The sequence below is a fragment of the Pipra filicauda genome, unplaced genomic scaffold, assembly GCF_003945595.2.
Source record: "Pipra filicauda isolate LSUMZ 115617 unplaced genomic scaffold, ASM394559v2 scaffold171_size1565689_pilon, whole genome shotgun sequence".
NCBI lineage: Eukaryota > Metazoa > Chordata > Aves > Passeriformes > Pipridae > Pipra > Pipra filicauda.
The window spans coordinates 1353608-1472605 of record NW_024104229.1 but is presented as its reverse complement, the minus strand read 5'-3'; the positions used below and the strand labels follow the sequence as shown (position 1 = coordinate 1472605).

Below are 118998 nucleotides of genomic sequence, written 5' to 3'. Positions count from 1 at the left end.
GAGCCCATCCATGAGCCCCCATGCTGGTGGGAATGGCAAGAGTCCTTGGGAAGCAACAGAAGGCTTCCAAAGCTTCAACAGCGGCATGGAAGCAGCAGAGAAGGAGCCTCTTCAACCTGCTGGACAGAGCCTCTGGGACAGAGCATTTAACTCTGAACCCAGAAAGACGAATGTCGAGGTCCATGCAGGCTCCAAGGAATTACTGCCGTTCCCAGGAGACATGGATTTGATCAACCCAAAAACCAGAGGGAGAGAGGAGGAGGAAAATGCAGAGGATTTAAATGAAGAGCATCGTGACAAGGAAGGAAGTGGTTCTGATGAGAATTGTGTTAGGAGTGTATCAACCCAAGCTGGCTCAGAAAGAAACAGTGAGAGTTTTCCTGATGACGCCAGTGAAGACCCACTGGAAGGGTCAGAAAACTCCATCAAACCAAAAATCACTTTGTATCCTTTTTACTCTTTCCTTAAACACTCCTTGCATTCCCAGAGCGTCTTCCTGCTTACTTAGACTGTCCCTGGCCTCGGGAAAGAGAAATTTACTATGTGGAGCTCTTCCCTGGAAAATGAAGACCCTGTTACTTGTGTTTCACACAATGTAGTGATAACTCTCTTGAAGCTTTTAACCAGTATATTTTGTGATCTTCATTTTGGGTAATTCCAATGTGTCTTCTTGCATTTTTTCCCATGTTGTTTTTCTCCATGTAAAAGAGCTCTTGTGTTTCTTCTGTGTGAAAAGAAATGTGATTTATTTTGCTTTTAAGATACTTCCCAACGTTTCTTGCACAGATCCCAAATCTTGCACTCAGTTCCACTAAGCATTCTTGGAATTTTTGCAGGATGAAGTGCTCTACAGATTTGTGAGGTATTGCTGTAAATCAGGTCAGTGTTCCATGCTCTGTGAGAGAACCAGGCATTCAGAACAATAGAATATTGATTTAAATGAATGAGATTCACTGTCTGGGATCCATTAACAAGCTTGTTGCACATCTGGAGCTGTGTGCAACTACTCGCTGCCAAAGGTTGTTCCTTAACAGCTCTGCTCAGATCTGATCCTGTCATTGTTCCGAACTTCTTCCTCCCACCCCAGGAGATGGAAGCCTCAATGAGACTGCTCAGCACTTCTTCTCATCCTTCCACGGTTCTGAAAGTAAGTATGGGATGCCATTTCCTTCACTGTCAAACTTAAGTCCATTCCTTAAAGCAGGAACAGAAGTACTTCTCTCTTCTTTTGCCTGCCAGTGCTTGGCTTAGAGGTGGTGGCTTCCAAATCATGTCAAGGAGAATCTTTCTGATCCCTTTTCTCTCTGTCAGGATCATTTTTAATGTTCAGTGTTCATAGGTGTGTTGTCTGTGCTCATCAGGATGAAATGAGGGAATTTGCAGCAGGAGAGGCTTTCCTGGAGACGCATCAAGTAACTGTTCTGTGACACAGGGAATAGCAGAATAACTGGCATGATTGTTCCTCCTGCAGCAAAGCTGTGTTTTGCTGAGGTTCACTTTTTTATGTGCATAAATATTTATTTACTGCAAGAGGTTTGTGGCTCAGTCATTTTGAGGTCTACATATTAGTCTTATTTTCAGTACTTTTCATAAAAAAGAGGGAAAGCGACTTCTTACACAGGGAGATAGTGATGGGATAAGGGGGAACAGTTTTAGACTAGAAGAGGAGAGATTTAGGTTGCATATTAGGAGGAAATTCTTTGCTGTCAGGGTGGTGAGGCCCTGGCACAGGTTGCCCAGAGAAGCTGTGGCTGCCCCAGCCCTGGAAGCATTCAAGGCCGGGTTGGATGGGCCTTGGAGCAACCTGGTCTAGTGGGAGGTGTCTCTGCCTATGACAGGAGGGTTGGAACGACATGAGCTTTAAGGTCACTTCCAACCCAAAACATTCAGTGAGTCTATGATTTTATAGAAAAGTTTATTAACTCTCTCATTTTTAAAATCCATCCTCATGCCCCCTCTCAGAGCAGCGTGTGGAAGAGAAGGACCTCAAGAACCGGAAGCCCGAGTCTGATGGAGAAAAAGAGTAAAAAAAAAAAATCTGGGTTTCATGAGGCTCTGCAAAACTCGGACCCCTGGAAGGTGGTCACAGATCCAGGCTGAGGCCTGAGCTGCCGCAGCACCTCCTGAGGTCCCCACATCCTCACAGCAGGAGATGAGACAGCATTTTTGTCTCAAAATGCTGCCAGCCATCCCACCTTACCACTGCTGCATCAGTCTGTGAGGGAAGACTGGGAAAGCAGGGAGTCAGACAAGCCAGAGAGGGGTGGCAGGAGCACTGGAAAAGCCAGGAGAGATGTTTGCCAGCTGCCATGTGAGTGAGAGGAGTCTGGTGATCTTCAGAGAACAGCTCGGATTGCAGCCATGCTGTCACGCTCAGTGTTGGCTGAACTGTGCAGAAACCAAACAGCCCAGGTTTAGAAACTGATGTTCCCAAGGCGAGTTAGAATGAAAACTATGAGAAAGCAGTTTTGGTGAACTCTATTTTACCACTGGCAGCAGCAAATTTTCTTCACACAGGGTGTTTGATGGAGCACAAGGCACAACAGAGTCCTGTCTCAGCAGACCCTCCAAGTGCTGCAGCTAATCCTGGAATGAGGCTGGTTTGAGATTAGCTATATCCAAATAGTGCCTTGCTAATAGTCTATCTAATTATTAATCATTTTCAGGGCTGTATTTCCAGCCACTCAGCTCAGAACTGCCCAGAGAGGGAATTCAAATAAAACTGGTATTAGTGTTAAACCACAGGGTTCCATGAGTTCAGAGCTATTAGATCCTGCCTTATTCTGTTCTGATTCGTCAAGGACACTGTTTCCAGTGACATAAAGGTTCCTTAGAGTGTTCGTTTTGTAGGTCATACAGAGGGAAATCAATGCATCATCTTATCTGGGAGTGATCAACAAACAGCCTGAAAAAGAATCATGGAATCCCAGAGTGGTTTGGGTTGGAAGAGATCTTAAAGCTCATCCAATCTCACCCCCTGCCTTGAGCAGGGACACCTTCCACTAGAACAGGTTGCTCCAAGCCCTGTCCAGCCTTGAACACTTCTGGGAATGGGGCAGCCACAGCTTCTCTGAGCAACCTGTGCCAGTGCTTCACCACCCTTGGGAAGAATTTCTTTCCAATATCCCATCTAACCCTGCCTTCTGGCAGGAGGAAGCCATCCCCTCTTGTCCTGTCACTCCAAGCCCTTGTCAAAAGTCCCACTCCAAATATTTTTTTATTTCTTTCCCCCCTCACCTCTAGGAATATTCCAAAAGGATGAAAAAAACCAGTTTTACTTAGAAAAATTCTTATTTGTGTATAGATAGATTTACCTTCAGTGGGAATTAGACACAACCTTGATCAAATTCACAATAACAGGTTTTATATGTTCTAAAAATGTCGATGGCAGCAACAGCCGAAACATCCTTTTTTGGTTGTGTTATGTCTTCTTGATCTGCTGGGTCTACTTGATTTCCTGCATGGAAAGCAGGAATAGGTGCAACTCCCAGGGGAGGTTGTAGCCTGTTAACACACGTTTGCTCTCCTTCATCCCTGGGCACAAACAAAACCACCAGCAAACCTGCTGAGCCACAGTCCTGAAATATTCCCTGGCTCCAAACCCTACCTTCTCCATGACCTATAAAATGCTCATGGATCTGTTTGCTTTAATCCAGCCCCTGGATAATCCTCAGCTGGTGTCAGTGTCACTGCCATTCCTATAAAAAGAAAAGTGAAGTGTGATCCTCAGTGCACAATCCCTTTCCCAATGGAATGTGGGAGCTTCCTGCCTGAGCACCAGACACTTGAAGTCTGAGAGAGAGAGAGAGGGAGAATCCTGGGGTGGGCTCTGTGTGTGCTCAGGTCAGAGTCTGGATGAGCCTTTTCCTGGGGTGAGGAGTGGTGTAAACACAACATTTTGGATGTGTGCTCTGGAAAATATGCAGGAGGTGAAAACTGATGAGTAGAAACTGCCTGTTCGGTGGATCAAAAGGGAGGTTTGATGTCCAAAAAAAGAGCAATGGAGCTGGGGAAGAGTCTGGAGCACCGGGAACAGGGGAACTGGGGGGAATTCAGCCTGGAGAAAAGGACGCTGAGAGGGAACCTTCTTGCTCTTTCCAACTCCCTGACAGGAGGATGGAGCCAGGTGGGGGTTGGGCTCTGCTCCCAGGGAACAAGGGACAGGACAAGAGGAAATGGCCTCAAGTTGTGCCAGGGTAGTTTACGTTGGATATTGGGAAAATTCTTTCCCTAAAAGTGTTGTCCAGCACTGGCACAGGCTGGAGTCCCATGTGGATGTGGCACTTGGGGACATGGGTTAGTGGTGGCTTTGGCAGTGCTGGAGAACGGCTGGACTCGATGATCTTATGCATCTTTTCCAACCTCAGCAATTGCATGATCCATGACTCTGGTTATCTGTGCGAGCTGGGAGTGTTAACAGTGCTTTTAAACCTCTCTCACTTTGATTCATGCCTGTACGTGTAGAAAAGCAGCAAGGAGAGCTGCTAAACCTTTCCCACAGCTGGAAGTTCATTTTTAGGAACATCTTTGGGATAGATACACACATCCTAACACCTCTGCATCCTGCACATTGGAACAGAGGTGTGAAAATGGGAGGAGGTCTATTTTAGCTGCTTCTGTCTGAAACAACATGTTAGTGACATGTTTTTTGAGCACACCTTGTTTACTGACTTCGGGAGCAAACAAACTGCTCTCCTTCACCTTGGTGAGGTCAAATAGCATCAAACACCTGCTCCTGTGTCGTGGTTTCCATTCCTGGAAGTGTTCAAGGCCAGGTTGGAGCAACCTGGTCTAGTGGAAGGTGTCCCTGCCCATGGCAGGGGGTTGGAACAAGGTGATCTTTAAGGTCCCTTCCAATTCAAACAAGTCTGGGATTCTATTCCTCACTTTCAAAACGAGAGGTGCTGGCTCTCCATCCCTGGTTGAGCACGACAACATGTGTGGCACATGGAAAAGGGGAACTGTGAGAGGTGGGAAGTGCAGTTTCATGCACCTCTGAAACAGGGTTAATTAGCAGATTTGGGGAATTTTCTAGAGAGCTGCATAGTGATGAACTCCAGGATCAGCACTGAGTCTGGTTACTGCCCCTCTCCAGCTGCTCCTGATGTTTTGGCTGTTTGTGGACACATGGGCAGAAAACAGTGTGGGAAGAATGAGCTACTGACTTGGTCTTCTCTGGACAGTCCTGCGCTACCCAAGAGAGGTTCTTTCTGCAGAGAGCAGCTCTCTCTGCTGGTTTTTAAGCTTCCACTGTTGCCAGGTCTGCATTTAACCTCTCTTGGCTCCTGACATTTTGTTTTAGGAAAATCATCCTGGAGAATTGTTAAGAAGAAACAAGAACAAAGAAAAGATTCTCCTAATTATCCATGTATGTTATTTCAGTGTGATAAAATGGGAAGTGTTTTAAAGTATATTTATCTGCACACTGTCACTTGAGCCTGTAATGTACAGTTAACCAAACACAAGGACTCGCTTGTTCCTAAAAAAGCCATTTGCTTCTAAACATCAGAGAGGAGTTCACTGAAACAGAATCCTGGTCCCTCCCTCTTGGGAGGGAGCTGGTCACCTCAAAAGACCTTTCCTGGGACTCAGAGAAGCAGTGATGTAGGTGAAAGGCCAGACTGGTGGATCAGCTTTCCAGGAGCCTTTCCTGGCCCCGCAGCTTCATCCTCTAAAGGCTCCCAGACCAGATCATGGCTTTCTCAGTGCTTCATATGCATGAGCTGGCTCCCGCTGGGGAGAAACATGAGTTTCTTTGTAGCTGAAATTACCTGTCTTTAGTGCTACAGGAACATCTGGGACAAAGCCAGGCTTCTGGGAGGCTGCCAACAAACCACAGAGGAGGTGACACTGCTTAATCCAGGGGTTTTCCTCTTGGGGAATGCTCCTTTGGGGTCCCTTCAGCTGAGCCTGGCTGTTCTGATCCACTTAGATGCAGAGGGGAACCAGGTTCTAAAACATTCCTGTAAGCGAGATTAAGGCACGAACGAGGCCAGATGCTGGATCCCAAAACGATAATTCAACTTTATTTTGTAACACAAAAGAACAGAGAGAAAGAAGGAAAACAGAAAAGTAGGAAAAGCTAAGGGTAACTTAAAAGCACAGAGAACAGGAGTTACCACCACCATGAAGTGCCACTGGCTTGCAAGCTGGTAGATCTCTGCTGGGCTTCTTCCCTAGTTGCCTTGTAACCTCCTAGGAAGGAGCTGAACTGGCAGAGTAACAGTGGCAGCAGCTCCCGCAGCAGTCCTCAAACAGCCCCTGCAGGGGGCATGGCCCTAAATACCCTCACCATGGTAGCCCCTGGATGCCCGCTGGCCAGTTCACCAGTATCCCAGCAAAGGTCACCTGGTACCAAGATGGGCCCTGAGTGTCCATTGGCTGGTTCCCCAGTCTCCAAGCAAGATCTGCCTGGCATACCTTATTTTGGAGAGTAACTCCTGGCCGTGTTCTTGACTGTAACAAGTTTTTATCTTTTTTTGCTCGTCTACCTGCCTCTGCTGGCTTGCCTCCTGGAGCTTTGGCAAGTAGCTCGGCTCCTGCAGCCACCCGGCTGTGGCATCAAGGCTTTTTAGCTCCATGCTCGAGACGATGGAGAAGCGGACTCCATCGTTTAATCAGTCCATTACACTGGCCCATCCCATTTGTCCTGGAATCATATGTTTGGGTTGGAAAGGACCTCAAGGCTCATCTCATTCCACCCCTCTGCCATGGGCAGATACACCTTCCGTTAGAACAGGTTGCTCCAAGCCCTGTCCAACCTGGTCTTGGACACTTCCAGGGATCCAGGGGGAAGCCACAGCTTCTCTGGGCAACCTGTGCCAGGGCCTCACCACCCTCACAGGGAAGAATCACTCTCCAATATCTAAATCTCTCCTTTTTTAGTTTAAACCCATTCGCCGCCTTGTCCTGTCAGCCAGCTTGGATTTGTTGTGCCAGAGCATTGCCTCTCCACTGCAAGGGGGTTTGGTCTTTAGGGTTCTGCAAATTAAAGAAATTAAATAATTGAAAGCCAAAACACAGGAGTCAGATCCCAGTGACTACACCAGTGTCATTCCTTTGGCTTCACAGAGAGAGGCTTTGGCTGAGGATGGACTTTCACAAAGTCAGAGTAAAGGGTTGGGACCTTTCTCATTGTGGTGGTTTTTCCTGTGTATCCAACTGATTTCCCCGTGGTTTGCCACAACCCAAATCCAGATGCTGGCAGAGTTCTCACACCTGATCCCTTCTCTCCACAGGAGAGAAGGAGTGGAGCAGTGCCAGGGGGGATCCCGTACCGAAGGCCAAATCATCCCAAGCCCACACCCAACCTCTCAGAAGAGGAAGCCCAAAGAATTGCCAGGATCTTCTCAGCTCAGCTCTCCAAGAAGGAATAGCATTCATGAGAGACCATCCACAGCGGAGCTTCCCGATCCCAACCTCTGGGTCCTCCAGTAGAGGGGAGGTGAAAGCCACAGCTTTCAGGCTCTGCTTTTAGTTTGCCTAATTGGTTGGTTAATTGGCATCCCCTAATTAGAGGGGCTTAAAGCCTTTGATCACCCACAGGGAGCTGCAAGACCATGTGTCTTGCAGGGGCAGGTCCCCGAAGAGATGCACCCCTGTGGGTGACCCATGACCTCTCCACATTGTCTAATTTTGGGATGTATTCCTGTGAAATCACCCTTTCAAAAATAGCTGGTGGGCAGCACAATTTGCAGTTTCTAGAGATGCCCAAAGTCCTTGTGTGAACACAGGCCAAGGGCACTGTAAAACGCTGCTGGGTGTACAAAAGGGGGGGGACTAGAAAGATGAAATTTTTTTTAGCCTAAATTATTTTTGTATATTTTTATGTCCTGCACCTTTTGGAGAACAGACTTTGATGCCAACAGAGCTCAGTTATTTTTGTACTGCTCTCTTTCTAGTGTTTGTGTTTCAATAAAATTCCCCTGGTTTCTTGTCAGCTAGTGCAAAGTGTCCCCCTCAAAAGGGAATAGGACTCCTTCTTCCACAAGCTTCCAGGGTAGAGAAATGCTGCTGGAAGCTGGGCTGGCTGGGAACACATGGAAAGGTCACTGCTTTGCCAAGGAACTCAGTATCACTGTGCAGCACAGCTGCATGGGACAAGTTGCTCCCAATTCAAGCTGCTTTTCAAATCATACATGGAATTCAGGGTTTAAAGGAGCCAAAGGATCAGCAGCCCACTTCCTCCTCCCTCTGTTGTGTTGTTTTTCCCAGGGGACACCCTAAATGTGTAATTCACTGCTGGCACAACTTGCCTGTGATCCTGGCCCCTTTGCCTCCTGCTCTTACTTGGTCGGGATGAGAGGTAAACATGCTCAGTGTCCCCTGCAGGGACAGGAGTGATGTGCAGGCTGCTTTCTCCCAGTTGCATTCCCAAAAAAACCCAGGCAGGATGCCAGCTGGGCTGGGAACACTGTCACAGAGGAGGTGACAAGTGTTGACCCCTTGGGTATGAGATAAACAGCACCTTCCTCTTGGGTTTAGGTCAGCGGCACAGACGGGCAGGAAAATAAGGCAGGAGCCAACTGGAAAAGGGTGTCAGTGCCAGGCAGCTTTTTCCTGGAGCTCAAGGGATGGAGCAAAAGTGGTTTCAGGGCATCACGACCACTCAAAGTCCCTCTTATGCGAGGCAAGCTCAGGTGTGAGCATGGAGGTTCCTGGCACATCCAGAGGGATGTGGCCCATCCCTTCAGGCTTTGTGAGTGTGGTACTGAGGAACACTAAGGGTTAAACACATGAAGTTTTTAAAACTGGAGTTAAAGGGGCATTTTTGCACTCCACCTTGGCCTCCAGCCTCTTGTCTGGAGCCTTGTCCTCCCCAGAAGCCTCAGCCCCAGTGCCCAGCCACGCTCTGAAGGGCGTTGTGGGGATGGTGGTTTTTTTGGGCGTTTTCTACATCTCATTCTTCCTAGAGCACTTTTAGGTTAAAACCTGACATTCCTCCCCAATCCCTGCAGTCCCAGTGGCCACCTGGACATTGCTCGGTGCTTCCCCACAGCATTGCTCCAATGGGTGCTGGGGATTTGGGCAGGATCCCTGCTTCCCATGCCTGAGCCCTCGGTGTGGGCAGAGGGTTGAAACAACAACACTGTCATGGGTACCAGATGACCCCACTCCCATCAGCTCAAATGCCACAGGGGGAACTCAGTTTCCCTGTCACCCGATCCAATCCGTGGCTGCTGGAATGTCATCCTGAGTGCTATATAAGGGTGGGGCCAAGGAGTTGCTCTCAGGGTGCTGCCTGAGCAAGGCAGGAGCCAAGAAGCGGTGCCGAGGTCCCTACGGTGAGGCCATGGGGGGGACACGGGAGAAGCTCTCACTGAGCAACCCCCGTTATGGCTGGGGCGGGATAGGGGAGGGTGGGAATGGGTGAATCCCATGCTGAGCAAGGAATGGGTGAATCCCATGCCTCAACTTCCCCGGGGATGCAAGTGAGGAAACAGGGCCGGATATGGGTTTTGGGGTTGTCCCAAGCCAGCAGAAACCACCCCGGCACATCATCACCTCCATCACCAAACCTGCGTGAAGCCCCATCCGTCGCAGCATCCCGGATCCCCCACAAACCCCTCCCCTCCTTCCAGCCCCTCTGCCACCATGGTGGGTCTGAAGCCCCCCGAGGTGCCCCCAAGCACCGCCGTGAAGTTCGTCAGCGCGGGGATGGCCGGTTGCATCGCTGACCTCTGCACCTTCCCCCTGGACACCGCCAAAGTGCGCCTGCAGGTATGACCCGCCGGGCCCCCAGAATCCCACGGGCAGAGGGAACACCCTGCGACAGTGGGACTCCCCATGCCAGCTCCACCCCACAGCTGGCATTTGGAGGGGAATGGAAGGCACAGTGACATGGTTGGCACCCTGCAGATCCAGGGCGAGGTGAGGATCCCCCAGACCACCAGCTCTGTGGAGTACCGGGGTGTTTTGGGGACGCTGAGCACCATGGTGAGGACAGAAGGACCCCGCAGCCTGTACAGAGGGTTGGCAGCCGGGCTGCAGCGCCAGATGAGCTTCGCCTCGATTCGCATTGGGCTCTATGACTCCGTGAAGCAGCTCTACACCCCCAAGGGTGCTGAGAGTGAGTGTTCAGGTGGTCCAGACATCCCTGCACCCCCCATCCCAATGCACAACCCTACCCTGGAGGGGCACAGCCCACCCTGGGGTGAGCAATCCACTTGGAGGGGCGCAAACCCCCAAGATGACCCTTGGTGAAGTGCTGGGGTCCCCACTTGCCCCAGGGTCCCCCCATAGCCCAGGGTGCCCACAGGGCTGAGGATCCCTGCAGGTCCAGGGTTCCCACACAGCCCAGGGTCCCCCTTGCCCTGGGGTCCCCACGGGGTTGGGGTTCTCACAGGGCCAGGGATCCCAGCACCTGCCTTCTCCAGACACAGGCCTGGCTGCGCGGCTCCTGGCAGGCTGCACCACAGGGGCCGTGGCTGTGGCCTGTGCCCAGCCCACCGATGTGGTCAAGGTCCGATTCCAAGCCAACGGGGCACTGCTGGACGGGGCCCGCCGGTACAGTGGCACTGTGGATGCCTATCGCACCATCGCCAGGGAGGAAGGGGTCCGTGGGCTCTGGAGAGGTACGGGGGAAAGGGATGGGAAGGGATTGGATGGGAATGGAAATGGAAATGGGGAGAGGAAGGGGACAAGGATGGGGACAGCAGGGCTGGGGCACCCGCCCAGGGTGCTCCAGGAGGAGATGTGACCCCCATTTCCAATGCCCCCCCTCTCCTACCCAGGAACGCTGCCCAACATTGCCCGCAATGCCATCATCAACTGCGGGGAGCTCGTCACCTACGACCTCCTCAAGGATGTGCTGCTGCGGACGGGGCTCATGGCAGGTGAGAATGGAATGGAGGGACACTGCTGGGGCCTTCCCTGTCCCCACAACATCCAACCCCAGCTCTTCCCTGCCTTTAGACAACATCCTGTGAGGGATGATGTGGCCAGGGCCCTCTCTGTCCCAACAACATCCAACCCTTGGCTCTTCCCCCTGTTTAGACAACGTCCCGTGACAGGGGAATGCGGCCAGATGCTATCCTTGTCCTCACAACATCCTCAATGACATGAGGGGGGATGCAGCCAGGCACCATCCCTGTCCCAACAACATCCAACCCTGGCTCTTCCCTGCCTTTAGACAACATCCCATGAGGGGGGACATGGGCAGGGCCTTCCCTGTCCCCATAACATCCAACCCTGTCTCCTCCCTGCCTTTAGACAACGTTCCATGCCACTTCGTGGCTGCCTTCGGCGCTGGGTTCTGCGCCACGGTGGTGGCATCACCAGTAGATGTGGTGAAGACACGGTACATGAACGCCAGCCCTGGGCAGTACCAGAATGCCCTGAGCTGCCTCCTGGCTCTGCTCAAGCAGGATGGCCTCGCCGGCCTCTACAAGGGGTGAGTTGGGAACACCCCAATGAACACCCACAAACTCGCCGTGACAGCCGTGCGGCCATGCGGCACTGAACTCCAGATATCCCAACCCACGAGCGGGGCTTTGGGGAGGGGATTGTCCCTGGTACATCCTCTCCAGTGTTGCTTTTCCCGGCACAGATTCATCCCATCCTTTCTGCGGTTGGGCTCCTGGAACGTGGTCATGTTCGTGTCCTATGAGCAGCTGCAGCGCGCGGCAGTGCTGGTACGGCCAGCCCTGGCCTGACCCCACTCTGGACCCTCTCACCGTCCCAGAGAGGCTCAGCATCAATTATATTAATTGTGGAAACGCCGGGGAGCAGCAATGCCACTTCTGGAGAGACAGAAGGAGAAACGACGCTGTTTGAGGAGAATTATGGGAGAGTAGAAGTTTCCAGAGAGGAGTTTTAGGAAGTAAGAAAAGAAATGTTTCTAGGTTTTCCAGCTGGGAAGAGCAGCGCTTCCCAGGGGCAGCGGTGCGGGCAGGTGGGACCAAACTGAGAGATGGGGGCTGTGGCAATTCCTGTTATTCCTTATTGGCACTTCCAATAAACCACCCCTATGGGGTCTGATCAAGCTGATTTTCTCTCTCACTTCTGGTGCAGTGAATAATTCCCCATTAACCTCTAATTATTCAGGTCTGTCACAGTCACCAACACCAGCTGTCACAGTTTAAATTCTCTTGTATTTTTTCCATGCCACCATGAGGGGGCTCTCGCTGACAGAGGCGCAAGGCGGGGCTCAGTAGCCCCCCCACAAACCCAAGCAACCGCCTGAGGAGGAGGGTGCTCCTCGCCGTGCCCGGGGCGCCGGTCCCGAGTGGGCGGGGGGACCCCTGGAACAGATTCTGCGGGAACCGCGTGAGAACTGGAGGCATTAAAGCGCCTCTCTCAGCTGCGGGCTGGTTGCGGGAGCTTCCGCCGGCTCTGCTCGCCCGAGCACCTGCGGGCTTCCCGGCGCCCTGCCCGGGCCGGCTTTGCCGCGGCCCCGTTCCTTCCACGCCGGGTCTGCAGCCGCCGGTTCCTGCCGGTTCGCCGCGCCCGCCGGAGCTCCCCCGTTTCCCGCCGTCCCGCGCCTCCCGCTGGCCCCTGCCGTTTGGATCTACCTGGAGGCTGCCAGGGGTCGTCACAGGTTATTAATGAGTGTGGCAATAATCAGGGCAGGATTTTGAAGCTTGCCACGTCCATAGCCAAACCTTATCCAAAGCGAAAGAGACCTCGCAACTGGTCAGAGGAGGTGACCCCCATCCGCAAGCCGGTGTGAGCATTTCCTGGAATGAAAATACGGAATATGGGTTTCTGTCCCTGATAATATGATGATTCAGAATAAAACAAATCTTCACAGGTTTAAAGATAAGAATCCAGTTCTTACCACACCAGAGAAGTGTTGGGATCAGAAGGCTCATTGAAAACCTTCTCCATCAGCAAAATACCCTTTTATAGAAATATCCTTTAATTTTTAAAGCGAATATCCTTTTATTTTGGGATCAGTGGGTGAGCTTATCTTCGCTTGGGAGTGTTCTCCCTTCTTGTCTCCTTAAACATACCAGAAGCAGCGTGATTCCTGATCTTTGGAATCCTACCTGCATCCCAGCAGAAATATTTCAACATCTTTAATGAACACGGAGGATCAAACCTTTACCTGGGGTCAATCCCTGCAATCCCACCTGGATTCAGTTTATAATGGCTTCGGGAGAGGGTTTTTTTTTCAGGGGACTGCACTTTATTTTCCTCCTGGGTGTGGAGAGAAGGTCTTCGGATTTTTTTTTTTTTTTTCCGGCCGGGTCATTTTTGGGTTCTTCAAGCCCCGAGGGAGGTCCCGGTTTCGCCTCTGCCCACTGCCTGGACGCCTCCTGGGAGCTGCTGAGGACTAAAGGAGCTCCCATTCGTCCCCCGCTCTCCCCGCTTTTCGCTGGACGGACCGGCACCTCCGTCCCTTGCCGGCTGCCGCCTCCAGAGCCCGGGGCTGGCGCTGCCTGCGGAGGGGCTTCAGCCGCCCCCACTCTGCGATACAGCCAGATAGTCCCTGTGGGGGGCTCGCCCTGGGGTCTCGGCCCAGCTGCCGCGGCTGAGACCCGCCCTTTGCCGCGTGGGCTCGGCTGGAAGCGGGAACCGCTCCCTCGTTCCCCAAAAACCGGCACCTCCCGGGGCCCGGCAGCGCCCCCTGCTGGGCGTGGCTGTAACTGCGCCGAGGGGCGAAAAGCGGCTCCTTGTTTTCGGTGGGAGTTTGGTTACGGGGCTGCTGCTTGTTTTGTGGTGTTACCTATATATATATGCGTATTCTTTACTAAAGAGCTGTTATTTTCCGCACCTTCTCGACTGGAGCCTCTAATTTCGAAGTCATAGTTACTCAGAAGGAGGAACTTGTTTTTTCTTCTATCTCGCCCTTCTTAGCAAACATTTTTGTCTCGTTAAACTAAGACAATAGGTCTAGGTACTTTCCTTTTCCCATAGATGGACTCTCACCTGCTCTTCACTCTCACAGATCTCACTTGCTAACCATAAAGAGTCCAGCAGCTGAGCCCACGCCAAATGTCCGAGAAGGAAAACTCACAGCTGATTTTACTCTTTCCCAGAAACCAAAGACACTTCTCACCTATTCCTACCATCCAAACTCTCAATCTTACAGCCTAGATCGAAACTGAGCAGTTTCCAGATACAGCCCAAAAAAGAGAAGTGTGCCAAGAGAGAAAGCTTTCCCTGACCTACCCCTTCTAATTGCAAATTTCGAGGCACTCCTAATTAAGTGACAGTCACTTTCCCCTTGCAGCCTTTAAACTGTACACACCCCACATTGCACTGCACAGGGAAAGAACAGGCATGGGCTCAGCTGCTGGACTTCTTAGGGTTAGCAAGTCAGATGTGCAATAGTGCAAGAGAAGGTGAGAGTCCATCTTTGTGAAAAGGAAAGAGCAGAGCCCCAGGGTGTAGTGTGTAGTTGAAAGGCTGCAAAGAGAAGGGCTAATCCTGTAACTGGTTTTGCCTTGGCCTGTTTTACTCTACAGGAGCTGTAGTAGACACTCTGGACTCTACCAGACTGAAAGTGCTTCAGTGTACATCTACCTGAGAAGAACATGCAGTGCAGAGTGGGATGAGTACAGTGGGTTCCTCCACGAACTTCTCCCTCAGACCACCAGAGACCCCTTGAAAAGCCAAACTGTAGCAGGTAAGGAAGGAAAGACACCTCTGCCTGACCTGTTAGGGACAGCACAGATCCTGCTGGTCCCAAGGATTGGGAATGTGGTGGGAGCCAAAAGCACCTTCCCCAGGCCGGAGAGTCTTTCCTAAAGCACCATCTCTGGGAAGCAAAGGGTTACGGAAGAAAAGGAGGGGTTACTTACAACAATAATCATAATAATATTGGGGAAGAGCAACAAGTCCAAGGGAGCAGGAGGGATGCTGAGCTTCAAACAGTGTTTGAGTGAGGCAGAATCTCCTGGGATGTATAAAAGACAGCTCCAGGTCTGGGATTACAGGTTCAGTGCAAACTCCTCCTGTGCACGCTCTGTATTTGCCTCCTGCTGGCACTTGGCACCTTGGGCATGTTTAGGTGCAAGTGCACTGGTGCACTTGAGGGATCAGGAAAATTGGCACTAAACCACTTCGCACAGGGCTGACTCTGAGCTCTTGCTGGGGAAAGCATGTGGCACCTCGGACGTTTCAATAAAACCAGTTTCCATTAATCAAAAAGACGTTAATTTGGGCTTGAAGCCAGACTGGTTTCAACATCGCCTGGCCCCTCTCAGCCCCCCACTGATAGATTTGCAAATAGGGCATTGTCCTAATGAGTTGCTTGGTCACTTCCAGGGGAACGTCTTCCTACACCCTTAACCAAAGCAGTCGTGTAGGACAACATGGGCTGTTTGTGGAAGGCCTGATTCAATTGGGAAAAAAAAACCTAAACAAACAAAACTGCCCCAAATTTCAGGGTGAAAACACAGTGCTGCTTTAATAGGAGCAAACACAAAGTCTGGCACCACGTTTCCTCTTTATTCCTGGTGTCCTGGAAACCCACAGGGAAATACAATCCCTCAGACCCTGCATTCCTGAACACGAGGGTAACTGGAGTTTTAACCAGATCCCAGTGACCTGTACAACTGTGTGGACATGCGCATAAGCTCATCACTCCATCCAGCCCATCCCTCATGTCCAAGAAGTCCCAAAGAAGACTCCAAAAAATCCCAAATCCTCCCAGTCCTCCACTGCATCTATGCTGTGGCCAATGCCTGCAGTAAGCCCAGCTCAAGACTGTCACCCAACCCTGCATCAGATCCATCCCTGGGAGAGCTGGAAATACACCAAGAGCTCGGCTCCCTGGGGTCCTGAACCCTCAAACCAATCCTCAGACTCACAAATAATGACCGACCTGCACCTCTCAGCACAGCCAAACACCACAGCTCTGTTATCCCAAATTAACCTGGCCATTCACTCCTTCATCTCCTTCATCTCTACCATTTTCCAGCAGACACATGTAGGGCCAGACTGGAGTGTAAAAGAAAGCCATTTCCCAGGGAGTTAATCCCAGCAGACAGGAAAAGAGAAACGTGTCCCTCTGATTTACCAGCCACCACAAGCAGGGCCAGGTGCCCTCCAGTGCAGGGCTGGAGGCTGTTGGGTTTGGCTGCTTAAATACTAAAGCAGTTGGCATTGCTGGGCTGAATTGAGATCCCTGGCTGACCACACCCTGCCATCCCTGGAGTCTCTTCCACTATCCCTGAGGCAGGAGCAGCAATTCTACCTGTTGCTGCTCCCAGCTGTAGCCCAGCACTTTCCGTCCTCCCATTATTTGAAAGCCCCTGGAGCAGACTGTGCACCTGGAATTCCTCAGGAACAGGGAATTGTGCATTTTACATAAAATAGAGGTCCCCTTCAGTCCAGCCCAATTCCTGCTACAATTCCTGCCTTTTTTGATCTAACCCTTCTGTTTTCCTAACACCTCCTTCTTGAGCCTTTTCTAAGCTGTGTCCATTCCTCACAGGACTCTGCTAGGACATGAGAGCCTGAATGTGCCCCCAGTTGGGATGACAAGTTGCCATCCTGGTTTTAATCACACTCTGTGTTCCTTTGGGATTCCTGCAGCATGGCCCCATTTTTCTTTACATCCCAGTTAGCTTTTAAAGCAAAAAATCTCCCTCAGGGACTGCATCCCGTTTTTTCCTGCCTCCTACAAAATGACACTGACTGTAAAATTGTGTTGTATTCTACAGACCCATTTTCTGGTTGTTTTCCCCATTGTCAGTTCCTAACGAGGCTATCTGTGATTGCAGAATCTCCCAGGTCATGGGGTCACCAGGAGTCAGTCAAATTTACCCCAGTTTTTCAGGATCATCACCAACATGTGCCAACACAGTACTGGAGGGCAATGTCACCATGATGTCTCCATGATGCCATCCCAGACCTGGGATTGTGGTCCCAGAGGGTCCCAGTTCACAGTTTAGGAGGTACAGAAGGGTCTGGGGGGCACCTGGGGGGTCCCAGAGGGTATTTTAGGGTCCCCAACCCATATCTCCCTATTGTGACAGACAGGCAGGAGCCACGCCCCCATCACTGTGGATTTTTCTCTAATTATTTTATAACGAGGAGTCATTAACAAAGCATTGGGGAGGAGTGTGTGGGGCACCCTATAGGGATGTGGGCCCCCCAGAAGGACACCCTCCAATCCACCTAGGGGACCCAGGGTTGCCCCATAGGGATGAGATTATATAAATTATATATGACCCCCTACACAAAATATATATGCCTCATATGCCCTGGGGGGTGTGTCAGGCACCCCTATAAGGCCCAGGGCCCCCAACCCCATTAGACTTGGGGGGGGGGGGGGCAGGTACCTCCTAACCAAGGAGTTTGGGGTGTCCTGAGAAAGGCTTTGAGAGGCACTGAGGGATTTAGGGTGGTCATGAGAGGGCATTTGGGGAACATAGAGGGGTTTGGGGGGTCCTGAGAGGGGATCTGGGGGCACAGAGGCTTCGAAATGGGCCTGTTAGGGTACTTCAGGGGCATAGAGGGGTTTGGGTGTGTCCTGAGCAGGAGGGTTGGGGGAGGCTGGGGAAAGGGACAAGAGAGACTGGAGGTATATGGGAGAGATTGGGAGTTGGAGAGGGATTTTATGGGAGACGTGGGGAGGTTTGGAGCTCCCTGTGAGAAACAGAAACCCAATCGGGCAATTTCCAATCAGAATTTTATTATATGATAAAAGCAAATTCAGCGCTGGGTGATCAGGGAAGGGGTTCAACAACTCCCAACGCCTGTCACACCCAAAAAGTACAGTTGTTCTACATTTATTCCCACTACTTCATGCATATTCATTATACCTAAGCATAAACATTACACATTGTTAAGTCAGATATTCAACAGATGCTTTCTTAACAAGAATGTTATCTATAAGCATCCATAATATATTGTCAAATCAGACATTCAGCAGATGTTTGCTTGCTATCTATACAAAGTTATAAATTTCAAGAAAGGTCCTATTATCTATCTAACTAAACAAAATTGTCTCACTATAAATCCTACACAAGGTAAAAGGGAGGTAACTTGTTTTATCTCTTTATAGGGGCCCAATTAAGTTTTACGACTTGTTTTTCTTTTCTCTCCAGGTCATATTGAGTTTACACTGTTTCCTCTTAATCAGCTCGAATTATTTTCTCAGTTTATCACATCCCTGAGTGTGTTTTGGGGGTTGCAGGGTTTTGGAGGTCCCTGACCTGTTGTTGCCTCCAGTGCTGGCCCTGGTGATGGTGCAGGACAGCTCTATGGGGGGGATCTGGCTGCACCCATAGTGTTATTCTGTTTCAGGAGCCCACATTCAAAATTTGTATGGCACCTGCAAATAGAGTATGTCAGGGGGTTGCTCCCACACTGGAGATGCCAGGACAAAAAGCTGGTCTTTACATCCCCTGGGCAGCCTCTCATCTGCACCAACAACACGAGCGCCAAGTTCTTTCTTTGTGTAAATAAATGTACTGCCATAATTTTTTGCTGTCCTTTTATTCTAGAACCTTATTTTTGGGAGCAGTGGCTTGATGACTCAAATTGGGAAGGGGACTTGTGTAAGGAATTAATGGCATTTCTAGCTGGGAAGAAAAGTACAGATCCCCAGTGTTAGGCTGTGAGGAGTGGGGTAGTCCAGCAACTGCTCCTGTCCCGGCACATTTTTCTGTGCAAGATGTAGATGGAAACTTTTTGGTTTAGTTTTTTAGATTGAGAGAATGTGATGGTGTCTATAGCTGAGAGGGAAAATAGAGGGAACCAGGGTGTTTGCTGTAGTGTACAGGCTGCAAGAGGAAGGTCAAGGCCAGCTTTTTGTTCCAGGACCTTTTGTGTGGGAGCAGCTGCTGGATATTTTCAGTTTTGAAGCTAGGCTCTGTGATAGTGAAAGACTACAATGGTACAGAGAGCTGAGAAGCAAAGGGCAGAGCTCCAGGGGGTGTGTGGTGCAACACAAGGGATGCAAATTCATTGTGGAGCCAATAAGATCTGAGCACCTAAAGGTGCCAGGAAAGAAAGCTGTTCCTTCCCTTTACCTTCCCTGGGCAACCTCTCATCTGCACCACCAACACTGGTGTAGGTGCTTTCCTTCACAAGGAAAAGCACTGTCATCCACTTTCAGGAGGCCAACTTTGAAATTTGAATCTGTGCTCCAAAATTTAATACATCCAGAGATTGCTTGTGCTGGAAATTATTAATAATTATTATTGTATTTTAGTGTCTTAAGTCTTGCTAAATACTCAGTGAAGTCAAGTGGAAATAATCTTAAAAGGAATAGTTAAGATCACTTCCAAAGGGGTGAATTGTTGGAAATGATACAACTTTCCCAAAATTTTCATTAGTGGTAGCAGGTAGCTAAGTTCTTTTCCTCTTACAGACTCTTGTCGATTTGATCTTTAAATCACCAAAGCTTTGAGTTTCTCTGGATTGTAGCTATTGAAACTCTAATAATCTTCAATAAACAAAGCTTGATGGAGCTGAGGATTGAACACCTGGGATCTTAAATTTATGGTCCTTCAAAGACACGTTGGAGTAAACAGAAGATTCAGAGGGCAATAACAAAGACATTACAGCCTGCAAGTTGGAGACTCTCTAAGGAAAATGATAAGAGGACCAAAGAATGAGGACCAAAATTAGTCAGTGAAGAACAGAATACTAATTAAATGAAGAGAATCGGGTAACTTAGAACCAATGAACATTAATTTATTTGCTAAAATGTATAAATACATGAAAAGTCTTGAAAGGGTCATAGGTAGCTGGAATGATTCGCTACCTGTTTCTGGCCAGAATAAAGTAATGCCTGGCTCATCAACACTTAAAAGGTAGTGCTGGAGGGTTTCATTTCTTCCCGACTATTTTCAGTGACAGTGGGATTGCTGGGGTGTCCTGTGCAGGGCCAGCAGTCGGACTGCGATGATCCCCGTGGATCATCCTTCAAGCTCAGGGCATTCCGTCATTCCATTCCTGCTGCCGGGAAGAGGCCGGCTTTAGGCGGCTCTCCGCGCTCCCACCCGACCCGGGGCACCCGGAGCGCCCGCCCTCACAGCCCTGTGCCCGGCGCCCTTCACACAGCGCCGCGTCCCAGCCCCCAGGGCCACTCCCGCGCCTGCCCCTCGGGTTTTGCTCCTCGCACGGAGCACTCGGCAGGACGGGAGGCCCACCGCCTTCACCGCACGGCCGCGCTTCAGCGCAGCCCCGCGGCCGCCCCTCCGCGCCGTGCCCGCCCCCCGCCTTCCGGGGCGGGCGGCGCAGTGCGGAAGGGACGCGGGGCCGGGAGGAAGCGGCTCCCGCCGGCTCCGCGGCACCGGGCGGGGCGGGCGGGCGGCGGCCGACGGTGAGCGGGGCGGCACCGCTGCGGCCGCGGGCTGGGGCCGGGACTGGGCACCGGGGGGGCTTCGGGACCGCGGGGGGGCTCGGGCGGGGGCGCCGCCGGCGCCAGGCAAGATGGAGCAGGCGCTGCCCGCGCCGTGCCGGGGACGTACCCGGGGACGTACCCGGGGATGTACCCGGGGATGTGCCGGCCCGGCGCGGGGAGGCTGGTGGCCCCGAGCCGGGAAGTGCGTGTCCGCCCTGGAGGTCATGGAGCGGCCGGGAAGGGAGGGCACAAACCCCCGCTTCTGCCGTTCGGGAGCAGTCCTCCTTCGCTGTGTGCTTCCTGACCTTCAGCCCTTAAGAATCACGCTGCTCTCGCGTTTGTTTAGTTTCTTGCTGCGTGGGGTGTCTGCTTTTCAAATTATTATTATTTTTAAGGTCTCACCCCCGCGGCTGACGGGCAGCGTCACTGCTGTGGTACTGCGATGTTTCAGCCACTGCAGGGCAGGGTTTAAATCCAACCCAGCGAAAAAAAGGAAAAAAACCCAACCAAACAAACAACAAAACAAAAATAGGTTGACATTTCTGTAAAATCTTTTAAGATGTCTTGGTGGCTTCAGTGTTTAAAATATATCATCTTTCTGTACAAGGTCAGAATTAGTAAAATAGATACAAAAATTGAGGCCTGCCCAGACTTCTGCCCCTCTGCTTTAGGCATTAGTTTATCATTAGCATAGTTGCCACTCTTCCTTCCATATTGGTGGTAGCTGGAAAAGCTTATTTTTCTTTTTTTTTTCCCTAAGAAGAAATCCTATTTACTAAGTATTGTGAAAGAAATTGCTTTAAACTCAAAGAGAGTGAAAAAAAAATTGCTTTAAAGTGAGTGAGAGTAGATTTAGATTAGATGTTGGGAAGAGATTCTTCCCTGTGAGGGTGGTGAGGCCCTGGCACAGATTGCCCAGAGAAGCTGTGGCTGCTCCATCTCTGGAAGAGTTCAGGGCCAGATGGACAGGGCTTGGAGCAACCTGGGCTAGTGGAAGGTGTCCCTGCCATGGCAGGGGGTGGAACTGGATGGACTTTAATGTCCCTTCTAACCCAAACCAGTCTGGGATTCTATGAAATTCTCATTGTCTCCAAGAAGCTGTTAAAAATTTTTAAGGTGTTTCTTTGAGTACGTCTGGCTTTGAAACATTCTTATGTCGTCTTCAGATAATACTTACATTTGTTTTGGAACACGAGATAAAATAAGTCTCATGAGGTAGAAAGAGGGAGCAGGTCTTTTTGTTGTTGTTTGATAAACACATAAAATCCCCAGGAACGACGTGGGTCAGACCTGCTTTGCAGGAGGTGTCTGGAAGCACGGGGAGGTTTCACTAACAGACATCATCTTGTGTTGGACAGGGCTGCCTGTGATCGGGGCAAAATGGCTTTCAGTAAAGGATACCGTGTCTATCACAAGCTGGATCCGCTTCCCTTCAGTGTGATCGTGGAAACTAGGAACAGAGAGGAATGTCTCATGTTTGAATCCGGAGCTGTGGCTGTGCTCTGTAAGTCCATCTGTTTTGATAACTACAGTGTAGAAAGGTGGCAGACTTGACATGGTATAAGCTGTTTATTTGTGGAGTGTAAAGAGGCAACTGTTCTGTTTTCCTATTTGCTAATGGAGAGGGTTGTGATTTAAATGGGAAAAGAAGGAGAGACATTTTCTTACCTTCACCTGTTGAGAGTCTTACACAGTTAATTGCATTTCATCATGCATGTGTATTTTCATGTCCACTTAATTTTCTTCTAATTGCTTCCAACAACATCCGCTTATTTCTTTGCTTCTGAACAACTTTCTTTTGAATATGTGATAAGTCATTGACAAGCTAATTCTCTGTGATGTATTTCATAATAAAAAATTCTATATTCTTAAATGTTACATCATCGTAGTTTGTTTTTATCTCATTTTATTTTGTCCCTGTGTTTTTAACCCATCTTGAGACTCTGTATTGATTTGTCTTGTAATAAAATGAGTAATATTTGGAGCAAGGTGTCTTGCATTACAAAGTTATTTTTACATGTTTTAAGTAATAAATGTATGAAATATTTCCCTTAAATTCGTTAAATTCTGCCCCCTCTTTCCGAATAAATTCTTCCAAATAAATTTTTGTCTTCCCCCCCCCCCTTTTTTTTTTTGGAGGATACTGAGAAGTGCAGATGAGAACCATGAAGCCTCTACATAGGGTTTTAAAATATCGTTTGGTTAGAATTCTTCAGGAAGTCAGAGCACCTGGTTGCACAGGGTTTCTAAGCTTGGTTTTGACTCTTTTGTAGAAAGCTTTCATACCATGGAGGTAGTTTTCTCTTTAGCTGGTGCCTGTTAGAGGCCTGGCTGTGATTGGTGTGGTAGCTGTGACTGTGTGATGGTCTAGGTGAAGAACAAGGGGTGCTTTTCTCCTGTTTTTGTAATTATCTTCTTTTTTTTTCTGATACAGTTTCTTCTTACTATATATTTAAGAATATATTGGCAAGGCAAGGCACTGTGTGGTGTGGATTGGGAGTAAGTGTCCAGCCATAAAGCCACTGAACAGGGTTAGTGCAAGCACTAAAGTGCTTTGAAGATTTGTGGAAAATGTTATTTTAGCATGTATTTAGTAACTGGGGAGCATGCTTAAGCTGCTTAGGGGCCAGTGCCTGAAAAATTATTTATTCCTGAAAGTTATGCTCAAAAAGGGCAGTAAGTCAGTTGCTTTTTATGCTGGGATACACTGCAGGCATCTGGATAAACTTTCTTCCCTAAAAATTAAAAACGATTTCCAAGGTCCTGTACTCTTCTGTGCCTCAGTTTGTTACCAAAACGAGAAAGCAGGACCTGAAGGAAGCTTGAAATCCTCTCTTCTTCTTTGTTCTGTACTTAGTGATAGGATGTTAATAATCTGTAAAATGTTGTCCTTGAAATTCTAATTGGTAGGTTGCAGCATAGCAAACGTTCATACTCAGCTGGAAGTAGTTACTCTGAATATTGTTTTCAGTAACCTTAATCAGGAAGCTGCTTACTCTTTTTCTGTCTGGTACATGGGCACAGTCTCCCAATGAATACTTAGCAGTGGCATTTTGCTTTAATTCTCTTTATTTAATTTGTGTTTAATTCCCTGAATTCTTTAGGTACTGAAACTTTTGCTAGTGGTTGGAAGATGACAATCTTAAACTGACAGCAGAAAAAGCCCAGGAGTTCCTCAGCTCGGGATTTTTTTTTCCTCTTTTTCTGCTTGCTGTTCCTGTCTGGTATAATTTCTTTTTAATACTTATTTAAATGAGTACAATTATTAGTGCTCAGGAAAGATTTGTAAATTGCTACTTCTCCAGCTCTCTTGCCATGCCACAGAACCCAGCCAGAAGATTCCAGTCTGTAGCCAAACTTCCAGCTATTGGTACAAATAAAAGACAAAGTAATGAGAAACTGTTCCTTGGGGAAGATTTCCTGTATGTTTGTAAAATCTGTGTGAATAGACAGAAAAATAGTCCAATCAAGCATATATCAATTTAAATCCATAACAGCACCACTTTAAACTGCTAAAAACTTGTGGGTTTTGCTGATGGTGCCAACCCTTTTTAAACTACAAAAAATTGACAATACTGATCTCAAACTGTAAGGCACTTTTCCAAATATTTTAATAAATACTGGAAATTAAATAAGGTGGTCAGCCTGATCATAGTTATTACCAGTATGTAGAATGTATAATATGTGCACAACCTAGTGAAATGCACTTTACCATTAAAACTGATTCTGTGTCTCAGTTCTGAGGGCCTTAGTGAACTGTACCTCCTGGAATATCCACATATAGAAATTTGGCTTTGAAATGGGCTAAGAGAAAGGACTGAAAGCTTACTGATCCTTTAAATGTCATCTCAAAGGAATCACATCTGTCATTTTGCTGAGGGAAGGATAACTGCGTTAACCTTCATCCGCTGTGCACTCAGTGAGGCACTGCAAGACGATGATTCAGAGGATTTAGTTAGGCCTGGGTATGAGATGCTGCACAGCTCAGATGATGGGTGATTTTCAGTGAGTGCTCTATGTGCTGTTGTTCCAGTCAACAAAGTCAGAGGGAAGCCAGGAAGAGGATTGAGGTGGATAGTTCAGAGTTGGTTGTGTAATTATTGTCTGAATGTGGGAGCAGCCCAAGCCACGCTTCTGCTTGAAGTTCCCCGTGTGGATCAGCTGTGGCCAAAACAGCTGGGCAATACTTTGCATGCCTTTATACATTCAACCCCTCTTTTATCCACACACTCCTAGTACTGTATCCTTAGCCTGAGATACTGCAGTCTGAGGGGGATCGTGCCCAGTTTGTTTCTCAAGGCCTGATGAGAGCACTTGGGTTTAAATGTCAGCACCCTCACTGCTGATTTGTTTAGAATTTAGTGGGAGGATGTTGTAGATCTATTTTTCTAATTTGCCGTATGAAATAGACAGTATGTTTATTCCTTGAAGTAGGACTCTTAATAAGATATTACCTGTAAAGATTTCATTGACTGGGTAGGAGTGTGTTCTCTCTCCCTGTTCCTGCTGATGAGTCATCCCAAAAGGAGTGGGAAGCTGCCTTTACTCCTGTCGCCTGCCAGGCGTACAGGAGAATGTTCTGTCATCTGGGAAAACACTGAGTGGAGAGAGCAGGAGCATCGTGCACATCCTTGGACTCCAGTCCTGTGGTAGAGTTGAGAGCAGGACAGGTGTGAGCAGGAGGCACTGTGCCCACCCCGAGCTTTCTGTGGGGCTGGAGGAGAGCCGTAGTAACCTGTGTGCAGCAGGCGTCTGGTGTTCATGGCTAGCACTGCTACTCGTAACACTTCTTGAAACAAAAATTCTCCCACACATTTAAATCCAAGTGCTTTTACCAGGCCTTGAGAAGCAAGTTGGCAGGATCCCCTCAGACTGCGGTATCTTGAGCTGACCCAGTACCAGCAATGTGTCGATAAAAGAGGTGTAGCAAAAGTAATGAAATGGTTCTTCAGATGGTTAATTTATAAATGAAAGTGGTGACTCCACTCTGATTGTAATGTCACCTATGTGGTAATGTTCAAGTGTTAGTTTTAATTTAAATCCTGAAAGTTTAACCATCCTAATTTGAAAAAGCCTGAAAACTTCAGTCTTAAAAGCACAAAATTAAACTATGTAAGAATAGTCCGTAAGTTTTTTAGATTTTAAACTTTTTGAGGTGACAGTAGCATGAACTTTTTCTTGTCTGATGTAAATGAGGAGTCTTGTGCCTGAAGGAACTGCATATTGTGTCTTTGTTCCCAGCTCAGTCTTATATTCTAGATGGAGGCTGTAGCCACTAACTTGAAATGTGTGGTCATGGCAGTCTGTGAACTCACCGAGAACATAAATATAGAAAGCCTACATGGTGACTTTTAATATGATCTGGGCTTTATAATCGTTAAATTTGCAAAACTAATTTCTAATCTGGAATTAAGCAGAATACATGTTGAACCAAGTTATCCTAAAGACAGGATTGTTGATGAGGTTTCATTTGTGTAAGACTGGGAGGGCTGACATATTGCCTTTAAAATAATTGAATTAGTTACCTTAAATGAGTCCGTGATTTGTAAGGTGTGATTATTACAATGCACATTTAAAAATACTGTGACTTGTTAATTCTTAAGGAATATTGACTTGAAATTATTTTGCTCTTTTTCTGTGACACTGCAAATGGGGCTTGCTGGATTTCTACAAGAACGCATTGCAATTTGACTTGAAAACCACATCAAAAGTGTTGTGATTTTGTGGAGATCAATGTTGGTTTGTTTTGGTTTTTTGGTATTGCTAAATAACAATTGCGAAAGGATAAAAAGTTTTCAATTCTTGGACAAGTAAGGAGAGGGTCAGTAGAACTGCCTTGGGTTTCTGGAGACCAGACTTTGGCCTGTTGAGGCGGCTGTGCAAGGTCCCTTGGGAGGCTGTGCCGGTTCAAATGGAAGAGGATGGGGAGGAGTGTGGTGGAGCTGTGTCTTCTTCCTGATTTCATCTTGGTTTTCAGAAATCTCAAATGCTTTTTCTTGATGTTGTAACACTCCTGATGGTGGGAAGTTCCTTGTTGTGCATTGCCCCAAAAGCAGGAGCCTGGGGGTGGGCGAGCAGGGGCCAGGGCAAGATGGATGAAGGGGAACCCATTTGATGTTTTCCCATGTGAATTTTGACCTTAAAAAAAAAATGGGAAAAGTGCAGGCAATGCCAGATAGAAATACTTATATGGTTTCTGTGGAAAAGCTTTGCTGAATGCATACTGAATTAAGTCCAATGTCACTGAAAAACATCCTTGGAAATGCTTTTGGTTGGTCCTTGGGCACTTTGTTAAGAAAATAATAGTTGACAGGCCACAGTAAGTTTTTCTATTTCCATTTATTTGTTTTTGCAACTCTTTGGTGCTTTGTTAGGGGTGGCCTTTTTTAGTTGTTCTGAGTTTGCAAAGCGCGTGCTACTTAATTTACTTATTAAGGCTTAGCAAGGATAACCAGCATTCTCTGCAATGGAAAAAGAGAATAAATCCATCGTAGACAGGAAGGCCATTGTTCTGAAATGTCATTTAATACTGGCAGGCACCTTTAAGAAAAATACTGCAAGAAGTTTGAAACTAAACCTCATCTTTCATTAACAATTTGAAATGCGGAGGAAGAATGTGGCAGCTCTCTGGTTACCAAAGTTGAGTTTAGAAGAGTACGTTGATATCACTAAACCCTTGCTGAAAAACAGTTTGAAAGAACCAGGTTTTGAAGTTTAGAAGTTCTTTCCAGCCTGGTGGTCTTCTGGTTGAGAAAAACATGGTTTGATGATGCTGACAAAATGTGTTTAGATTGGCTGCAGGTTCTTAACACTTATTCTGGGAGAGGATTTTGGAAATAAATCCTCATGCTGCTGTAACTCTCTTATCTTTAGCATCTGTATTACAGGAATACAGGGTGTCAGTACAAATAGGTAAAGAAACTTCTTAAAAATCCACGTAATAAAACATTGAATAGGGTTAGATTTCAAACTGCAGTTAAATAATTGTTTCATCTATATTGGATTTTCTGATTCACTTTGATTAAGAGAGCTGGCGGATATTTGAACAGAAGGGATAGGCTTGTGCACAGGCAGGGCTATGCTGAGCTTAGGGAATGGTCATTAGGAAGAGCAATTCTAGATAAAATAGAGCTTTTTTTATTCTAAATAACACATAGCTAATGTGAGAGAGAGCGTAGCAGAATGCCAGGGCAGTAGGCACTTTGATTGGCTCTTTAGGTCAAATTCTGACTTTTTTAGTGTCAAAGTGAAAAGCAGATAATTTCTGAGAAAGGAGACAGTGCTGATCATTGGTGACCCAGAAATCTTGATCCCTGTAGATCCACTGCCAAAGCTGGATCCTGCTGCTTTGCAGCATCTCTTACCTGGCTCTGCTGCCAAGCTTGTGGGCCTGGCTTTTTGAGTGCTGATTAAAGGGCTAAAGTGTTACATTAACTCCAGGGTGAGTAATGGCAGATACACTTTAATTTCTTCTAAAATATTACAGGGTGTTTTTTCAAAACTAACTGTGAAAACTGTGTTTTCTTAATCTGAGATATTTCTTTTAATTACCATTTTTTGTGGACCTGCCAGAGTTTTGCTTTTCTTGGAATATATATAAAAATAGTTAAAATGCACTTTTGATAATCTTGTTTAGTTCTTTGGAGATAATGCTGCCACATCGGGGTTTCAATAGTTGGAGAAAAAAGATAATTTTTTCATGAAAAAAGCAGCATTTATAGAATGACAGAATCACAGAATATGAAGTGGAAGAATATGGAAGAGACCCAGAAGGCTTATTGACTCCAACCCTCAGCCCTGCACAGGACCATCGCCAAGAGTCACACCATGTGCCTGAGAGGAGGGCATTCCCATGGATCTTAATTGCCTGCGTTGTAGATTCTTTTTATATTAAGAGATGATGCTGTTAAAAATGCCAACATTCTCCTTTAATATCACTTGGAGTTTTTACAATTTGCTTAAAAACATAGCATGATTGTACTTTGTCATGAGATCTTCCTTTTCCATTATGAAGTGCCATATGGTCATACATTTTGATTTCTTTCCAGAAGTGTCACTTAAACTCTGCTTTTGTAATCCCTTGGATTTTCGGTTTGGAGTGGCTCCTTCTCCCTGCCACAGTGTAGGGGCTTTTACATCATCATATCTTATGTTTTCTCTCCACAGCTTCTGCAGAAAAAGACACAATCAAGAATACCTATTCCAAAGTCATGGATGCATATGGGCTCTTGGGTGTGCTAAGATTAAACCTTGGTGAGTCAAATATGTAAAACTTCAATTTTTCATTTGGGAAAGAAAGCTATGCTGCTCCTGTAAAACTGAATCTTTGTAACAGGAACTGGGCTCGTTTGTTTCTATTTGTTTGTTTTGCTTTTTTTTCTTCGTGGAGTAACTTAGGAGTTTGGAGCACTCCCAGAAATGAGGGAGGGGACAAAAATAACTTCCGTTTTCGCAATCCTTGTTCTTTGCAGTGTAGTTTTGCCTGTTTGTATTTCCTTTTCTTCTGTAGAATTTGGGAACGTGTTCTTGGTGTTGGTTCTTTTTGTACTTTTTTCAGGCAAACGGGTTGTCTGTGTGCCTTTGAGCATGTAAATGCAACCACACCCCACTCCACTGAGACCCATTCTCTTACCTGTGCCCTTTCTTATTTTACAGGAGACACACTGTTACATTACCTGGTTCTAGTAACAGGGTGCATGTCCGTGGGAAAGATTCAGGACTCTGAGGTGTTCCGAGTCACTTCCACGGAGTTTGTGTCACTGCGAGTTGACCCGACAGACGAGGATCGCATTTCAGAAGTGCGCAAAGTCTTGAACTCAGGAAACTTCTATTTTGCCTGGTCTGCAACTGGTGTCAGTCTAGACCTGAGCCTCAGTGCTCACCGCAGCATGCAGGAGCACACCACTGACAACAGGTTTTTCTGGTGAGTTCGTAGTTGTTTCAGCAGGCATTAGAGTAATGAATCCTTCTACAGAAGTTTTTATCCTTGTCTTTCCCAGCTGTCACAGGTGCACCCTTCTCCCACAAATCTTGGTGAGATAGAATAGCATTACTTTAACTCTAAGGACATAAGTATGTTACTAGTGACAGGATGTTTCCATGACCACTTGGAGTTTCTTAATGGGAAGACACAGATTTTCACTGCTGCTATTATACTTTGATCTTAACAGTTGTCGTGATGTTGTGTTTCAGCTTTAGTTCCTCATTCTTCATCAAGTGTGTCAGCTTTTTTAAACGAATGGGGTAATGAAGCCTTAAATGAAAAAAGATCCTATTTTTGAACATTCTGTATTCCAAAATGGCATGGTGTTTATATATAGTTTCTGAGTGGGTTTCCAACGTATGAAAGCACTTCAAAAGTTTTATTTCACAGCACACTGATATTGCTGATTTTGTTGACACAGCAGGTAGGCTCTGCTACAAAGTGCACTTTGCTTGGCTGCTGAACTTGCTATCCTTTTACTGGCTATTTTTGAATAAAGTATAGGTTTTCACACAGAGGATTTTTAGTAAAAGGAATACTACTTTTCCTGTTGATAAGCAGCTTGCTTAATGCTGGAAATACAAGCATGGTCATGGCAGAAGTTCTACTCCCTTCTCTTCAGCTTTTGTTAAAAATGGTCTGTGTGTCCATGAACCTTGGAAGGGCGCTGAAAACTTGGCAGTATCCTGTTAGAACACCTGAAAAGCTACATCCTCCCCCCTCTTTGGTCCAAAATACAAGACACCAAAGCAACTCTGGCATATGAACCAGTGCTTCTCTACTCTTTGCCACTGTTTTGGTAAGGTGGAGGAATCTGATCAGAGTGAAGTATAAGACAAAATACGTGTATTAAGACAGAAAATAACCTCAGGTCTTCAGAAACACTACTCCCTTGATGTAGGTTTATAGGACTTGTAGGAACCTTGCTGTTTGTCTCTGCAGTATATAACAACACTTAACCCTGACATTTATATTTACAGAAATTTGAGAATCAAGTGGCTGCGAATGTATTCCTGGAAGCTTGTCTGGGAGGTGATGTGATATGATGACATATAATGGAAATAATCAATGTATATTGACAAGAATTTTTCCTCTAGCTTTCTTTTGTGGTGACATGAAACTGAATGGTGCTTTATCCACCACGCAAAGTAACCCCGTCATTGGAATTCTGGCTTGCTTTTTCCAGAGTCTATAATGTTTGGCTTCTCAAAGCAAGGCTGAGCAGAGAAGTGTAAAAAAGCTTTGAGTGTTGGTTTTTACTGAGTGATGAGCAGGGGCTATAAGGGTTATTTTTTAAGGTCATTAAAATTCATAGCTTCACTCCATATTCTTATTATGCAAATGTTTAAGCTGTTCTCATGTAAACTTTGCTATTTCAGGTATATTTAAAAAAGAGCTATATCACAAAACTATAGCATGTTTACTTTCCTTTTCTTATTTGTGGTAGTAGGTGTAAAATGTAAGGAGTTAGTAGTGGGCTTAACAGTTTGACCTGGATTTTATTTCCTCCCAGTTATTTCATGATTATTTTGTCCCTGATAGGAACCAGTCGCTGCATTTACATCTGAAGCACTATGGTGTGAACTGTGATGACTGGCTGCTACGTCTCATGTGTGGAGGAGTGGAGATAAGGACAATTTATGCAGCTCACAAGCAGGCAAAGGCTTGTCTCATTTCACGACTAAGCTGTGAACGGGCTGGCACCAGATTTAACGTCCGGGGAACAAATGATGATGGTCACGTTGCTAATTTTGTTGAAACAGAGCAGGTATGTTAAGCTCCACTGCACATTGCTTGGCTGACAAAGCCAGTGTTAGCACGTGTGCGGTGTGATTTTTACTCTAAATCGACAGATCACAAGTCAAGCCTGTAACCAACAGATATTGGAATAGTTCCTTTGGTGCTAAATAAGGAGTCTAAGTAGGTTACATAATTCAATGATCTTGGTTTTTAGTGTAGCTTAGGGTAAGGGCACACGGGAGCCTGGGTTGCAGTAGCTTAAGAAGCTGTTATCCATGAGCTGAACTGCTGTGGGTGGCTGTGCTTCCCTTGAGCCTCCTGAGCTGAAAGTCTTACTGAGTTGTTTAAAACCTCTTACTCGTGGCACAGGAGTTACTCAGGCCCAAATAATAAAAGCCCACTGTATTTCCCAACACATTGTGTGAATCATGATCGTGCGAGGGAGCATGAGAGTGCCACGATTTCTCTTAGGAATTATTCAGAGGGGATAGAGAGGAAAGTCTAGGGAACACAATAAATGTTTTAGCTTTTTTTAGTGGAATATGTAACATGTAAATATATTTTATTTACTCCATGTTTAGTTAAAGCTAAGAAATCTAAAAGATTACACTGTGATCACTATTAACACTATGTGTTTTTTTTTCCTTAACAGGTGATATATTTAGATGACTCTGTGTCATCTTTCATACAGATTCGAGGATCTGTTCCCTTATTTTGGGAACAGCCAGGCCTGCAGGTAAACAGGAGATAGATTTAATTATAAAAGTATTTCCTAACATGTTTAAAAATACAGGAATACAGTAGCCTTTGGGTTCTTCTGCACAGTTCCCTTTCAGGATGAGGTGATTCTTTGGGAGCGAGTTGGTGCTGTGGTGTGACTCACTCAGCCTGCTTCTCTCAAGTCTCTGAATGCTGCTCTGCACACATTTTGAATGTCCATTACTCTTTAGGTGTTTTCTCTTTGAAGTTCTCAGTTTTTCCTGTTTTAATTAGGTTGTCTAAGGGCATCCAAAGAGACTGTTTTCTTCTGAATTGTTCTTGAGGAGAAGTCTTCTCAAGAAGTCAGTAAGGATCAAGAGTTACTGTAATATAATTTCATCCAAGTTTTCTAGAAAGAGGAACTGATTCAGCAGCTACTGCTGTGACACAATTTTTACAGGAAAAGTTAAAAAGAGCTCATGCCTCACGGGGACTCCAGGTTCTTCAGACATATCAGCATTTTGTAATAGAACTGATGAAACATTTACATGCCTTTTACTCAAACCAAGACAAATAATTTAATGTAATTTTCATGTCATAGGTGGGATCCCATCGTGTCAGAATGTCAAGGGGTTTTGAGGCGAATGCACCAGCTTTTGACAGGTGAAAGAACATCTTAGATTTTTGGTAATGCACTACAGATCTCTGGTAAATGCTGCATCACAGACATGGGATGCATTATTTCAAACAGGAGGCTTTGTCTATAAAAATGTGGGATTCAGCAAAGCGGGGAACTCTCTGGTGATCGTTTATGCCTTCGAGTGCTTTGTTGGAAAGTGTGAATTAAATTTATAGTGAAATATTTTGCAGCATCTCAGTCGGCGTTGCAGGTGTTCCTGTTCATTTTCTGCATGCCAGAAGATGACTCTGGAATTTTTCTTCTGTTAACAGGCATTTCCAAACTCTTAAAAATTTATATGGCAAGCAAATTATTGTAAATTTACTTGGGGCAAAAGAAGGGGAGCACATGCTCAGCAAAGCTTTTCAGGTGAGTGTGACAGTTCTCTCACTGTGCATATCCTTGGAGTTTGCTGGTTTGCAATGAAGCTTTTATACAGCCTTTGAAAACCAAACCAGGAATGCTGTGCCCTTGAGCAACTACCACTGGGAGTTCAAATTTGATTTATCATAACAGCACTGCTTAAGATATATAATGTGAAATAAATTGTTAAGAGCTCTCTGTACAATTTGTGCTTGATTCTGTTCAGATTGGTTACTGTGCTGAAAAATTATAACAGCAACATAATGTTGAGGGATTTTCAGTAATTTTCATATTTATTTAAAAATGTAAATGTTTTTTACACTATAAAATTATGCTTTATGATATTTAATACTGTGATGTTCCTTTCAAATATATTTCTCTTGGAATTAATGGATCTGTTCCTTAACATTTTTTAAAAATCACAAATTAATTATCGATTTAAACATGAAAGCTGCTTCATGATTAAAAGGAAATGTTTTTTTCAGAAGATGTTAACTATAAGTGGCCACTTCCATTAATTCCCATTGGTTAGGTTAAAAATAACTGTCATGGTACAGTCCGTAAATACTGACAGTTTGAGGAGTTCTGTCTGAAGCCAGAGAACATGTCAATAGCCATCTGTTATTTCCCTCTCCCTTTTTCCTATTCCCTTTTTATTGTAGTGGTAGAATATCTTAGGGCATTCAGTGGGATATTTGCTGCATCCAGCTCTCCTGGTAGGAGACAGCAGCGTTCCCAGGTGCCCAACCTTTGCCAACAAACGTTGTGTGAACACTTCAGGATTTTTCAGTGAATATTAGGGGAAGTTTTACCTAAGAGAAAGCATGTAATAGACAAGATGACTAATAAAACAGCCTTTAAAACATTTTTAGCCTCTTGTTTAGCTCATACTACTCTATGTTCAGATACTGGTATATTTATAAGTTTTTATTCTCTTTTTACAATACCAGAGCCATTTGAAAGCATCTGAACATTCAGCTGATATCAAAATGGTGAACTTCGACTATCATCAGATGGTTAAAGGTGGAAAGGCAGAAAAACTGCACAGTGTGCTTAAACCTCAAGTTCAGAAGTTCTTGGAGTGTGGATTTTTTTATTTTGATGGAAAGGAAGTGAAAAGGTTTGTGTGTATAACTTCTATATATTTCCTCAAATTGTGTTGCTGGGGTGCATTTCACCCCTTAGCAAGAAGATAAAAGAGACAAAAATTAAGGGGAAAAAAAGTAACTTCTGTTATGGTGTTTTTAATTGTATCCAAGATGATGCTTAACAGCTGAATTATGAGTCACCTATTTTACTCCCATTAAAATTTTTTCTCATTCTGAGTGTACTCTAAAAATCTTCATAGAAGATCTCTGTGAGACATTGAGGGGACAAGAATTAATTTCAGGCCTTTGACCTCATGATTTAGTCAAAATGGTCAATTGTCATTTTTCTTGCCAGATTAAAGAATGAATATTTTTCCGTTTTCCAATATAACGTTCTCTGTATTTCCCTCAGTGATGGAACGCACCATTTTCTGTGTGCTGTAAAAGTTCATGTTCAGTGCAGTCCTTTTCTGAATCTGTTTGCACCTGGGTTCCCCATTTGAGTGGTTCCTTTCTCTCAAACAGGGAGTGAGATGCCTGATTTCTGTCCTGCTCTATACTTCTGTCTTTATTCCTGGAGCAAAGGCCGTGCTTGTCTCAGCAGAAGGGGAATAGGGCTGGAAACAGGCAGCATTCCTGCTCTTCTCCCTTCCACACGAGGTTCTCCCTGAGAAAGAGAGTTGCTGAGTGATGAGGCAATTGTGCCTCATGCACTGGGAGAGGAGAAGAGAGTTCCAGTGCCACTCTGTGCTCTGGCCTGGCTGTGAGATTAAGTCCCCCAAGGACAGGGTTTAGTAGACCTTAATAGGATTAGGTTTAGTTGGAGGGTGCTCAGGTCCCCATCTGCTGCTCGAAATGTCACTGACTGTACTCCAAAAAGCTTTCAAAGCAGTGTGACACTTTGGATTGGGATGGAGATTCAAATAATCACACATCAAAAAGACTGGCAACAGGCTGAAAGCCAAATAGGCCGTGGCTTGTAATGACTTCAAAAATTGCATTAATGAAAGACACGATTCTAATGTTTGTGAGTTCATGGACCATCTCCTTTGGGGAACGTCAGGCTTTTTTTGTATTTCAGGTCAAATGTGGAGATATTAATGCAAAAAAAAAAAAAGTCCTGGAGAAAGTTCTTCAAAACTTTGTGTGGTTTATGGTTAGATCTCCAAGTCCATGTGCTGAAACCGTACTGACTTCATTGGGTGAAGCGTGTAGTGAGAATGACAGAAGTAGGGAATAAGTGGGTGTCATTGGGAGAGTCATAGGAATTTTGTACTTCTGGCCAAGCAAGCAGTGCATGGATGTTGCCTGACATAATCCTTTTAAGAGCTTTCCAGCAGGAATTACTGGTCTGGTCTTCTCCCAAAGAAAGCAGAGCAGTTCTGAGGGCCTGAGGGCCTCAAATCTCCCTTGTGGTTTGGGGGGAAAGGCTTATTTTTCATTTTTAATTGGGGAGGAAAGAGAAAGTAATGAGTGGTTGAAATTGGCTTTAGTTTTATCACAAATTCTTCTTACCTTTAGTTTATTTAAACAAAACCAAGAAGTGTCTCTATATATTTTTTTTTCATTTTTGTTTTAACAAAAGTTATTTCCCTCTGAGATTCTTGGGAAGTATGTTAGCTGAATTATTTGAAAGGGAAGCCTAATCCTGCATAACACTTTAACCAAGCAAGCAAGGAGGATTGCAGAAAACTGAAGCAGAAATGTTATTTGCAGAAAATGTTGTGTACAGTGAGCAGTGCTGCTCTTGGGAGCTCACCTTCTATTCCAGGCACGAACTAACAATACCCTGATTTATTGTCCTGGTTCAGGTCTTCATGTCCCTGTCTTTGTTGAGGAGATAATGTGTTAAATGAGTTATTTCAATTGTTTTCTCTCTCTGTCTCCCATTGTCCTTGGCACAGATCCCAGAGTGGTACTGTCAGAACCAACTGCCTGGACTGTCTGGATAGAACAAACAGCGTCCAGGCTTTCCTTGGCTTAGAGGTAGGAAAACCACGTCCAGCTGATGCTTCTGTGGCACTTAAGCTGTAAAAGCAGTATTAACTTCCCTAAGAAAAGTGAATTAACATGTTTCCCAGATGGCAGTTGGGTTTATAGTGTGATATATTCCTTGTTCTGACTTCTAGAGATCCTCAGCATGTTTAAAAATGAACAATCATGGGTGCTGTAGGGTCAAAATAAGGAAAATCTTGTTTTCTGAATTTTATGTAATTAAAATGCTCTTGTTTTAGCATCTGTAAGAGGAACTTCTGTGAGAACTGTTTGTAGAACAAACATATCCGATTCTAGAATATGTAGTGCTTTGTTGCTGCATTAACACAAGTGTTTTCTGTGGAATAAGAACAAATTTTTATCCACTCTTAAAGTGTACAGCACTTATATGTCAAACTTAGTTTTGCAGCTCTGTTTTTTCCTTTCTTATCTTTTAAGAACTGGATTAATGTAACCTTTTTTTTTTCAGACTAGGTGTGCCAAATTTTGAAGTGATGAGAACTAAATTATGATTTAATTATGATTTCAGCTAAAATATGAGAGCTAAAAGTATAAAGCTGATTAATAAGAAGGGAAATGGTAAAACCTGAAGAGCTGCTTAGCTAAATTTAATATTCTGTTTAAATGAGATACGTGAATTCTTACTTTATTTAGCATGGTAGATACTTCAAATAACAAGTGTTGAGCTCTGGATGACCACCTAAAATTGTAAGAGCAAGCACCTAATTTCTGAAGCTTCTTTTCTTGTTTATGTCTTCTTAATTTTGTGTGCAACTTTACTTTTGTATCTTTTGTTAATTCCTGACCAACCTTCAGAATTTTGCCGTTGTCATTCTGTGTTCATTGTTTTAAGTTCCTTTTTCTTGCCTTTGGACACCTCAAGGTTTTTAAGGATTTTTAAAAGCTCTTGAAAATAGATTTTTTTATTTAGTTTCATGAATTTTTAGATGAAAGTATTTACAAATCAACCACATAATTATTCTCCTATGTTACTACCTATCTTTAAAAGAAAACAAAGTGCTGATGCTAAGTTACATGTATGGTGCAGCCTTACAAGCATGACATGGTGTCAGTTTGTTCAGAATGATAAATATAAACCAACGATTCGAGGTTTTTTATGCATATGTGCTGAAAAATACAATGTGCCTTTCAATAAATACATTTAAAGATTTTTCCTTTTACAAATGTTGTCTTCAACTGTTGCAGATGCTAACAAAACAGCTGGAGGTATTAGGATTAGCTGAGAAGCCTCAGTTAGTTACTCGCTTTCAGGAAGTTTTCCGATCCATGTGGTCTGTGAATGGTGATTCTGTCAGTAAAATTTATGCTGGAACTGGAGCCCTTGAAGGAAAAGCGAAGGTAAAGTACATTTTCTCAAATGTTTTAACAGTGTTCAGTATGGGTTTTAATAAATTCTGTCATTAATATAGCAACAATGAGATTTTCTTTTTAAAAACGTGCCCTTTCTTTTGGTAATCCTAAAAAAAAATCCCCCAGAAACCTAACCAACCAAAACAATTAACATTAAACTATTGGTTGTGTTGATAACCGGATTTTGTTCCAGTAGATCCCTTTCCAGCCATGCTTCTGCCTCACAGGCAACACTGTTCTGTGTGATAGGATAAGGCTCAAATCTTCCATTTCTTTAGATCATAGTTCAGAAAAATGTATGTTCAAATCAGCTTTGGTTTCTTTGAATGTTTTCACTTTTCTCTCTCTACCTCTCTTGCTGTTGTTTCAGTTCCATTCACTATTTATCCTTTATTTTCTGATGTGTTGGACTGGATGTTGTTGTTCATGCTTTTATTGTTTGTTTAAGTGTTGGTAGTAGGTTGCAGCTGGGTGGTTTTTGTTTGCATGTGCCTCCAGCTATTTTTTTTTAGTTTTGCAATTACTGAAAAAAAAAACAAATTCAGTTTCTACCCTGCTTTCTACCGATGTGTTAACAGTTCCCTACTCCATGACAGTGTAATGCTTGGTTTCTTTTCAGCTTGTTTTGTCTTGGTTGATGTCTGAGTTGTTCACATTTTCTAACACCGTCTTTTATTTTTCTTCTCACAATGTTGCTTTTTTATGTTTCCATAATTCTTTCTCTTACCAGGTGATACCTATCACGACAAACAAATGTTGAACCATAGCAGTTTTTGCCCTTAGTTCCTTCAAAAATGTCTTTTCAACACCATTCTTATTGTCAGAGAATGTTCTGCTCCTCATTCTGTGTTACATCCTATGTACTCTTAGTCACCTGTTTTGGTTTTTCCATCACTTGTTTGTTCAGACCATTCCAGGGCCCTTTTCTGCACATGTGGGAGGTCCTACAGCGAGATACATAAAAACAAAATAAGTGGAATAGACTTTTTGCTTATTCAACCCTTGATTGGTGCATGCAGGACTTCTTCATTTTGGGAATTGCTTGTATTTTACTGTAGAGTGGAATTTGGTTAAAGATGTTTAGTTTTATTTTCTTACCAAAAATGTCACCCAGGTTGTCAGGGAAACTGCAGTAAGTATTTTTGTTGAGTTTCTCCCCTTTTCTTGACTTTCCCATCCAACCCTCCTTAGTTGTTTTCCTAAATTAATGGTTTTCTGCTGTTCACGTGGCTACTTAAATTTTCTACTTTGGAAAATGCACTTATTGTATTTCCATGTCCATTTTTAATGTTTAAAATGCAGAGTAGTAGAGTAGATGTCCTGGTTTCAGCTTGGGATTAAACCATGACAGTCCATATACTCTGCTGTCTTTGGAATAACACTGGATCCCTGCTCTGGGACAACTGTAATTAGTATCACATCTCCTAAATCAAACACAGCATCCCTGACACAAGTCCTGTCTGTTTAAAGAGGATCTTTAATGCTTGCAAAGCCATATGATACTTGCTCTAGTTTCAATGAAACCTGACCAGGTCACTACTCAATATGCTCTTGAGTACTCTGATAATCTGTTTTAAAATGTAGATTTTAAGTTGTATTCTCATTTTTCAAATGAAAAGTTTGATGCTTGAAAGTCTTCCATTTCTTACTCGTCAGTTTGATTCTTCAAAGTCCAAGAGTACTTAGAAGTAAAAATATGAAAATTAAAGATAGGAGAAAAATTGTTTTGACCTTAAATGTGTTAATATACATTTCTATTCTGAAAACCAGTCCCTTTTAAAGTATTACAATAGTCATTACATCTAACTCCTTACCTGCTCTTTCTTTTGCTTTCTCTGGGTTCCTTTCAATTAATTGCCTGATTTGTGAACGGTGAGTGTGTTTTTGGATCATAAGTTGTACGTTGTCTGCCAGGAAGGGAGCACATCCCATCAAAATCCTAATGCAATAGTGTGAGCCCTACGCCTCATCCACATTGTCTGCCAAAACTCATGGTGCCAATTTACTTCTACTTAGCCTAGCAAAAAGAGTAGTTTCTTCCTTGTTGTCTAGTACAATTTGTACAACTAAATCCTGGGGTAGTTTTTTTAAGCTTTTGTCTTTTTTCCTTATGCATTTAAGAGGCCTTCATGAACAGTATCTGTAGCCATTGATTCGTGTCTGTGTTCCTTCTGGGATACTGCATGAGACTTGCATGTTATTTTCAAAAGTTACAGGGTCTTAATAAATTGAAGCTATCTCTGTTTTTAACATGGATATTTCAGAATGTGAATTCTGAACATGTATATGTGCATATACATATACATTCATGTATCATGGCATTTGGACTCAAGTGCTCATCTCTCACTATTTGGGGAAAAGCCCAAAATCCCTATTATGGTCTGTATGTGACACTATATGAAATTAATTTTTGAAGACCTAAGGTTTAGGAAAAAAAATTATTCCCTTCCTGCAGTGTTTTATTTAATTTCTTTTAAATCTGCTTGTTAGATGTGCCTTGAAGGTATTACTGTGTTGTTTAGCATTTGGGGGTGGGGGGACAGCACACATGGTAGAGTAGGCTCAGGAAACTTTATTTAACACTTAAAGAAGGAAATTGCCTTAGGCTTTAAAATCATTAACACAGTTTACATAGATGCTACTGAATATTGCCAATGTTATTGTGAGCAGTGTCCAACATAAAATATTTTATACATGTTCCTCCCTAACAGGCTGGAAAGCTGAAGGATGGTGCTCGTTCTGTGACCAGAACGATCCAAAATAACTTTTTTGATAGCTCCAAGCAGGAGGCCATTGATGTTTTGTTATTGGGAAATACCCTAAATAGTGATTTAGCAGATAAAGCACGGGCTCTCTTAACCACCAGCAGTTTACGCGGTATGTGTCTTTCAGGATTTTAATCTGTCTCGTAACTATTTGGTGTAAGAAAGCTGTATGGAGTTTGTTTTCAAAGCACTATTGGAAGTATAAATGCTGTTTTATGTTCTCTTGGCTTATTAAACAATGAAAGTTACTTCTGCTTTACTAATAGTGCCAAACTAGCATGCTGCAGTAATTTCTTTACCTGTGTGTTATTTGTGGGTGAAATTCTATGTCAAAATCAGAGAGAGATGCACAAGAAATTCTACTTGTGCAGAGCAACCAGGTGGGACTTGGGGTTCTGGTTCCAGGAAAGTGGTTCCCCTCCTCAGAACAGGGAGCTGAACCAGAATCCTGCATCCCCAAAAAGGTGTGTAGCCTCCATGGTCCCCAGGACTACAGTCAGTCCCATCCTTCTATAGGTCTGATGGGCAAGGAAGTAGTGAGTCAGGTGTAGGGCTGTGGTCAGAACACTCTCGTGGGATATAAAAAACAGAGGAGCTCATAGTTGAATCTTCTTTCCAAGATCCCATGTGTTCTAAAGGGTGGGTTATTGCAATGTTTTAGGGATTAATAACATTCTAAAATTTTCCTTCTAATTTTTTTTCCTTCTCCTGGACACTTCTCAACCTAGAATGAGGAAAAGTGTGTCAAAGCTTTGGTGCAAATCTCTGGCACAAGACAAAAATCCTTGCCCAATTTTAGTCTTCATCTTGTGGGCCCACATCTTCATCCAATGTGGAACCTGCAAGAGTGTTTTTCTCCCATTTCTTTAGCACAAGGTTTCATGTTATTGTAACTTTCCTTGTATCTGAAACCTGCTAAATCGGCCTCACCTCAACATTAATTGAAACTTGTTTTCATTTCTTCTCACTTTCTCTGGGAATGCAAGCTGTCCTTTCCATATTTACAGCTCCTGGCAGCTGAGGAGCATTAATCCCTTTTCACTGAACAGAATGTGTCTGCATTCGCTGCTAGGTGGCAAATTAACTAGCAGGGTACTTCATCATGTGTAAATCCATTCTTAATAAAGCAAGAAAAGGGAATTTGTTAATCCTGTTGTGAAACTTTGTAGATTTTGCAGCATAAAAGATGTGCTTTGACTGATGCAAACGGTTATGTATGATAAATTGTGTGTTACAGCATGTTCTCTCGCATATTGCTGGAAAATTCTAAAAAGCAATAACTTATTTGACTAATCTTTTCTTGTTTTCTTCTTGCTGCACCCGTAGTTTCAGAGCAATCATTACAATCAGGTAGAGTATAGTAAATTAAACTGTGAATACCTGACCAGCTGTTTTTCTTCTCTGACTTCTTTCTCATGTCTGTGTAATATTTGGTTGTGGGCTCATATTTTCCTGGTAGTGTTTGCATCTGTGCAGTCCTGTGTCCCAACATCCTTTAATCCAAGAAAAGCCCTTTAATCCAAGAAAAGTGAGAATACAAGAGGTGAAAAATGTTGCAGTGTGCTTGGGTGTGAGTTGGAAATGAGGCAACCAATTCTTTGGGTTTTATTTTTTACAAATGTAGAGGAATTTGCTTTTTTATCTGGTTTGGGAACTTCTGTGTTTTTGTTCAGGGTGAGAGGTAAAATTCTTCAATACAATTTGTAACTTCATCTTATTTGCTGTCAGAATGCTCCACCTACTTGTGTTCTTGCAGGAGACAGGCTGATTTTGTACTATCTCCCAGCAAAGGTTAATGCTGTGCTGGAAGGATTTGAAATAACTTGCTGGCACTTGTGTTTTGTGGAGCAGAAGTCCAGCCAAACTCCTTGAGATTTAATCACCTCTGCAGGTGACACAAAGGGAAAATGTTTGAGCGTCTCTTTAGGTTAAACTCTCAGTGAAGGCAAAGCTTGAGGAGGGAACTTTTTAGGTAACTCTTCATCTCCTACTTGTAGACATGCCAGTAATATCCTGACCAATGTCCCCGATGTTGAGCTTAAAATGTGGAGGATTCAGAAATTCTGAATTTTCTGATTCTTAGTGGAAATTCTCCTTTTTGATTACTTAAGCTATTTACCTGAAGCTGCTTCATTAGGGAAGATAGGATATATACATATTCCATATTTTGAAGGAAGAGCTGCAAGTACTTGTCAGCTGTGTAATGCTTCATCATCTCCTTGTTCCCAGAAACTATTATTTAAAATAAAATATTCCTAATGCTCCTATATGCAGATTTTACTGCATAATTTTGAGGAAATTAAAATGACCTTTACATTTGTCAACTTTGCTTTTTCTATATGTGTTTTACTCTATCTACTTAACTCTTAGTGAGTACCTCAAGAATGAAATCCGACTCATGGGTAATATACACCTGAAATTATCTGATTCACTGGCATTTTGTCAGTGTTAAAAGTGTTTATTGAAATAACCAGTCACATTGTCATTGATGGTGTTACCTTCTAGCTTATAACTCAGGAAGAGTGATACAAGTCAACTATTTTTTAGCATTTCAAGATTTCACCTGGATACAGATTGCATATATTGAAACATTACTACAGGAATTTGGATGTTGTAATTCCATCAAGTTCAGTTGCACAGAATATCCCCCACAGAATATTAAATTGGCATTCCCTTTGTAGAACTGATTTCCAAATGTCTGTTTGCTTAGTAAGAGCAGCAGTTATTTTTCCTGCAAAATAACAGAAAATGTAATTGATTAGATTTTTGACAGAGTGAGGCACAATTTTTCTGAAAAGATAAATAGCTAGAAATGTGTAGGAAAATCATACTTGCAGGAGGCTCAGGAGTTCTGAAAAACAACTGGTTCACTCAATATTTGGGAAAACAGATGATTTAAAAAAAAAAATTATTTATGCTAATTTATAAGAAGTGCCATTTTACAGTTTAGAAAGCTTGCTAGTTTAAAGATAAGAATTGCCTGTTTGTCATAAGCATGTTGTCAGTTCCCTCCTAAAGTTAGACTCTAACATGGTAAGACTCTTCACGTTAGGGCTTCATGACAGTGTCAGGAGTTAAATCCAATTTTGCAGCTTTTCTTAGAAGCTGCTGGGTAGCAACTCTGAATGATTTGGTGTAAATATTTAAAATAAAGCTGAAAAGTGCTAAATTTTCAAAAGAAAAAGAAGAAACTGGAGAGAATAATAAGTCCAAACTCTGATACTAAAACTTTCTCAGAGTACTACAAAGGCTACTCTATGCAAACCTTCAGAGCTGCCTGCGATGCTCTTTGGGTTCTTTGGCTACTTGGATGTGTTGTGGCTACAACACTGCTGAGATTGGTTTCCCCTCAGTGGTCAGGTCCTGGGTTGCTCCTGTCCTTGACCCTTGGCGGCTCTTCAGGCGTGTGCTGGACTTGTTGGCTTGAGTTACCTCATGTGTAGGCCCAGTCAGAAGCAGACTCAGTATCTGGCTCTCACCTGAAGTTGTGAAATGTTCTGTTGGCTCCTTGTTGTTTTCTAGGCTTCATTTCCCTGGATTATGATGAGGAAAGCATGATCCCAAGCATGGTCTGCTTGTAGTACCCCCAAGAGACACCAACCAGTTCACTGTCTTTTCTCTATGATTACCATTCCATGGATATATGGTTTGTTCAGCAGGGAAAGAGCTCACAGCCAACAAATACAATATAATATTTTCTTCTCTTGTTTCCAGTTTGTTTCAAACCCATGAGAGCTAGAGAATCTGTGGTTTTTGTTTTACCCAGGTAGCCAAGGTTCTGTAGCAAATTTAAAGGTGGCAAACTTAAAAAGAATAACTGAAAAGACAGCAGCAGCTCACTAATCATCTTATTTGGGAGATTTCAATGGAAATATTGTGCCCAGTAACTGACTATTTTGCAAGACAGCAACAAGTGAATAGAAGAATTCCATCTAATATTGTTTTTATGATTCTCTCGGAGTCTCATAACCATGAGAGCATTCAAAATAGGTATTTTACCTAAGTGATATTAATTTACCTGACCATTGAATCAGCTGTTTCATTTCTGTGTTTCCCACAATGTCCTCCACACATGTGTTGTTTCAGTCTCTCCCGTCTGGCAGATGAAAACAAGGCACAGGGAAAGGCTGGTGGGACAGAGAAATTAATTTAATTGTTTTGAATCCCAGCCTACCTTCCTAACTAAAGCAGAACTTTAGGAATTCAACTGACCTAAAAAATAATTCAGATTTGTTTGGCTTACATAGACATACTCTACACTTCCAGAAATGAACATATCTGCAATCTGTTGGTTCTGTAATAGAAATTGGATTTCATAAACGTAATCTGTGAAAATGATGTTGGTATGTTTGAAAAATAGTGGTTTCCCTAGAGAATCACAGATAAGGTGAAAGAAAGACAGATATTTATAAAACGCGAAAATTATGTTTCCTTCATGTGTTATTTATCTACATATTATTTTGAACAAATTGCTGCTGTTTTTCAGTCAGTCAATGTCCTACTCAGACCAGGAATGTCTGTAAGGGACATTTTCCTCTGGGAAAGCTACTTTCCTCCTCCTTCAACAGCTTAACTTTCTCCATGTCTGTGCATGTATATGGGAAAGATCTCATTGCCAAGTTTTCTGAAGAAACATTCTGTATAAAAACAACATCTTTTCAAATGTTTTTGCAGCATCTGTAAAAGTGCTGAAGAGTATGTGTGAGAACTTTTATAAGTATGCAAAACCGAAAAAGATCCGAGTGTGTGTTGGGACGTGGAACGTTAACGGGGGGAAGCAGTTCCGGAGTATTGCCTTCAGAAATCAGACCCTCACTGACTGGCTGCTGGATGCACCAAAGTTAGCTGGGATCCATGAATTCCAAGGTAGCGTTTTTATTCTGTCTTTTTTTTCCCTGAAAACTCTGATTTTCCTAATTAGATTATGAATATTAAAATAGATGTCACAGAAGCATAGAATGTCTTGGGTTAGAAGGGACATTAAACACCATCCAGTCTCACCCCCTACCATGGCCAGGGACACCTTCCACTAGACCACAATGCTCCAAGCCCTATCCAACCTGGCCTTGGACACTTCCAGGGATGGGGCAGCCACAGCTTCTCTGGGCAACCTGTGCCAGGATCTCATCACCCTCACAGGGAAGAATTCCTTCCTAAGTAAAGAATTCCTTACTAAAATTAATATATATATGATGTCTTGCTTCTTCAGTTAATTAGAAAGGACAAATAGGTATTTTCATGTTTCCCTGCAGATCGCAAAAACAAGCCTGTGGACATATTTGCCATTGGGTTTGAAGAAATGGTGGAGTTAAATGCAGGAAACATTGTGAATGCCAGGTGGGTGTTACAATCCATACAGGACTAGTTTGGTTGATAAGCATGTTTTTTGAGTAAAATGTTATTTAAAATTTTGTTTTCTCCTGTTTTGTGCTGGTTTGGATTAGTCTGGATTAGTTTTTTTCTGTATTCTGGTTCTCTCTCCCAATTTCTGTGCCAGGATTGCAGACTTCGTCTCAACTTTCCCTAGCAAAGCTGTGATCACTTAGATCATGTATAATGTAATCTCACAGATCCAAATAGTCAGCACTTGACTATATTTTGGATTGCACCTCCAGCAGCTCCTCAGCTTTTTCCTGTGTTTAATTTAGCTCTGGTGTTCTTGTACTGCTGGGGAACGGCTAATCCTGTGAAAAATCTTTCCAAAAACATGTGTCATTATATAGTGTCTTGCACCAGGTTGTGATCTGGATAAAGCAAGGCTTCCTTTCATCCTGTCAGTTTTCACTACCATTCCATTAATTACATGGATGTGTTATTGTGGAGTTTGGATTTTTCACCTCTAGCAGAGTGGGTTATGGAAATACATTTTTCCCAGTGGTGGGTGATACCAGTGATAAATGTGTGTGTAGTCCTAGGGCCATATTCCCTTTGTCCATTGTTTTCTCTGCATAAACAAGCCTGCATTGCTTGTTTACTGGTGTTAGGCAAGCTTTAACTCCTTGGGAAGAGCACCTAAAGCCCATAATGCTGTAACTTTTGCATGGGCTTTTGTCTTGAGTACCAAGTAGCAGCTTGTCATCCCCTGATGTCACACTGTGTCTACTTAATGCTATTTCCAGGCCTGATATTTTTCATTTATATCCAATGCTAGCTCTAAAAACCGGGGTCTGTTATGCCTCCAAGCAGGCTTCTTCTGGATCTCAGTCCATGGACAACTTTTTTCCAATATTGACTGAGCTGTAGGCTGGGAAGTAACTCCCTAGGAAAATTCTTAGGTTTTGCTCCACTAATCCAGGCTCAGAAATATGGGAAAGATAATGTTGTCTGTGGTGTTGGAAAAAGTAAAGCAGCATTTGTAGAGGCTGAATTTGAATGATGATGTCATGACAGTCTAGAGCCCATGTCTCTGCTGGGAGACATTTGAGCACCATTCCCAACTTGGCTTTGGCTTACTACCCCAAGAGTTAGTTGAGATCATTGGATGAAGTTTATTCAACTCAATCAACAGTTAGAAACCTGCTTAATTTGATTTATTTTAAAACTGGCATTTTTCATCTCACTGCTTAGCACAACCAACCAGAAGCTCTGGGCTGCTGAGCTGCAGAAGACTATCTCAAGAGATTACAAGTATGTGCTCCTGGCCTCTGAGCAGCTGGTGGGTGTCTGCCTCTTCGTGTTCATCAGGCCCCAGCACGCCCCTTTTATCAGGTCAGTGGGCACATCTGTCCCCGGGCTGGGTCACCTCCAGCTCGCCTTGTGTTGCAGGATAACACCCAAATGTACCCAGGAGCATGTGGGGCTCTGAAGGAGTTGTTCCATCTTCTGGGGAAGTAGTTGCTTAAATTCTTTTATCTTAGCTTTTAAACGTCTCGTGAGTCACCAAGAAAGCTTGAAAAGCTGAACTTTTGTCCTCTTATCTGCTCAGTAGCTGTTGGCATTTTTTAAAACCAGCCCCATGGCTGAAAGGACAATATAAGAATGTTCTTTTCCCAGCCCACGGTCATACTCAGACACGCGTGTACCGTGTTTTTGAAAGTTGTTTCACTCTTTCAGGGATGTTGCTGTCGATACTGTGAAGACAGGCATGGGAGGAGCCACTGGGAACAAAGGTGCTGTGGCCATTCGGATGCTGTTCCACACGTCCAGCCTCTGCTTTGTCTGCAGCCACTTTGCTGCAGGGCAGTCCCAGGTTAAAGAGAGAAACGAAGACTTTGTAGAAATTTCTCGCAAACTTGGCTTTCCAATGGTAAGCAAGTGTTCAAATTCCACAACGAATGAGAAGTAAAATGCTTGGGGCTCCAGCAGTGTAATGCAAAAGCTCCATTTGTGTTTTTCCCCCTCCCCAGATTCCTGTGAAGATCAGATTTCCTTGGGTTAGAGGTCTCAGAGATAATTAAGTTCCCATAACTTTTATTAAAATAGGAGACCGCAAAAAGAACAGACCTTTCGAGTGCAATGCGTGAGAGAGATGATGGAAGCACAAGTTCACTTGCATTAGGAATCAAGGATTTAGCATAGGAAAGAGGCCTTTTAGATCCCTGACATGTGGTAGAACTTTTGTAGGCACTGGAGTTAATCAGCTATGAGAAAAAAATCCGTAGGAAACAGCACTGTTTTCAGTACACGGGAATGATTTTTGCTAACAATTCCATGCCATGTTCTCATAAAGGATTATCAAACACCAAGTAAATACTTAAAATTTTTATCAGTGCAACAAAGTGCTTCCTTGAGACTTAAAGATGTTTTAAATTTTGTAGTCAAATTGTCCTTTGTTAGTCTGTATGGCAGTGTGCATACAGGTTTTTTGATTTCTAAATTTATCCCAATGGTCATGTTTCAGTTTTCCTTGAAAGTACTGCATCCATCAGTTTCCTAAATGTGCTTTTTTAATCTGCCAGTGCATCTGCTTGGATTTACTTATGGGCAGTGGAAAAATCAAAACAAAGGGGGAAGTTCTCACTTCAGACCTTAGGCTTTGTTTAAAGTAACAGAGCCCTTATGTCTCTCCCTAGCTATGAAAACTAGATGTAACTGAAAAGTCTTCAATTAAATCTGAATAATAAAACCCTTGATTTGCAGTTTGTCAGGAGATTGTGCCACAAAATCCCAGGGGAGTGTTTTGGTTTTGTGACAGAGGCAGCAGTCATCGCCTTGGAGCTGACTTCTGAAACAGGAGTAGGAAGATGAAAAATTTTAGAATCCAATACAGATGATTCATGTTTCTTTAGAAACAGAAACTATATAAGAAACATTCCTTCTCTCATATTCTGTATATGTGAACACCATATCCTGGCTGTGTTGTTCTAGCCATACCAAACATTGAGATGTATTTCAGTTGTTCTCATCAACTGGAAATTATATGTATTTTACAGATGAAAACGGAACTTCTGCACTGAGAAGTAGTAAATTTGTCACCTGGTTGTTTTTATCTTCCTTGTGTGCTTCTGCTTTCCAGGGAAGGATGCTCTTTTCCCATGACTATATTTTCTGGTGTGGTGACTTCAATTATCGAATAGATATGCCCAATGAGGAGGTGAAGGAGCTGATACGACAACAGAACTGGGATCCCCTCATAGCAGGAGACCAACTTATCAATCAGAAAAATTCTGGACAGGTATCTTGAAATGTTACCAATACTTCAGAATACTTCATTTTCCTCTTTGGCTTTAGCAGTTCTCTGTGGTGATTCTGTAAATCTGTATCCTCAGCACTGGGTTTGCTAATTAAAATATTTTTCGTTTTATCAGGTGAAACTACTTAAAAAAATGTATTTGTAGAAGTTCTTCTGCTAATGTTACTCTTTACTTAAGTTGTTGCAGTATTAGGTCTGATGCTGTTACTGCTAGAAAAAGCAGTAGTCCAAATGGTGCCTTTTTATTTACAGAGAAAACAGGGAATAACAAAGTCTGAAGAAAGCTTCTGCTTTTAGATTTGTAGGGTTTCCTAGGAGGCAGCATGTAGCAGTGAAAGGAAAAATATAAGTAGGTTAAGAAATAATTACTGAAGGCAAACAAATTGTCTCAGAAGTTGTGGAACTTCTGACATTCTGACATCGATCTTCTGACATAGACTTTTAAATTGACTGGATTTCAAGTTATATTTCCAACAAGAAAAGCAGCCAGCCTGTCATTTGATGCAAATTTGATTGTAAGATCCAAGTCAGATTTATATTTTACAGATTTCTGAAGTGAAATAAAACTAACCCGTATGAGATTGAACCCAAGAATGGAGCTTGTTAAGTTAACTAAGGTTTTAGCTTGTGTCCAGCTTAAACACTTAAGGGCACTCCTCATGTCTTGTGTCAGCTGGTTGTGTGTTTCTGTGTTACAAAAGCCTCTCTGAGGGAGTTTTTGATTCCTTTCAGTGACACTATCTCTAAATATGTGACAGATAATGTCACATACTACCTCTTTTTATTCTATTTTCCTATTTGCTTGAGAAGAAATGGTGGTGTTATCTCTAGTATTTCAGTTCATATTGAATATATTAATGACTCTTTATTTTTTCCTTTTTTTTTTTTTTAACTCCTATGTTTTGGTGAGGCATCTTGTGTCAGCTTTTCCCTAGAAGTGTTCAAGGCCAGGTTAGATGGGACCCTGAGCAGCCTGATCTAGTGAATGGCATCCCTGCCCATGGCAAGGGTTTGGAAACGGATGATCTTTAAGGTCGCTTCCAACCCAAACCAGTCTGTGATTCTATGAATCTGCAGGAATGCTTGGTACATAAAATATAAACCTTAATTCCCAACTTTTGCTGACACAGGAGCAACTAAGCACCTAATTGAAGTGGTGTGTGTTCTGGGTGACCTCCAATGATGCTGGAGGAACAGTAGGTTGCTCGTAACCCTGGGTTTAAAGATATAAATGTTGACATACTTCTGTTTATTGATGATTGTCTGGGTCGCTATTTAGTCATAGTGGCAAATGTAGAATGTTTTCAGCAGATAAAATGTGGAGAAGGATTCATATAGCCAAATGACCTTTTTTATTTTTATTTTGAGATGTCTACACAGGGTTTCACTGTTAGAATAGAGAATTCTGATGGGTTTCAAGCTGTTTCCCATCTGTTTCTGTCTTCTGGCATGACATGTAACAGCTTTGTCTCTTGCAGATTTTTAGGGGATTTTTGGAAGGGAAGATAAATTTTGCTCCTACATACAAGTATGATCTGTTCTCTGATGACTACGACACCAGTGAGAAGTGTCGCACACCAGCGTGGACAGATCGGATCCTGTGGAGGAGGAGAAAATGGCCCTTTGACCGATCAGGTTTTAGTGTTTCCTTCAGTTGTTTAAAATACTCTTTTAACTGGCTTAGAGAATCCATTTAGTGACATTCACAGTGCCAGTGATTCTGGGCTTGGTAAGAGACAACACTTGAAACAGCATCTTCAATAAAGGCAGTGGTGCTGAACAGAGGGTCAAGACTCAGATCCCAGTTACTGACATTTCAGTGGTGCAAAAGGAACTTCCGGAGTTTTTTTCTGTAAAACGCTCGGTTTGGGTTTACTTTCTGTGATTTTTTTTCTGTTTACAAAAGCTTATTTTTAAAGCACATTCTCGCAATCACCGTGTTTTTCCCCTTTTGTTTTCATTGCTGAGTGTAGCTGAAGACCTGGATCTCCTGAATGCAAGTTTTCACACTGACACTAACGTCCCCTATACATGGAATCCTGGCACTTTGTTGCACTACGGAAGAGCAGAGCTGAAAACATCCGATCATAGGTTTCAGTTTTCTTTTATACATTGCTTCCTAAGATTTAATACTTGTGTTGTATATTTTGTTGCTCAGATACACTGCTAACAGGCTTTTCTTGTGTGTTTTTTTCCAAGGCCTGTTGTTGCATTGATTGATATCGACATATTTGAAATTGAAGCAGAAGAGAGACAAAAAGTGTATAAGGAGGTGATTGCAATGCAAGGCCCACCTGATGGGACTGTGATGGTGTCCATCAGAAGTTCTTCAGCAGAAGAAAACTATTTTGATGATAATTTGATTGATGATCTTCTTCAAAAATTTGCAAGCTATGGCGAAGTTATACTTATAAGGTTAAAAAAACCTTTTTACTTTTAATCTCTATTCATAGAATCAAAGACTGATTTGAGTTGGGAGGGACCTTAAAGCTCATCTTGTTCCACTCTCTGCCATGGGCAGAGACACCTTTCACTAGACCATGATGCTCCAAGCCCCATCCAACCTGACCTTGGACACTTCCAGGGATGGGGCAGCCACAGCATCTCTGGACAACCTGTGCCAGGGCCTCACCACCCTCACAGCCAAGAATTCCTTCCCAATATCCCATCTAGCAGTGCCCTCTGGCAGTGGGAAGCCATTCCCCCTTGTCCTATCTGGAGCAAGTCCAAAATTGTTCCCACCTATTTCCTGAACGAAGTTGCTTTCTTAGCGAGCATTTCAATTCTGGTCTGCTTCGTTTTTAACATTTAGATTTCAACTTCAGTGTCTTTACAATTAGTTTTACATACCTGTAAGTGTCTCAGTTTTCAGACATATTTTTTCCAGATACTCTTTTATTTTTGATATATAGAGCATCATGTAGTTTTATACAAATTTTGTACTCTAAAATTAGGTCAGTAGTTTTAAATGAACTGAAAATGAGAGGATCCCTGTGCATGTTGCCTTTTCACTAAACTGTCAATTGAACTATTAAGTGTAGTGGTATTTTGTTTAGTTATTGTTTCCAATGAACTTTGCAGGTTTGTGGAAGACAAGATGTGGGTAACATTTTTGGAAGGAAGCTCTGCTTTGAATGTTATGAATTTGAATGGTATTGAGGTAATGTAAAAATTACTGAATTTTCATATATCAAGAAAAGTTCCGGCATTTTAGGGACTACTTGAGTGGGTTGAGGGGTTTGTTTGTTTGTCTTTAATTCTTAGAAGTTTTTTCCATTCCATACCAGTCCGTTGCATTGCCTTTTTTTTTTCTATTGGTAGCCACATAGCATTAAGTTGAGTTTCAAAAGCCAAATGAGAGAAGTATCACTCTTAATTTATTTTTAGGGGAAGGACTGTTAGAAAAATGAAGTTCCCATACTGAGAGGCATCTTTATCAAATGAGGGGGTTGGGGTTCTCTTTATGATTTAAAAAGCAGAATTTTTTTTTTTTACTTGGGATTTTTTAGAGTGAACAAGTTTAACATATTTATAGCCTGCAGTTTATTAAAAATTCAGCACTTCTGTACTGCCATCACTGAAAAATGTTAAAAAAACCCAGAAGTTTTCTGATCAACTGAAAAGGGAAATCTTGAGACAAGTTGTTAGTTTTTCTATAGAAAAATGTTAAACAGTTCTAATTAACAGTTTAAACTACCTAAATGTAGTTAATTACCAAAATGAAGTGAGAAGCATAATTATTTTTGTGACATGTCAGTGCCATTGTTTAGTCCCCAAAATCATGATAACCTTATTTGTGATATTTTCAGTAATTATTTTTTAAATTTTTAAATGTAGAATGCTGAGTTCTAATGTCTTTACTCCTAATTTCTGTTTTGTGCATACATTTTTTGCAATTCAGCTACAAGGACGGATTATAAACATAAATTTGAAAAATCCAGATTGGATCAAAAGTTTGGAAGATGAAATGAATCTGGAAAAGATTAATATTGGGCTGCCTTCATCAACAAGCTCCACTTTGCTTTGTGAAGATGCTGAGGTTACTGCAGATTATGATATGGAAGGTTTGTTGAGATAAAGCATTCCTCATTTTGAAATGTACCTGATGGTAGAGAAACCTAGAAGTTAGGGAGGAAAGGACTGTTATGGTCTTATTGGAGTTATTGATGGGGTAGTTGTCTCTTTTAGGCATTTTGAATAGCAGCATAAAACATTCTAAATTGGCAGTTTACTCTTCAAAGGCACATCCGCATTGAGCCTTTTTTTTAGACACCATTGTACTTTTTTCAAGCAGAAGCTGTTACAAACAGCAGATATCTTGGAATCTCCTGCCCAGCCTTCTGGAGAAAAAGTGAAGCTTGCCATGTATTGCAAAGCAAGGGAATAATTTTTGCAAAGGTCTTCTTTGTAAAACTGATTGTTTCTTAGATTAATCAACGTTACAGTTGCCATGCTGTTATATAAAGCTTTAACATGTACCTGTGGTATATATTGTGCATTTGAAGCATTTTAAACTGGTTTGAATTCACATGCATCTTTTGTGTGTAATTTTATGATGTAAGAAGCATACTTAGGTTGTTGAGCTAATTCCTTTGAAATTTAGGACTTTTTTGCATAAAATCCCATGCCCAGAATCAGTTTGTAATTCCTCCACTTTTTTAAAATAAGTAACTGTTGATCCCCTTTTCTTTATTGGGGAATTTGTTATTTAGGGGACATTGATGACTACAGTGCTGAAGTAGAAGAAATCCTTCCTCAGCATCTACAGCCAACTTCGAGCTCAGGGCTTGGAACCTCCCCCAGCTCTTCCCCACGTTCCAGTCCCTGCCAGTCTCCCACACTGTCAGACGGACCCACGCTCCCAGTGAGGCCCAGCCGAGCCCCAGGAAAAACTCCTGGACCTCCTGTTTCCACACATGGTGTGTATTGATCACATTGCTCCACTGCCTCAGGCACTGCTGTGTGGAAGTTCTGTTCCAACGAATCCTGGTTCACTCCAGGCACACTCTTTCCTTTCAATCTGTACTCCTGTCAGCTCTGAGATGTAAATTGTAATCAGTACTTCTGTAAATTGGGTGTATAATAGAAAACTTCCTTTGAAACACAACCTTTTTTTATTGACAAAGTGAACACAATTATGGTATTTGGAATGGCTTCTAAAAGACTTTGTTTCAGTGTAATTTAGAGTAACTTTTACAAAGACTGCTCAAATGCCCTCAGGGTTCTCTTTGTAGCATTTTTTCCAGAGCACTTAGCTCATGGGTAAGGGTCAAAATTGAAATTGGGAATGCTTCACTTTGTAAGAATGTTGAGGATTTCATGAAAAGCATAAACTTATTAAAACACATAAGACAAAAATCTTGGTTTAGCAGATCTTCTTTTCATCATTGATTTTTTTTCCTTTTTTTTTTTTATCCTATCACAGAAAATTCTGAATCGTTATTTCCAGTGCTGGGGACTGACAGGGATTAATTTTTGCATTGTTTTCTGTCACATCTTTCAGCTGAATTTCAGGCTGGTGCCCAGCAGAAAGAGGCTCCTCAGAGCCTGGAGCCGAAGCGTCCTCCACCCCCTCGTCCTGTTGCTCCCCCTCCACGTCCTGCTCCACCCCAGAGGCCACCTCCACCCTCAGGTAGTGTGGGGACCTGTGCCAGGTGCTCAGGAATATTTTGTTTCAAGTCTGTGAGATGAACTTTAAAGTTTAGGACCAAAATGTTTAGTTGGCACATTTAATAGCAATAACAGCATGGGAAATAACAGCATTTTTCAACACCATTTAAATATTATTAGTGAATTAAGTTTTTTATAAACTTATTTTCACAGTTTTAAAAATGTGGGCTTCCTACAGCAATGTTTAGTCAACATCTTCATTTTTTATAGCATCTTCATTTTTAAATATAAATAATCTTGTGCATTCATTGATTTATATTTCTTTAATTTTGACATCTGTATGTACACATTTTATCATGTCCACATTTTTAATGTAGACTTCATTTGGATCATCTGAAAAGGTGAACAATTGAGCACTACAAGAAACTGGATGTTCAGAAGCATATGGGCAACATAGTTAATAACAGCTGACCCTTGTAATTTTTAACTTTCTCATTCTTTCTCTTCCCTCCTACTGTACTGATATTTTTCATTATTGCTGCATTCATTTCTAAAATACTGTCAGGAGGTAGGAGTCCTGCACCTGCTAGAAAAGAATTTGGAGGTAATGATTTTAATTGTTTTCCGATATGACTGCATAGCAAAACTGCTGTGGTGATCTATTGTGACAATACTTAACGTGATGATTTCCAAAGGTATAAAAATGGGTCATTCTTCATGTCATAGAAATGGATAACTCTGGAATGTCAATATAATTTCTGTCTTGGGGTTTGTCCCCATCTCTGAATTACATCTAACTTTTTAGTGAAATAATATTTGTCCAGAAGCTGGTACATTATAGTCAGAGATTAAAGCTGTCCCAGGTTTTTATTACTTTGTCCTGGTCGGAATACACCCAGCTAACTTTTCTGTGGGAGCTGGAACTTGTCTGTAGTTGTAGAAAGGAGAGCTTTTTTCCTCACAAGCTATGTCAAGGAGCATAATTAAACGGCTTGTAATTGTAGCTAGTTGCAGTAATTATCCATTAATTAATTGTTTAAATTGAAGCTACTGCTGATCTGGCTCAATTTCCCCAATTAACAGAGATCTCCAAATCATGGAGCTGTATTTGTCTCCGTGCTGAACACTGATATATGGGTAGTTTACTTTCTGCTTCCAAGTCTGGAATGTGCTCCTAAGCCCTTCCTTAGAGACATGAAATGTCCTCCATGGTTCCTGCAATTAGTGTGTATTTCAGAAACACAAACTTAGGAAAGGAGTTTATCTTGTTACTTTGAAGGAGAGCTACAGGTCTTTACAAAATAACAAAATCCTGACATAATTCTCCCCTAATTCCTTGTCACACATTGAGCTGTCCTGCTTGGACTTAAATCAGCTCATCAATACATGGGATAGGGGGAAAACTGCTCATGGCTCTGAAATACTTCTCTGAAATAGCCCTCAGTTGGTAGGAAAGAAGTTTTTTTGGGAAAATGATTCAAAAGTTTTGAGCAATCTCGGAAAATAAATAAACTGTTTTACATAGTCTATAAATATCAACCAACTTGCTCTGATGTCAGGCAAAAATGTATGTGGCTCCTAAATACTATGGAGGGGAGTAGGGTTTTATGCCAAAGGTATAATAATTCAAATGAGTTAAAATGCAGAAGTTTTAGGAAATAGTTTATACATCACACTCAACATAGGTGAGATATAATTCATTGTACTTCAGTCCTGTACAGCTTTATGTGCACTGACACAATCCTGTTTGCCTAGTCTGTCTCAATTGTGCCAAGACTAGTCTTTTTTTATCCTCTTTCCCAACACAGCTTTCCATAAAGAATTGTAACTTGCATAAAACTTGCCTTTTATGCAGTCATTTGAGATTGTAGTATATTTCTTTTTCATATATTATTCTGACCTAAAGTTCTTCACCTTTTCTATCCTCTTCATTTTCCACTCATGGTGTACATGTATAATGCATAATACTTTGCTTTTCAATGGTACCTGAGCTCAGCACAGGGCTAGAACCAGAATAAGTGTCCTAGTGGGTTACTCTGCTTGGGGAAAGGGCACCTATTTCTCTTCCCTAGAAGAAAGGCTCCTAAAGCCCTGTGAAAATAACCCTGTGTACTGTATAAGTGGATGAAACTTTGGTTATAGACTTCTGTAGCACATGCAAAGGGACATTGATCACGTCTTTAACATGTTGTGCATTTTAAATGTTACTTCCCCCCACCCCCCCTTGTGTTTTGACCTTTTTTTGGCAAGTGCTTTACTCCCTTCAATGCCCATAACATTTTTTCTAATAGCTCAGTGTGCTTTGAAGATGAGAGGAGGATTTGGACATCAAAATGTTTTAGAATTTGGTCATATTTGACATTTAAGGAAATGAGGCTCTGCACTCATTGCAAGGCTTAACAAAGTGCAGACTTTTCATATGGTAATACAAAAAATTTTCACTAAACTGTAAGCTCTCAGTTGTTCATAGTTAAAAATTAAAATGTCACACTGTTTACCCAAGACTTTTTTAATACATTACAGATTAAATTCTTACAGAACATTAAAAATTATAAAGGCTGCTAAGTGTCAATTGAGTTAAAAAATAACATTTGCGGCTGTTTTTTTTTCTTTAATAGTACTAGTCAGATTTTTCCTGATTGTTGCAGTTATCATTGGTTTAAACTGTTAAAATGGGCTTAAGATTAAAAGAGTACCCACATTTGGGTAAAATGCATTACATTTTCACTGTGATTATCCTCCAAATAAATAAAATGAACCTAGAGAATACAGTAATACAGTTGGCATTAAAAGAAATGCAAGTATGTTAAGCTGTGAAAACACTTGCACTCAAGCAGCAAGTACTGATTTGATTACTCTGCTATTTATAGTCCCTCATTAAACTTAGCCCTGCAAGAACCATTCCACATCTTTATTTTTCACCTGTAACTTTGGGGTTCGTTTTGCAGAGCAGAGTCCAGGTTATTGGGGTGCATCAGGATATGGCAGTCAGTTTGAAAAAGCTTTTTTTGTTTAAAGATGGGAAAAGCACCTTTCTTCTTGCTGAAGAAGGAATATTGAGTGATGGAGAAAACAAGAAGCCTTAATGCTACAACAGTAAATGCACTGTCCAAATGCAGGCAAGGGGCCTGGATTTCATATGTATGTATAAACACACATATATATATGCACGTTTTACTTTATTGGAAGTCAGGGCTACATTATTTTCCATTAAATGTCATCTTTGCAAAACATGCAGTGTTTGTCTGAAAGATGTCAGGGCATAAGTTACAGGCTGTTTCTGTGTAAATCCAACCCCTTTCCTTAAAATATTATTTAAAACAACTACGTGATGTCTTTTCTTGGAAAGTCCTATGTCAAACTGCAGTAGAGATTTCAAGCTCCAGACAGACAAGACAGTTTAAAATGAGACCCACAAATGTGTTTCAGGTTCAGATGTACATTTTTCACTGTGCATAAGATTAAAATATTCCTATACTGCCTATTGTGATCCCAGCACCATAATTTTGGTTTATCATGTTGAAGGGTGTTACTAGTAAGTGAAATTTCATGTATTTTGCCCTTTATGCCCTTTCACTTCCATGTATTGAATATTTTTAAATTTACAAAACCTTCTAAAATCCTGGTGCCCAGCAACCTTCCTCTGTATGGTGCAGTGGCTTTAGTCATCATCCTGCATAAAACAAGATATGCGTAACAAAACCATGCTGACAATGCCTATTCAAGATGTGAGCTGAGCTGTGGGAAGGGAAGGTTCAGGAGATCTGTGGAATGAACAAACTAGTTCCCTGCTCTTGAAGAGAGAGGTTTCCTTGTGTCCATGGCCATCTGAGATGAACATTCAGCTTTATGTCTCTGTGACTAGCAAAGGTTCAGAGGAGTGTCCTGTGCTCTGCTGGGCTGTTCTCCACCTCCCTTGATACTCCTCCAGTGGCAAGTGGGCTTCCCATTGTCTTTCCCACTTTCTGTTCTCCCCAGGGGTTTCTCTGGGCTGCGTGGGAAAAGGGCAGATCTATGACCTGCAAGCAGTGGAATGTTCTTGGGCAATTTCCCCCCTGTGCTCCTTCACTGCTGCTTCTCTCACAGAGAACTTCACGGTCAGGAACTTTTGGGTGGAAATCTAATGGGAATTGGCAGAGCCTGGAGCTCACCCACAACAGATAACATATGCTGGGATGTCATGTCTTTGAACCAGATGTTCAGCCAAACCATAGATCTGGTATCTCTGGAGACAATCACATTCCAGCCTCATCTGCAGCCTTCACTCTGCCCACTCCGAGTGACACCTCCACCCATATCTGACAGAATTCACAGATCACAGAGAGCTCTGAGCAGATCCCACACATTGGCATACGATGAGAAAGCAGGAGGCTGTGTCAGCACTAAGGCAGAATTTGATTTTCAGGTAGGCTTCCTGAGCACTGGCTCCTTTTCTTCCTCTGGACTCGAGCCACTCCAGAGTTGCCAGATACCAGTTACTCTTTCCTTCAGGATTTCTCCTTGCATACTGTCTATGCCATGCCATGTTTTTACCATACAATTTTAGAGACCCAGTATACGCTAGATCACGTTGCAGAAATAGAACAACTCGGCATGTTTATGCATGCTTGAAAACCTGCTTTCTCTCAGTGTGAACTGTAACACCAGGTGATACAGCTCTCCCGAGTACACAGCGCTGCTTGGAGATAATGATACAGTTCTGTAGGATACATTATATGAAGTGGGAAACATTTCTTCCATCGAGTTGCTTACTCCGGGGGAGTGTGACAGAAACAGATTACTTAGTATTCTAAATGACATGTTGCAGAGTGTGTTTGATGTACCTGTTTACTCCCCAGTGTTTGAGTGCCGGCACATGCTCTGCTTTAGGAGAGGTTCAACACCAACATAAAAGATCATACCAAATGTACAAAAATTTGTGGAGAGTTAATATTTTGAAGCAATGAAATTCTCTTTCAGCTGTAATATGGAATTAAAACAATGGATGTTACTAAACATGAGCATACTTGTTGAATTATAATTCACACCAGTCTGGTTCCCCATGCTGCTACAAACAATTATCTCCTACAAGTGACTGTAATCCAGCTAGGCCAGTGTTAAGTTGTGTACAGCTCTCTCGTGGTGGTGTTCTTTCTGGTTTTGCTTTCTCAATCTGCTGCTTTTCTTATGCAATGTACAGCTTCTCTTCTTTCTCTGAAAAGGTCTTGGAGCTCCTCCCAGTCCTGGGGTAGCTAGGAGAGAAGTAGAAGGTAACATAACAATTTTTGTATTTTAGAAACAGAATTCTAATTTAGTACCTGATTAATACTATTGCCCTTGTGATAGTAAAGGTAGTTTCATGAAAGTATTTATCACGTGGAATCTTTCTTCTTTTATTTAACATAGTTTTCAGACAGCCAAGTTGCTTCTTGGTTTTCGGTGATGGTGGGAATTGTTATAGAAGGCATTTATGAAAAATGAAGTGAAAACTTAGAATGTCCTAATCAAGAATGCTTTCCAGACTGACTCTCAGAAGAATCTGGTGCTGACTGGTCACTAGAGTGACTGCTATACCTGAAACTAAACCTGGAATTTTGGGAGCCTGACTTTTCATAAATAACTACATATGTTCATGTATTTTGGAGAGAGAAAATTCCATTTAAACTATTTAGTCTACAATTTAATATTTTGTCTCTTTCTAAAGAGCACAGTGATAGCTAACTGTGTGTGATATACACTTATGAGAAGCATTTCTCTTGCACATTCTAACTGGAGTATGTATGAATAGTGCTGGATGGGTCCTGCTGTAGCCATGCCAGCACAGTCAGGGGTTTGGGTTTCTTCTTATCACCACAGGAATTTGGTCTTTGCAACAAATATAGGTATGGCAATACAAGTCCTAATATAGTCACAGTCAGGATGTCCTCCTGTATTCTACAATTAACTTTGGCCATATTGCTGGTTTATTTTTATAAATTGGCAAAATCACCCTATGCATAGAATAGTCAAGGTTGGAAGGGACCTTTTGGTGACTATCGACTCCATCCTCCTGCCCCAAGAAGGGTAAACTGGCACCAGCTTACTCCAGATGGGAGTTGCATCACTGAGAGCTGTGCCCAAAAACCCATTCCAATGGTTCTGAGGTTATCTGACACCCAGAAGCTGTCTTATGCACCAGAGTGTTCCTTCCACTTAGTGTCACTGGCATGGTGGTTTTGCCTTCCTGGGAAATAAGCCACAGAAACACAAGCCAGAATCTCAAACCTCTTGGCTTGTTAAAAATTGTGCACTTGTCTGAGCTAAAGGTAATTTTTTCATCTCTTGCACTTCCCAACTTGGATGTTGCATTATAGTGACAAGGTTGTCATTAGCATCAGCATGGCCACAGTGAGGCTGGTGGTCTAAGAGATTTATCTTAGAGAGAAGGGCCAGGAACTATGCTATATCAGCTCTTTTTGTTTTAAAGACTGCTGTAAGAACATCTGCAGAATATACCACAAAACAAAACAACTTCTAGCATGATTGAGAACACAGGGCACCTGTACAGGTGGGCATCTTTACCTTGCAATGAACAGGAGGTAATTTGACTTAATTTGTAATTAAAAGGGTCAAATTATTCCATGTGTGCCACGGGATAGGAGTGTGTTATAGTGACAGCTGATGGATAGACTGTGATATGTAACAACTTTTTAAAAAATCACTGGTCTCTCTTTGCTCCCATTCTCATTAGTGGTAATGTGACATTGCCATCTAATACCCATTTGTGGCTTATCTAACACAGATAATCTAATTTTTTTTCCATGCTTCAAAGCACAAAAAAGTCCTGGAACACAAAGAAAAGATAACTTAGGTAATACATTTACATGCTTTGTACTAATTATAATAAAGAGAGAAGTTGATTTTGAAATATGTTCTAAGTCAACAATCTCTAATATCTGTTGCAGTTCGTAGTCACCCTCCACCTGCAGCAGGCATGACCAGACCGGTAGGTATTCTGTCTTACAATAGTTCTCCTCCTAAGTTTATGCTGTTTGTTAGGTCAACATTTCTGTAGGTCATAACGGATGTGACAAATTTGCAAAATTGGCTGGTCAGTTTACTGCTTCTATGAGTTAATTCCCTCAGCAATTCTTGTCTGTTGACTAAAAATACTCCAGAATATATATGTGTATCTATATATATATATATACTGGAAGTGACTTGATTGTTTTGCACTCTTTACAATTATGCAACAGGCTCCCAAATAATACACATCTCCTTTCAAATAACTGCAAAGTTACTCTTTGTATTATATGTCCTTGCTGATTTGGTATGATAAAATGTATTATCTTTTATGCTGAAATGTAAATCCTGACACCATTTAATTCCTTGCAGCCGTTAATGGATTACCCGGGCAGTTGATATATTATGATTATTTGATGCGTTGTGGGATTTTGTACCTTGTTTTAAAAATTAATTTTTATAAAGGTCTTCATGTAAAAAGGAAACATTCAACTAGTACAACAAATATTAGTTCTGTGTTTGATTATTTATGGAACTGCTGAAGGAAGGGAAATAAAGATTTATGGGTGCTCAAATGCTTCACCTCTAGCAAGAACTCAAGAGATGGAAAACATCTGCCTTGTTTTTATTAACAGCAGCATGTAGGAGCCTTTGTGTTTGGCTCTTCATTAAAGAATTACTAAGAAATGGGATTGTTTGCAGATAATTCTCTAAACTTTGCAGCATATTCCAGTATTACAACTACTGCAAACTACTGTTTGCAGTAGTCCATTGAAGTAATATTGTGCTAATTCATTTTTTCTCAAAGACATTATTCATGATCTTGGCTATTTTTTGTTATTTTCCCAGAAATATAAAACAGCTTCTTCTAAAATTTGGATAAAGAAAACCTGGTATACACAGCAAATAAGAAAATCTGGTGCACAAAAGAGACTTCACCAGTGTCTTGAAACTGGCATAAGTGCAAGAATTTTTGTTCATATTATCAAGACAGAAAAAAATCCCCAAGCAAAACAAACAAACAAAACCCCCCTAAACCCGAACAAAACAAACAAACAAATGTAATAGAAGATCTGAAAAAACATGATGCTTGCCTCTTTTTTTCCCCTGAAGTCTGGGCATTTTTATTCCAGTGCCTTGTATCCAGGTTTCAATTTGGTGTTTGTAATTCACTCGTTTCAGCTGTAATCTGGAATAACTTCCTATTTCTCTCCAGCCTTCAAATGAGGCAGAGTGTGTGTTTTATCAGTACTGTTTGTTGAGGAACAAAGTAGCTGCTGTTGTTGGTTGTGTTGCTTACAGCAATTCACAGACTTAGGTAAATTATCTTATTAATACTAGCAAAACAATAATTGCTTCTAATGTTGGTGCACAGGTAAATATTTATATAAAGCTGAAAACAGTTGTAAAAATTCTTTGCTTTGAATTGAACCCTCATTGTGTTTTGAATATATTCTTTGCTTTTACGTGGACATAGGATGTTAGTTCAGCAGCTGTTATCAAATCATTTATTTTTCACAGAGTCCTGATTATCCCAAATCATTTATCAGTAGATGACTACAGATCCAAAGTAGAGCTAAAATACTTTCTTTTTACCCCTGATCATGTCAGACTGTTCCTCCTCGAGCTGGAGTTATCAGTGCCCCACAAAGCCATGTCCGTTCTTCGGGGGGAAGACCAGTACCCGAAACTCAGACCAAACCAGCTGAACCACCACGGGGTAAGTTTCCTTTGTAGGTTAAATATAAATGTCACAATTCAGTCAAGAGACACAGTCTCTGGTTTGAATGCATTGTTTTCCAATAGATGTCTCCACTTTTCACTAGAAATTAAGATTCTTGAATGTAGTAACACTTGGCAGTTTCTGTTAATCATCCACAAGTACTGTACACCCTCACCAGATAATAATCTCAAGATCACCTGAGATCTTGACCCGTAGATTTCCTGGTATCAGGAGAAGCTATGATCAGAGTGCAGTATTTTGGTCTGGGCACGGTGATGTGTCCCTTCATGTTGATCACTGGACATTCTCTGGATTGGTAGTTCTGTAATTGTAAGATCTGGAATAGAATTTGTTTGACTCTTAAAGCCACTTCCTAAATTCACCGTTTACAAAACCCCTTCATTAATATTAAAATATACATTTTATAATAGTGACTTCCAAAATACTTTTTCAATACTGCTGATGTACATTTAGGAATGACATGGCTTCTGGTTCTCTGTTTTGTATAGAATCACAGAATGGTTTAAGTTGGAAGGAACCTTAAAGATCATCCACTTCCACGCCCCTGCCCTGGGCAGGGACACCTTCCATTAGAACAGGTTCCTCCAAGCCCTATGCAACCTGGCCTTGGACACTTCCAGGGATGGGGCAGCCACAGCTCCTCTGACTAACCTGTGCCAGGGCCTCATCACCCTCACACAGAAGAATTTCCTCTCAATATCCAATCTAAACTTGCTCTTTCAGTTTAAACTATAATAATCATTTGTGATGGAGATCTGCTGAGCTTCTGATGATTTCCAATATTGTTGCCATGAACACTTGCTCTTCTTAGAGCCACCTGCAGTTCTCTCTGGTGCTTCCACAGCCATTTGTCCTCATCATGCCATCCTTAAGGACTTCTGTTAAAATTCTTTACGATGAAAATCACTCCAAATGTACTTTTAGGCTCACCGTTGCTTCCTGAACCACTAAAGCCTCAGGCTGCTGGCCCTGCTCAGCCCAGCACTCCTGTGCTAAGGATGCAGGAGCCCCTGATTCCTGTGGCATCACATCCATCTCAGGCAAGTGCCCCACAAAGCCTGGAACCCCCACAGCCGCCTCCTCGTAGCCGATCCTCTCACAGTTTGCCTTCTGAACCTGCTCCATCCCAGCAGCAAGTAAGTAAAAACACTTTGGAAATACATCTGTTTTTTATTATGTATATTAACACAGCTTGTTATGAATGCTGCAGACTGGTGAGGAACTCTTAAAGCAAACACATAAACGAAAATAAAGGTCAAAAGAGTGGATTCAGAGGTCATCAGGTTCTAGTAGGGTAATAATTGCTTACGTATTGTCCGTGAATAACTAAATACTAAATATTTAGTATTGTCCGTGAATAACTAATACTGAACATTTAACTTAGGGTTTCTTGTGACAGTCTTACAACTTAAGGAGATCTCATTCTTAAAATTATGTTGTCATCTGGCAACTTTTTGTGGAAAAATAGTCTAAGAAATTTAATTTTAAAAGGACACTTGCATGACATAAGTAAGATTAGTAAGTAGCTAACAGGTTTTGAATAAAGTCATTGCATGATGTGGTGCTTTATGTTGATGATCATTCATTGGAGAAGGACAATACTGATAAATACTTAACAAAAACAGATTCTTCCCCATTCCCCAGTGTCAGTTAAAATATAGAAACATATCAAAGTAATGTGAAAATTTCATCCAGTAACATTAACAGTCTGTTCTGTGGGACGATTTAGAATATTATTATAAAAGAACACCAACTTTTTCTAGGGAAAGCCATAGCTTCTTCCTACTGCTTAAAAATGCAGAATCAGGTTTTCAATGCTGCTCAGATTTTTGCTTATGCCTACACCTGAAGACCTCTTTTGCTGCAGCAGTTAGTTAATGCCTATTTTGTACCATAGTAAAGCAGCTAAATTCAGTCCTTGGTGAGTTGATTTTGCATTCAAATTAAAAAAAATCTTTAAATGCTTTACCTTTCTTTCTGCTGAACCTCTCTGTCTGCCTGTTAACTGGTTTTCATTTTGGAAACTTAGGCTAAAAAATACAGAAGTTTCTGAGGAAAGTTTTTTAAATAAATACAAAGTCTTTTGAGAGGTAGTGGATTCCAAGCCCATCCTTCTATGCAAATCTTGATTGTGATATTGAAGAACCTGAATCTCTCTTATAAAAATAATTGCTTTGATACAGTGTGAATATTCAGGATTCTATAGATTACCAAGCAGTATAGTAAAAGAGAGAGTTAGTTATTTTAAATAGATGTTCTTTATTGTAAAGTAAGGAGATTTTAGTTTTCAATAGAATGAGAAGCCTTATGGTTTTTCAGCTTGAAAAACTGTTACTACAAGTGAGAGCTTGTCCCAACACAGTTCCTAGAATGGGAGTTATGGGGCTTTTCCTGTTAATAGGTGGTTAGAATTAGACCATCAACGCTCAAATTCTTATAATCCATCTCTAAAAAGTAGCTCAGTCAGCTGCACGGTGAGTCTCTGTATGGAAATAACTTAGAATGGGCTTGAGTTGTTTTTTTGATTCATAATGGTCGAGCTTACAGTAGAATACAACAGAAATTCAGAATTTAGTCTAGTGTATAATAAATACTTGCAGTTTGTATTCATAGCTCAAAAAATGGCTTTGTGAAAATTTGTGAAAGTATTTTTAACATGAGGTTGCTTTGTTACTTGGATTTTCTTCCTAACTTTCTTTCCTTTGATGTCTGTTTCTCTTTCACAAGCAGGAGCAACCGTCAGGGTAACAGGTATCTGACTATTTACCAATCTTGTACGTGGTCTCCATCTACTCAAGCAGAAAAGATGTATGAACCTTGTTTTCATACATCTGCAGTCCCATCCATGTTAAAAACCACCTGTCTGCATTCATGGATTGACTGTCATACCATAGTTTGCTTTTCCCTTTCATAATGCATTTAAAAGTGAGACTGCATTTATTAGTGCCAGAGCAAATATTTTGCTTCATCATCTTTTATGAAACAATTGGACCCTGACCTATGTTGCTTAGTCACTGCTGAATCTCCTGGTTTCTGTCTATTTGGGGAAAAAAAGATCAGTGTTGGCATTAAATATTCTCTTAAGTGTAAAATTTTTTTCAAAATAAACCCCATATTTCACATCTTTCAAAGAGCAGAGAACTTATTACTACCCAAAGTAAAATAAATGGTTTGTTACAATTGTAAAGGCATTTGGCTCCAGAATTATTCAGAGCAAATTTTTACTTACAATAAAGAGCAATTGGGATTCAGAGTTTCTTTGGGATCTTGCACTTCAAATGACTACAGGACTTAACCAGCTGGTGCCCAGCTGCATTTGATTTCTATTCTTTCTGCAGTTCCGTTTTTCACATTTTCCCCTCAGTTACTCAGTGCCTTTGGTTTAATATTATTCTGCAGAACACTGACTTGTATATACACCCCATTCAAGCTACAACTGAAATTTTTTTAAAATAAATTGTTATGCTGCATACACTGGGGAAAACTTGAAATATTATTATTATTATTATTCCCTAGAATCTCTAAAGCCTGTAGACTAATTTTGTGGAGCTGCTTAGATAGTGGATGTGTGGAGACACACTTCAAACTATGCACAATAAATGCAGTGAACCCAAGATGGATAAAGATGGAGGTTAGGCTGTAATAACACTATGTTTTAGCTCACACCCTAGTTCAACAAAACACTAGTTAACGGAATTTTCAAGCTAAATACCCAAACTCTTTGGGTATATTAAGGTGATGTGTTAAAATGACAAACTTTTTTGTGAAATTTAAATTCTCAGGAGCTGTTTTAACTTAAGCTCAATTCATTAAAAAAGGGGAAGCTCCAAATCCTGTTCTGTCAGTATGCTGACTGAAAAAGTAGATATTCCACCTTTTTGGACATTTCTTACAAGGTAAAAAAGTCGCATTGTTGTTTGAAGAGATGTAAAAAACAGAAATATGTTTGTTTTTAAAAGCTGAGAAGTTCTGTGGAGAAAACTCTGTCTTCTCCATTCAGTATTATACTAAACAAGGATAACTTGCCATTTTAAAATATGAAACCAGTCCCTTTCCATGCCAGGAAGCACTGGAATGCCTACGGATGCCTGTGTCTGCATAGAAATGTCTGACATGCACATACTAATGACACTAATGTTTCCTCCCATTGTGATGCTTAAATACTGCTTGTAACATCGGTGTGACAAACAATGTAACCTGGAGGTCTTTGTTTTGTAGCTGTGCTGGGTTATCACTTGTTTAGAATACAGTAGCATTTCCCAAAGATTTTCTTATCCAATATTCACTTGGACTTGGTGCCTTTCACTGGAATTCTGACCTGTAGGAAGTCGATTCCAGCTGCATTGACCACCAACGCGGTATTTAACAACTCATAGGCTTTTTCTCAGAGAAGGGATTCAGGGTTGTTGTTTCCATTCTAGTTACAGCTGAATTGTGTTGAAGTTTCAGCTGGAAGAGTGAGAAAGGGCGGGGTCAGGAATAACCTGGAATCAGCCACAGGATTACTGAGCATGTTGTTTCCTTTGCAGCTGAAACCCAACTGGACGTACAGCTCCAACCCTGGCCCCCAGCTCAGCAGTGACCCTTTTGAAGACCTGTCATTCCAGCTGCTCATGTCCCAGATGCAGACATGTGTCCGAACATCACCCGCTCCAACCTTAAGCCAGGAATTGACACCTTTGCCTTCAGCAGCACAAAGAAACGCTGATAATTTGAATACTATAAACTGCATGCCAGCAACGCCTCCTGTTCCAACCTTCCACTCATCCCAGGAGCATAAGCGCACCTCTCCAAATCCATTTATTTCTGGGCTGAACTGCGCAAATCCATTCACTGAAAGGACTCCTAATGCTGGGAACCCGTTTAGGATGGAAACACAAGGGTCCGGAATAACCTCACAGGTATGGGAAGGACCTGCAGTTTCCCATCCTTTCCCTTCCCTGCCCCGCCCCAGCTGTAACACAGCCAAGCCTCTATTTTCTGTGGATGCAGCTGAAAACACGTTTTGCTTGCCAAGTAAATCTTTCAAGGCAGAAAATGTGCAGCCCAAGGGGTGGGTGACATTTGATGAGGACGAGAACTTCAATGTGAAGCTAAAGCCATCTACAAGTGTCCCGGATTTTCAGAGACTCGGCTCCAGGAAGTCAGCTGGATCTCCAGGTTTGCTGGGCACTGAACAAAAGACTTTCCTTGGTTCAGACTTTAACTTTGGTGATGACTGGAATAAAAGCTCTACTGATTGCTTCTGTGCAATGCCAGCAAGGAGACCCCCTGCACCCCCTGTACCATCCAGAGCAACCAGCAACAGGTCCCCTGCAGATCCCTTCGCCTCCTCAGCACCCCAGGTGTCACCAACTCATGATTTTACAGAAAGATAGTTGTTCAAAGATACAACAGGTTGTATTTGTTGCTACATTTATCCAGTAGAATAATTGGGTATTTGAGATTATTCTGTGTGCAATAATTAAGTGTTAAATGCACTGAAACTTAACTCTACTCATAAACAGCCACTATTGCTTGTGTATAAATTTTGAATGTGTATATATGGTAGAGCACAAAAAATTGTCTGAAATTTATTAAAATCCTGAGGTAATAGTATTTGAACAGACAGAAAAAGAGAAGAAGGATGAGCTACTGATCTCATTAAAATCTACCAATCCTGGACATAGATTTTGCTTAGGGAGCTCTCTCATTTCTGGTCCCCCTTGTGGAATTCCACAGAAAGAGGCTTCCTGTTGGTAGCCTCCCCCCTCCCTTTTGACTGTTTTGTTAATTGTATTTATAAGTATTTACCAAAGAGCTGCCAAAGTTTATTGAGATTTGAATGTTGAAAAGTATTGTTTAGAAGTTGTTTTAATTTATAACAGAGGCTATGGATATTTGTAAGGCTTATATTTGAATTTGAGGCACAACGAAAGTAGTTTACTTTCAAAATACAAACAAAACTTTGCATATTAATATATTCAACTAATTTTCTGTGTCAGTACATTTCAGCTATTAAGTCCTATTGTGACATACACTCACTAGCACTAATTCAGAATAATTGTTCCATATCATCTATTTATTCATTACTATTTTAACTATATTTTTTTTTCCAGAAATTAGAAACAACATATAGAAAAAGTTTTCCCTCAACCTCTTGAAAAAGATTCCCCTTGGGTTTTGAGATACAAAGCAGTCTTTACCAGTTGCAGACAATATAGTCTACCAGCCAGGGAGTGAAACAACACACTAACATTGTATTTACAGTAGCAAGATACTCCAGGGCAGTGCGCTTTTTAAATTCTCCAGCGCTATCAAGACATGATCTATAAAATGACGCATTGTTCCTTTGAGCAGTCCCTGGTTAACCATGAGCTACAGCTGTGTAGAGCAGTGATAGCGAGTTTTATATGGCGCTTTTTTCTGTTCAGGTCCCTCAACTTGTACATTTGGAACAGCAGTGGTACCGTTTGTGCTTCGGTGTGTGAGTTACCTTGTTTTACGCTGTTGCTATAAACATCTGTGTGATCAGTGTTTTGGTATATTCCTACATTGGCAAGCCAGTTTTGGGGGGAAACTTTTTGCTGGTGGGAGTCACGTGATAAATATGTTGTCGAATATCTAACTGCAGTGATTAAAAACTACTGTCTGAACTGTACCTGGTGTTAGGCACCTCTGCACTTCACAGGGCTGTGGGACTGGAGCAGCACCTGCAGGGACCACTGGGAATGCTCTGGAATTCCAGTATGTCTATAAATATATATATATATACACACACAAATATATATATATATAGGTAAGCTGCAGTAACGCCGTGACGTGTGTTGTTGGATGGGAGCGATGACCAGCAGCAGAAGCTCTGAAAACAGGAAGAACTGAAGTGTGATGTGACGCGCTCCCCCAGTGTCACTGGGCGCTGTTCCCGGTGCTCCCGCACACCTGTCCGTGGCTGTATCCCCCTCCCCGGGGACACCCAGGTGTCCACGAAGCGAACGTTCCTGCCCCTTGGTCCGGGTGCTCGTTCTCCCTCCATGCGCCGGGGCCGGCCCTGGGACTACCGGCCGGGGCGCGCGGGCCCTTTAAGGGGCGCCCCGGTGGCTTCCCGGGAGGGCCGGAAGCGGAAGCGGAAGAGCCGCCGTTGAGGCAGCTCCGGAGGGTCCCGGCGGATCCCGAGGATCCCGGTGGATCCCGAGGATCTCGGTGACAGCGGGGGCGGCCCCGGGAGCGGCCCCTTCGTGCCCTCAGCGCGTCCCGGGGCGCTGGGCGCGGCCCTCACCCCGCGTTGGCTCCTCCTCGCCGGTATCCAGGGACGCGGCTCCGTTGCTGAGGGGCTCCGCCGGGCCCGGCCATGGTGCGGCTGCACGTGAAGCGCGGCGGCGAGAGCCAGTTCCTGCTGGAGGCGCCGGGCAGCGCCCGCCTGGCAGAGCTGGCGCCGCTTGCCGCCCGCATCCACAACGGGCGGCTGAAGGTGCAGCGCCTGTGCTCAGGTACCGCCCGGGAACGGCGCCCGGGCACCGGCTGGGCAGCGGGAACGCGCCTCCTCCTCCCTCAGCAGGGCGGTGACCGCCCACCGAAACCGCATGGGAATTCCCGGTCTTGGGATTTTAGTGCGGGCACTGCATAGGGCTGGAAACGGACCTGCTACATGAGCCTGTAGTGGCTGCTTAAATCAGGGGCTGGAAGGGACTTAAACGTCCAGTTCCACGCTCCCTCACAGGCAGGGACACCTCCCACTAGACCACGTTGCTCCAAGCCCAGTCCAGCCTGGCCTTGAACATTTCCTGGGATAGGGCAGCTACAGCTTCTCTGGGCAGCCTGTGCCAGGGCCCCACCACCCTCACAGGGAAGAATTTCTTCTTCATATCTCATCTAAATCTACTCCCCTTCAGCTTAAAGCTATTCCTCCTTGTCCTGTCACTCCATGTCCAAAGTTCCCATTTTGGCAGTGGAAAGGACTCCTTTGTGACCAGCAGTGTCCCTTTACATGTGAATGAGACTGTTCCCTACCACGTACTTGGTGCAAAGCATCCCCTGCCATGTGAGGGAGTGGCAGATGTGTCTGAAGTGGTGCTGAGTTCAGTTCTGAGGCAGTTTTAAAAAATGTTTCCGCCCCCACTGCGGGGCTGCCAGAGCTGAGATTCCCCTCAGGTGAGCCTGACCTGGGGGGTGCAGCCCAGCCTCACTTGCTGTGCTCCAGCCACTGGGTTTGTGGTGTGTCTGAGGCCTTACTGAGCCTGCTCTGAAATTTAAAAGAAAAAACAAACAGCTAAAGCTGATTAGGGAAATGCCAAAAAGAAAAGTGTTGTGGCCAGCAGGTACCATCGAAGCTTGAATCCCTGCCCGTGTATTTGTTATATTGTTGTATATGTATGTGAAATATATGAATTTTGACATAACTACAGCATCTATATCTATCTGTCTTTATATCCCTTAATATTTATTCCCTGTACTTAGCTGTTTAAAATGAAGGCTGGGGTTAAGGTTTGCCTGCACACACATCATGTGAAAGGCTTTTGAAAATGGTCTGTAATAACAAAGACTTTTAATCTTGTTCTCTAAACACTCAAAAGAGATGGAGGAGCTGGCAGAGCATGGTATTTCCTTGCCTTACAATATGCAAGGACTGACAGATGAGCAAATTGGAGAGCTGAAGTTAAAGGATGAGTGGGCAGAGAAGTGTGTCCCAAGCGGTGGGAGCACCTTCAGGAAGGATGAAATGGGACGGAGAAATGGGCACGGTAAGTCAAATGTAAAGATTTGTTTCTTTCCCTGCAGACACAGACCATCTATAACAAACTCCTAATTCTGGACCTGAATAGCCAAAGTATCAGTTACATACCCAGGAGTTCTGTCTTGGGTTAGGGCCTGAGATAATACTGATTTAAAAGCCTACAGAGCAGCATATCTCTTCAGCACACAAACAATCACCAGGAGCAAGTTGGAGTGTCCATTGTAATTTACTCTCCCCATTTGAAAATGTACACTTGAGAACTGGTTTTCTCCAGAGACTCCAAGATATATCAACAGGTTGTTTTTCTAATATTTCTCCTTTTTTCTCGTTGACTGGGGCTCAGACTCACTGAACATGTGTTTGTTAGTGAGAGGACAACTTTATAATGTTGACAAATTCAGAATATTGAACAGTGTGGATATATAGGCCAAACCAAATGCCATCAAGCACCTAAATGGGAAATAAGCTGGGAATGAGTATGCTTTAATTGGATTTTTGTGTTTGAGGACAGGCTTTTTATAGCAATTAAAATAGATAAGTGTGATGTGATATGAAATGAACAGAGTATTTGCAAAACTGCCTTTGCTGTTAGATTGAGATTTTAATTAGAAAAAAGTCAGAACACTGGGAGCTGTTGTGCCCAGTAAAAGCACATCTGCCAGTATGGTTCCCAGTAGTCCAGCAGGGAAAGGGCCTTGTTTTATGTTGTGGAGGGTATGGGATTATGGTTGTTGCTTTCTACTCAGTAGCTTTTTACTCTACCTTTGTCCCAAATGAAGTTTGAAGTCACAGAATTGTGAAATCACAGAATGGTTTGGGTTGGAAGGGACCTTAAAGCTCATCCAGTTTCATCCTCTGCCATGGGCAGGGACACCTTCCACTAGAGCAGATTGCTCCAAGCCCTATCCAACCTGGCCTGGAACACTTGGGGATGGGGCAAATACCAGTTGCATGTCTTTGGGGAAAAGTAAGTTTGGCTGTCCCATGAGAAATACTGTTTTGTCTTGTAAGTTAGTGAGAAATATGGGAATGAACAATCCAACTCATAAATAGGCTGCAGCTTAGGAGTGTCTCTCCTGCTTTGTGATTCAACACTGTTTCATTTGCTCACAGTGGATTCTGGACAGGTTATATGCTTGGTTTCTTTACAGTAAGTGTGGACCATGAAATATGTGTCTCTTATTTTTAGCTCCAAATGAAAAAATGCAGCAGGTTATAAAGAAGACAATAGAGGAAGCCAAGGCATTAATCTCTAAGGTAAATTTCCTCAAGTGGTATGTGGGGCTTTCTTAAGAAGTGTTGTGGGGTTGGGCAGCTTAAATAAAACCAGACTTCTTTCAGTGCAAGGGCTGCCAGCTCTTGAGAAATACCATGTAGTGATGTGAATAGTCTAATAAAAACTGACATCTCTGTTAATTATTTCCTTCGTGGCTTTTGGCAAGCTGGTTCAACAGGTTAAGGAATCAGATCCTAAACTCCAAGTGAATGCTGGCAGCCGAGCCCACGTGGAATGATTAAATCGCACTCAGGGTTTCCCAACAATTTGCTATTGATGTGTTCTTTGGGTGAATACTTGTCGTGCTTTCTGGTGAAAAATTAACTGGGTTCTGTGCTCTTCCTGGAGTCAACACAGCCTTTTGTGTTATATGTATACTTAATTGAAAAATGTGTTCTAATCTCTTAGATTTTGACAGAATGGTTTGGGTTGGAAGGGACCTTAAAGCTCATGCAGTTCCAACCCCTCTGCTATGGGCAGGGACACTTTCCACTAGACCTGGTTGCTCCAAGCCCCATCCAGCCTGGCCCAGGGATGGGGCAGGGATTAGGCCTTGGTTTGACAAGCACTTGGACTCATGCTCAGTCCCAGTGAGTCTGTTCAAAGACAAGTGTGAGGCCCTTGTGGGATGGTGCTTTCAGGTACTCAGCTTCGCTTTGCCAAATCCGTAGATGTTCCATGTTGTGTGTCAACACTTGTATGACTTTGAAACACAAATTAAGTAATATTTATTATAAAATTTCCTTGTTGAATGAAATTAAAGATAGTTTGGGAAGTGGTTTGTTATGTACATCACTTTATAATGAAAATGAAGAAATGTGCATTTTAAGTTTTACAGGCTAGTTAACCAGATCAAGAGTGTCCACAAGGAGGCAACATTCTCGTACCTTATTATTTTAAATACTGAAACTGTTAAATCCATAGAGAAAAGCTTTATTTCTTCTCTTCCAGATGTCTTATGTTTCTCCTTTATGCCTTGTGGTAGGGTTTGGAATGACCTCAAGTGTTGGATCAAGTCTCTCCAGTAGCTGTGCAATAGGACAAGAGGGCACGGTCTTAAACTGTGCCAGGGGAGATTTAGGTTGGATATTAGGAAGAAATTTCTTACAGAGAGAGTAATCAGACATTGGAATGGGCTGCCCAGGGAGGTGGTGGAATCACTGTCCCTGGAGGTTTTTAAGATGAGACTGGATGTGGCACTTAGTGCCATGGTCTAGTAACCACGGCAGTGTTGGATCAAGGGTTGGACTTCATGATCTCGGAGGTCTTTTCCAACCCAGTTGATTCTATGATTGATTCTATGAATATGCCAAGCTTTATGCTTCTGCTTACATGTGCTCTATTTTTTCTTTCAAGTTTTGGGCCCCTTCTCTATCCCTCACTTGAATTCTGCTGGTTTGAATCACATTCATGAATCACAGGTGCTTGGAACCGAAGCCTCTCTGTCTGATTTCTGTGGTCATACATGTCCTGGATTGAGTCCTGTGTCACACAGGCAGTTGGTGCTAAATACCTCCTGCACAATTTAGTGGAGATCTCCTATTTTTGTTTCCTCCCCCACCCCATGTAAGCAGGCTAAACAGAGGGGCCCAAGGGGAGTGATGTTCTCCAAAGTCCGTATTCCAACAAGGAAATTTGCACTTCTGGTATCTTTATGCAGCCCATTAGCTCTGCTCAGATATCCCACCTCTGAAACTTTGAACTGGCTACAAAGCAAAGTCTTCTGCAGGTTTGCTTAAATTGCCAATGATCCCTGTTTGTATTTCAGAAACAAGTTCAGGCCAACGTGTGTATTAATATGGAGATGGTGAAAGACGCGTTGGAGCAGCTCCGAGGGGCTGTGATGATTGTGTATCCAATGGGATTGCCTCCACATGATCCAATTAGGATGGAGTTTGAAGATAAAGAAGACTTGTCAGGAACTCACGTATGCAGTAACGTATTCCCATTCTATGTAGTCCCTGGGTTAAACTTGTGCTATGTTGTTCTCCATCGTATCAATGAAGGTTGTTTTCACTTGCATTACAAATTTTGTTTAATATTTTAGTCTCACAGTTAATGTAAAAACACACCAATAGCTTAACTAGAAATAAAATTATTGGAGTTTATTTCAAATGTTGCATACTCAGCACTCAGGTAAGTCTGGATCTCATTTTAAATAGCTTGTCACCTCCAGTATGGAGAGCTGATTGCCCAAAGTATTCACAGGAGATCAAGATTGAATGGAATATGAATGAATGCCATAGATGAGCATGAGGAGAAAGATGTAGCAGAAGTAGGTTTTGAAAAAAAGCAAGAAACAAATAGAGTAAGAAACAACACCCCTAACACTTCACCTTGTTTGTATGTCACAGGCTGGACTTGAAGTTATAAAAGAATCAGAAGCACAGTTATGGTGGGCAGGAAAGGAGTTGCAAGAAACAAAGTTGCTGTCTGACTATGTAGGAAAAAATGAGAAAACAACCATCATTGTCAAGATCCAGAAAGTGAGTATTGCTAGGAGATGTCTGTATAAGTTCTTCACCTTTGGCTGTCTGTACTCTGTGGAAGAGAATTGTCCATAGGTGTCTAAAATGGATTATATTAGTCCTGGCTTGAGTGTCTTAAAATGGCACATCTATTTTAAGGTTTGAATTTATTATATTCCAAATTTTTCTTTAGTAATTCCTTTGCCTGTCAGTTACATCCTGTAACTGCTATTATTACTTGCTCCATAGCACTTTTGTGAAGTACAATGAAGAGGTATTTAAAAGTAGATGAAATACAAATTGAAAAGTTTTGTAGCAAATCTTGTCACCTGCAGGTGTCTGCAGTGCATCCCTTGGAGATAAGTCAGGTGATTTATGTGTCTGTCATTTAGAAGACCAGAATTTCTTTCTCTTTCCTCTCAGGGTGACTGAAAAACAGTGTGGCAGCTTAACAGCCACTGAGGTGTAGGCTCCCAGGGAAGTTGCCCGTTTAATTAGTTGATGGACCTCTTCAGAGGATGCGGAGTAGTGCAAGGGTTTCTCTCTGCCTAAACTATCTCAGACACTTTTTGTTCTAGAGATCATTAGCCTTTTCCATGGAAGCTGCTCTGCTTGCTATTGCTGACAGTAGCTGTCACCAGCTGTTTTCTTCTCTGTGCATCATTTCTTCCAAGAGGACAATTACCTGGAAAATAAATTTTCTTTTATTTGTAGTATTTCGTAACTCCCTTCCTTCCCTGCTTTACTAAGTATTATGCCATCCTGAGTCTGTATTAGTAGGGGAGCTAAAGATAGATGGGCCTATCCTGAGATATCTAGAATGACCTTGAAACAGATTTATTGTGTCTTTTAAAGTGGAAATTTAAGTAAACTAGACTCAATCCTGTTTGCATCTTCCACTGATGTCCGCAGAATTGACAGCATGACTCAGATGCTGAGATGAAAAAATAACCCTCACTTGAAAAAACAACCCTCACTTTCCTGTGAGGGTGGTGAGGCCCTGGCACAGGTTGTCCAGAGAAGCTGTGGCTGTCCCATCCCTGGAAGTGTCCAAGGCCACATTGGACGGGGCTTGGAGCAACCTGATCTAGTGAAAGGTGTCCCTGCCTATGGCAGGAGGTTGGAATTAAATCATCTTCAAGGTCCCTTCCAACCCAGACCATTCCGTGATTCTATGAATGCAGCAGCATTTGTTCTTCTGTCCTGAGGGACCTTATTAAATTTGAGAAATCCTGTTGTCTGAAGGAAGGTTTTTGCTATCTGTGTATAGCTTTTTGCTATCTTTTGAAGTTTTTGCTATCTTTGCAGCTTCTACTTTGTCTCACAAATGCCACCAACAGTAACATCTACCATTTCCCTTCCAGAAAGGACAAGGAGCTCCAGGGCGTGAGCCTGTGATTAGTCATGAAGAGCAAAAAGAGATGATGCTGTATTACTACAGAAAGCAGGAGGAGCTGAAGGTGAGTGTCTCTTTGGTGCTTCGGAGCTGTTGGAGCCTGGGCTGTGTCCCTCACTGCCTTCCTCTCCTCTCTGTTTACAGAAACTGGAGGAGGATGACAACGACTCATTTCTAAATGCTGAGTGGGCAGACAACCATGCTTTGAAAAGGCAATTTCATGGTGTAAAAGACATCAAATGGGGTCCAAGATGAAGCTCTGCAAACCCCTTCTTAAGCTGTTTGGTCAATACTCTTGTTTGCAGAGAGGATTGTGTGCAGTAGGTTCTTCTGTCAGAAGCTGAAATTGTCACTTCTGTAGCCTTGGGTGTTCAATAAAAGTTGACATGTCTCTGTAACTCCAGCAGCATTTGTCTCTTCAAAGAATTGAACCAATTCTCTTGAAGTTTTGTATTTTATTAGAAACTTGTAATTTGAATATTGAAATGTTAATCCATTTCCTAGATAACAGATCTAGTAAATATGCACTGGAATGTTTGGTGTTGTTTGGAGTCGTCTTTATAGCTTCTTCTTAATCTTGCATTACTATTAGGTGGTGTGCCCTGTAACAGGTAATTTATTTTATGAGAAATCAGTTTTCCCAGGCTAATGCAGGGAGAGTTAATGATTTTTATATGCTCATTCAAATTTCAACATAGCTAATTCCAAACTATAATTTTTTTTAATTGAGTTAACCTCTCAACAATTTTTTAAAGGAAGTATTTTTGTATAAAGACAAATAACACAAAAATCCTTGTGGAATGCATAATTTTAATTCATTTGCTTTAGTTTTCATTGCTGGTATATAAAGGTTGACAGAAATCTATATACAAAAACAAGCGTCATTTGCAAGTAGATTGGATAAATAAAACCATATTTAATAGGACATGATCTCTAAGATATAAGTAAATAATTATTTTCTGTATTACTGTGGTCAGAGACAGATCAAGTTAAAACTCTCAAGTGTTGGCTGAACTCACAGCTGGAAGACTGGATGCAGAAAAGATAATGCCATTCAGTGAACTATTAATGGTGGTTTTACTTCAATCATTGATTTTATTTTTTTTTTTTACTCTTACAAAAGTTTGGTGTCTGGTAGTTTTTGTTGAACCTCAACTTTCCAGTACCATGGTGTTATACAAAAAAAAAAAAAAAAAAAAAAAATCTGCATGTGGGATTTTTCAAAGTTGCAGAACTTGCCCTGTACAGCTCTGGGGATTTTTAACCATTCCCATAGCTGAAAGCTTTTTTTCCTAATGTGCTCCTTTGTCCTCATCAAAGAGTGGAGTGAAGAAAATCTGGAAATACTTAATTCTTAATGTCACTGGCACTGTAACCCTCAGTGGTATGGTGGATGTTTGTGATCCATAACTGGGATGGGGAACACTCAGTGAAATCACCAGAAAATCACAGTTTGTTATAAAGGTTGTTGGTCACCTGGTCCAGCTCCTGGTCAGTCCTGCCCACATTGCTGGAAGTGTTGCTGTGGCTTTTAAGGAGATTTCTACAGATTCAAACCCTCTCCCCTCTCCCTGTTGTGCTATCCATAGTGGTTCCATGGGGATTTGTATGAATGCTGTCTGTTCAAAACAGGTTCTGCCTTGAGTAATTCTTTTGTTTGGACAACTATATGGAAGTGCTTCAATAAATAACCCAAATGACTTTGTAGATTAATGACTTAGGGTTGTTACACATTTGTTTTTCTCTTTCCCAGCAACTTCCTAAAATATTTACATCCTTTTGGCAGCCAGAAAAAAATGTAATGCTGTTTATGAGCTTTTAAAGCAGGTTGTGAGGCAGCCTGGCACTTTTTGTGTACGGGGGGGAGTTAAAGGGAGTTACAGCTCTGCTTGTGACAACAGTTCCCCTCCCTAAAATCTCACCTCTGTTTAAGGAGCTGGCTGAGGGCATCTGGGTTTTGTCCTGCCAACCTGGGAGGGAGATTCCCAAAAGATGGACTGTCCATATGCTCCCCAAGGTGGAGATCTGCACCAGGGCTGGGGCTTGCAACATGACCTTAAGCCAGTGGTGCTTGTTTATTGGAATTTCTGCACCCCAGAACAATTCCTTAGCAAGATTACTTCTTTGTCTGCTCCTCCTCATTTGAAAGTATCTTTTTTAAGTTACTTGTTCATAACTGCCTTGAGCTTTGTGGCCTGGGCAGGGAGCTTCCCAGGTGTTTTGAATCAGTTACAGTAAATGCTTGAAAATATCCGACTGAATCCCTCTCACCAGTAGAGCTTTCATCTTTGATTAGCATTGTTTGAGGAGTTTGTTCTGGGGGCTCCCAGCCCTTTAAATACTGATGTCATTGCTGGCTTTTGGCCATTGAATTTATTGTCCTTGATACCAGGAAAATATTCCATAGCAGAGGAGGCAGAGTGAAATAATGGAAGGAGTCAAGAAGTCTGGTTATCTGTCCAAGACTTGTTGAGAGTTACTCTGTCAGGGAAAAAGAGACTTTAAAATTACCATTGGACAGAGGATTCTGAGAGGGGGGATGTTTGAACAGGACCTTTGATTATGGAGCTTACAATATTCTCATCTCCTTTCTAAAAGTGAGGGCAAAGCAGACATAGGAAAATCCATTTTATTCTGTACACCTTTGACTGATGTTCTCTGCTGTAATTGGTGCTGTTTTCTTCTTTAGCTGAGAAAACTTTCCGTAAGATCCGAGTTTTTACCACAGTATTTGTGGATCTGCTGGATTCATTTATTATGGCTGAAATGGAATGAACTCACTGCAAAAAGATTGAAGACTTCAGGAACCTGGGAAAGCCTATAGGTATTTTAACTATCCAGGGATTTTGAGATGATGAGACAGAAACACCACACGGAGTTTGCATATTTTCTTTTAAACTGTTTATTTCTGGAAGTTTGAGAGCAGCTGTGCCCTTCCAGAGGGAAAACCCATTCTTTGTCAAAGGACATGCAGAGTGGAATGTTGCTAAAATGTTTGTTCTGTGGCCATATCACCATCCTAATGAATGGAAGTGGTTTCCAGACCTAGTTTCACTCCTTTTCTCCTTTTCAGTTTTGCTTTCCCAGGTTGTCCCAGGCTCTGCTTTCACCTAGGATTCGGAAGGATTTATTTACTGCTTCCTGCAACCTCACCCAGGGATTCCTGGTGACAAACTCAGGGTATTTTCAAGGCAGGAGTGGGGAGTTTGAACAGCCATGCCAACATTGCACGTTGCCTTCCAGCAAGTTTAGGTGTTGATGTCATTTCATGTCATTTCCAAAGGCATGTTATTCCCACAGCCACGTGTGTGGCACAAACCAAATAAGTCCATAAAACCGCCAGCTCTCCTCTGCAGTATTTTCTCCTTAGGCTGTTCTTCTGGGAAGTTGCAGGGATTTTACTGCTGTAACTCCATCCAGCCCTGAGTGCCCTCCCTGTAGCGCTGCTGCTGCTGCCCCATGGCACCCTCCCAAAAGATACCTCTGAGGAAATGGATTCCAGCTATGGTACTTCTGCTGGATTTTTCAGGGCTTGGGGCAGGTAAGTACATTTCTCATTAATTCTCTAGTTTCTCTACTGGATGCTTTTTTTGCAGAGGGTGTTTTTTCAGAAAGATTGAAATAACTTCTGTTTCTCAGGCTTTTCCATGTTTGTCTTCACTCTGACTTTCAGACTGCTGTGAACAGTGAACATTTGGGAATGAGGTGAACCACTAATTGATAGCTTTCCCCAGTTAGACTTGGAAAGTTTATGCAGAAAGAATAAAATAGCAACCCAAATTCAGACTATAAATAGTTCAGTCAAAGGAACAAATCCAGAGTGAAGCTTGACCTCCCAGCCTGGAGCAAAAGCTGCTTTCCCTACCCTACTGAGTTGCTCCTGGTGCTGGACTTCTGACAGGTTTTGTCACCATGTCTGAGGATCCATTTAAACAGGTATGCATTACTAAGCACTTTTTTTTTTTTAATTCAAAACAGATTCCCAGAGACTGTGGAATGCTCCATATTGGGAAGGAGGCACCTGCAGGAATCTTTTACTGTGCTCCTCCTGTTGTGGAGCCCAGCCCACTCTCCACAATCCAGTTGGATCAGTAAAAGGAAGAGGATAGGGTTGTTTTGACTAGTACGATCTGTCAGCAGGAGGAATTGTTGATCAGTCCCTTTCTGTCTGACTGGGAAATGGGTGGCACCTGCCCCATGAGTCAGGAGGAAGGAGCCAGCTCCTGCCCAGAGCTGTCCTACACCTCCCCACAGGGCCAGGCAAAGGCAAACCCACCTTCTTCACCCTCAGGACCAAGGCACGGGGTTCTCCAGACAAAAATCTGTTCATCGATATTGTGCCATAGCACAGGCTACAATGACTTTCTGTGGGGAAGGGGAGAGCAGTCCCAGCGGGAGTGCAGCCAGAATCCTGGGCTGTGCCTGCCTCTCCTGCAGTTTCCCAGTGCTCTGAGTGACCTCAGCCCTCAGTCCTCTCCTCAGCCTTTCTTCCTTCCTCTGATAGGATGCTAATTGCTGCTGAGATTTTTCCAGCTGAGCACGGGATTGTGCCTTAGTCATCTGAGCAAGTCCCCTTCCTCCTTTAAAGTTTTCTCAGGCTTAATTTGACTTTGTATCAGTAGGAAATGACAAGTCATGTCAACTCTTTTCTTTCCAAGTGTTTCATACTGCTTGGCTCTACCTGGACACGCAGCGTCTGAGCAGGGAAGCAGAATGAACCCATGAAGTATTCCCAACAGGAAGTGACATTTTTCCTCCTTTTGTTCAGTAAATTCCCTATGGGCTGCAGCTAAAATATTGGAGACATTTTAAAGACAGGAAGCAGAACTTAACCCCCTTGTAATCAGAATCACTGTTACCAGAGGAATAGGGTTTATTAGGGAAAGGTTGAGTTAAGGAAACGGCAGAAAAGCTTCAGGAACTTGTGTTTAGTTTTGCTTTGTCCTGCACATGCCAGTAATAATACTCATATTTCTCATCAATAGAGGAAGTTTTGATGTAACTTATGAGCTGCAACACCCTAACTGGTTACAAGTGCCATCTAACACAGAAAGTATTTCTCCATGTGATGCTTTTTTCCACTTTTTTTAATATTCCTTAACCTGCACGTGGCAGTTGATCCCAAATTACAGTGAAAAGTAATCCATAACATGAATTAAAACTATGAAAGTGTTTTTCAAAGAAGTATTTATAGACAGTCAAGGGTATGAAACTCTCTGTTTATTGCATGTATTTTATCTTATTTTACAAATAATTACATGGATACAAATGTTCCTTCACAGAAGGTACATTTCTTTTTTTAAAAAAAAAAAAAAGGGCTAGGGCATCATCCAAAATAAGCCATTTATTGTTCATTAATATAAAATGTATTCATATTTCTAGGAGGTGTCATATCCACACCACTGTTCATCCAGATTTCTTGTATGATCTGCTCCCTGCGCTCAATCCTTTCTGCCAGTTCTGCCGCCTCTGCCAAATTATATCCTGAGTAAGAAGGTCTGTAAAGTCCATCTATCTCATCCTGGGTGTCCAAAAGGGAATTCTCCTCCTCCTCCTGTTCACTGTTCTCGTACACTCTGGCACTCTCTGGCACCAACCGCTCCTCCTTCCTGTGTAATTTCCGGATGTCACTTGGGCACCACCCACATATCACCAAGGCACACAGTGTGAGGATTAACCCCACACAAATGCTGGACACAAACAGGAGAGCAGCTCTTTCGAGGTGATCTGCAGGCAGAAAGCCAGGGCTTAAACACTTTACAAACCCTGCCAAGGCCTGGCTACCAATCCCAGCTGCCATTTCTGCAGCATTCCATAGCCATAATGGTGGGGAATCAGGGCTGAGGGGAAGCTTTTCCTGTCAGGCACTCAAACCTCCCTGCACTCACTGCCATCTCTGCCTCTTCTTTTGCTGGGCAAAAATCCCAGCCTGATAATATCATTACAAAATAACAACAAATCCCATCTCTTTATGAGCAGCTCACTGGTGTTCCTAACCAGCTACCAGAATTCTGCATGCCCTTTTTGTTTTTTCCAGGCATCCTGCCAAAATGGGCCTTACCATCACTGCTCCTTGATGATCCCTGTATGTGTACAACCCAACATTCCCAAACATGCATGTCTCCAGTGCTGCTCACAGGTCAGGGCCAGGTTTTTAAAACTACTGAACAACCGACAGTCCCCATTGAAAATATGCATTAAAATATATCTTGGCTGCAGTCTGTAAAAGAGTTTGGATCCTTCAAGATGGGAAATATTCCATAAATATCAATTATGCTGTGATTTTCCCATCCACAAGATTGATTATATTCTAATAATATCGTTACCATCAACTGGGATTACTAGTTATGACCTTCAGAGGTGATCCTCCCTTTTCCCAAAATGTGCACCAAACAGTCTCAGCCTCATTTTCCTACCTCTGATGTATGCAAATGTAGCAAGGTAGTTAGAGCTAAGAATAATTCCATCTTTCTTTGGAAGTCTTGATTCCTTTGGATCGAAGTCAACACCTATGACACAAGGAGGTAAAGCAAATTCAGTGACGCTACTAAACTGTTATTCACCCAATAACTTTTCAGCCAACAAGTCCACCCAGAATGCAGGCAGGCCTAGGCCATGCTGCAGGAGCCTTGCACAACATTAAACCAAACAACGGTTGGTAAATTAAATAAAGTATAATTAACAAAGCGTTGAAAATACTGAGCATTTAGAAAATGGCAAATTCATTTAAAAGAATTACTACCAACTGAAACCCTTGTGCCTATTCCTATTGGGGTTTCCGAAATAATTTTAGTTCCTGAAGCTTCACAGCTTTCCAATGGACTTCCCAGCCCAAGGACTGCTGTGCGCTGTGTTACTGAGGACAGTGCACACACATGAGCCACCTCCTTAACTCTGTGGCCTTCAAGAAGAGCAGGTGTTGGCATAACTCTTAAATTATTCACCCTGTGAAACAACTGCAGTCTCACTTTTACTCTTCCCAGAAATGCTGGTTGTGGGCAGGCTGGGCGGGTCACTCCTCTCACAGCATTGCTGTGGCTGCAGGGCTGTGCCCGTATCCCACTCCCAGCCTGTCCTGCTGCCCTCCAAGGGAATGAGCAGCTGTTTCAGCAGGGTTTCCACTACCTCATGCCTCAGATGAAGCTCTGCAGTGGGAAAATGTCCTGTTTCAATCAAAGACAAAGGGAAGCAGCAAACCCTGTGTCTGTGATGGTACGTACCATCATTCTGTTTTATGGAAGACTTGTTATCAGGGACCCCGGGGTTGACAGCCATGAGGATAAATTTAGGAACTGCAAAGACAAAAGACAAATCGTGTACTGTTATTTTTAGGAACCCTCTCCCCAGTTAATTACTGTGAACAGCCCAGGCACCACCCCCCTTGTTTTCAACCTCTCAAGGGGTGTGCCAACCCTGGATAGGAGACAAAATTGGCCTATAAATTCAGGATAAAGCGTGCTACAGTCAGATGCTAAGTTGCATCTAGATACTGGGTTTGGATAATTCACTGTAATTCTCAGATAAATGTTTAAAGTCTTGTGTGATGTCCTCTGCAAAGCCTCTGGGATGGAAGGTGGGGAGGATGGGAATAGATGAGGTAGGTGGGAGTGGGCTGCATCCTTCTCACTTCATTAATTTATTCCCTTGATAAGTGTTTGCAGTCTTCTTGAAGTAATTAAAAGAGCTAAAGGCGGGTGCATTGTGCAGACATTGAGGGTTCATATATTCTGTGATGGGTGAATGGGCCCTTCAGACACCCAGATCTTGGCACCTGTTCCTGTACTGTGTGAAGATTGATTGATTGATTTTCAGACTGATGTGAAGGGGGGGGAAAAAGGAACAAATTTCAAGTATGAACCTCACCTCTATCCCACACAGAAACATTTGCCAATAAATAGTGTTGAGAGAGTTAAATGGCACAGAGGAGACTGAGGTTTGCAACTTATCATAGTTTTCATTTGGAAAACAACTAAGAATAGGATTTTTTTTCTAAGCAGAACTTTTCTTTCTGTAGGGGCTCAAAGTCAGAGCTGCTTCCTTTCCTCATGATGGAATATTTTTGGGACTCTTAGCTCCTGTTTGCAGTGGAAGGCCAACAGAGATAGGGGAGAATGAGCTCATTTCTATTTTGGCTCGTCCCTCATCATAATTCTTTGCTGTTTTCCAGCGGCAGAACACTTTCCTTGGTGTGTGGGGCAGACAGGGAGCAGGATGGATTGTTTTCAGCCTGCACTCTGGATGTTCTGAACAAGTAAGTGCCTGTGTTGGGAACAACCTCCTGGGAGGATGCACCGTTCCAGTGCCCATGCGGGACCTGAAGCTCCCCTCACATGGCCTGGGACTCCTTCACCTGTGCTGATGTTTCTTCTGCCCCCATCCCAGGGGGAACTTCCCAGGGCTTTGCTTGTTCCTTACCCCCTATGCTATTCAAACATTTGTTGTAGGGAAATGTTTAATTCAAAAAAAGCTCCTAGCTGCTTGCGTTGCTCCTTTTCATTATGAGGACTTTTAACTTGGATAGGCTGCACCAGGTTGCTGAATGGAGTAGCTGGTACCAGAAGTGGAATTTTAATCAGGATAATCACATCAGTACTACAACAGCAGTACTTTGTCAGGTAGAGTGGGAGTCAGTCACCAAAGGCAGCCGACAGACAGACTCTGGCATCCAGGGAGTGTGGATGCACCGTGGGGCATCAGGAGCCCTGAGAGAGCATTCTGTGACCCTGAAGCCCAGTCTCAGCAAAAGCCAGGAATGCCACCTCGGGCAGACAGGAGATGCTGCTGAGCAGGTCATCGGGGGACACTGAGACTGCGAGAAACCAGCACCACCCAGCTCCTGTGATGCTTTTGCTGTCAGGAATTAACTGCGAAAATAAAACTGCAGCCAGACACACCAGGCCTAAACAGCTCCTGACCACTGTGGTGGGGAGTTAACGATTTTTTTTCATGTTCCTGACCATGATGGAAACATTTTCAAGTGTGGCACAGCCTGTGGTCTGGTCTGCTGTGCTCCTGTCGCTTCAGGGGGAGGCCTATTGGCATTATCTTGGGAAGCATCAGGTTAGCAGGGATCTTCTAGTGAGGAGAAGGAATGTAAAATGTCATTCTGGAATATGCCCAAACTCTTCCCATGTTCATTAGATGATCTGTGAAATAATCAGATCTGCAGATCATTGGCTAATGCTTCAGATTGCACAGCTCAGTAGGATTTGGCAGAAGAAAAACTCCCAAATGTGCCAGCAACACACAAGAACACTATTTATTACGCATGTGTTTTGCAAAACCACTTCCCTAAATAAAAGAATGCATAACTCCAGTGCAAACAAACTCGCTCTGCTTTTCTGGTGCACAGACGTGCAAGAAGGAACAACTTGTTGTAATTATCCTCACGCTAATTAAAGAGGATTCTGTTAACCCATTCGTGAAGGGAACTGCACAATAATATAACATATTAGTGCCCTCTCCAGCAATAGAAAGCTGAATTACTGCACTGCCTCTCACAACCAACTCACAGGCAGACTGAAAATCTCCCATGCCAGCAAGGAAGCAGCTAAGGCTCATTTTCCTCTGATCTTCAGGTTCATGGTGATTTGGCCATCAGTCCTACACTGCTGTTCCTAAAAACCCATGCCCTTTGACTACTTCTCACTAGACATGCAGCTAAAGGACTCTGGTGTGTCCCTGTGGAGCTGCTCCTGTTGAAGAATTGTAAGGAATTCTGCTCTTCCCTTATGAAAATATATTAGTCTATAGCAAACAATATGGAAAACTGTTCCCTCTTGTCCAAGGAATGAGCTGAAATAGGCTTCAGTCCTGCAACAGATGTATAACCTCAAGCCCTTACTCTTCATGAACCTTTAGTTCCCTGTGCAAGGGAGAAGCTGTAGGTGTGCTCACGTGAATCAGGTTTCAGGACTGGGCTTGTGCACAGTCCTTCAATTATGCTGAACTGCTTTACCTGCACAAATGCCAGACAATGCCAGGTTATTTTTCCCAGCTCTGTTGCAGGTGAATTCTATTGAATTCTATTGAATTGTAATTTTGATAGTATTTCTCAAAAGAAACTAAATATCTACTTTATATTTTATTGTCAACTGCATTTTATGTAGGGAAAAAACCCTTAATGCCTGAGTTTTCATTAGATACAGCTCTTCCTATGGGGTTGTTCACATATTTTGGTGGTTCTTGTATGGCTGTGTCACAAACTTCCTATATGAAAGGGTAGGGGAGATTTAGAAAGGCTCAGTGTCCAGATGTGTGTTTGTCATAGTTTTGCTTTGCAAGCAGAATGAGGCTTTAAAAATGATGGTGCCTTTGCTCTTACCACATGCATAGCTGACAGTGAGGGATTTTGTCACTCCAGGAAGGCATGGGCTCCCAAAATCCTGGCTACTGACAATGATTTTGCATCTCTGCTTCCCAGAACACCTCTTTGATAAAACCTCCAGCGCTGTGTAAGACAAACAGTCTGAAAGAAAAATACATACAATAAATACAAAACACTGCTGTTACCTGAAATGAGAGCTGCTGGATGCATGACTAGAGATACAAATCTGATCTCGGGCATAAGTTTGTCCAAGCAGGATTTCAGAGTTAAATGTTAAGATCTGTCCATGCAGGGAAGTCAGCTGCAATGAAAATGTGAACTTGCAGCAAGGTAGCTCTCCCATGTTGACTTCCAGGTGTAGTAGGAGTCATGTTGAGCTCCAAAGGAACGCCCAGTATGAGGTGTCTGTGTTCCCTTCATGATATCTTGGAGGAACTAAGTACATCCAAACACCATTCCATCTATTCCATCTCACGACAGGTGTGCAAATCAAGGGAGATGAAATGCTGTTTGCAAGTCTTTCTCTTGGCCTCTGGGTTATTGCGATGAGTCAACTGGATGCCTAGTTTCAGTTCAACTCAGGTGAGATCAATTTTTGTGTCACAATAGCTCAGGCTACAGGGAAGTTTGAGGTATTAAAAGTGAATTTTGATTTATTATGAAGAGGTCAGAATGGGCTCAATATTTAGCCAGGGAAACATGTGGCAGCCAAAAATGGATTTTGCACTGAAACTGAAATCATTTGAGTGGGAAGATGTGTGAGTTACACTCTGTTTAAAAAAAAAAAAAGAAAGAATGTCTCTAAATGTGATTAAATTCCTGGTATCGACATGTGCTAAACTCCAAGCCACAAAGCATAAATGCCCCTTTAGTTTGGTTTCCAAACAGAAAGGATGCAGAAATTACAAGTCTGGAGCAAGTAATTTTTCTGAAGCTGCTGCTTTCAGTCAGCATCACCGCAGGCATTTTGTGGCTTTCTGTGCATGACAGGTATGTCTCACTCCAGGCTTCTGAGGCAAGGGCACTCTGAAGGTCTGAAAATAAAGTACTCTGGACATTAAAACAGTCCCTCTTTCTCTAATAAAGGATGGCATCTGGTCACCTTCCAACAAATGCTGAAGCTCATTTGTGCCTCTTTAGAAGAAGGACAGTGTTTGCAAAAGCACTCCAGAGGTTCCCCAAATCTGAAAAGAAGTGGAGGTTTGAGATTGAGTTCTTGACAAAGAAAATTGACATTTAATGTGTGAAAATGGTGCAGATTTGTGATTTTTAGAGTTAATCCCCTGACACCAACACTAAATAAGTCATATACCTGAGCAGAGCCATCAGGAGATACTGGGCTGATCCGTCTGACAAAGGCCTTGCGGGGTACTTTGGACATGGATTTTTCGGAGAGCAACTCTTCATTTGGCTTCTCAGAGACCTAAAATCCCAATGCCTGTGTGTCCCAAGAGGTTGCTGGAAAGGCAGGGAAGGCTGACCTAAAGGATTGGGCAGTTCTGATTAAGTAACTCAGCAGTTTTAGCTCCCCTCCCTGGTGATTTCAGATGAGTAAGGATATATTTGCGTGGACATTTTAGGCAGCCAGTAGCTTACTTTGGCAAGTGCAAAAACAACAGGAGAGTATCAGGAGCAATTATCAGGTGACTCATAGATGAATGGATTGGGAGCACAACAGCAAACTGAATTATGTTTTCTACAGAATTTCCTGCCCTGGGAGATACTCTTTGTGCCTTATAAAAACAGGAGGCTGCTGTGCTGATGGTTTTCTACAAATTCAGTGATATGGCAAGTACATGTTTCATTTTGCCTTTGGTAGATGTTTGCTCTTGTTTCTGTGGGAGTTTATAGCTTCTTATCTTCTCTATCCATGTTGGATTTGGCTCCTCTACCTGGGGAGCCAGTTGTCATATGCCTGCAGGCTCTTGGCAGGCCCATTTTTGGAGAACCTCCCAGGGATTGCCTGGTGTCACAGGTGAGTAAATGCAAACTGGTTGCATGGCTGGTTTGCTTTTGCAGGACACCACAGGAGTTACCTGGTAAGTCCTACAACATAAAAAAAACTATTTAACAACTTCCTGCATTCTAAAAATATTTTGGTTTTTAGTGATTCAGTCAAAAAATGTTCTTTTTTTTTTTTCTATCTGGTTTATGAGCATCCTTGCTGCCTTCCCGCTAGCTCTCCCAGCAGCTATGATGGGAATGACTTGAATAACTTATCCTCCTAGTCAAACACCTTATTCCAGTGGCTGAATGAGGAGAGGACTCATTCAGCTCTGCATCTTGAGTAAAGTAGTCCCACAGAACAGCCCCAAAGAAAGCAGCAATGGGGAGATGAACATAAATACGCAGAGTGGCTTCTTTCTGGCTGTCCAAGTGCTGCTTGAGCTGCACGTGCCTGTGGGGCTTGTTAAACTGGTACCATCCATTTACAATAAACTGCCTCTCGAAAGGCACATTCCCAGCATGCTAAAAAGGCTGGTGGCATCCAGTGGTGGACAGGGCAGCGACATGGGGCTGGGAAAACACTCCATTCCTCACATCTCTCTCCCAAAGTTGCCGAGCCTGTTGGTGGATCTTTTGTACCAGACACCGCTGTGGATGGCACGGGTGTCAGGATGAGGTTCTTAGTGCAGTAATAAACCATCAAATCTGACTGCAGCTATTTAACAGTTGGAGTAGAAAGCCTTGTTTCTGGAGGAAAGGCTCTTTCAGCTCCCTAATTAGCTTTGTTTGGGAAAGTTTTGGCATGCAAATGACACGCTATAAATCATGCAGGTTTTAATGAGAAGCAATTTGTCTTCTGGTTTCTTAAAAGCTTTTCTCAATTCAGACAGGAGGAGCTTTCCCTCCCTTTCTTTCCGCCCTGCCACACAAGACCTGCAGATAGGTGATGGAGCATCTTGTGCCAAGCTCTGGCAACAGCATCCTGTCCCACCCTCTCCAAACATTTCCAGCTGCCCTGTTCTCCCACATCACAATGCACAGGGTGAGCACTGGGACGGGGAGGGCAGGGGATGTGTCTCAAATGTGGATCCACATGACATAAGAAGTAACAGGCTGGTGAAGGACCAGGGCACACAAAAAAAAAACCCTCCACAATTTGTCACCCTGACACTGAAGCCCAGCTGCTCCTTGCTTTCATCCCCAACTGCTCCTTATGCTGATTTATGTGTCCTGGGCTGTGCCCACCCCTAGAAGAATAAGGAGCTCGCTTTTAAAATCAACTGAAAGCAAAGATTTCACACCTCCAAATCAGGATGGCTTGTGCTTTGTGGAGCCCAAATATCAGCTCTCAGGATAAGAACTGACAAGGGAAAGCTGTGGAGTTTGGAGCAAGCTACGGCTGCAGACTCCTAAAGAAAGTTACCATAATACTATGGTAATTTATGCAAGAGCATGGCACACAGGGTTCTGCCTGTGCATCAGAAAAGGGCCATTTGAACCGCTGATTCCAGCAGAAACACACAATATCGTTAGCACCACTTAGGAAAAGGATTGCTGATACCTTTATATTCCAGGTCCAAGTATTGTCAGTAAACGAGGCAGGATGATGTGCCAAAAATCCTACTTACTGATAGTGCAGGCCATTCCCTGGAAGTGAATCAAGGAGACTTCCTGAACAGCTGCACCCTTTCTCCCTCTCCCTGCAGTGCCTGTCCTGAGGCCCTGGAAGCCTGCAGGAGATTACCCCGTTGCCTGGTTTGATTTACAAGCAGCTCCAAGTTCAGAACTCAGTTAGTATTTTGTACAAAAAACCCCAAACCTGATTTTTCTCTCCTCCTTGCACATGCATGTGCAGAGTGGGGGATCCATCCCACCAACATCAAGGGCAAGGGACAGGTGGAGCTCCCCACTTTCTGGGAACAGCAGGAACCAAATTCCCTGCTCCTGCATGTGCACAGGCAGGAGTTCTAGGCTTGTTTTAAACTTGAGGGCCAAGTGTGTTTTTCCAAACAGTTAAAAAAATCTGAGCTATAAAAAACTAGACACAGGAAATCCCCTGAATTAATGGATGAAGTGATGTGCACCTCAGACTGCTTCAAGCACCTTCCAACAGCCAAATCTGACCTTCCCTGTTCATCTCAGCAGAAAGTTACTTGGACTTAAAAAATGGTGGCTGGTCTCTTCTTCCCTTCAAACAATCACTCCTCATCTTGCCACTGCTCTGAACACATCTTTTAAGGAAGTTTTGTCTTGACAAGATTTGTTGGGGCCAAGGGGTGTAATGGCTCCTGCTGGCACCTTTTGGGGCCCCAAACACCTACCTAGCTTCCCAGTTTCCTCAGGCTGACACAGACAAGGACCTTTTCACATCTGATGTGTGCACACAGAGAGAGCTGACTTCAGGTTTGTTGTGGTGGAAGCAAAATCCTTACTTTTATATCCACAAAATTCATTTGACTGCTGTCTCCCACAACTAAAGTGCCAAGGCAGTGTGTAAACATTCCCAGATCTGCCTACAGCCACTTGTGCCTTCACTGCAGTTATTTCTGCTCTCAGGAGACTTTCCCAAAGGACTGGCTCACACTAGGAAGAGAGAACAGAAATCAAAAGCTTTTCAATCACTGTCAGTGAATAAGAGATGAAAGGTCCTTTAAATTGTCCACAATACCGATACAAAATAAAAAAAAAAATTACAAAAAATCACAGCATCACAGAAACCTGTTATGTAAAAAAATTATGACACCTATGAACTAGAAAGAACCTGCAGGATTTTGAAAATCCCCCTTGTTTGTCTTGCTAACATCCCTTCCTCTTAGCTGAATCCCACTGGAAAGAGGGGATTAGGACAAAACCCAGCCCTAGGGTATGTCATGCCATGGTGCAAGCTGTGATGAGAGTGTGTGAATTCTCCACCTCCCCTCCCAGCCTCCCAAAAGTGGGACCAGGTACAAGAGAGGGCTGTGCTGGTCACTTGTGCTGGAGGGGATACACATCTGACCAGCCAATGCACATCCAGGTGAAATTTCTGGGAAGGATATTGCAGTGTTCTACTTGCAAGTTGCAGCTGGAGATGATCCACTGGAGCCTCCTATCAAGTATTTTCATGTATTAACAGGAGTAATTTATTATTTGAGAGGCGTTTGTTGACCTGAATCTTCCTTGTGCTCTCTATGGTAACCTGTTCTGGCGCAATCCTTTAACTTCTTCTGGCCAATACATTTTCTCTTTCCTCATGCACATGTTAGTACAAATGTAAAATAGATAATGGGTCAGAAAAGGCAACAGCTCACACAGGAACAAACTGCTATGTTTTCCTGCTTTGGTGCTGTGCACAAGAGATTCATCAAAGCAGAACCATCTGCTACAAAAACGCACCCAGAATTTTCTTGTAAAGTTTTTGATAATCTCAGTAAAACAGGGAAGTTGCTCTCTGGAAATTCTGTACAGTCTTATAAGTGCCAGGCATTTGGACAGCTGCAGAAGCTGGTTTTCACTATTGAACTGGTTCAGAAAACCCATTGCACAAGTAGGGAGTCATGTTAAACGTAAAACTGAGGGTCAGAACAGGTGCTGTAAGGATGGATTTATACACTCTATTTCCTACATGGAGAAGAGCCTTTAGGCTAAAGAAATTTTATGGTTTCTTGTGTTCCCTTTGAAGCAAAGCTCTGAAAATCTGTCAGCTGATTTGACCGGTAGCTCACGGAAAAGTGATGGTTCAGAACACATCTGTGCCAGCCCAAAGCTGCTGTTTGTCACTGCTTATCACATGTAACATCAGGTAAACAAGATCTAGAGTAGTATCTAATTAATTCAATACCCAGTACCCCTGGCAGGACCATACCAGGTGTGGAGAGATGCAAAACTTGAGCTCAACAGAGACTTCCTATGCCTGGCATTAGGACCTACAACATCCTAAAACAAAACTCTTTTGCATGGTGTAAAAAAACTGCCTCACAGTTTCTCTGTGATGCAGTGAAAGAACTGGAAAGGCTCAGGCACTGTCTTTAGGCTGAGAAGCACAAATGTGGGCAGAAACAACAACAAATGCACGATGGAGCCAATTTAGCTTTTGGTGCAAACATAAACAAGTAAGTGGGCTCTGATTCAGGAAGGAAGAGCAGCTAAAGTAAGTTTTCAAATTGTCTCAAGTCATTACAATCATGCTGACATTCAAATTACCATTGCTTTCCCTGAGAGAAAGGCAGACAGGCATTTCAGAAGTCTAATCATGCACCCACCCACATCAGTAGGTGCTTAAATAACCACATAAGATTTAAGCTCGAGACAGACAGATCTGGAGTCAATTGGATCTGGGTCCGAAGTGCCAAGTCTTTTGTGATAACTGAATGTGAACTCCCATGCTGCACAGGTGCTCTTGGAAATTCTACTGCCTGCACAGAGTCACTGGTACTGTGCAGGAAGAGGCCAAGCACCTGGAAAATCTATACAAGGATCTACCTTCTGTAGATCTACTTTGTGTTTGTCTCAGGTTTTATGCTCTCTCCTATTACCAGTGTCATGGGTTGCTTTATAGAACACAAAGCCAGCACCAGCCAGGGCATTGCTCCAGAAGTGCTTGTACACAGGGGCCACAGCAAAGCTTGTTGCTGTTGCAAATTCTTTCTCTATTTATCCTGGGAAACTTTATCCAGTAAGAAGGGTTGGCAGAATTCTGGTCTGTGAACTGTAAGTGCTGACATTAGAGGCGAGTGATTTTTAGAGGTGACTGAAGTGCAAGATATAAGTATGAACCCAAGCCTTTCTCGATAAGCTGAGCCATCTCTGCCCTGCCTTGTATCATAGACTGCCATGGTGAAGGATGTGTGGGTCTGTCAAAGACCTGCTAAAATGTATCCTCCACAGAACAGACAGGCAGAACTAAGTCTGTGTGAAGGCCCACACAAGGTGTGAAATACAGACCTGGCAATATTAAATAGATCCCTGTCTAAGAACAGATCATGATTTTCAGCCAGTGCATTTTTAATAGTATCTATGTAACTAAACAGAAACACTGGCTTGCAGACAAAGGGCTTTTAAGATTAATTATTGATCTCTTCTTGATGTTCAGAGAAGCTTCTCATAGATTACACTTGTAGTATGTTTCTTTGGAGCAATTCTCAGCCTTTGCACAGGCTGGCATCAGTCATACAAGCCCTTCCCTGTCTGGTACTAAGGGATTTGAACAGCACACACACCTTGTACTGGCCTTCTCCATGGCATGAAAATTTACCTTCATGCCTTCAGTGTCAACCACTGAACATATTAGTCAGTTCAGTACCACGTGCATAGGACATTCCTGCCTGCTGGACTTGGTGCCAAAGAGAAATCCCAGGCATATTTAATTTCCTGGTATACCACCACAGTCTTGGAGTTCAGTCATACAACAGCATCTAAGCAATGAACCCTGCCCTATGAGTCCTCTCCTTGCAGTCTGCAGCTAAGCCATGGAAGATCTGGCAGAAAAAGGGATCAGAGAAGAAGGGAGCAGTAAAACACGGTGTTAGGGTCGCCTGATTGATATCAGAAACTGGAGGAAGAAGAGAGGCAAAGAGCTGATATTTCGTGCACGTCACCTAAGTTCAAGACAGGCAACAGAACTAGTTTTTGACATTAATCATACTAAGGACTGATTAACTACATGAAAATTTATTACTTTGCTGCATTTCTTCCTCTATGTTCCTCACTCATGCTGGGCAATTCTTCTGCGTTTCAGAAATAATCTCTCTTACATTTCAATCACTGACCCTTTCAAAACACCATTGCTCTTGCACCTGAAGCTTTCTCCCAAATCTGTTTCCCCTCTTCTCTGTGCACCTGCTTGGAGAAGGTCTATGAGCAGTGTACAAACATACCAAAGGGGGGGATGTGCTCCGCCTCTGCCGAGCAGGCGCTCTCCTCCTGGGCCCATCTGCCATAGGTGGCCGAGTAGATGATAAGGAACTTGGATTCCTGGCAGTGGAGTTTCAGTTCCTGGTTCTCACATGCTGATTTGGTTTTGTATTCAGCTAAAGTAGAAGCAAACAGCAATAAGGCAACATGAGGCAATTTATTCAGCTGGGCTGTTAATAGTAAATAGCAGCGTGACAGAAACCAGCTTTTCTGCAACTGCTGTTGCGAGTGACATGTGGCACCAGTACAACAGAGACAGAGTCAATAGCAGAGCACTTCCTCCAACTGAATGCTCCCATGTGATTATCCACAGCCTTTGGCTCCTTTTTGAATTGAATAAAAAAATTAATTTTGCCAATCTCCTCTCCCAGTAGAACAGCCTCCCCCCTTCCTGCCTGATTTCCTGGCTTGCTTTCCACCCCTGCTCCACAGGAGAAACCTCATCCTTCCCTTTTTTGTCTCCCCAGGACACTGTTGCTCTACGCCCACCTCGGCTGCCCTGAGCACTCATCAATCATGGGCACGGCTGGCACCGCTCGGTGACAGCACCGGGTGAGGGACAGAGAATGGGAGGATAAAGGCATGGGAAAGGGCTCCCCATCCCGAGCCAGGCACTGCTCCCAGCTGTATTTGCAGGGCTTCACCAAGGTCAGGGGGTTTGCCTGAGCTTCACTATCCAGCACGGGCTCATTGGAAAGTTTTGCTGACAAAGCAATGTGAATCAGGAGCCTGAGAAAAACACCCCCTCTCCCCTGCTCAGCTGGCACAGCCACATGGGCAGCACTCTCAGCACAGAGGTGGGGAAGTCAGTGAGCTCATCTCCCAGTCAGAATGGCTGATCCCTCCTGGAGAACCAGCTAAAACTGTATCTGGCCAGGGAAGCTCTTGCTGGCCTAAGCAGCCGCTCTCCCTGTGGTATTTGACCTGCTCGAATCTTCCTGGTCTAACTGTGGTGGCAAACCTTTTTACAGCAGATAAGGCCAGGGAGAAGAGTTTTTTCTCCTCCTATTTTTTTGTCCTCAAAAATGTGAAAACAGGAAAAGGAGGTCCCTGACTGAGCAAGAGAAAATGGAAACCTTATTTTTAGCGAATGATGTCCCTGTGAGTGGATTGTGAGTGTTGGAATTGTAGAGAGAAAAACCTATCTATTAATTAAAAAAAAAATTATTGTTTCATCCAGAATAGAACAGATAAAACAATGTTCTTGGTAACAATCCAGTTTCTTCCATTCAAGCTCATCAACAGCCACAAGTTTAAGTCTAAAAAAGAGTTATTTTCAAAAAGTAAATGACCTGCTGCAGATTGTCACTTCTGCAGAAGCACCTGCCATACCACCCATAAAAATCATGCCAAAAACCAGGGGCTCTGCCCAAGGGTTGACAGGCTAAAGCTGTGTTCTGTGGCTGTGCTGGAGTGGCTCTGGAAGTACAGACAACAGAGACAAACTCCCAAGTGGTATCAGACAGGGTAAGATTTCAACAGAGATCTCTGCAGACACAGAGCAAAAATAATTCTAAATAGACGAAAAACAGAGGTATTTAGACAACTGCTGAAGTGCCCACTTGAAGGCAAGGAGGCTGCAAAATATACAAGTTATACTCAAGTGATTTCCTGAGCAAGGAAGTTTTCCACTGCCAAGCCTAACAATATTGGTATCTTACCTACAAATATAAATTTCCTGCCATGAGAAACCATGTAGTTTGCACTGGAATTGGATTATTTCTCAATCTTGGGGACAGCACTTACTCTTAAATACATTTTTTACCAGCTTTTGTAAAATTCAGACCACAGAAAGCACTATGTAATCAAAGAAGCTCATTCCCAATGGGGAAAAATATTAAGTGGCTTCTGAAAGTAACAAACAGGTTCCCAATTCACTTCTGATTAGTAAAAAAAGATTTCTAATGATACAGACACAGCTATGATATTCAAATCCATCTACTATTAATAAGGCACTAATTGTAATATGTGAAAAAATTAAACTACTGATATATTAAAACAGATAATGAAAATTTTAAATGTCAGGCACTTTTTTCCGCTAATGGTTAGCCCAGTGTATCCCCCTGGGAGTTCTTGTGTCAGTGTTTTGCCAAATGTAACATCTGCCTCTCATCTCTCTGCTCTGAGTTCCACACCCTGCGTGCATTGGCCCTTCAGTTTGCCTGCCACCTACTCCTGTTCCACCAGTGGTGTCTGTCTTAACGCCCTGGTTAAAGAAAATCCCTTTAGTGCTCTCTCCTGTGGTTGTGGGATAGTGTTTCTGAGTTGGCTGGTGAATCTACCCATAAATCATCATTCAGCTGTTTTCTTTGGGACCCATTTCAGCCACGCTGGGGATTAGCTGCCAAAAAAGGTGAGCCCCCAGGCTACTGGGGCTTGTTCTCATATACAATAGCAACAAGAAAAACAATAAAAAACACCAATAAATGAAACCTCTCAATCATTCTTCCACTTTCTCATGTTTACAAAGCAGACTCCTTCTGAGGCAGGATTTGTCCCCTGACACATCAACATCAAATACCTGCACAGATCACAGGTGATTCTACAACATACCCTGTAACAAAGTCAGCACATCTATCCTCTGACCATTATTCTGTAAGTGGGAGGCATTTTTGAATCTTTGAAAGCTTTGGTCCCAGCTCCTTAAGTATTTTTGCATATTCCTCACTGTGATATCTTCTGCATCATTTGGATCCTTAGCCCCAGCATCTGGTTTTGCTGTTCATCTCTGTCTTTCTAATATGACATTATCATTGCTATTTCTCTAAAAATAGTTTCCAAAACATTTTTCCTTTCTAGTCTGATGTCTGACAGGTGGTCCTACCAAACTACATTGGTCATGACACTGGCAGCAAGCACCCTGAAACTGCAAATACAGTGAGAGCTAAGGTAAAGTAGAAAAGAACAATTTGCTATCAATCCAAGAGCCCCAAAGCTCCACATAGATTTATGCAAAGCCTCGTGCAGTGGCATTTTAACCAAAACAAGCAACAAAAGACACAGAAAAACACATTTGCCTGATGTCGATTACTTACTAGGTTTGCATTTAAAGGAGACAAGGAGGAATTTAGTGGTTCCTGGACAGAGATCAGGCCCAAAAACCCGACTATTGACAAGGAGTTGGCAGGATCTCAGGTTTTGGCATTCATCCAGTACTTTCTAGAACAATGGGCAAAAAGGATAGGCTTGAAAACAAGGTATGAAGCTACACAGCAATGAGAACACTTAGTTGCGCTTTGTTCTATACAGGAGAGAAATCACAACTTTTTGGCTATAAACATGCAAGAAACATCTGTATCACTGGACCTAGGCCATATCTCTACTAGACTTAGAGTCATGGCCAAGTTTATGGGATCACATTCACCACAGCAATGCTCACCGCAAATTAGGATGTTACCAATTCACTGTTGTTACTTTTCCCTCTGCCCCCGGGGGAGTCAGCCAAATTTCCCTGAGTGCCACCACAGCCTTGGTGGTGCAGAGCCCAGAGAAAGAGGGAACACACTGACCCCCAGCTTTTTCCCTGAATGTGCCTGAGACATACGCTCCTGAGCACATTTATGGGAGTGCAATGTCCAGGTGAGGCCTGGCAACTCAAAGAAGAGGTCTTTTTAACCATTTCATATTGATCTACGTATGTGTACCTGATCATGCTCTGTAATAACCTTCACTTGAGAGAGTTCTAACTCTCAAGTGGTGTGCTGAGGGACACTGAAGCACAACCCTATGTTTAAGCCATGTGTTTGACCTCCTGCTTAAGGGACATTTGCTTCTTCCTTGCAGTTACACACATGATCAGATATTTGCTTGACTTGCCACTTGAGCAAATTTCAGAATTGGTTTGATTGCAAAGCACAGATGTGCCTGTCTATCCTCAGCCTCCATGTCTTGTTTTGTGGGGTTTTTTTAACACTGTTGTTCTAAGGTGATATTTATTCCAAATTTATTGGCCCAGCAATATATCCTGGTTCTCTCTGTGCTGCTTCCCCTGGGAGTGGCAACAGAGAGGACAACAAACAGGTCAGCACAAAGGGCCATGTGGGCCCTCTCCAAGTCCTGCAGAAGGTCTGAGTACTCCTACTGCTCACACTGGTGCTCCCACTTCAACAGTGGGTTTGGAACTGAAGCTGCAGAAAATAGGAAGACATTGCCCAAAGTGAGTCTGTGTCCAGTTTTTAACACAGTCACAAGCCAAAGCACCTAAAAAACCCCAGTTTAAATGCGGCAGTGTACTCAGGAAATTCTTACTGACACCATTTTTGGATAGTCTGTGGTGTTGTGCCCAGGCTTTTTGATTAAAATCACAGCAGGCTGTGACAAGGAGGGTGTTATCCCCAGGTCACCCCACCCTTAGCAGGACTAACTGTAAGATAGCATTCTCTGGTAGTTATAGGTAGTCCCATAAAATGTGTGGGAATTTTTGCATTGTTTCTCATCAGAAGTGGTCTCAGTCGTACCAAGAGGTCAAATCACAAATTTACCACTGTGATAGCAGAAGCTGCATTCCTGTTTCCAGGCTGAGAGAGTTGGCAGTGGCTGGATCTCTGCTGTCAGCCCTGGAAGCCATCCCTCCCAGCAGCAATAACACACATTAGCAGTACATTGCAGTGATCCTGTAACACTCGCACTGACAGAAGGAAAGGACTTGCATCCAACACTTTTTGAGCATTAAATGCACTCTAAATTAGAGTTTAAAAGAGAAGGGAAAGCATAGCAGGCTTAATTTTATAAGTCAATTCTCCTTTTACAGAGTTGCAAGTCAAACAAATAACTCCTCCTTATTTGGGATGGTTCTGGAAGGGACCAGTGAAATAGAGTTACATCTTTAGCAAGGGGAGAGCTGTCCCCTACTGAGTCACCTTCTGTTTGCACCTGATCTGAATCATCTCCTGTGCATCTGTTTGTATTTTCTCCTGCTTAATGCAAACAGCAGCAGCATTTTCTGTCATGTTGCTGTGCACAAGCACGCAGACACAAAAACAAACAATGACACTCAAAATAGCAGCAGGCTGTTAATATCTGGAGATGGATCCAGCTCTGAAGGGATCCCTCTAATGGGAGGCCGATGTAAAACGTGCCTGTTGTGCTTCCTCCTGGCTGCAGGGCAGCATCACACCCCACTGTGGGACTGCAGATTGGCTTCCAAAGGGAAGAGGAGGAGGGGTGAGATCACTGGTGCTCTTTTCTAAGAAATCAGTTTACAAGATGTGTCTCTTCTCCTTGACAGAACAGGAACTCCCTAAGATGCAGAACGTCTCTCACGTTCTTGGCCTCACCAAAATGCTTTCATGCCTTTGATCAGTGACAGTGCCTGAATGATGATGATAGTTTATACAACAGTTATCCCATGCTGTGTTTTTTATATTCACGGAAAAAAACTGCCCATGGAGACCTCACAAGCCCAAAATAATCACTGGTGTCGCTTTGCTGTGGTCAGTAAAATGACACCAAGGATGCATCTGGCCTACTGTTTTTGGTGGGGAGAGGTACTTTCATGCGGCCTGTAGGTAATGTTTGGAATGTCTTTAGAAATTGCGGTACATTATAGGCACTTATAAAACTGCCCTAATACTGATTCTGGAGAAAGGATATTACTGCCAAACCACTCTATAGAACTCTTCAACCACCTAGGGGCAGGAACAGACACTCCCTGTTGTCAAGAAGGAATGTATGTGTCTGCTACAGGCACAAATGTTGGAAATACTCATCAAAGCTTCAAATGTTCACAGAAGCTTCTGCAGATCATCTGTAGCAGTTTCACCAACAGAACATGTTCAGAATCCACTGATTACTCATTTTTGCAATGTTTTGCTGAATTTGGCCCAACACTGGGCATTTTTCACTGTGATGAAGCAGTGATAAGTCAGACCTTCTAAGTCGTGTTATGAAAGTCTCCACAGTGGAAAGTAATAATTGATGAAGTATAAATGATTTTAAGCTATTCTTAAGCAGGCCCAGCAGACAAACGATAAGATATTGCTGATACAGATCAGGTATTCACAGAAATGCAGATATCTGCAGAAATACTTAGGATTTGCTGTTTAGCTGTCACTGCGCCTTTTCAGTGAGGAAAGACAGGCATGGAACAAGCCAGATGCCAACCATTCTATTCAGTGGGTTTGTAACCCAGCTCTGTCCAATGGTTGTATTCTCTCCTGGGGACAAGGAGGGCCTGTGTGATAGATTAAGGTTGGTCAACTCAGTCACGACGCCCTTGATTGGAAAGGAACTATTTTAGGGAATTTTGAGAAGGGGGTTTCCAAGGCAATCTACAAAGCTCTCATAATCCTATGGTAATATCCTCCTGACCAGACAAATCCTTTCATCTGTAACACTTTTGATGGTAAACTGACATAGGTACGGTGTCATTTCATTCAACGTTGCGAACAGTTGCATGGAAACATTAAGAACCTTTACAACGTGGGGTACCTGCAACGAGGTGGGTGCCACACAGTTTCTCGGTTCTGCCATCTTCGTTTGAGGCTCCTGAGTGCTGCACATGTGGGAGTCTTGCCCGTAAAATGCTGACTGAACACTGATGGTTGAGTGCCGAGGACAGTGCAGGCTCAGGTGCTCCCCATCGCAGGCATAGGCTGTGTGGTTCTGCAGGAGCTTGGTTAGGTAACCTAGAAAATATTCAGCTGTTACAACTAGTACAGGAAACCACAAGCTCGTCAGACAAAAAGAAAACCACAATCAGTCTCCGGAAAGGGCACTGTAGTCAAGGTTATACACCTGGCCTGCAGCCACACGGTTCTGTGAATGGGTCAACCTTTCGTGCTCGTAAAGGTCAGGGCCAGGACACGTGGGGTTGTGTGGCCATGAGTCACAGCCCTCCCAGCACTCCAGCAGCAGCAGGATGTGTTGTCATGGACAATCCCTGGCCTCGGGCCCTTGCCAGTCATGGCTGTGCTCAGTCTTAGGTGTGTCTGCAGAGGTCAGAAGGGGTATTACTTGGTTTTGTGGGCCAGGCTCTTGCATTCCAGCTGGCTAAAGGTACTCCTTATACCTTGTCTTAAAAGGATGCTCTGCACTTCTGGACTTCTAGGCAGTTGTGTTTCACTCTTAAGAATAATGGAGAAGCTGCCCCACACACATTTTCTTGTTTTGGTGGCTGAATCGGGGGGGAGAGGCTTATCATTGAAACAAAAACTAGTTTTCTCAAAGAAAATATTGAAAAGGAGTTTGCTCATGCCATTTAATTTCCACACTTCTGCCCTTTATAAACCTTTCCCCAAAGACAAGCAATTTTTAAAAAAGTTTTTTAAATAGAAACTTAAGAATTCTAAGCAAAAGATATGAAACTTATAGAATTGTGGAATGGTTTGGATTGGAAGGGACCTTATAAATCACCCAGTTCCAACCTCCTACCATGGGCAGGGACACCTTCCACTGGGTTGCTTCAAGCGCCATCCACCTGTCCTTGAACACTTCCAGGGATAGGTCAAACATTTCAGTTCTCTGGCATTTTTTCCAGCTCTGACTGTGCAACTAGATAAGGAAAATCAGCTCCCCTATCAGTTACTGAGTCTGGAGAAAGGAGAAGCCTGCTCCACTACTACCTTTGCTGTTCCCAATCTACACAGGAATCATGTAGATGCACCTTCTAGTGCAGCAGAAGTACGTGAGTTCTCCACCTCCCCGACCTCAGTCTGAGCACTGGCACTGGAACCAGGGCACTAAAAATGTCATGCCCTGTATTTGCAGTCTGGATCTCAAGGAGACCATGGCCAAGCCACAATCCCCATGGCCACTCAGGGGTTAAAAAAAACCCCCAAACCCACAACCAAATCTATCTCCTACATTTTCTGTGTAATTGAGATCACAAATAATTGAAGTTCCCTGCCAGAGCCACTCCTCTGCCAGCCTGCTCCTGGGAGGTGCTGAGTGTTGCCAGGAAAATGGGCCAAGTGCCCAATTGCACCCAAGCGACTTTGCCACGGCCTGATGCTGCAAAGGGGCCTCCAGTGGCCTTTGTTGCTACTGAACACCTTTGGCATCACCATCGTGGCATAAAGGGCCTCAGTGTCAGAGCATTCAGCCCCACGTGAGTTGTGGGCATTCAACACCTTCAAAGATACAGCCCGATATTTGTAAATCATTTCAATTCTTCAGGTTTCAAGTTACTTGGAACTAAGAGTGCCACATAAAAAACAGTGCAGTATTCCCTAAAGAATATCAGCTATGCTGTGATTTGGATGAGTTCCCTGGCATCTTAACTGCTACTTTGATCCTGCAAATTCCTAATCCAGTATCTAAGCACCTTTCTCCAACAATTGCAACTATTCAATCTTTAAAAAAAAATGTCTTTATAAAAAACTTGCCCTGATTCCATTGGAGCACTATGGTCCACTTGTAAAATCAGCATTAGATGGACTGGTGAAAATAAGACATCAAGCTCTCTGGCCTTCCAAGTAGACATGACTCTGCTGTTATTAAAATCCTCGTGTGTTTGCACACAATAAAGGATAAAAATAGTAATGGAAATTGCTGAAACCTAATGTTCTCTGATAAGAGGAGTGGTGACGTATGAGTATCTAAACCGCTCGTCTCGCATGGCAGACCACGTAAACCTGCATTTTTTATTACTACACACACAGACCACGCAGACACGGGTGGAGTAGCCCTTCGCAGCTCACAGCCCATGCTGAGGAAGAATTCCCACTCTAAAAATTGTGATTTCCTCTTGCTCTTCCCTGAAAAACTCCAGGTTCTTTGCTCTCCTCATGCTAGCCCTCTGCACAAAACAGGGCACTGCCTGCCCTGCCCTCAGTGAGGGAATGAAACTTTCTCAGCAGCTGCTGCCTCTCACCTCATCCCAGAGCGCTGCTTGCACCGGAGGGAGCCATTCCCAGGCTACTTTCCCTCCTTCCCTGGGCAGCAATGCCTTGTAGTCACTCTGGTAGGAGCTTCATCTCCTTGAGACCATGAGCATCCCTATATTGCTTACTGAATTCTGCACAGAAACACATTTTCAGAAATCAGAACACTTATGAGTTACGGGGTTTCTTCCCTGAGCAAACAGAATCTTAAACAGACCATATAAAAAAACTTAGTTAACTTAATGTTGTTTATTTTCGTCATTGTTTTCTGGGTTGTTGGGTGATGGAGAGGGAGGTGGTGTTCAGCTGCAGCAGTCACTTTCTCATGTGTTATCTGCAACGAGGAGGACAATAGAGCTCCTCTTTCTATTTTTCAAAAATAATAAATTTCACTCTTTAAAACAATATGAAACTTTATACAAAAAAATCCACTACTGTGAGAATTGTCTAAATTAGAAAAACTTGGCAATACTGCAGTGTCCCAATAATATCTGTGTGAAAGCTCCAGTAGGAACTTTCCCATTAATCCAAGACACACATTCATAAGTGACGTATGGGGTGCTCTGCATACAAAATCATGTACAAAACATTACAGACTGGCTCAGAAGTTAAGCCTGAAGCAACGGGCAACAAAAAGATCCCATTGATTTGAAGGCCAGAAGGTATCATCCCACGCAACTGTTTGCCTAACCCAGACTACTCACTCATTGTAACTTTGTACTGCGGCTCAAAACACCAGTGCAGAATCCAAGCTTAATCCTTTCTTCCAGAATTAGCCAAATTAGTCACAGTTCTTTCTGTGGCGGCTCTTTTTTTGTAATTGTGATGGAGGGCAAAATGTTACCCACGAAAGACACTGTTTATAAAATTCACGATGCTGTTTCTTGCCTCATCATTTTATTCTTTTGTGTATAAGTACATTGTAAACATCCTGTTTGAGTCATTCTAGCCACACCTGACCTCACAGTCTTTTATCAGTAAGAAATACACTTGGGCAGAAGCACTGCTTATTCTACTCCAAGTAGCACAACAGCTTTACTCAGCAGATCCACATACCTGCTTAATAAATGCTTTTCCTGCATAATCACTCATTTGATTTAATTTCCCTCCATGGCTTGTTTTTTTCAGTGTGCCTTTTCCCACTCTTCTTCTCAACCCTCGTACCCTTTGCTGGAGACCACCATCCTACTAACTTCATCCTTTCAGTTGTACTGCAGGAGATGGCACAAAAAGCTCATTTGCCATGCAAGGAAAATATTTTTTGTATAATCACTGTATTTTTTCTATTATCTAAACCTTTTTTGATGTGAGGATAGATGTTTACTTGAAAAAATTAGTGATAATCTAGTTTCACTGATAAGCTGTTGACCATGAAAGCCCCTTCCATTTCCAAATGACTACTTTGGTTTCAGAGCATCCAAAGCTGTTGCTTTTCTTAGAATCAGTCCTTGAGTTTTCAGTTGCCCAATTCTAAAAGACATGAAGCTTATGAGATCATGACTTCTGTCCATCTGCCATTCCCTTATTCAGCTCAGCAACTTTTAAGCTCAATGGCCAGTTTCAAGCCTGAAGCACGCAGGGCTCAGAGAAATAACGTTCCTACAAGTTTCATGAAAATTGAAGCCTGAGCTGCCACGTCAGAGTAAGAACTGCCACTTTCAACTCAGTCTAAATGATTAATGCTGAAAGTCAACTGGCAGCTGGAGAGCCACAGGCCTGTTGCCAATGGAGCAACTTGTTTCCGCTGGCCTTAGTGACAGATGAAGGATTAAGAAAATACTTAAGTTAGTAGTGAAAATGCTTTTGGGATAGTCTGACAATCAAAGCAGGCATCAGTGATGAAGGTATCAGTCAGGATTTCTATGCTTTCCATGCTTTATCAACATGAAAGTTTTCCTAAGATTTCTTTTTTTTTCCCCCCTCATAGTTATAGCTCATGGATCATAACATGGATCATAACCATCTTACTGAACCTAACTCTCATTGTCGATTAAATCTGAGGGTCAAATTAAGCAAGAGCTTGGTTCCACTTAGGCCAGAGAAAGGATCAGGTAACCAGAAGATAATTCAGCATAAGAACACGTTCAAGGTCTAGTTTGAACAAGGTTTAGTCAGTGAGCAGCAGCACAGACAAGGAACCAAGCCATGAGCTCTGTCTGGAAAAATGAAACGAAAACGTCCTAGAAAGAATAGACCTTCTGTAACTTTTTGATCATTGTTTCTCCAGGAACCACACAACCTCTTCCTCTCTGTGCCACTCAGCTCAGACATGCAGTTATGTGAATTAAACTTCTGTGGAGTGGGAAAACCCATGAATCCTGCACTCGCAGTCCACATGCCCATTCTCAGCCTCTCAGACCCTTCCACAAGCCTTCTCTTTCCTTCAGATGTACACTTTCATATTCCCTTGAGCTGTCTCCTAGGAGCTATGCTTATTGTTGTTGTATCCCAATGGCTTTCTAAGGAAATTGGAGAGATCCCTATGCACTTCTCTTTTCTCACTTACTTTTTATTTCCTTTTCCTTTTTGTCTCTCTGGATTTCCAAAGATTTGGGTCTGTAGTAAAACTCCACACTATGGTCAGTTATTCCATGAATCCAGAGGGGCAAACGCTTGTCCTGGGACCTAATATGGAACTACGGTAGAAAAGGAAGATTTTCTCCCTTCTAACTAAAGATGCTGACCAAGAGGGACAATGCTATTAAGGGAGGCTGTGAGGCTCTTTCCTGCCCTTGCCAAAATTCCTTCTTTTGGCTGGAGACAGTAACCTCTTCTAGTGCCATTAACAAGAAGTAACAAGAGAAAGGCTCAGTGGGCAACTGCTTCTGGAGACAGAATGAGAGAATCATTATGCCCAAGAGACAGAGAAGTTATAATATTCCCAAAGACTGCAAGTAGGAGAACCTCAGGGACTAGCAGAAAATATTTCTCTGAAAACTTGGATTTATGAACATGAACCTCCATGTTCAAGTTCCCCAAGAAGGCCGGGGGGAGCTGTTCATTGCCAGCTCAGAAAACAAAATGCAGGTTTTGTTTTGCAAACAGAACTCAGACTCAAACTCTGCATTTCTTGTATTCTCATTTATATTTGACACTCAAAAAATCAGAAATCTGGCAGCTCACGGATCTGCAGTGCTATGATAGCTTTACAGTACAGCGAGTCCAAGCTAGAAAAGCAAAAATGCACCCCAGTGCACTCCCATCACCTGATGATTTTCTTTATAACAACATTTCTTTGACCCCAACTCACTTTTAGCCTGAAGAAGAGTCAAAAATTGCAAAATTATTCTGAAAAAATAATGCTTGTCTTCCCAGATTAAACACTATGAAGAAAAAGAAACAAATATTTGTGGGTTGAGACCCTCATCAAAAGCCCAGTGAAACCTGTGGGAATCCTTCCAGTGGCCATAGGCTTTCAACTAGATGTTATATCATGAGTGATTTTTAAAAATTAATTCTAAATTAAGAGTCAAATCTCACTGGTATTTAATTTGTTGCCAGAAGCCACACAATAGGCCTTTGAAGCAAAACTCCTAAAATGCCTAGTAATTCAGATGAAATGACTCACCAATGCTGAACACATAAGGCACAACCACGCCTCCTCCTGCTCTTCAGCTCCCTTAAGACACTATTTTCTCTGTGTTTGGTAATATATCAAAATATTTCAATTTTAATTGTAGATTATGGCTGGCAGATGACAGAATTCTGATAAGTGGTGACTGGTCAGACAGTGCCTTCTCTGTCTGGGGACACTTCCAACAAAAGCTGAGTATTTATTTGGAACAAGTCTGTAACCCCTTTCTCTAATAAAGCTGAGACTGTTTGGAAGCTCTGTCTCACTGGGAAGGGTATCGGCAGCAGATGGAGTAGGAAGGCAGGGGGGAACTAGTCCCTGCTATTCATTTTGAAATAAAAATGGCATATGATGTGTCAGGTGCCAGCAATCTGCACAGGGAGAACTGCCCCAAAGGTGTGAGAATCCGAATGACAGACCCAAACATGTTGGTCCCTGAGCACTGAAGCTCAGGAACTCAAGTTTCCCATAGGTTTGTACCACATCTAAATTTCCCGACATCTGTTGTAGGGGCAGGAGCATCACACTAAAACTCATTTTAGGAGAGCTTGTGAAGCAATATCCTTCCTTAGGGATGGAAGTAAGGCCCAGCTGCTTAGACTCACAAAATGTGTAGGAACTTGATAGGACCAAAGCTTTTACTTCTCTAACAAGGATAATTAAATCTCATCAGTGGATTTAACAAAAAAATATTAGCACATCTAAAATGTGACTTCATAAGTTACACTTCCTCAGGAAAGCAGTGAGAACTGCAGGGACAGAAGCAAAACCTTGGATCTTAGCACCATGACCTCAACTAAAATCTCACTTCTGACACACACCTTTGTTTCACAGAACAAATCCCAGACCCAAACCCACTCCACTAGGAAATGCTTTAAACCAGACTTTGAGGTTTAACTGCCATATTACTGAAATGAAACATGTTTCTAAATTGGAATATTTTCCTTTAAAAAAGCAACCAACACTTTTGCCTGACTTTTACAAGGCAGTATTAAGAAGATGCATCATTGCATCACTCCTTTTAGCACTTCTTTAAATATCCTGGTTGAAGGACATGCTCCAATTGCCACGGTGAGTCAACAGAACAGACTCAAGAAAATTTATATAGGATTTTATCTGACCAACACAAAACCACCAAGAAAACCTCTGCATCATTGTGGTTGGTCCTGATTGATCCTGCCACCTTACTACAAACAAAGCATTCGTTAGAGGCATTTGTTTGCTTTCCTTTTGCCTGGGGGCAAATCTGGTATGGGTGAAAGCCACAAAACTTAATGGAAACTTTTAACGCAGAAAGGTCACAGGATCAGATTTTGTTTCTTGCGTGAACTGGTTTGCTTTTTCATTAGATCCATTTGTTTTCTACGGTTGGGTCAGAAGATCAAGTTTATGGAGTTAAACTGATGCCCAATTCTGGGTGAACTGTTCTGGAAGAAAAGACAGAAAAGTTGACACCAGCGGATAGAGATTAAAAAGTTCTGCCTAAGCAGTGGCGCTTTTTCTGTTCACATCCAGAAAGTCACTCTTCAGCCCAGTTATGCAATCACACAGTTACTTCATTTTTGATCTTCAGTTACAGCCACATTTCTTGAAAGCTGCCCAGAAAACCTGGCTGGGACTCAGGTAAGGAAAGGGAGATTGAGTGGTGAGTGAGTGAAGGAGGCCAGGTCAAGCCTGAGCCTGACCTTAAAGGAGCATGGAGAAAAGAAAGACAAGGAAGTGGCATCAAAAAAGGGGAATGGGGGTTCCTCAGTGTTGCCAGGGAGAAGGAGTGTGTTCCCAGATGGATAAGAGGTCAGTTCACTTTGGCAGCAGATGGGGAAAAGGTGGGAGAAGGAGCAGTGATAGGACAGAGAGCCAAGGCCTCTTCCCTCTGCCAGCAGGGAGGGCAGGGGATGAGAGAGAGAGCACTGATTCCTGCTGTTGGGAAGACACTCAAAATGCCACCGACCCCAGTCAAGCCACCTCTTCCTCAGCAGCTGGACTTTCTAGAGCACCAGGACACAGATGTAAGTGAAGTAGAAGTACAGTAAATAAGTTTCCTGGTTTTGCCAGCTCCTTATTTTGCCTATTTTGGGAACCAGTCCTTGAACATAAAAGAGTTGTGAGGAAATGGCTGTCATGATGCCTTGATTTCTTGAAAAATGACTCTTGTGACAGTCTCCTGGGAGCCCAGAGTATTCAGAATTTTAGTTCCCAGACACTGGAGAAGTAGCAAAATTCACAGCAGTCTTCAGCCTCCTGGACTGGGACCTGATCTGAAATGTGAAAGCTGCAAGTGATCACTGAGAAAAGCAATGGGAAGACAGAGCTTGGTCAAATAGGAAAATAAATAAATATTTTGGTGAAAAGATGTGTTTTGAAGAGCAAGCATGAGGGGAAGAGAATTCTCTAGGTGTAGGATCACACCAATATGCATGAAGATCTAAGGAAAGAACTGCGAATTACATATCTCTTCTTCCAAACCTTCAGCCTTCAGTTTCAAATTTGGGCACAAATGCTTGGACTCCACGTTTAAAAATTAATCACATAGAGGACTGCAGACCTCAGAGCACATCTCCACTTTCAGTAACCAACTGAATTAATAAATACAGAATCATAGAATCATTAGGGTTGGAAAAAACCTGCAAGATCATCAAGTCCGACTTTTAAATTCGTTCATTGCTGCCACCAAACTGCTAGAGAATCATAGATTATGCAGATCTTTAAGTATGGCGTGCATCAATAGTACTTTCAATATTTCCTGCCATTAGAAGGAGAAACTACTGAGTCATTCTCACAGGGCTGGATTTTGAACTGCTGTTGGTGTCTTGTTTTAGAACACTTATCTTCCCTAGAAAATACTAATTCACATACTGATCACAAAATATTATTGCACCATGAAGAAATGTCTCTTTAAAAAAAAAATCCACCAAGAAATTTTTTTTCATAGTTAAAAGCTGGACAGATGAGAACGAGAACACATTGCTCTACATCCTGGAAGAGATACAGACCACAAATACAAGTCAAACATAAAAAACCCCGTAATAATAACAACCCTTCAGTATTGACATACACTGTTCCCTGCTCCCCTTTCCAGAACATTGAACAGATCCCAAGAGGGAGCATCTTTGGGTTGTTCCAAGCAAGCAGCTGGCTCTGGTGATGAACAAACAGGCTCTGGGCAGGTTACAACTGCTGGCACAATTTAACACTTGCATAAAGAGAACAACAGAGATGACACATACAGGTGTTGGAACCAGGCAGCACTCTGGGAAGGGATTCTGGAAAGCTGGGGTGGAGAGAGGGGGAGAGAGGAACGCAGTTTGGGCTGCTGGGGGAGAGACCTGATGCTGAAAACACACAAAGCAGAAAATGCAATGACCCAAAAGAAGTGTGTAGCTGGTAATTTGAGTATGAAAGCCTAAAGTCTGTGAAAAGGAGGAAAAGGTGAAGCAACTGGCCTTCCAATTCTCTGTGCACTACTAAATTCCCAAGATCAGATCCAATCCCACAGAACACACTGAAGGAGCAGGTCACTGTTCCTTTTGTTCTGACATGGGCTGCCGGTGGAAACTTGTAACCTGCCTCCTGGAAGCTTTGGCCTTGGAAGGGCAGGGTTAGACCTGGCCCTTTCTAGGACAGGGAAAGTGCAGGTGGTTGGTTACAGTAAGAGAAGCTTCCCACTCTTCATCCCTCAGGATACTGCCCGGGTGCAAGGCTCTGTTCTTTAAACAGGGCAGATTTGTGTCCATGTACATTCAACAGAGTTTAGGAAAATCATGTCGCTGTTCCTGCCACAGGAGGGAGCAAATAAACAAAATCAACTCTAGAAGCTCATCTTGAAGCTGCTGTTACACAGCTTGTAATTCTTTAAAAGGCATTAAACAGCTTGGGGATGGCACTGCAGGGTGTCATCTCACCTCTGGCAGCTCCTGGTCCACAGCACCTCCTTTTGAAGCAGCTAAAAACTTCTCCATATGCTCTGGATACCTTTTTTAAAAAAAGTTCCAGTAACATTTTGATCTTTTCTGTCATTCTGGGTTAGATCTCCATGTTAAAAGTAAAATGTGAGCAGAATGTGTTCAGGCCTGGGAACTTACCAGTCTGGAAAGAATTCTGGAATCTGATTTTCTTTACTATATCTTATTTGCTGAAATGTCTGCATGACATCTCTCTGGGGTGAGCCAGAGTTTTTTTCTCTGGTCATTCTACCTATTTGGAAAGTTCAGTGCACAATGAATACTGAATACAGCTGTACTTCTGAAATGTATCTTGGATAACCTTATCTAAATAACTTCATTTGAAAAGTGAATGGACTTTTGTGAGGGGAACTGTCCTAGATAAAGGGATATTTTTTAACTCAGCAGCTATTTGAAAGGGAGAATTTGAACATTTATTTTATGTTCTTGTGGAGAACCACCATGTGCTTCCAAAACTAACATCTACAAATCAGCAAAGAAAAACACCAAAGAATGAGACAGCAAGAATTTAAAAGCCTTTTACATGTGAAAGGAATCTAATACAAGAAATGTAACTTATCAAGGATGTAACTCTGGTCTTTATATTCAGTGGCTGCTTGCTTAGAAATGTTCAGGCTTATGGTGCTGGACAAAATAATAAAATGACAAACTGTATTTTCCTATTGCTGAGAAAATAGTTTTTACAGAACCCTCACCAGCATTTCGAACTGTAATAACACGAACTATATTAATATGCACAACAACAAATTTTGGCTGTTAAATATATACTAACTTTTTTCTGGTGCACTCAACTGGCTTTTGGGAAGTTCTGCTCTGTTCACTAAGGGTAAGATTTGCTTTCTGCCTGAGAGGCAGCTCCTTAAGTTTCCAACTTCCAGGAATATGCTGTGCTCACATATAGAAAGGAGAGAAACAGCTCTTCTAAATAACTTTCTAACAGCAGTGGGATGGCCTGGAGCACTAGGAAAGGTACAAGAGTGCGATTTTGTCAAACAAAAAACAGAGATTGCTTCTTTGTCCCAGTGGGAATAAATTTTCCCAGTTTCTGCAGTCATTTCAATTTGCACTGATGCAGCAGCCTCGCAGGGGTCACGGCTGGGATTTCTGGGTGACAACTGGTGCCTCTACTCCCTGGCAAGGGACTCCTCTCATCGTGGCGCTACGAGGCTTCTCCCCCAGCAGAGAGAAGTGCAGCACTTGTTCGCTATCGGAGTTCAGGACGGCTCCCTCAGGGCCCGACTTCAAGTCTCCAGGAGAAAGTGGGAACCTTTCCAGGGACTTCCACGCACTTTTCGTCAGGCCCTGGCCGATCCACGCGCAGCGTTCCCACGGCGCAGCGACAGCTTAGCTCCCCGCGTCCCTTCCCACCTGAACCCCCTGGAAGCCCTTAACCCTCTCCTGCACCCTGCCCTCCTTCACAGCACATCCGACCCACGCTCTCCCCGGGGTGCAGGCCCGGGACACGGCCCGAGAGAAGGAATACGGAGCACGGAGCCCGCCGGGAATACGCAGCTCCTGGCGCCGCTCCGGGCGGGGAGCGCGGGATCCAGCGGCCCCTGTCCGGGATGGTGGGGTACGGCGGGACGCCTCGGTGCATGCGGGGGGCTGGCAGCCCCTGCCAGCCCCCTGCCCGGGGGTGCCCGACCCCCGCCCAGCCCCTCGGCGTCCCGCAGCCCCCGCAGCCGCCGGTCGGTGCCCGCCCCGTACCTGAGAAGTCGGCGAGCGCCGCGACCTCCGCGCCGCACACGAGGACCAGGCAGGAGAGGAGGCGGAGGAGCCGCCCGGGCTCTACCTGAGCGCGGCGTGGCAGCTGCCCCGCACCCCCGTACCTCATGGTGCGGGAGCGGGCGGCGCGGGGCGGGGGGGCAGCCCCGCAGACTCACATGGCGGGGGCCGGTCCTGGCTGGCGGCGCGGCCCCCCGGCCCGCCGGGCGCCCTCGGGGCTGCCCCGACCCGCGGGAGGAGGAGAAGGAGGAGGAGGAGGAGGAGGAGGATGGCGAGGGCGGAGCGGCCCTGCCCGCGGGAGCGGGTCCGGCCGGGACGCGGGGGCGGCGGGGAAGGGACGCGGGATCCCGGCGGTGCCGCGCCTGGCACTGCCCTGGGCGCGCATCGTGCGGCCGGGCTGACTCAGACCCGGGGCACCTCGCCCGCCCTCTCCCGGCTCTCCCCACCCCTCTCCGGGCAGTTCGCGGTCCCGGCGCCTCCCTCCTGGCCCAGCGGCTCTATTTCGTCTTCTCCCCCCCCCCCCCCCCCCCCCCCCCACCATTCGTGGTCGGCAGTGGCTGGACGACTGTCACAGATTTACACACACAGCCCGACTCGTGATATTTCCCTGCTTGTATTTTTCCCAAGACAGGTGCAAGGTGCTCCCCGTCACTCCCTGTGTCCCGCAGCGCACCTTCCCTGCTTCAGACCTCGTCTCCCCTCATGCCAGACCCTGCCTGGTTTGATGCTCCAGCCCAGCTCCCGCCCTTACACCTTGGCTCACCTGTCTCCGGGGGAACCCAGCTGATAACTATGCCTTGCAGGATCTCTGGACGAGGGATTTCAGTGAGCAAACAGCCACTGCCTCTTCCATGTTGCAAAAGAACTTCCCCTTTCTCAGTTTCCTCACGTTGTTGCCTGACACCACCTTAGCCAGTAGCTTTACGACTTGAGTTGTTCAGCGTAGCTGACTTCTAAGTGTGTAGGCTTGGCTTAAAGTTTTCACTGCAAAGTGAGAAAACATCTTGAAATTACTTTGAGAGAGTTCAAGTTGTTCCCTGAAATCTTTTGTGAGAGTGAAAAGTAAACCAGTGGGAAATTCAAACAAATTGTCATGACAACCTGCTAAGCCACCTTCAAATATAATTTGGAGCTCCTTTTAAAGGTATGAGAGATTAAAGGGAATAAATCAGGACACTCATTTCCCAGTTCCTGTAAGAGCTGCCCTCAGAAAGAGGAGCCTAGAACCAGCACTGGAAATGGGTCATGAAAGCATCCTCTGCCCTGGGGCTGTGGTGGGGTATAAAACTGGTAGACAAGAACACCCAGCTGTTTACATCCTGCCATGCATGTTCACACACCTTTCTCCAGAAAAAAAACCAAAAAAAATGAGTGAGTGGGTGAGAGATGATGGAACCAAACTAATTCTGTTAAATCCGTTCCTCTCCTCCCGTTCCAACTGAAGTTGGATCACATCCAGATTTGAATTTCCAAACTGGCACCTCTTTCTGGAGGTTACACTGAACTTTGACCAACTTGATCTTCATGTTTGAATCTGAATCCACTTTTGTTCCTCACCCTCTACCTCTTCACACACAGAAAAACAACTGGGTAACACAGTTATGCTTCCTTGGGCAGATAAAAGCAAACCAGGTTTCACATGAACCTGTCTGAGGTCAGGGACATTCCATCAAGCTTTACTGAACTCAGATAAATGGGATCAAAGGTGCGAAAATAACGGCATAAAACGGCTCTGAAGCATCTGCAACTGCAAACACAGATGGGAAGAGGGAACAGTAGCTCTGCCAGGTGAGGCTTTTCCTCCTGGCTGCTTCAGATAAGGACAGTGTTTGCCTCTGAACTGAACCCGTTACCCTCTGCCTTCCAACTGTGGTATTGGAAGGAGACTTGCAGGAGCCTCCAGCTACTCCTCTCATGTTGCCCCTTGGTCTTTTCATACCTGGTCATTCAACCTGACACTTCCTGTGCTTGCTGTCTCAGGTCAGTCCCATCGAAGGCAGAAATGAACGCCAGGGGAATAACTAGCACAGATTTTTACCCCACCGAAGAAAGCATTGGGGGGCCATACCTGGAGATTCTAGAAAGGTGTTTAGATGATTAGGGTGAACTTATCTGTCTTCCCCAACTTCCTACTTGCCATAACTTCATGTCTACCATAATTTCAGGTTCTATGGAATGTAGATGTCAACGATGGCAACTCAGTCCACTGTGAGTGACCCTGAGTACACAATGGATCTGTGAAAAGTACACAATCAATGCAGGAGAATATATAAAACATCAAAAATCACTGGGAAATATCCTGTACTCCTGCTTGAAAGGCTTTAGATCCATCAGGACTGTTGCCTAATGAAAACTTGTAAATCTTCTCTTCCCAGTGAATTGCTTCTTCTAGCCCGGTGGTGCTATAAGGAAAGGACCATCCCATGGTGCAGGAATGAGCCTGGTATGCTTTTGGCACTGTACAGGTATAACCCAAAGGCAAAGACAGTTTCCAAGTGGAATGATTGAACTGGGAGAGGTTCAAAATGTAGGTAACCTCCAGGGAAGTGAAGCAGTGAGGGTTGAATAACAACACAAGAGGCAGTTGAGTGCTCCTGTGTGTAGACATCTGCCTTTCAGGGAAGCCTTCCTGTGGAGGAAAGCAACTTATGGACACTGTGGCTGACAGGAATTGAAGCTTTCAGTAAAATGGCATTGACATTTTTATATATATATATATATATATGTATGTGTATATGTATCTATATCTATACATATATATCTCCCTCTGAATGGGGGCTACTTTGCTATTTGACATTAACCTAAAGTCTGTAATATTTTTGGTAATTCCTGCTATTCCCTGCTATGGGTAGTGCTTAAATAGTAAACTTAGAGATGGCCATGTAAAACACAACGCAGGAAGGGAGAAAGTATTTATCCTGATGTGCAGAATGTGTCTCTCTGCCATAGCCTTGAAAGCACCTTTACAAGCTGGCAGTGCTCAGTAGTTGGAAGACAATATAACTAATCCAGACATGTTCAGCATGTAGAATCTCTCAGCCTTGGCATTTCTTCATTAGCAACAGGAGTTAGATTCCGTTTTTTTTTTCCCCCAAAGAAAAAAATCATATGAAAGTCCTTAAGTTAGAATCCAGGCTAGATAACACGTCTGCTTCACACAGTTTCTCTCTTTTGAACTTGGGCCGAAAAGAAACCATTTCACAGTGTCAAAAATGCAGGAATTGTGTTTGTTGCATGAAAGCTTTGCAAGAGCAAAGCCAAAATCTGAGCACTTAATTCCCCCCGCCCCATACTATTCATTTTTCCCTGAACTTCAGCCAAACTTCCAATTTGAAACTCATATCATGGCTTAGTGTATGGAAATTCCAATAAAATGAGTGCTGTCAGTTAGGAAGTAAACAATATGAAATAATAAAAGTTAGAGTTAGTTGGACTAAAATTTTCTATTAGTGAAAAAAAATCACAAGATCTATAGCACAGTAACAAAAGTTGTCAGAATTATATAATCAAAGAAATACTTTTACACACACACACATATACATATATATACTTCTCCCCATTATACCTCCTACTGCTTTTTCTTCTCCTTTTCTCCCCAGTATTTTTTGGGGGAGATGACATAAGTAACTTTCATTCTCTTCTCCCAGAATAAAGTTTGCAAGAAGCTCACTAATCTTCTCTTTGGCTTTTGTGGGTAAACAAAAAAATAAAATCTAAGTACAGAATTCCAGGATTTTCCCACATTTTTAAACATTTTATATTCCAGCATTCTGACACAGACGGAATCTACAGGACAGTTGAAACTGCTCTGTTTCTATGGAAATCGGTGTCAGACCAGTTAAAACAAAGCACATGCTTTACAATAATCACTAAATAGCAATTATTTAAAATAACATAGCACATTTTTCACAATTCAACCTCTATTTCTATGGATACAAGAATGAAAATAGTGGTAGAGGGGCCTCTCGTATTTTTTCTAATTCTTAATGGGTTTTGGATGCTGTAAGTTCTCACAGGGTGCTACAGATTTTAAGTTCTAACAAGATGTTCAAGTGTGCAGTAATTTGAACTTGAGAGGACCAATTCTGTAAGCCCCAGTGAGGAAACATTCTCATGCATCCAAGTAGAAGTTTGAGTGAATACAGAGTACAGTACTTCAACCAGCAAGTTTAGAAGGAGGGGAAATATGTGCTGTTTTCTGCCATTTTTTGACTTGCTTCAGAGAGAGCAAAGTTAGCTAACAAGTACTGAGTTTTGTGGCCATGAGCTGCTTCTTGGCCAAACTAACACTGACATCATAGAGACCCCAACCACTTCACAAAAAAGATGTAACCCATGAAGCTTTTAAAACCAATCTCCTCATGTTTCATTCTGAATGAAATCTCACTCCAGTTTCCTCACCACACACAGCACAAAGGTCCCTGCTCCTCATCCTCCTGAACGCTGCCAGTTGTGCTGGCACTTCTCCTGTACACAGATTATTTTTCTAGCAGTGCACCTGGCACTTGTATAGACACGAAGTAAGAGGCATGTCCCATCTCACAGAGCTTACCTCTGGAAACAAGAGAAAACAAGACCTAAGGTGGCGGAAGAAGAAATATACCAAGAAAAAAGTCCTGGCTTTGTTGCTCGTGCCCTTTTAAAGGAATCTCTCATCACTTCCTGATATGACTCTTACCCAAAAAGGCTTTGTGTCTTGCTTCTCAGCTTAGGAAGGACATTAGGACAGAGTTGCTGGGTGGACCACAGTCTTGGAAGTCAGTCTGTTTAAGTGCCTTATTATGGATTTATGAGCCTGCCTTTGACTGGTTGTTGTCACTGTTTCCCCCTGAATATGTATTAAAGCTAAGATTTTCCAAAATGAGTAATGATCGTGTGCTTGACATTTAAGACAGCAGCTTTTTAAAGCCACAGAATCAATGTCAAAGTACTGAAAAAGTGGTGGCTTTTCCAGGAGCCTTGAAAAAGTCAGGACTCGAGGTCTCTCAAGTTAGGTATGCAAAGGCATGGAAAACTGGTAGTATTTCAGAAATGAATATGATTATATGTTCATCTGGCAAGAATCACAGAAGCATACTTCAATTTACTGAAAACTGGGCAGCTCAGGAGTTACTACTTGACTCATCCACTGCTTACATCTGTTGAACATGTAGGCACAATAGAGCAGATGAACTTTGTCTGAGATGTCTCAGTCTTGGTCTCTACGAATGCAGCTTGCTGAAAAACAGACTTGGAGGAGGAAAATTGTCATAGATATAATAGAAAAAGAGAAAGAAAAGGATATAGGTTTCCAAATGCACAACAGCAGAACATGTAAGTAACCTATCTTGAAGTAAAACCAACAGTGAAACCAACCCTCCCCATCCTAATTAAAGCCTCTAACAGCTACTGAGGCAGTGAGGGGAGAGAATAATTGAGCTTCAACTTGAAACTAAAATAATTTTCACTAGCTTTCTGCAGTATTTTTTTATAGTAGATCCCCTATGAAAGATGGTGTGATGGTAGCTATCAGGTTTGTCTGACAGTCTGACAGCTAGGACTTTTACCTTGAAAATCTCAATATAGCTACTTCAAGCCTTTGGAAAGCTATGCTAAATCAAGGGGTTTTTTTCAGTTCTATGACCTCCAGTGTTCCTTTTCATCTCCTCAAAACCAAAGAAACTGCCTCCTGAAAATGTTATATACTTTCCAGATTATATGCCTCCCGATTTTTGGAATTGCAAATGTGCTTGTATATCTGCTTACCTTCAATTAAGTTTCAAGAAAACTGTAAGGTTAAAATGAAGGACTCCCATCATGAAGAACAACCCACTAATAATGTTATATGGAAGAACTGAACATTCTGTGCCTTTACACAGAATGTGCTATACTATGGTGAATTCCAAAGATGGCACTGCCATCTTAACAAGCAGAAAAATAGTTTGAATGGATTGAATTAAAGTATTTCTGGCAATAGGAATTACTGGCACAGCATGATGTACCTCGCAGCTTTCTAGCC

The 118998-nt window shown here is 43.0% G+C and overlaps 4 protein-coding genes across 17 annotated transcripts; 3 read left to right on the top strand and 1 right to left on the bottom strand.

Annotated features, from left to right (window-relative positions):
• Positions 1–1060: 1060 nt before the first annotated feature.
• UCP3 (uncoupling protein 3) lies at positions 1061–11988 on the top strand. Its single transcript, XM_039379651.1, has 7 exons — positions 1061–1147; positions 9582–9720; positions 9859–10069; positions 10377–10574; positions 10734–10835; positions 11212–11392; positions 11549–11988. Exons 2-7 carry the CDS (start codon positions 9595–9597, stop codon positions 11652–11654), a joined length of 924 nt encoding a protein of 307 aa, XP_039235585.1. The 5' UTR covers positions 1061–1147; positions 9582–9594; the 3' UTR covers positions 11655–11988.
• An 8190-nt stretch (positions 11989–20178) lies between these two features.
• On the top strand, positions 20179–69538 carry SYNJ1 (synaptojanin 1). 12 transcript variants are annotated; one of them, XM_039379633.1, is made up of 33 exons: positions 20179–20227; positions 21607–21752; positions 28415–28501; positions 28904–29171; positions 30774–30999; positions 31624–31707; positions 32272–32333; positions 32622–32718; positions 33663–33832; positions 35705–35786; positions 37002–37154; positions 39887–40043; positions 41258–41281; positions 44606–44797; positions 45184–45268; positions 46499–46639; positions 46985–47177; positions 48387–48545; positions 50042–50198; positions 50537–50654; positions 50763–50978; positions 51645–51723; positions 52465–52627; positions 53276–53482; positions 54067–54195; positions 54739–54777; positions 59375–59422; positions 60964–61002; positions 61097–61137; positions 62766–62874; positions 63823–64034; positions 65626–65649; positions 67428–67513. In XM_039379633.1, exons 2-32 carry the CDS (start codon positions 21629–21631, stop codon positions 65644–65646), a joined length of 3882 nt encoding a protein of 1293 aa, XP_039235567.1. In that variant the 5' UTR covers positions 20179–20227; positions 21607–21628; the 3' UTR covers positions 65647–65649; positions 67428–67513. The 12 variants fall into 12 exon arrangements, with proteins under 12 accessions (XP_039235567.1, XP_039235566.1, XP_039235568.1 ...); XM_039379632.1 differs by having other exon boundaries at positions 39878–40043; XM_039379634.1 differs by lacking the exon at positions 41258–41281 and having other exon boundaries at positions 39878–40043.
• A 474-nt stretch (positions 69539–70012) lies between these two features.
• On the top strand, positions 70013–77288 carry LOC114000139 (cilia- and flagella-associated protein 298-like). Its single transcript, XM_027744242.2, has 7 exons — positions 70013–70367; positions 71451–71618; positions 72801–72868; positions 74656–74814; positions 75242–75373; positions 76720–76815; positions 76896–77288. The coding sequence occupies exons 1-7, from the start codon at positions 70229–70231 to the stop codon at positions 77004–77006; spliced, it is 873 nt and encodes a 290-aa protein (XP_027600043.1). The 5' UTR covers positions 70013–70228; the 3' UTR covers positions 77007–77288.
• A 4663-nt stretch (positions 77289–81951) lies between these two features.
• EVA1C (eva-1 homolog C) lies at positions 81952–113825 on the bottom strand. Of its 3 annotated transcripts, none has more exons than XM_027744240.2 (8): positions 113764–113825; positions 101347–101543; positions 97953–98076; positions 94881–95033; positions 87076–87219; positions 83972–84043; positions 83168–83260; positions 81952–82478 (listed from the first exon to the last, which is right to left on the bottom strand). In XM_027744240.2, the coding sequence occupies exons 2-8, from the start codon at positions 101416–101418 to the stop codon at positions 82096–82098; spliced, it is 1041 nt and encodes a 346-aa protein (XP_027600041.1). In that variant the 5' UTR covers positions 101419–101543; positions 113764–113825; the 3' UTR covers positions 81952–82095. The 3 variants fall into 3 exon arrangements, with proteins under 3 accessions (XP_027600041.1, XP_027600039.1, XP_039235579.1); XM_027744238.2 differs by lacking the exon at positions 113764–113825 and adding an exon at positions 112983–113229; XM_039379645.1 differs by lacking the exon at positions 113764–113825 and adding an exon at positions 112983–113229 and having other exon boundaries at positions 87079–87219.
• Between the last annotated feature and the right edge of the window lie 5173 nt (positions 113826–118998).

Excerpts from the sequence above, each read along its gene's own strand:
- UCP3 (XM_039379651.1), top strand. The coding sequence starts at position 9,595 with ATGGTGGGTCTGAAGCCCCCCGAGGTGCCCCCAAGCACCGCCGTGAAG. Across the intron at positions 10,070-10,376 it reads CACCCCCAAGGGTGCTGAGA|ACACAGGCCTGGCTGCGCGG; the intron begins GTGAGTGTTCAG and ends TGCCTTCTCCAG. Across the intron at positions 10,836-11,211 it reads GCGGACGGGGCTCATGGCAG|ACAACGTTCCATGCCACTTC; the intron begins GTGAGAATGGAA and ends CCCTGCCTTTAG.
- EVA1C (XM_027744238.2), bottom strand. The coding sequence starts at position 113,109 with ATGAGGTACGGGGGTGCGGGGCAGCTGCCACGCCGCGCTCAGGTAGAG. Across the intron at positions 84,044-87,075 it reads CACTGTCAGCTATGCATGTG|TTCCTAAATTTATCCTCATG; the intron begins GTAAGAGCAAAG and ends TTGTCTTTGCAG. Across the intron at positions 83,261-83,971 it reads TTCCATAAAACAGAATGATG|GTGTTGACTTCGATCCAAAG; the intron begins GTACGTACCATC and ends CTTGTGTCATAG.
- LOC114000139 (XM_027744242.2), top strand. The coding sequence starts at position 70,229 with ATGGTGCGGCTGCACGTGAAGCGCGGCGGCGAGAGCCAGTTCCTGCTG. Across the intron at positions 74,815-75,241 it reads AAGACTTGTCAGGAACTCAC|GCTGGACTTGAAGTTATAAA; the intron begins GTATGCAGTAAC and ends TGTATGTCACAG. Across the intron at positions 75,374-76,719 it reads TCATTGTCAAGATCCAGAAA|AAAGGACAAGGAGCTCCAGG; the intron begins GTGAGTATTGCT and ends TTTCCCTTCCAG.
- SYNJ1 (XM_039379643.1), top strand. The coding sequence starts at position 21,629 with ATGGCTTTCAGTAAAGGATACCGTGTCTATCACAAGCTGGATCCGCTT. Across the intron at positions 47,178-48,386 it reads GCAAACTTGGCTTTCCAATG|GGAAGGATGCTCTTTTCCCA; the intron begins GTAAGCAAGTGT and ends TCTGCTTTCCAG. Across the intron at positions 61,138-62,765 it reads CAGCAGGCATGACCAGACCG|ACTGTTCCTCCTCGAGCTGG; the intron begins GTAGGTATTCTG and ends TGATCATGTCAG.